This window comes from Mobula hypostoma, chromosome 18, assembly GCF_963921235.1.
Source record: "Mobula hypostoma chromosome 18, sMobHyp1.1, whole genome shotgun sequence".
Classification (NCBI taxonomy): Eukaryota; Metazoa; Chordata; class Chondrichthyes; order Myliobatiformes; family Myliobatidae; genus Mobula; species Mobula hypostoma.
The window spans coordinates 1,608,719-1,752,897 of record NC_086114.1 but is presented as its reverse complement, the minus strand read 5'-3'; the positions used below and the strand labels follow the sequence as shown (position 1 = coordinate 1,752,897).

The 144,179-nt window shown below is 45.1% G+C and overlaps 2 protein-coding genes across 4 annotated transcripts in view; both read left to right on the top strand.

Moving 5' to 3' along the window:
• The window catches only part of adam8a (ADAM metallopeptidase domain 8a), a 69,402-nt gene extending 11,248 nt beyond the window's left edge, over window positions 1-58,154 (top strand). The window contains exons 6-25 of one of the 2 annotated variants that reach the window (XM_063070302.1): window positions 7,605-7,785; window positions 8,398-8,463; window positions 11,036-11,107; window positions 12,149-12,318; window positions 16,198-16,279; window positions 20,150-20,298; window positions 23,400-23,577; window positions 25,695-25,784; window positions 28,996-29,191; window positions 31,088-31,190; window positions 36,130-36,310; window positions 41,435-41,512; window positions 41,995-42,076; window positions 44,200-44,323; window positions 45,325-45,508; window positions 48,643-48,702; window positions 49,471-49,542; window positions 51,535-51,588; window positions 52,411-52,488; window positions 56,396-58,154. In XM_063070302.1, coding sequence (XP_062926372.1) covers window positions 7,605-7,785; window positions 8,398-8,463; window positions 11,036-11,107; window positions 12,149-12,318; window positions 16,198-16,279; window positions 20,150-20,298; window positions 23,400-23,577; window positions 25,695-25,784; window positions 28,996-29,191; window positions 31,088-31,190; window positions 36,130-36,310; window positions 41,435-41,512; window positions 41,995-42,076; window positions 44,200-44,323; window positions 45,325-45,508; window positions 48,643-48,702; window positions 49,471-49,542; window positions 51,535-51,588; window positions 52,411-52,488; window positions 56,396-56,446 — 2,251 coding nt within the window. In that variant the 3' untranslated portion in view covers window positions 56,447-58,154. The remainder of the gene's footprint in view (window positions 1-7,604; window positions 7,786-8,397; window positions 8,464-11,035; window positions 11,108-12,148; window positions 12,319-16,197; window positions 16,280-20,149; window positions 20,299-23,399; window positions 23,578-25,694; window positions 25,785-28,995; window positions 29,192-31,087; window positions 31,191-36,129; window positions 36,311-41,434; window positions 41,513-41,994; window positions 42,077-44,199; window positions 44,324-45,324; window positions 45,509-48,642; window positions 48,703-49,470; window positions 49,543-51,534; window positions 51,589-52,410; window positions 52,489-56,395) is intronic. The other variant, XM_063070303.1, reaches the window with a different exon arrangement.
• Window positions 58,155-68,509: 10,355 nt separating this feature from the next.
• spef1 (sperm flagellar 1) lies at window positions 68,510-122,029 on the top strand. Of its 2 annotated transcripts, XM_063070126.1 has the most exons (8): window positions 68,510-68,679; window positions 81,186-81,297; window positions 88,239-88,374; window positions 91,682-91,727; window positions 93,081-93,156; window positions 100,331-100,427; window positions 116,712-116,768; window positions 121,414-122,029. In XM_063070126.1, the coding sequence occupies exons 1-8, from the start codon at window positions 68,577-68,579 to the stop codon at window positions 121,525-121,527; spliced, it is 741 nt and encodes a 246-aa protein (XP_062926196.1). In that variant the 5' UTR covers window positions 68,510-68,576; the 3' UTR covers window positions 121,528-122,029. The 2 variants fall into 2 exon arrangements, with proteins under 2 accessions (XP_062926196.1, XP_062926197.1); XM_063070127.1 differs by lacking the exon at window positions 116,712-116,768 and having other exon boundaries at window positions 121,414-122,026.
• Window positions 122,030-144,179: the final 22,150 nt, after the last annotated feature.

Sequence of the window (144,179 nt, the reverse complement as noted above, 5' to 3'; positions counted from 1 at the left end):
TGTATTCTGTCAAGGTGGTTTCCAACCTGAAGGCATGGATATTAATTTCTCTTTCCAGTGGACAAGTTTCAACCCACCCCTCCCCGTGCCCTTTTCAATTCCCCACTCTGATCCTTCACTTCTCCTCACCTCCCCCTGGCTCCCCTCCTCCTTCTCTTTCTCCTATGGCCCACTCCCCGCTCCCATCAGATTCCTTCCTCTCCAGCCCTTGACCTTTCCCTCCCAATTGGCTTCACCAATCACCTTCCAGCTAGCCTCCTTTCACTCCGCACTACCTTTTTTGTTCTGGCATTTTCCTCCTTCCTTCACAGTCCTGAAGAAGGCTCTCTGCCCAAAATACCAACTGTTTATTTCCCTAGATGCTGCCTGACCTGCTGAGGTCCTCCAGCATTTCGTGGGGTTGCTCTGGATTTCCAGCATCTGCAGTATCTCTCGTGTTTTTGTTTTATTATAAATGGCCCCAAATCACATCGTCAGTCACCACCGATAAAGCAAATCCAGATCCTGCTTCCAGCATGAAATGAGAAGTAAAGTCTTTCAGGAGAGAGTTTCCTCAAAATATTCAGTTGAACAGCAATGGTAAATTTGGGGAAAGGTGCAGGACCAAAGTCCACTCGACCTGGTGTGAAAATCATATCCCATTAACCTCATTCCCAGTTGTCCCACAGGTCTTCTCTTTTACCAGTCCTTTTCGTGGAAGTCTCTGGAACTATGACCTGTTCGACATTCTGATCCCAATCAGGAGCATCCTATCCTCACCACCCCTTAAGGTGTTTTACAATTATTTTGATTCGAAAAAGCTGTAGATAGTTGTAAGCTCAGGCCGTCCCATCGCGGACACCAGTCAACCCAGTATCGATCAGTGAACTCAACCAGTCCCATCACAGACGGTAGTCTCCCCAGTATCAATCGGTGAACTCAATCAGTCCCATCACGGACACCAGTCAACCCAGTATCGATCAGTGAACTCAACCAGTCCCATCACAGATGGTAGTGTCCCCAGTATCAATCAGTGAACTCAATCAGTCCCATCACGGACACCAGTCACCCCAGTATCAATCACTGAACTCAACCAGTCACCCTAGTATCGATCAGTGAACTCAACCAGTCACCCCAGTATCGATCAGTGAACTCAACCAGTCCCATCACGGACGCCAGTCACCCCAGTATCGATCAGTGAACTCAACCAGTCCCATCACGGACGCCAGTCACCCCAGTATCGATCAGTGAACTCAACCAGTCCCATCACAGACACCAGTCACCCCAGTATCGATCAGTGAACTCAACCAGTCACCCCAGTATCAATCAGTGAACTCAACCAGTCCCATCACGGGCACCAGTCAACCCAGTATCGATCAGTGAACTCAACCAGTCCCATCACAGATGGTAGTCTCCCCAGTATCAATCAGTGAACTCAATCAGTTCCATCACGGACACCAGTCACCCCAGTATCAATCAGTGAACTCAACCAGTCCCATCACGGACACCAGTCACCCCAGTATCAATCAGTGAACTCAACCAGTCCCATCATGGACACCAGTCACCCCAGTATCAATCAGTGAACTCAATCAGTCCCATCACGGACACCAGTCACCCCAGTATCAATCAGTGAACTCAACCAGTCACCCTAGTATCGATCAGTGAACTCAACCAGTCACCCCAGTATCGATCAGTGAACTCAACCAGTCACCCCAGTATCAATCAGTGAACTCAACCAGTCCCATCACGGACACCGGTCACCCCAGTATTGATCAGAGAACTCAACCAGTCCCATCACGGACACCAGTCACCCCAGTATCGATCAGTGAACTCAAACAGTCCCACCACAGACACCAGTCACCCCAGTATCAATCAGTGAACTCAACCAGTCCCATCACGGACACCAGTCACCCCAGTATCGATCAGTGAACTCAACCAGTCCCATCACGGACACCAGTCACCCCAGTATCGATCAGTGAACTCAACCAGTCCCACCACAGACACCAGTCACCCCAGTATCAATCAGCGAACTCAACCAGTCCCATCACAGACAGTAGTCTCCCCAGTATCAATCGGTGAACTCAATCAGTCCCATCACGGACACCAGTCACCCCAGTATCGATCAGTGAACTCAACCAGTCCCATCACGGACACCAGTCACCCCAGTATCGATCAGTGATCTCAATCAGTCCCATCACGGACACCAGTCACCCCAGTATCGATCAGTGAGCTCAACCAGTCCCATCATGGACACCAGTCACCCCAGTATCGATCAGTGAACTCAACCAGTCCCATCACGGACACCGGTCACCCCAGTATCGATGAGTGAACTCAACCAGTCCCATCACGGACACCAGTCACCCCAGTATCGATCAGTGAACTCAACCAGTCCCATCACAGACACCAGTCACCCCAGTATCGATCAGTGAACTCAACCAGTCACCCCAGTATCAATCAGTGAACTCAACCAGTCCCATCATGGACACCGGTCACCCCAGTATTGATCAGAGAACTCAACCAGTCCCATCACGGACACCAGTCACCCCAGTATCAATCAGTGAACTCAACCAGTCCCATCACAGACACCAGTCACCCCAGTATCGATCAGTGAACTCAACCAGTCCCATCACGGACACCAGTCACCCCAGTATCGATCAGTGAACTCAACCAGTCCCATCACGGACACCAGTCACCCCAGTATCGATCAGTGAACTCAACCAGTCCCATCACGGACACCAGTCACCCCAGTATCGATCAGTGAACTCAACCAGTCCCATCACGGACACCAGTCACCCCAATATCAATCAGTGAACTCAACCAGTCCCATCACAGACAGTCGTCTCCCCAGTATCAATCAGTGATCTCAATCAGTCCCATCACGGACACCAGTCACCCCAGTATCAATCAGTGAACTCAACCAGTCCCATCACAGACACCAGTCACCCCAGTATCGATCAGTGAACTCAACCAGTCCCATCGCGGACACCAGTCACCCCAGTATCGATCAGTGAACTCAACCAGTCCCATCACGGACACCAGTCACCCCAATATCAATCAGTGAACTCAACCAGTCCCATCACAGACAGTCGTCTCCCCAGTATCAATCAGTGATCTCAATCAGTCCCATCACGGACACCAGTCACCCCAGTATCAATCAGTGAACTCAACCAGTCCCATCATGGACACCAGTCACCCCAGTATCGATCAGTGAACTCAACCAGTCCCATCCAACAAAAGGCAACTAAAAAGGCTATAAGAAGGGAAAAGATTAAATATGAGGGCAAACTTGCGAATAATATAAATCAGGATTCTCTAAGTTTTTTCAGTTATATAAAAAGGGAGCTGAGAGTTGATATTGGACTACTGGAAAATGTAGCCTGTGAGGTGGTAATGTAGGACAAAAACAAAATGGCAGATGGACTGAATGGGTACTTTGCATCAGTCTTCACCGTGGAAGACACTAGCAATGTGCCAAAGGTCCATGAGTGTCAGGGAGCAGGAGTGAGCCCCATTACTATTACAAGATAAAAAGTGCAAGGCAAACTCAAAGGTCTAAATGTGAATAAGTCAGCTGGACAAGACTGACTACATCCCAGAGTCCAGAGAGAGGCTGCTACAGATATAATGGATGCATTGGTCATGATCTTTCAAGAATCTCTTGAATATGGCATGGTCCCAAAGTACTGGAAGATTGGAAATGTCACACCACTATTTAAGAAAGGAGGAAGGCAAAAGAAAGGAGATTATAGGCCAGTTAGTCTAACTTCAGTGGTTGGGAAAGTGTTGGAGACTATTATTAAGGATGAAGTTTTGAGGTACTTGGAGACTAATGATAAAATAAACCAAAGTCAGCATGGTTTTCGCAAAGGGAAATCTTGCCTGACAAATCTGTTAGAGTTCTTCAAGGAAGTAACAAACAGGGTGATCAAAGGAGAGGCAGTGGACGTCATTAACTTGGATTTTCAGAAGGCATTTGACAAGGTGCCACACATGAGGCTGCTTAACAAGATAAAATCCTGTGGCATTACAGGAGAGATACTGGCATGGATAGAGGAATGGCTGACAGGCAGGAGGCAGCCAGTGGAAACACAAGGGGCCTTTTCTGGTTGGCTGCCTGTGACTAGTGGTGTTCCTCAGGGGTCAGTATTGGGACCGCTACTCTTTGAACGGAGGTAAGGAGGAATATTTGTAGCCAGAGATGAGTGAATCTGTGGAGAAGTCTGCCATAGGCTGCGATGGAGGCCAAGTCCATGGGTGTATTTGAGGCAGGGTGTGGGGGGTTGAGCGGGATCCGGGATCAGCCGTGATGGAATGTTGGAAAAGACTCGATGGGCTGAATGGCCTGATTCTGCTCCTATGTCCTATGTATCACGGGCTCTAGCCTCCCCAGCATCAAGGACATCTTCAAACGGCAATGCCTCAGAAGTTGGCATCCATCATTAACGATGCCCATCACCCAGGACGTTCCCCCTTCTCATTGCTATCATCAGTGAGGAGGTATAGGAGCCTGAAGGCACACACCCAACAGTTTAGGAACAGCTTGTTCCCCTCCACCATCAGATTTCTGAATGGTCCATGAACACTCCCTCACTCTTTCCTTTCTTTTCACCCTGCTTATTTAACTTTTTTCTATACATTCCTTATTTTATTTTATCGTATATTTCATGTATTACACTGTACTGCTGTTGGAAAAGAACAGTTGTCGTGACATACTGTAGTCAGTGACCGTGAACTTGATTCTGGTTCTATTATGTGCCAGATGGAATGATGTGACTTCCTCCCGACCCTAAACACACTCACGTCCCCTTTCCCACGTGAGAGTTCAGAAGCACAGCCGAGGTTGTAAAGTGCGTTGACAAATGCTGTGATCTCCAAGCTTGAACAGCCCTATGATGCAGCAGTGCAACCACTGCCCCAGCACCAGTGACCCGAATTTAATGCTGTCCACGTAGCGTTTACTCCTTCTCTGTTTCCCCCAGCTGTTCCAGTTCCCTCCCAATGCCATGTGAATCAGCGTGTTAAAGGGCCACTGTAAGTTGTTCTTGGGGTGTACATGAGGGGTAGAATCCTTGGGGAGGTGATGGAAATGCAGGAGGAATAAAGTGGGATTAGTAAGGAACTGGTTGGAATGGGTACTAGCTGTCAGTATTGTCCCATTGGGCCGAAGGGTCTGTTTGCTTACTGTATGACTCTGTTCCTTTATAAGAGTGAGCTCCTGCCTCTTTTACCCTTCCTCAATTTGCTGGACAGCCCACCTCCTTTGGTCTCCCGATTGCCCCTCACCCGGCAATGTTCACATGTTCACTGGATGTGTTCAGAAAACCGGTTTTATTGTTGGTGTAGTGTGCCGACTTGGTTCAGAAAATGATCCTCAGGAACCCTGGAGCAATCGCAGCCAGTGACTCTTCCTGGTCATGAGCAGGACCCCAGCCAGACACATGCAATGGGATGGCCTGAGATCCCCAAGGTTGTACTTTCACCCTCATCTGCAGCCTTCTCCTTGTGGAACTCCCTTTGTCAGAGATCCAGCAGTCAGGGCCATTACATTAAACGCTATTAAGTGGCTTTGTTTTATAAACATGGCAGAACTTCAGCTTCCTGAAATCACCCCTCCCTGTTGAACGCTGAAACTGGCCCCCATTGAACCCCAAAACTAGCCCTTCTTGTTGAGCCCTGAAACCAGCGATTGTACAGACTGACCCTCCCCGTCGACGCCTGTACAGACTGACCCTCCCCGTCGACGACTGTACAGACTGACCCTTCCCGTCGATGCCTGTACAGACTGACCCTCCCCGTCGACAATTGTACAGACTGACCCTCCCCGTCGACACCTGTACAGACTGACCCTCCCCGTCGACGCCTGTACAGACTGACCCTCCCCGTCGACGATTGTACAGACTGACCCTCCCCGTCGACGACTGTACAGACTGACCCTCCCCGTCGACGATTGTACAGACTGACCCTCCCCGTCGACGCCTGTACAGACTGACCCTCCCCGTCGACGACTGTACAGACTGACCCTCCCCATCGACGCCTGTACAGACTGACCCTCCCCGTCGACGCCTGTACAGACTGACCCTTCCCGTTGACGATTGTACAGACTGACCCTCCCCATCGATGACTGTACAGACTGACCCTCCCCGTCAACGCCTGTACAGACTGACCCTCCCCATCGATGCCTGTACAGACTGACCCTCCCTGTTGCCGATTGTACAGACTCACCCTCCCTGTCAACGCCTGTACAGACTGACCCTCCCCATTGACGATTGTACAGACTGGCTCTACCCGTCAACGACTGTACAGACTGACCCTTCCCGTCGATGCCTGTACAGACTGACCCTCCCCGTCGACAATTGTACAGACTGACCCTCCCCATTGATGACTGTACAGACTGACCCTCCCCATCGACGCGTGTACAGACTGACCCCCCCCGTTGCCGATTGTACAGACTGACCCTCCCCGTCAACGCCTGTACAGACTGACCCTCCCCGTCGACAATTGTACAGACTGACCCTCCCCATCGATGACTGTACAGACTGACCCTCCCCGTCGACGACTGTACAGACTGACCCGCCCCATCGATGATTGTACAAACTGACCCTCCCCGTCGACGATTGTACAGACTGACCCTCCCGTCGACGCCTGTACAGACTGACCCTCCCCTCGATGATTGTACAGACTGACCCTCCCGTCGACGCCTGTACAGACTGACCCTCCCCTCGACGATTGTACAGACTGACCCTCCCCATCGACTGTACAGACTGACCCTCCCCGTCGACGCCTGTACAGACTGACCCTCCCCGTCGACGACTGTACAGACTGACCCTTCCCGTCGATGCCTGTACAGACTGACCCTCCCCGTCGACAATTGTACAGACTGACCCTCCCCGTCGACACCTGTACAGACTGACCCTCCCCGTCGACGCCTGTACAGACTGACCCTCCCCGTCGACGATTGTACAGACTGACCCTCCCCGTCGACACCTGTACAGACTGACCCTCCCCGTCGACGCCTGTACAGACTGACCCTCCCCGTCGACGATTGTACAGACTGACCCTCCCCGTCGACGACTGTACAGACTGACCCTCCCCGTCGACGATTGTACAGACTGACCCTCCCCGTCGACGCCTGTACAGACTGACCCTCCCCGTCGACGACTGTACAGACTGACCCTCCCCATCGACGCCTGTACAGACTGACCCTCCCCTCGACGATTGTACAGACTGACCCTCCCCATCGACTGTACAGACTGACCCTCCCCGTCGACGATTGTACAGACTGACCCTCCCCGTTGCCGATTGTACAGACTGACCCTCCCCGTCGACGATTGTACAGACTGGCCCTCTCTGTCAACGCCTGTACAGACTGACCCTCCCCGTCGACGATTGTACAGACTGACCCTCCCGTCGACGCCTGTACAGACTGACCCTCCCGTCGACGATTGTACAGACTGACCCTCCCCGTCGACGCCTGTGCAGACTGACCCTCCCCTCGACGATTGTACAGACTGACCCTCCCCGTCGACGCCTGTACAGACTGGTCCTCCCTGTCAGTGGCTGTGGAAGTTCAGGTTTAGATAACCACTGCAGATGGATTGTTGACGCTGCTTTCTGTTGATCTGTAGGGGGATTCTCACAATCGGGACCACGGTCTACCTGATCGAGCCACTGGACGAATCTGGGACTGAGGAGCACGCGGTTTACCGGCAGGAGCACTTGAGGGTAAAGCGTGGCTCCTGCTCACAGAACTTCACGCTGTACGACGATGGACCCAAAGTGGCAGCTCTTTACCAGCCGCCCAGCAGGGTACTTCCCAGCTTTGAATTTACACAATCTCTTCATTATTCATTCATTCAACCCTTCAGTTCCAGTCGCCTCATTACAGGGAGGATGTGGACGCTTTAGAGAGGGTGCAGAGGAGATTCACCCAAATTAGACAGCGTTTCTAATGAGGAGAGGTTGAGCGAGCTGGGACGTTTCTCTTTGGAGTGAAGGAGGATGGGAGGCAGAGACAGTGAATAGCTCACATCTTTGACCCCAGGTGGAAATGACTCATACAAGGGGGCAGAATTTAAGATAATTGAATGAAAGTATGGGGCAGGGGTGGGAGAATGTCAAAGAAAGTTTTTTTTACAGAGAGTGGTAGATGCATGCAACACCCTGCTATGGGTGGTGATAGAGGCAGATACGTTAGCGGCATTTAAAGACTCTTAGAAAGCCAGATGGATGATAGAGAAATGGAGGAGTGTGTGGGAGGGACACTAAAGGTTGATCTTAGAACAGGTTAAAAGGTTGACACACTGTAGGCCGAAGGATCTGTACTGTGCTGTACTTTTGCATATTCTGTGATATTTTTACAGCCACTATAAATACTAAAGTTATTTTTACTTTTAAAATGTCTATTCCTCTCATTTTCAGAGATCAATGCATCTTTCACACAACACCAGATATGTGGAACTCTTCCTGGTAGTGGACAATACTGAGGTAAACGACTGCACAATTTCCACGTGGTCTTGAACTTTGCAAGATCTATAGTACCTGATCTCAAATTTATGGATGTCCAAAGGCCAGAGGAAAAACCTGGCAAATGATGAAAGCCCAAGTGAAAATTCCAGAGAAACTTGTCAGGTCGGGCAGCCTCCTTGGGGAGAGAGAAGTGTTGGTAGTTCAGGTCTGGCATCTCATCAGAACCTTTAAAAACTTTTTAAAAAAGCATCCAACATTTTCTGAATTTCAGCAGAAATGGTAACACGTCTCTCAGGCGTTCCCAGAACTGCTGAGTATTTTGAGCATTTAGAACATGGACCAGAATAGTGCAGGAACAGGCCCTTTGACCCATAATGTTGTGCAGAACTAATTAAACTAGTAACTAAATGTGTATCTAAATGAATCCCTTCTGCTTACACGATTTCCACATCCCTCATTCTCTGCGCAGTTATGTGCCTAAGAAGCTCTTGAACATCTCTATCACACCACCCCTGGCAGTACATTCCAGGCACCCAGCACTATCTGTGCAGGAAACTTTCCTCAACATCGCCTTTGAAATGACAGAAATCCTTCCCCTCTCAACTTAAATGTATACCCTCCAGCGCTGGAAGAAGAAATGGCTGGCTACACCATCTCATAATCTTATAAACTTCCAATCTGATCCATTTCTGTCTTCTTTTCAATCACTGTCCTGCCTGATCCTGAGTGGCTTCTCATGGTGAATTTCTACAGATCTCACCTGGCAGCAGTGCATTGAGTTGCTAAATCTGTTTATAATCTCAGGCAGGAGTTACAAATTTAACAAATTTCACAAATTTCACCACAAAATTAAATCTGATTCTGACTCTGACTTCCAGGCATCTGAGGCACATGTAATCACTTTCTGTCCAAGCTTCCCCGTTGTCCCGCATTGTGTAAAAGGTTTTGTCACGGCATGGTTGATATTATATAAAGTCATAGAGCATTACAGCACAGAAACAGGCCCTTCAGCCCATCGAGTCCATGCTGAACTGTTATTTTGACTCTGTGGTAATAAATGAAGTTATTAGCGATCTGGGTAGCAGGGTGGAGATGTGTCTTTGCTAAAGGAGGTGTAAACTCCTTCCCTCTGCTAGCCTACAGGTCACCCTTGGGGGAAGTGTAGCACCTGCTTAGCCCCCCACCACCGATCAGGGTCACGTGAAGCCGTGGAGCAGGTGGTGGATGGTCAGATGAACAGCTGCTGCATATCACAAGTCCTGGTTATACTACCACAACGCCAGGCAGACAATCTCTGAAGAGTATTGATAATGGCTGGGGTCACCCATTTTGTTAAGACACTGCCCAGAAGAAGGCAATGGGAAACCACTTCTGTAGAAACATTTGCCAAGAACGATCACGGCCAAAGACCATGATCACCCATGGCACATGACACAGCACATAATGATGACGATTGGCTGTTTATAGTCTCGTGTACTGAGATATTCACATGTCATTCTATACATAAGTATATTAGTGTATGGTAGTGAGCCTTTCCATCCATTTCCCTCCTCGTGGAGAGAATCTGCCAGATTTCCCCTCTCTAGCCTATATGTAAATCCAGACCAGCCAATAAAGGATTCAAAGTACAACATTCTTATTCCTTCTGTGAGCTCCCACAAACTCAAAGGATTCCATTCAACATCAGCAGGTGCTGTGGTCTATTAAACACTGCCCATTTCACAGAAGGGAGGTTATTGAATTCATTGTGAGTGCTTCTCTGGTCATCCCACTCCTGGAGGAATGTGATTCCACTGCACAGCGCGGAGGAGATTACCGGGAAGTTGTTGGATTTATTTATGGGGAGCGATCGGGAGGAAGTTGAGGAGGGCCTGATAGGGGTATTTAAAATTGTTAGATGCATAGATAGTACACATGGAATCGAAAACAAGAGGGCAGGCACTTAAGGTGAGAGGAAGGATATTGAAAAGGGATGTGAGGAGACAGTTTTTTTTACACAGAGAGTGGTCGATATCAAAACTCACTGCCAGAGAACATTCAAAGTAAATTTACTTTGTATTATCTAAGTACATATATGTTGCCATATGCTGCCTTGAGATTCATTTCCTGTGGGCATTTACAAGAAAATAAAGAAGTAAAATAGAATTTATGAAAAAATTATAAATAAACAAAGACTGACAAACACCAATAGGCAAACGGAAACAAGTTGCAAATAAAAATAATCCTGAGAACACGAGCTGTGGAGAGTCCTCGAAATTGAATCTATAGGTCATAGCATCAGTCCGGAGTTGTGGTGAGTGAAGTTGTCCACGTTGGTTCAGGAGCTTAATGGTTGTAGGACACAAACCATTCCAGAACGGACACTTAAATGGCAAGGCATCGGAGGATATGGTCCTAATACAGGATTAGTGTAAATGGGCTGAAGGTCAACATGGATATGTTGGGCTGAAGGGACTGTTTCTGTGACTGTTCATGAAGGTACAGGCACTGGGACATGAGCATCAAGGTGAACATTACTGTTCACTGCCTTCCTGCTTGGCTTGGATTTGGTCCATGGTGTTAATAGTCAGTGTGACCTTTTCCATTTCAGTATCGAAAATTCAACCGAGACATTCTAACCATACGGCACCGAATGATGGAAATAGTGAATCACGTGGACAAGGTAATGGTTATTTTATCTTACAGCTAAATGATAAAATTGCACATTGTGAATGTCTGAAATATAACCGGAAACCCTTGGAAATGTGCAGATGCAGTGGGGAGGGATACCCTACGACACAGTCCTCGGTGGTGTACAGCAGGGCTCACCACCTGGGAAGGCTACCTCCACCCAACACATTTCCACAGCTGGTAAGAGTTTCCTCTGGCCACGTGGTCATCTGGTTCGTCCACCTCGAGCACTTGATGACTATCCCATTGTGCACCAGGCTGAAATCATCCGATTGAACTTCACAAAAGATCCCCAATCCCAAATATTCCTTTCCTTCTCACAGATATATTTGTTACAGCTTTACTTTCAATAAAGTATCCATTTAAAATTGAAATTTAAATCTGCAAAAGCACACGGTTGTCCATGGCACATTGTAAACACAGGAGATTCTGCAGATGTTGGAAATCTTGAGCAACACACACTAAACACTGGAAGAACAGGAAGTATCTATGGAGGGAGATAAATAGTTAACATATTGGGCTGAGACCCTTCATTATCGACTCCTTATTCCCCTCCATAGATGCTTCCTGACCTACTGAGCTCCTCCAGTGTCTTGTGTGTGTTTCTCAGTTATCCATGGTCAGGTTTTGCTTTCTGTTGAGACAATGTCCAGACTCCTGTTCTCTCTGTATTGAGAACCTGATGGTGAATCTTCCCCTGAATGTTCCTTTAGTTGGAAGAGTTTGATGGTTCACGCTGGGGCATTTTCCATTGATTCAGCTCTAGTCTAACGTGGCCAGCCTCTCTCAGGAGCTGATGATGGCTGGTCCAGGAAAAGGCTTCACTCCTCCAGACAAAGATCGACTGTTGGAGAGGGAACATGCAATGGAGCATTAGTGACTTTTTGCCCCTGTTTTAGCTTTTCAAATTTTAACAGAAGTCTAACAGAAGGGCAAATTTTATTTTTTAACATTTTTCATGCTTATGTCAGTAAATTGTGTGGCTCTCGTAATCCCTCCATTGTCAGTTTGTTCACTTTTTTCTTTATCTTAGTTGTACAGGTCTCTCAATATCCGCGTGGCTTTGGTAGGTTTGGAAGTGTGGACCCATTCGGACAAAATCGTGGTCAGTCCCAATCCTGACACCACGCTAGATAACTTCTTGATATGGCGGGGGAAGGAGCTGATACCAAAAAAGAGACACGATAATGCACAGTTGGTCACGTACGTACTCGCACGAGGCAGCAGAACTTGGAAAGCTGCTGTTGTTAATTTGAAATCAAAGTCTCTATGTTTGTGGACCTCTGCCCCGGGGAATGTCCATGTTTCTCTGATATAAAAGTTGTTCATTTTTATTTAATTTACATAAAGATGGCATTCCAGGGATTCATCAAACAATTGGTTGTGCTAATCATTGTGATTTAGATGAATCAAAGTTCTAACTATTCAGGCAAAAAGTTGTAGTTCATATCTTGTGTGGGTGCTGTTTGGTGTCTTCTAGGGAAGATAACATACTCATTAGCTATTTCAACAATGAACCTGCACCATTATTATGTCAGATTCCCCACCCCTCCTGACATCAAGAGGGTGTTGGCCTCTAGGTCCATTTCCACAGTGAGTGTGGGAACGAGATCTGGATTACAGCCACAGGGGGAAGACAGTTTGGCTTCCCACTAGCTTTGGCTTCCTTGTATGCCCTCTCTTCTGCTTTTACTTTGGGTCTGACTTCATTTGTCAGCCACGGTAGTGTCCTTCCAATCGAAAATTTCTTCTTATTTGGAATATATCTGTCTTGCTTTTCCCTCATTTTTCACAGAAACTCCAGCCATTGCTGTTCTGCTGTCCTTCCTACTAGTGTCTCTTTCCAGTCAACCTTGGCCAGTTCCCCTCTCATGCCAATGTAATTTCCTTTATTCCACTGAAATGCTGACACATTGGAATTTAGTTTCTCCTTCTCAAATTTCAAAGTGAACTCGATCATATTGTGATCACTGTTCCCCAAGGGTTCTTTAACCTGAAGCTCTCTTATCACCTTCGGATCATTGCACAACACCCAATCCAGCACAGCTGATCCCCAAGTGGGCTCAACAACAAGCTGTTCTAAAAACCAATCCCCTAGACATTCTACAAATTCTCTCTCTTGAGGTCCAGTACTGGCCTGGTTTTCCCAATCCACTTTCATGTTAAAATTCCCAATGATTATCATGACATTGCCTTTCTGACACGCCTTTTCTATCTCCTGTTGTAATTTGTAATCCACATCCCGGCTGCTGTTTGGAGGCCTGTATACAACTGCCATTAGGGTCCTTTTACCCTTGCCATTTCTTAACTCAACCCATAGAGACTCTACACCTTCCGGTCTTATGTTATCCCTTTCTAATGATTTAATATTATTTCTTATACACAGGGTCACACCATCCCCTCTGCCTACCAACCTATCTTTCCAATACACCGTATATCCTTGGACATTCAGCTCCCAATGGCAGCCATCAGGCAATTATAGACCAGTTAGTCTGACATCAGTGGTGGGGAAGATGCTGGAATCAATTATAAAAGATGTAATAGCGGCATATTTGGATAGCAGTAACAGGATCGGTCCGAGTCAGCATGGATTTATGAAGGGGAAATCATGCTTGACTAATCTTCTGGAATTTTTTGAGGATGTAACTATGAAAATGGACAAGGGAGATCCAGTGGATGGAGTGTACCTGGACTTTCAGAAAGCCTTTGATAAGGTCCCACATAGGAGGTTAGCGTGCAAAATTAGAGCATATGGTATTGGGGGTAGGGTACTGACATGGACAGAAAATTGGTTGGCAGACAGGAAACAAAGAGTAGGGATTAACGGGTCCCTTTCAGAATGGCAGGCGGTGACCAGTGGGGTACCGCAAGGCTCGGTGCTGGGACTGCAGCTATTTACAATATACATTAATGATTTAGATGAAGAGATTAAAAATAACATTAGCATATTTTCAGATGACACAAAGCTGGGTGGCAGTGTGAAATGTGAGGAGGATGTTATGAGAATGCAGGGTGACTTGGACAGGTTGGGTGAGTGGGCAGATGCATGGCAGATGCAGTTTAATGTGGATAAATGTGAGGTTATCCACTTTGTTGGCAAGAGCAGGAAGGCAGATTACTATCTGAATGGTGTCAAGTTAGGAAAAGGGGAAGTACAACGAGATCTAGGTGTCCTTGTTCATCAGTCACTGAAAGTAAGCATGCAGGTACAGCAGGCAGTGAAGAAAGCTAATGGCATGCTGGCCTTCATAACAAGGGGAGTTGAGTATGGGAGCAAAGAGGTCCTTCTGCAGTTGTACAGGGCCCTGGTGAGACCACACCTGGAATATTGTGTACAGTTGTGGTCTCCAAATTTGAGGAAGGACGTTCTAGCTATTAAGGGAGTGCAGCGTAGGTTCACGAGGTTAATTCCCGGGATGGCAGGACTGTCATATGTTGAAAGATTGGAGCGACTGGGCTTGTATACTCTGGAATTTAGAAGGATGAGAGGGGATCTGATTGAAACATAAAAGATTATTAAGGGATTGGACACACTAGAGGCAGGAAACATGTTCCCGATGTTGGGGGAGTCAAGAAGCAAAGGCCACAGTTTAAGAATAAGGGATAGACAATTTAGAACGGAGTTGAGGAAAAAATTTTTCACACAGAGGGTTGTGGTTCTGTGGAATGCTCTGCCTCAGAAGGCAGTGGAGGCCAATTCTGTGGATTCTTTCAAAAAAGAGTTAGATAGAGCTCTTAAAGATAGCGGAGTGAAAGGATATGGGGAGAAGGCAGGAAAAGGGTACTGATTGTGGATGATCAGCCATGATTGCAGTGAATGGTGGTGCTGGCTCGAAGGGCTGAATGGCCTGCTGCTGCACCTATTGTCTATTGTCCATCCTTTAGCCAAGTTTCAGAGATGGCCACAACGTCATATTTGCCAACCTGTAGCTGAATTTCTAGATTGTCTATTTTATTTATGCTGCATGCATTCAAATCCAACACTTTCAGTCCAGTATTCGTTGCTTTCTGTTTTAACTGCACCATGCCTCTATTGCTCTGTTATTCATGCCACTGGCTGTGATTAAGCCTCATCTCCTGCCTGTCCTTTCTATCATCTCTGTTGCACAACATCTTTGATTTATTTCCGTTTTCCCCTTCTTCAGCTCTATCACTCCGGTTCCCATCCCCCTGCCAAATTAGTTTAAACCCTCCCTAATAGCTCTATTAAACCTGCCTGCTAATATATTGAACCCCCTTGGGTTCAGGTGTAACCCATCCTTTTTGTACAAGTCATACCTCCCCCAGAAGAGGCCCCAATGATCCAGAAACCCGAAGCCCTGCTCCCTACACCAGTCTCTCAGCCACATATTAATATGACTGATCATGCTATTCTTGTGCTCGTTAGCACGTGCCACAGGCAGCAATTCTGTGATTACTACCCTGAAGGTCCTGCTTTTCAGCTTCCTACCCAACTCCCTGATTTCTCTCTTCAGGACCTCCTCCCTTTTTCTACCTATGTCACTGGTACCAACGTGTATCAAGACTTCTGGCTATTCTCCCTCTCCCTTCAGAAAACTCTGCACCTGATCCGAGACATCCCATACCCTGGCATCCGGGAGGGAACACACCATGCGGGTATCTCTGTCAGGCTAACAGAACCTCCTGTCTGTTCCTCTCACTATGGAATGCCCTATGACTACCGGAATCCTCATCTTCTTCTCTCCCTTCTGCACCACAGAACCAGGTTCAGTGTCAGAGACCTGATCACTATGGCCGTCCTCTGTCAGGTCACCCCCCTCAACAGCATCCAAAGCGAGATAACGATTACTGAGGGAGATGGCCACAGGGGTGCTCTGTACTGTCTGAGCTCTTCCCTTCCCTTCCCTGACAGTCACCCACTTATCTAACTCCTGCAGCCTCCCGGTGACTAACACAGGATTCTGCTCTGGACCGCTAAATAACTAGACTGCCAGTGGGCTTGGTGAGATATGATTGTGGTTTTGGTTAGTGAATTACTCAACACAAAACAACCTTCAATGTCTGTATCTCTATATTTGCAAATACCGTTCTGTATCTAAAATGAACCACTTATCTTTCCAGCGGCCGAAGCTTCGATGGAACAACGGTTGGATTGGCGACGAAATCTGCCATGTGTTCCTATCAATCCGGTGGAGTGAACGAGGTATGTTATCCTTGCTGGAATGTCCAGTGTCCCATTGCACGTCCAGCTCCTTTGCCCAGACTCTGAATTGGGTTTAATATCACTGGCATATGTCGTGAAATTTGTTGTTTTGCAGCAGCAGTACACCGCAATACATATAATAAAAACCTACAAATTACAATATGTAAATATCTGAATATATAATTAAATTAAATGGTGCAAGAACAGAGCAAAAAAAAACTAGTGAGGTAGTGTACTTGGGGTTCATTGTCCATTCAGAAATCTGATGGTGGGGAGGAAGCTGTTCCGAAAACATTGAGTGTGTGTCTTCAGACTCCTGTACCTCCTCCTTGATGGTAACTATGAGGAGGGGGCATGTCCTGGGTGATGGGGGTCCTCAATGATGGATGTTGCCTTCTTGAAACATCGCCTTTTGAAGCTGGCCTCGATACTGGGGTGACTGGTGTCCGTGATGGGACTGGTTGAGTTCACTGATCGATACTGGGGTGACTGGTGTCCGTGATGGGACTGGTTGAGTTCACTGATCGATACTGGGGTGACTGGTGTCCGCGATGGGACTGGTTGAGTTCACTGATCGATACTGGGGTGACTGGTGTCTGTGATGGGACTGGTTGAGTTCACTGATCGATACTGGGGTGACTGGTGTCCGTGATGGGACTGGTTGAGTTCACTGATCGATACTGGGGTGACTGGTGTCCGTGATGGGACTGGTTGAGTTCACTGATCGATACTGGGGTGACTGGTGTCCGTGATGGGACTGGTTGAGTTCACTGATCGATACTGGGGTGACCCGTGTCCGTGATGGGACTGGTTGAGTTCACTGATCGATACTGGGGTGACCGGTGTCCGTGATGGGACTGGTTGAGTTCACTGATCGATACTGGGGTGACCCGTGTCCGTGATGGGACTGGTTGAGTTCACTGATCGATACTGGGGTGACCGGTGTCCGTGATGGGACTGGTTGAGTTCACTGATCGATACTGGGGTGACCCGTGTCCGTGATGGGACTGGTTGAGTTCACTGATCGATACTGGGGTGACCGGTGTCCGTGATGGGACTGGTTGAGTTCACTGATCGATACTGGGGTGACCCGTGTCCGTGATGGGACTGGCTGAGTTCACCGATCGATACTGGGGTGACCGGTGTCCGTGATGGGACTGGTTGAGTTCACTGATCGATACTGGGGTGACCCGTGTCCGTGATGGGACTGGTTGAGTTCACTGATCGATACTGGGGTGACCCGTGTCCGTGATGGGACTGGTTGAGTTCACTGATCGATACTGGGGTGACCGGTGTCCGTGATGGGACTGGTTGAGTTCACTGATCGATACTGGGGTGACTGGTGTCTGTGATGGGACTGGTTGAGTTCACTGATCGATACTGGGGTGACTGGTGTCCGTGATGGGACTGGTTGAGTTCTCTGATCAATACTGGGGTGACCGGTGTCCGTGATGGGACTGGTTGAGTTCACTGATCGATACTGGGGTGACCGGTGTCCGTGATGGGACTGGTTGAGTTCACTGATCGATACTGGTTGAATTGCTTACTGTGTGATCAGTGATTTGGGGCTGGATGTGGAGTGGGGGTCACTGGACTCATCAGGGTGTGAATGGTGATTTGTGCATGGTCAGCAGAAGCAGAGATAATGTTTGACAGGCCACTTCCCCCCGCCCCACATGCACATGTTAAGCTGTTTTGATGCCCCATTCGCATTATCTAGCATATTTTCCCGTCATTTCATTCTGGGCTCCAATTCAATTACGTATAAGTAACAAAGAAATGGAGGAGGAGGAGAAGATGGAGGCGCGACAGCAGTACGCGCAGCCTCTCCGGTGAATGATATCTGTAATCTGTCAAGTTGGAGACCGTGCACAATCCTGATTTGATGGAGACAGACGTGAGAATACAGAGGAACATCTGGAGAAACTTCTGAAATGCCCACTTCGCTGCCACTGCTACTGTGTGGTAACCGGAATCTCCAGAGCAGAAGGCCCCGAATCCTTGGTTTTGTGTGTTTCAGTGGCCGGGGCGAGCTCGAAGGCGCTCGGGAAGCTGTATCAGAGGGGCTGGTCGGAAGCTCGAAGTTTTCGGACGGACGGACTCAGTGTCGGCTGTGGTCGGCTGCTCCCAAGGCATCGGCAGTCGTCAGTGCCTTGGAGGTCTATGGCAGGGAGTTTCTCCTTTTTGCTGCCTACTATCAGGGACTTGGGAGTCGATCGACTCGGGACTTGAGACTTTTTTTTTACCGTGCCCATGGTCTGTTCTTTATCAAATTATGGTATTGTTTTGCACTGCTGTAACTATATGTTATAATTATGTGGTTCTGTCAGTGTTAGTCTTTGGTTTGTCCTGTTTTCCGCGATATCACTCTGGAGAAACATTGTGTCATTTCTTAATGCATGTATGCATTTCTAAATGACAATAAAAGAGGACTGAGTGTTCTCATAATCTAAAATATATATTTTACTAACATTTCATTAAAACAGCGGACTTATCTCGGTCCATTCAGAAAATCCTGTGGCCCCCAGTTCTGTGTTTTTTATTTATGGCCCCTACCAAATCCAGTGGGGGTCTCCTGGGGGTGGGGTGATAAGGCCCACGGTGAGAACTAGTGGTCTAAGTGACAGAGTGAACCTTTCATGTAAATGAGAACATGTGGAGGTAATACTGTCAGACTCAGGTGGGGGCCTGTTATTCCCCCATCTTTTGTTACAACCCAGGAACAACAGCCGGTTATCACAGAGTCATGATTGGGAATGAGCAGGTCACAATCATTGATCATGTTCATGAATAAATAGAGTTTAACTTGTGAGGAATAAGTCCATTAATGGATCATGGTGAAATGCCTTAGGCTAGAGAGAACTTATGCACTTGGGTAGAAGAATAAAGATCTAGATTATTTTTTAAATGATTGAAAATTCAATATTCAAAGGCGTAAAGGGATTTGGGAATCCTCCTGCAGGATTCCTTAAAAGTTAATTTGCATGTAGAGTCGGTGGTGAGGAAGGCAAATGCAATGATAGCATTCACTTTGAGAGGGCTAGAGTACAAGGGCAAGGAGGTAACGCTGAGGCTTTATAAGGCCTCATTATATCCATGCCTTTGTAAGATCAGATCACATTTAAAGTATTGTGAGCAGTTTTGGGCCTCACATCTAAGAAAAGATGTGCTGGCATTGGAGAGGATCCAGAGGAAATTTTTATACAAGTTATTCCAGGAATGAAAAGATTAATGAATGAGGAGCATTTGATGGCTCTGGGCCTGTATTCACTGGAGTTTAGAAGAATGGCAGCGGGGGGGGGGGGATCTCATTGAATCCTATTGAATATTGAAAGGCCTAGACAGAGTAGGCGTGGAAAGGGTGTTTCCTATAATGGGGGAGTCTAGGACCAGAGGGCACAGCCTCAGAATAGAAGGACATCTCTTTAGAACAGAGGTGAGGAGGAATTTCTTTAGCCAAAGTGTGGTGATTCTGTGGAATTAGGTATATTTAAAGCTGAGATTGACAGCTTTATGATTAGACCGGGCACCAAGTGCTACAGGAGAAAGGAAGGGAATTGTATTGAGGGGGTATCAGCCTTGATGGAATGGTGGAGCAGAGTCAATACGTTGAATGGCTGCATTCTGCTCCTATGCCTTATGGAGGCTGGGGCTTGGAAGCTGCTGCCCCAGGACTGATTGAAGTAATTTGAGTAACTGGTTGGGTTTGTGAGGGAGAGAAGAGTGAAGTCCCAACCTGGCTGGGCTGCAGGAGATTGGCTGGAGAGGTGAAATAGCAGGGGCTATTTGGGACAGGACTGTGACCTCCCTACAGTTCCTCATTACATTGTATAATACTGGCAGTGCTGATCATTTATAAATTGCCCTCAGGACCACAACAGGAACCCGATTGGGCTGGCTTCAACGATTGCCCACGAGATGGGTCACAACCTCGGCATGTCTCACGATGAAGATTACAATACGGAATGTAGCTGTGTTACGAAGAATGATGGTGGCTGCATTATGGCAAAGAAGACAGGGTGAGAGAGAGGTGGTGGTGGGCAGTGGAATAATCCATCTTTTAATTCTGTGTGGCGAGACGGTGAAATGTTTGATTGCCTTTGTGTTGTTAAGTAACAGGGCCCTCGGATGGTTCTGCTGGTTAAATGCAGAGAAACCCCAGAATGACTTCAAAGCCTGGTGTTCTGTGTAAACACTCTGGACTACCCAGGCATAGGGTCACAATCCAGTGTTCTGGGGAAACATCCATGGATACTGGGAGAGTAAGAGTTTGGCACGGACTAGAAGGGACGAGATGGCCTGTTTCCATGCTGTAATTGTTATATGGTTATACTGGGAGCGTGCTGCTGGACCTGGTGTTGTTGGGTCCTTGGAGGTCGAGAACGAGGCATAAAACTTTGTCGTACAGCCGTCTGATTAAGTCTTACAAAAACAAAAAAAGAGAGAACAGTCGTGGTCGTCTCATATTCACACCAGAATATGAGAGAGAACAACATTCCAGCAATAACAATTAACCTATAAAATAACCAGATTCAAGTGGCGTGACCCCTGCCGTAGAAAACCTGAGAAGGTTCTAGCAAGTATAGAGTCAGCTATACTACAATTACTAGAAAATGTACTGATACATATACAGGTGATTATATAAAAATATTATAAGCAAGCATAGGGAAGTTAAACTACAAGGCAATAGAAGCAAAATAACAATTCCACACCATTATCCAACGACAGGTTCACAGGCCAGAGCTTAGCTGATTTTTGAATTGCAGCATATTGAAGATTACTGTCATAGTGAAATTATTTTTGTTTACTGGGAGAAAGACATTGAGGAGAGACCTCAAATACGACACTGTGATGTAATACAGAACTCAATGCCAAGTCAGACACAGCAGCACCGTCAGCCCCTGCTTCCCTCATTGTTCAATTAGTAAAGGCATCCGTTAGTCTTGCCAGACCATGGATCTGCGCCTGGAAAGTCTTCACTCTCCAGGGTGCTGACTTGGGCAAGGTTGTATGGAAGACCAGCGGTTGCCCATGCTGCAAGTCTCCCCTCTCCACGACACCAATGTTGTCCAAGGGAAGGGCATTAGGACCCATACAGCTTGGCACCGGCGTCTTCGCAGAGCAATGTGTGATTAAATGCCTTGCTCAAGGACACAACATGCTGCCTCGGCTGGGGCTCGAACTCACGACTTTCAGGTCGCTAGTCCAGTGCCTTAACCACTTGGCCACGTGAATTACACTTTGGATATTTCAGTGGTTGTTTTCATCATAAAGCTTCAATGCACCATTGGGAACGTCCCAAAACTGATAGCAACCCACACAAAGTTCTGGAGGAGCTCAGCAAGTCAGGCAGCATCTATGGAGGGCAGGGGAGAGAAGAAAAGCAGAGGGCAATAATACTCTTGACCAAAAGGTTGACTCTTTGTTTCAATCGACAGTCTGAGTGATTGTTGATTCCCCTCCGTAGATGCTGCCTGACTTACTGGGTTCCTCCAGCATTTTACACCATAAGACCATAAGATACACAGGATGAGCCATTTGGTCCATTTCATCATGGCTGATTACAACAAATGCCCTCTCAAACCCCATTCTCCTGCTTTCTCCCTGTAACATTTGACACCCTCACTGATCAAGAACCTATCAATCTCTGCTTTAAATATGCACAATGACCTGGCCTCCACAGCCATCTGTAGCTGTGAATTCCACAGATTCACCATCATCTGGCTAAATCAATCTCTCCTCAACTCTGTTCCAAAGGGACAGCCCTCCATTCTGAGGCTGTGCTCTTTGGTCCTAGATTCCCCCATTATAGGAAACATCCTCTCCATGTCCACTCTATCTAGGCCATTCAATATTCAATAGGTTTGAATGAGATCCCCCTCCTCATTCTTCTAAATTCCAGTGAGTACAGGCCCTGAGCACAGCCTCCTCACACGTTAATCACGTCATTCAAGGGATCATTCCGTGAACCACTTTCTGTGTGCGTTGCAGCTTCTGCAGAACGTCTCGTGTTTGCAATCCACAGAACGCCTTTGAGGTGCAGTCACCGCTGTAGTGTAGGAAATGTGCACAGCAAGATCTCACAAGCATCAGTGGTATACCAACCATGTAACTTGGTATTGATAATAGAATTCCTATTGGCCACAACACCGTGGATCAATCACCTCCTCTCAGTAATTCAACTTTCCATCTGTTTGGGGTATACAATGAGCTTAGACTGTATTTGTACCTCTTCTTTCATAGCAACATAGAAAACCTACAGCACAATACAGGCCCTTCAGCCCACAAAGTTGTGCTGAACATGTCCCTACTTTAGAAATTACTAGGCTTACCCATAGCCCTCTATTTTTCTAAGCTCCATGTACCTATCCAAAAGTCTCTTAAAAGACCCTATCATATCCGCCTCTATCACCGTTGCTGGCACCCCATTCCACGCACTCACCATTCTCTGTGTAAAAAAACTTACCCCTGACATCTCCTCTGTACCTACTCCCCAGCACCTTAAACCTGTGTCCTCTTGTGGCAACCATTTCAGCCCTGGGAAAAAGCCTCTGACTATCCACATGATCAATTCCTCTCATCATCTTATACACCTCTATCAGGTCACCTCTCATCCTCGGTCACTCCAAGGAGAAAAGGCTGAGTTTACTCAACCTGTTTTCATAAGGCATGCTCCCCAATCCAGGCAACATCCTTGTAAATCTCCTCTGCACCCTTTCTATGGTTTCCACATCCTTCCTGTAGTGAGGCAACCAGAACTGAGCACAGATCTCCAAGTGGGGTCTGACCAGGGTCTTATATAGCTGCAACATTATCTCTCGGCTCCTAAATTCAACTCCATAATTGATGAAGGCCAATACACCGTATGTCTTCTTAACCACAGGGTCAACCTGCACACCTGCTATGGACCCGGGCCCCAAGATCCCTCTGATCCTCCACACTGCCAAGAGTCTCACCACTAATACTATATTCTGCCATCATATTTGACCTACCTTGTGTGTTCTGGTTTTACAACTGTCAGTTTTGTTTTTACTAATGTAAAATGGTTGATTTTGGATTTGATCAAAGCTAGTTACAATACAGTATCTCACATACTGTTCCTGTCTGTAACGGATTGCAGGATTGTCTTTCCCAAAAGCTTCAGCAGCTGCAGCTACCGGGAGTTACAGATGTTCCTGGCCACAGAGAGAACCGACTGCCTGTTGAACAGTCCCACCGCGGACGAACTGTATGGAAGCCCAAAGTGTGGCAACCAGTTCCTGGAGCGTGGGGAGGAATGTGATTGTGGTACCATCCAGGTAAATGGGATTTGTTCAACATCCAATTCTTTTGTAAAAAGTAAACTGTAGATTTTCCACAAAATACTCTCAAAATCTAAGAAGTTTCAACCTTTCACTAGTGCAATAAGTTACCAGACTCAAACCATATACAAGACCAGAGGTATGGATTAATACACTCAGCCATCTTGAGTGAGCTTCAGAATCAGGTCATCACTGATATACCATGTGAAATTTGTTGTTTTGTGGCAACAGTACAGTGTAAAGAAGTAAAAATCTATAAATTATAGAAATAGTGTTCATGAACTGTTCAGAAATCTGATGGCAGAGGGGAAGGAGCTGTTCTGAAAACACTGAGTGTGTGTCTACAGGCTTGTGTGTCCACGGGCTTGTGTGTCCACGGGCTTGTGTGTCCACGGGCTTGTGTGTCTACAGGCTTGTGTGTCCACAGGCTTGTGTGTCCACGGGCTTGTGTGTCCACGGGCTTGTGTGTCCACGGGCTTGTGTTTCCACGGGCTTGTGTGTCCACGGGCTTGTGTGTCCACGGGCTTGTGTTTCTACAGGCTTGTGTGTCCACAGGCTTGTGTGTCCACGGGCTTGTGTTTTTACAGGCTTGTGTACCTGCTTCCCAGAAGTGTAATGAGAAGAGGGCATGGCCCAGAAGGTGAGGGTCCTTATCAATAGATGCCACCACTCTGAGGTGCTGCTGCTGGTAGATGTCCCTGACGGTGGGATTGTGTCGGTGCGATGTCTCTGACGGTGGGATTATCTCCTTGTTGATGTCTCTGACGGTGGGATTGTGTCGGTACGATGTCTCTGACGGTGGGATTGTGTCCTTGATGACGTCCCTGACGGTGGGATTGTGTCGGTGAGATGTCTCCGACGGTGGGATTGTGTCCTTGATGACGTCCCTGACGGTGGGATTGTGTTGGTGAGATGTCCCTGGCGGTGGGATTGTGTCCTTGATGACGTCCCTGACGGTGGGATTGTGTCCTTGATGATGTCCCTGATGGTACCCTGAACCAGCTGAGTCTATGCCCCCCTGCAGCTTCTTGCAATCTTCTGCATTGGCGCCTCCTCACCAGACGGTCAGAATACTCTCCACACTACATCTGTAGAAATTTGCAAAAGTCGTATCAAATCTCTTGAAGCTCCTAGCAAAGTAGAGTCACAGGTGTGCTTTTTTTGTGATTCCATCAATGTGTTGGGCCCTCTGAGGCCTGGGAACTCGAAGCTGCTCCCCCTCTTCACTGCTGACCCCTCGATGAGGGCTGGTTTGTGCTCTCCTGAGTTCCCTTTCCTGAATCCACAAAGACTCATGAATCAAAGTCCATAATCAATTCCTCGTCACTTTGATATTGAGTGCAAGGCTGTTGTGACACCACTTAACCGGCGGATCTATCTCACTGCCTTATGCCTCTTTGTCACCAGATGAGATTTTGCCAACAATTGTGTTATTAGCAAGTTTAGAGATGTTGTTTGAACTACGCTTAGCCACACAGTCATGGATGTAGAGAGAGTACAGCAGCGATCTCACCTCAGCAGCATACATTGTTGAGGTGTGCCAGTGTTGATTGTCAGCGAGGAGGAGTTGTTATTTCTGATCTGTCCGTACTGTGGCCTCCTGATGAGGAAGTCAAGAATCCAGTTGCAGAGGGAAGTACAAAGGCCCAGGTTTAGAAACCTGTTGATGAGTACTGAGGGGATGATGGTATGAACACTGAGCTGTAATCCAACAGTATGTTATGTAGTTTTCCTGTGTACACTTGCTCACAGAAATGAAACTGTTGAAGCTTTGTCTGGGAGCCTGTCAGGTGGAGAACAGGAAGCAAAGACCCTCAGAAAGGTCTCTGCCAAGTGAGAAATAAGCCGAAAGGTTTCACATTTACTGTGGCACTGAAACACTCAACCAGAAGTGCAGAAATCTCATCTTAATATGTACATCAAGAATTTATACACCAGCTCCAACACTGATGACCTGAGGCTACATCCCTTACTGGTTGCTGTTTTCATAACCTGAATCCACATTCTTTACTCTTTCACCCCTACATCCCCAACTAGAAGTAGAAATTACATTGATTTGGGTTTGTAAGCCCTTCATTGCTGTGTGTAAGACTGTCTCGGTGTTGCTCTTACAGGAATGCACCAACCCTTGTTGCAATGCCACAACCTGCAAACTGAAGGATGGGGTGGAATGTTCCGATGGAGGCTGCTGTCAGAACTGCAAGGTATCGATGCGAGGGATCTGCCATCATCACTGTTTACAGGAAGGATGTGGGCACAGAGATCTGGGGCAGGATATGGTCCACCATTTGTGTGTGGCTCTGAGGTACCTTGCCAAAGGGCTGTAACCAGAAGCTCTGCTTTGGTGAATATTAAACTCTTCGGTGTAATTAGAGGAAGAGAAGGAGTTTCATTCTGTGCTTGTTCAACTGATTTCAAAGTATGTATGCAATATGCAACCCTGAGATTTGACTTCCCACAGACAGCCACAAAACAAAAAAACACCATGGAACCTGTTCAAAAAAAAAACCATCAAACACACAACAACCTAAAAAAAAGAACAAATCGCACAAACAGCAAAAAAAAACAAGCAAATAACACACAGAATATTAAACATCAAACTTTAGAGTCTTTGAAACAGTCTAGGAATATTCAAGTTGAGTTCAGTTTAGCACTCTGTCATTTGTTGGCTGCAGAGCTAGTCCAGCCCGATCAAAATCACGCAAGCAAGCTATTAAAAAATGAGTAATCAGAAACACATCATAACAAAAACTGCAGAGAGCTCTACAAATGACTTGAACTCATACTCGGACTTGGAGTAACCATAGCAAGAGAGTTTTCTTTTGTCCTTGAGTTCAGTATTTCTTCTGCAAATGAATATAAACTCTTCCAGAAACAAGAAGAATCCAAGACCATTTTAGGAAGGTTTTTCCCAAAAAATACCTTACATTAAAAATGTATCTTTTTTTAAATTGAGAAACCTCAATTTTTAAATTGAGGATTGTGCCTCTCTTACTGAGGCAAGATATGAGATTAACCCTCAAAATCAGTATTGTAATTTTCACACAAACAGAAACAGACCCTTTGGCCCATCTTATCCATGTCAACCAAGATGCCAACTAGTCCCACCAGTCATGATGAAGGGTCTCTGCCCGAAATGTTGGCTTTTCCATAGAAGCTGCCTGGTCTGCTGAGTTCCTCCAGTGTTTCCGATTTCCAGCATCTGCAGATTTTCTTTTGTTGGCCCACTAAGCTAGTCCCATTTGCCCCTCAGCATCACACACACACACAATGCAGGAGGAACTCATCGAGTCAGGCAGCATCGATGGAGGGAAATGAACAGGCGACATTTTGGGCCACGTCCTTTCATCAGGACTCACTGACCTGCTGAATTCCTTCAGTATGTTATGTGTGTTGCTCAGGGTTTCCAGCATCTGCAGAACCTCTTGTGTCTGCTACTTGCCTCTGTTTGGCCCACAAAATCTAAACCTTTCCTATTCATATACCTGTCAAAATGCCTTTAAATGTTGAGTATCTGCCTCGGCAGCTCATTCTCACCGCCTGCGTGTGTGTGTGTGTGTATGGGGGGGGGAGGGGGAGATTAGTTGCTCTTTGGGTTCCTATTAATCTTCCACCTCTCACCCTGAACCTAAGCCCTCCAGTTTTGATTTCATTTCCCTGGGAAAAGTCTATGTTCGTTCACCCTACCTGTACCCCTCATGATTTTATACACCAATGGTGGATCACTCCTCAGCCCCCTATGCTTTGGTTCACCATCTCTGGGTAACCAAATTCATCCAGGAAATGGAGAATAGTCTTTGATTAACAATGCAGAAGTCTTTGTGGTTGTTGATTTAGTCAATTCCCCAAATGTGTTGTAACTTTCAGAATATTTTATAATGTCCTTGCTCCTGAAATATAAACATCAACAATGTGCAGATGTTGTAATTAGCAATTTCTCCATGTTTCATTTGATTAGGGTTCTGATCGGTTATGGGCAAGTCTCCAGTACCCGCCCCATGCACAGTATTTTTAAAACCATCCTTAAACATTGCAGAAATTAAATGTGCTTGAAACTGCACAGGTTTGAATCTGTCTTTAGTTCTTTCCACAACCCTGGGGAGAAAAGTGTATGGGTTTAGGGGGAAGAAGGGAAAGATTTAACAGGAACCCAAGAGGCCACTTTTCTTTTACACGAAGGGTGTTATCTATGTGGAAATGAGCTGCTAGAGGAAGTGGTTGAGGCAGGTACAATAACAGCTTCTAAAAGACAGTTGGACATGTACGTTAATCAGAAATATTTAGAGCAGGGATTCCCAGCCTGGGGTCTTACCTAATGGTATTGGTCCATGGCGTAAAAAGATGTCGGGAACCCCTAATTTAGAGGGTTATGAGCCAAACTCTGACAAATGGACTAGTTTGGGTGGAGCATCTTGGTCAGTATTGACCAGTTAGGCTGAAGGGCCTGTTTCTGTGTTGTATAACTCAGTGTCTATGGTTTTAGTAAAATAGTGGAGCAGAATTTTCTCTCTGCTCAGCTTCTCTCTATCTCACTCTTGTTTGAGTTTAATCGTGCTGAAGAACAACTTCCTGGTTTATTCCACAACTCTGGAATCATGTTTCCCACCAGGATCTTGTATCGTTGAGCAACACCAAGGTTCCTGGTCCGTTGGTGTTATAGATAAAGTAAGGTGATAGAATGGAGTCAATTCTTCAGTCAGATTGCAGATGATCCAACAGCTGGATCCAACCAGGTCCCAGTCTAGGTCTACAGTATAACTAGGAAATCTCAATTCATCAATCAGATTGCAGGTGATCTAACCAGATCCCAGTCCACGTGTGCAGTTGGATCCAACCGGGTCCCAGTCTAGGTCTACAGTATAACTAGCAAATCTCAATTCATCAGTCAGATTGTAGATGCTCCAATAGTTGGGGAAGGGATGCATTGTTTAACTGTCTCCTTCTCCCACAGCCCACAGGAGCCCTGAACTCCTGCACATCCTCCTTCCACTGTTGCCCAGCTTCTATACAGTCAACACAAAATGTTGGAGGAACTCAGCAGGTCAGGCAGCATCTATGGAAGGGAATTAACAGTCAGCATTTTGGGCCGAGACCTTTCATCAAGACTGTAAAGGAATGGGGCAGAACTGGCCATCTGATCAGTTGGTTCCCCAAGTCCTAAGACCCAGCACAAACCCAGTACTGGTTTGGACGGACCAGCATTGAGAAGCATTGTATTTCAGGAGAGGAGACTCTCCTGGAGCTGAGAAAGAAGTGGAGAAGACCCCTGTTAGTTTTTGTCTGTGTCCCTAGGGCCGTGTTCCAGAGTGAATTTTTTGTTGATCGATATTTCCACTGATCTTGAAACTTGAAATGTCTATGGTCTGCAATGTCTGCACCTCAACATGGCCTCTTTTTGCTTTTGTTTAAATTCAGATCCAGCCAGCAGGACAAACGTGTCGGACTGCACAACACGACTGTGATCTGACAGACTACTGTGATGGGCTGAGCAGTCAGTGCCCAGAAGATGCCTTCAAGATGAATGGCTCTCCCTGTGGGAATGGGGAAGGCTACTGTTACAACGGGCAGTGCCCCACCCCTCGAAAGCAGTGCATTGTTCTGTGGGGACCAGGTAACTCATCAAAAGATCACCTGCACAGCCCTGCCTGGGACCCCAGCTCAGGCTCCAGGCTGAACAACTACTGGCATGAGGGGCTTGGGTAGGATGAGTGCACCAGTCATTTCCCCAGTGTTGGGGAAGCAAGAACCTTAAGGTGGGAGGGAAAGCATTAATAGGAACTTTAGAAGCAACTTTTCCATTCAGAAGGTGGGGCGTATGTGGACTGAGCTGAAAAGGCATCAGAAGTAATATTGAGATTATGTTTATCTGGATAAGTAGAATGATCGGAAAAGTTTGGGAGATTTAGGCCAAGCACAGACTAGTTTAAATGGCACCTTGGTTGGCATGGGCCAGTTGGACTGAGTCTGTATCAATGCTGTATGACTCTGCGTTAATAGTTGGTTAAAGATCAGAATAGTTGTCATGTTTTAAGTGTCCATTCTGATGGCCTGGAGACAGAGTTGAAAGGTCACAGAAGCACGAGGCATACATTGACTGTAGTGCTGTGTATCTGTCTATAACTTCATGGTCGACCAGACGATACAACCTGGATTCCCTCCATTGAAGGGAGGTGAAAGAATCTGGTCCTGTGATCTCCTTTAGAAACATGAGAAGTGAGTGATCTTATTAAAATTTACCAAGTTCTCAGGGTGACAGGGTGGGTGCTGAACTGATGTTTCTGCCAGATGAGGTGTGTAGAAAACTAGGAGTTGCAGCCTCCATTAATGATCAGTGAGCACAAATTATCAAATTATTATAATAATTGGTTGACCTTTTACAGAAATTGGATAATTTCTGATGGTCATAACTGGACTAGATTCTTATTCCAGATTGACGTATTTACTTGAATTTCAGTTCCCAAGTTCCTGGGGTGGGATTTGTACTTTCATCACTGTTATCAATAGTCCCAACCATGGCTGCTGACACAGTCTCTTAACGTCAGCACTGTTGTACCTAGTTGTGCTGATCACGTATCTCGGCCACTGCGCTGCACTGAGTATATGAATTCACAGTTTAATGTAGCACGCCAATCCCCCTCTTTTACACAGATTAAGAACATGGAACAGTACAGCACATTACAGGCCCTTTGGCCCGTGATGTGTGTCAAAGATTTAACCTACACCACGATCAATCTCTATACTTACCCTCCCACATAGCCTCCATTCTTCTTTCATCCATGTGCCTATTTAAGAATTTCTTAAATGACCCTAATGTATCTGCCTCTAACACCAACCCTGGTAGGGCGTTCCTTACACCCACCTCCCTCTGTGAAAAACACTTAACTCTGATATTCTCCCTATACTTTCCTTCAATAATTGTAAAGCTATTTCCTGCTCTATCTACAGGGGCACTGAAGGCAGCGGAGAGATAGTTGACAGGTTTGACTGCTGGAATGAAGGGGTTGATGTGTGAAGAGAGGTTGAGCAGGTTGGGTCTTTAATCCAATGAATCTCTGTAAGACTCGTCTGAGAGAGATGCAAACCTCAGGAGTTTTGACAGAGCACATCCAGTGCTGCAGCTGCAAAGTAACTTTGCCCTTTTCAGATGGATGAGGAGGAATTTCTTCACTCCTGGTCTTTTGGAATTGTCTTCGTAGGTGACCTGTGGAGGACAAGTCGCTGTGATGAAGATAGAGACTGTCAGATGTTTATGGAGTTGTGGGCTGTGGGGAAAGAATGGGATGTGATGTTGGGATGAGATTGGATCAGCTGCGACCTTCCAAGCAGCAGAGGAGATTTGAGGGACTGTTGACTACCTCGTGCCCCCAGTCCTTGTGCTTCTGGAATGTTGACTTCATCTGCTGCCAGTGCTCAGCATTCATCTATGGTGAAATCTCCAGTGTACTTGCTCTGTGATTCTTTCTGCTGGCCTGCATAGTTCAACAGGCTGCTTTTCTGATGTTCACAGATGCAACAGTGGCCTCGGATCAGTGCTTCAGGCAGAATATGAGAGGAAACATGTATCTTCACTGCAGAGCAACGGAATATGGTCATGAAGCCTGCCAGGCAAAGTAAGTATCAACCAACCGTGATATAACACACCCACTTGCATTCAGCTGCTGAGAATTTATTTATTTACTTATTTATATAGAGATACAGAACAGATTAGACTCTTCCGGCCCTTTGAGCTGAATCACCCAGAAAACTCCAATTTAACTCTAACCTAATCACAGGACAATTATCCCACCCAGTACACTTCTGGATTGTGGGAGAAAATGAGATGAGCTGGGGAAAACCCATACATTCCCCGGGGGGAGCGTATGGTGGACGCAGGGATTGAATTCCGAATTCCATGCCCTGAGCTGTAACAATGTCATGCTAACCAACACACCCTGTCCCAGAGGATTACCATCTGGAAGCTCAAGTTCCTACAAACCAGCCTCATTAACCAAGTGTCAGGCATCCTGAATCCCCCCCAATGCTCAGCGCCTCATTTTCTCTGCTTGCTGTTGAGGGCGTTACAGGAATTAAGGGTCCCAAACTGAACTGATTATTAACAAGAAGTTGTCTCTGCTGCTTACTAATGCTTGCCTGTGTGTTGTGAGGACTCTGACACCTGGCTGGTACCTGGTATATTCGGGTGCTGTGGTTCTGTGCAAATGTAGAGCTGCTGACTCCATTGTGTAGGTGTCCTGTGTGCAGACGGGATAACATTAGCATCTCCCTTCATTGTAATGTCCGATGCAGCCATTTGCACTACCGAACCATGCCCTAGGCAATATGTTTTAGCATTTGACAGAGCCATCTTCCTGTAGGCTGTTCTGTAAACTCCTTCAGGCCTTGGCTTTACCACATCATGTCCAATTCGCTCACTTGCCAGCCCAGCCTAAAAATCTGTAAATTGAACTATTCAGCCATTGTCTTTGGTTGGTCTGGACAGCTGTCACTGTTTGTTGAAGTTATGTAAGCCAGACTCAAACCTCCACAGGCACTGGGCATAACGTCCCTTCCAGGTTTATGTGAAAACCTTGTAAGTCCCCTGTCCATGGTGTGTGGAGCTAGCAGACTTAACAATATCCCAGCCCAGTCACCAGCGCTTGGAGATACTCTTGCTTAGGGCTATGGTCTCTGATCTGTGCCTACCCCATGCTCCAGAGACATAGGGCATGGCCCCACCAGCATCTTACACAACTTCAAGACATCCCACCTGCTGTGCTTAGTATTCTGATTTATGAAGGCCAACGTTCCAAAAGCTCTTTTTATGACCCTTTCTATCTGTGATGCCACTTTTGAAGAATTATGTAACTGTATTCGCAGATTCTTTTGTTCTACACATTTCACAATGCTCTACCATTCACTGTGTAACTCTTACCTGTCTGGTTATGTGTGCCAAACTTCATTCTCTACTCTGTCCATGTGCAGGACAACTGGCTGAGGTCTTGTAACTCCCCATGTCCACCTGCACCAGTGTTTACCCAGAGGCCCTGCTCCCCGCACCAGTGTTTACCCAGAGGCCCCACTACATCAGTGTTTATCCAGAGGTCCCGGACCCTGCACCAGTGTTTACCCAGAGGCCACGCTCCCCGCACCAGTGTTTACCCAGAGGCCCCGCTCTCCGCACCAGTGTTTACCCAGAGGTCCCGCTCCCCGCACCAGTGTTTACCCAGAGGTCCCGCTACATCAGTGTTTATCCAGAGGTCCCGGACCCTGCACCAGTGTTTACCCAGAGGCCCTGCTCCCCGCACCAGTGTTTACCCAGAGGCCCCGCTCCCCGCACCAGTGTTTACCCAGAGGTCCCGCTCCCCGCACCAGTGTTTACCCAGAGGTCCCGCTACATCAGTGTTTACCCAGAGGACCTGCTCCCCACACCAGTGTTTAAACAGAGGCCCTGCTCCCCGCACCAGTATTTACCCAGAGGTCCCGCTCCCCGCACCAGTGTTTACCCACAGGTCCCGCTCACCGCACCAGTGTTTACCCAGAGGCCCCGCTCACCGCACCAGTGTTTACCCAGAGGCCCTGCTCCCCGCACCAGTGTTTACCCAGAGGCCCTGCTCCCCGCACCAGTGTTTACCCAGAGGCCCTGCTCCACGCACCAGTATTTACCTAGAGATCCCACTCCCCATACGAGTGTTTACCCTGAGGCCCCACTCACCGCACCAGGGTTTACCCAGAGGTCCTGCTACATCAGTGTTTACCCAGAGGTCCCGCTCCCCGCACCAGTGTTTACCCAGAGGTCCCGCTCCCCGCACCAGTGTTTACCCAGAGGCCCTGCTCCCCGCACCAGTGTTTACCCAGAGGTCCCGCTCCCCGCACCAGTGTTTACCCAGAGTCCCTGCTCCCCGCACCAGTGTTTACCCAGAGTCCCTGCTCCCTGCACCAGTGTTTACCCAGAGGCCCTGCTCCCCGCACCAGTGTTTACCCGGAGGTCCCGCTCCCCGCACCAGTGTTTACCCAGAGGCCCCGCTCACCGCACCAGGGTTTACCCAGAGGTCCTGCTACATCAGTGTTTACCCAGAGGTCCCGCTCCCCGCACCAGTGTTTACCCAGAGGCCCTGCTCCCCGCACCAGTGTTTACCCAGAGGTCCCGCTCCCCGCACCAGTGTTTACCCAGAGTCCCTGCTCCCCGCACCAGTGTTTACCCAGAGTCCCTGCTCCCCGCACCAGTGTTTACCCAGAGTCCCTGCTCCCCGCACCAGTGTTTACCCAGAGTCCCTGCTCCCCGCACCAGTGTTTACCCAGAGTCCCTGCTCCCCGCACCAGTGTTTACCCAGAGGTCCCGCTCGCAGCACCAGTGTTTACCCAGAGGCCCTGCTCCCTGCACCAGTGTTTACCCAGAGGCCCTGCTCCCCGCACCAGTGTTTACCCAGAGGTCCCACTCCCCGTACCAGTGTTTACCCAGAGGCCCTGCTCCCCGCACCAGTATTTACCTAGAGATCCCACTCCCCGTACCAGTGTTTACCCTGAGGCCCCACTCATCGCACCAGTGTTTACCCAGAGGTCCCACTCACTGCACCAGTGTTTACCCAGAGGCCCTGCTCCCCGCACCAGTGTTTACCCAGAGGCCCTGCTCCCCGCACCAGTGTTTACCCAGAGGACCTGCTACACCAGTGTTGACCTAGAGATCCCGCTCCCTGCACCAGTGTTTACCCAGAGGCACCACTCACCGCACCAGTGTTTACCCAGAGGTCCTGCTACACCAGTGTTGACCCAGAGATCCCGCTCCCTGCACCAGTGTTTACCCAGAGGCACCACTCACCGCACCAGTGTTTACCCGGAGGTCCAGGACCTTGCACCAGTGTTTACCCAGAGGCCCCGCTCCCCGCACCAGTGTTTACCCAGAGGTCCCGGACCCTGCATCAGTGTTACCCAGAGGTCCCGCTCCCCGCACCAGTGTTTACCCAGAGGCCCTGCTCCCCGCACCAGTGTTTACCCAGAGGTCCCGCTCCCCGCACCAGTGTTTACCCAGAGGCCCTGCTCCCCACACCAGTGTTTACCCAGAGGTCCTGCTACATCAGTGTTTACCCAGAGGTCCCGCTCCCCGCACCAGTGTTTACCCAGAGGCCCTGCTCCCCGCACCAGTGTTTACCCAGAGGCCCTGCTCCCCGCACCAGTATTTACCTAGAGGCCCCACTTCCCGCACCAGTGTTTACCCAGAGGCCCCACTCACCGCACCAGTGTTTACCCAGAGGCCCCACTCACCGCACCAGTGTTTACCCAGAGGCACCACTCACCGCACCAGTGTTTACCCAGAGGCCCCACTCACCGCACCAGTGTTTACCCAGAGGCACCACTCACCGCACCAGTGTTTACCCAGAGGTCCTGCTACACCAGTGTTGACCCAGAGATCCCGCTCCCTGCACCAGTGTTTACCCAGAGGCACCACTCACCGCACCAGTGTTTACCCGGAGGTCCCGGACCTTGCACCAGTGTTTACCCAGAGGTCCAGGACCTTGCACCAGTGTTTACCCAGAGGTCCCGGACCCTGCATCAGTGTTTACCCAGAGGCCCCGCTCCCCGCACCAGTGTTTACCCAGAGGTCCCGCTACATCAGTGTTTACCCAGAGGTCCTGCTCCCTGCACCAGTGTTTATCCAGCGGTCCCGCTCCCCGCACCAGTGTTTACCCAGAGATCCCGGTCCCCGTACCAGTGTTACCCAGAGATCCCAGTCCCCGCACCAGTGTTACCCAGAGGTCCCGCTCCCCGCGCCAGTGTTTACCCAGAGGTCCTGCTACACCAGTGTTGACCTAGAGATCCCGCTCCCTGCACCAGTGTTTACCTAGAGGCACCACTCACCGCACCAGTGTTTACCCAGAGGTCCCGCTACACCAGTGTTGACCCAGAGATCCCGCTCCCTGCACCAGTGTTTACCCAGAGGCACCACTCACCGCACCAGTGTTTACCCGGAGGTCCAGGACCTTGCACCAGTGTTTACCCAGAGGCCCCGCTCCCCGCACCAGTGTTTACCCAGAGGTCCCGGACCCTGCATCAGTGTAACCCAGAGGTCCCGCTCCCCGCACCAGTGTTACCCAGATGTCCCGCTCCCCGCACCAGTGTTTACCCAGAGGCCCTGCTCCCCGCACCAGTGTTTACCCAGAGGCCCCGCTCCCCGCACCAGTGTTTACACAGAGGTCCTGCTCCCCGCGGCACCGTTTACCCAGAGGTCCCGCTCCCTGTCACTTTGCACTAACTATCCTCCTGCTCCCTCAAGCAGTGACATAAACCCATCACTCGTCAACCCCAGCCCCTTGTGCTGTAGTTCATAGACAACTAACCAAGATATATAACCTTTATCCAACAGTAACCTGGCAACAGTGGCAGCTCTAAGACCATATCAGTGACACCATATAGTGTACATAGTCTTTAAGGATGTGCCCACTCTTGTACATGCAAAATTACTTTAAACTGCTGACAAGAAACAGCCAGAGATTCCAGGCTTCATCACATGGAGGTTGGGAAGAACTACTCTAAATTACCATCTGGTTCAGAGTAGATTTCTGTTTTTTTTTGCAGAGATATCAAATGTGGTAAGATGCATTGTGTTGGAGGCAACAAGTTTCCAGTCACACAAGCAAAGTACGAAGTGAAATTGTCGCACAACATACTGTGTAAAATTGCAATGCTGAACAAAGTGAGTGCAAAGGAGTCTGACCCAGGGCTGGTCCCCACAGGATCAAAATGTGGAAACGAAATGGTAAGAAACTGGAATGAATCCTGAGCAACATCCCTCAGAGAACTTCTGTGTAGGCCAGCAGAGACGCATAACGTTTTATAGTGGCAGCAGATGGATTCAATCCCACTCATCCCTTAGTACGTCCTTCCCTATGACCGCGTGCTCCAGTTTCCTCCCACCTTCCAAACGGTTAGGGTTAGTGAGTTGTGGGAACGGTTAGGGTTAGTGAGTTGTGGGCACGGTTAGGGTTAGTGAGTTGTGGGAACGGTTAGGGTTAGTGAGTTCTGGGCACGGTTAGGGTTAGTGAGTTGTGGGAACGGTTAGGGTTAGTGAGTTCTGGGCACGGTTAGGGTTAGTGAGTTGTGGGAACAGTTAGGGTTAGTGAGTTGTGGGAACGGTTAGGGTTAGTGAGATGTGGAAACGGTTAGGGTTAGTGAGATGTGGGCACGGTTAGGGTTAGTGAGATGTGGGGAACGGTTAGGGTTAGTGAGTTGTGGGCATGGTTAGGGTTAGTGAGTTGCGGGAATGGTTAGGATTAGTGAGTTGTGGGCACGGTTAGGATTAGTGAGATGTGGGCACGGTTAGGGTTAGTGAGTTGTGGGCACGGTTAGGGTTAGTGAGTTGTGGGCACGGTTAGGATTAGTGAATTGTGGGCACGGTTAGGGTTAGTGAGATGTGGGGAACGGTTAGGGTTAGTGAGTTGTGGGGAACGGTTAGGGTTAGTGAGTTGTGGGCACGGTTAGGGTTAGTGAGTTGTGGGCACGGTTAGGGTTAGTGAATTGTGGGAACGGTTAGGGTTAGTGAGTTGCGGGGAACGGTTAGGGTTAGTGAGTCGTGGGCATGGTTAGAGTTAGTGAGTTGTGGGCACGGTTAGGGTTAGTGAGTTGTGGGAACGGTTAGGGTTAGTGAGTTCTGGGCACGGTTAGGGTTAGTGAGTTGTGGGAACGGTTAGGGTTAGTGAGTTCTGGGCACGGTTAGGGTTAGTGAGTTGTGGGAACAGTTAGGGTTAGTGAGTTGTGGGCATGGTTAGGGTTAGTGAGTTGTGGGAACGGTTAGGGTTAGTGAGATGTGGAAACGGTTAGGGTTAGTGAGATGTGGGCACGGTTAGGGTTAGTGAGATGTGGGGAACGGTTAGGGTTAGTGAGTTGTGGGCACGGTTAGGGTTAGTGAGTTGTGGGCATGGTTAGGGTTAGTGAGTTGCGGGAATGGTTAGGATTAGTGAGTTGTGGGCACGGTTAGGATTAGTGAGATGTGGGCACGGTTAGGGTTAGTGAGTTGTGGGCACGGTTAGGGTTAGTGAGTTGTGGGCACGGTTAGGATTAGTGAATTGTGGGCACGGTTAGGGTTAGTGAGATGTGGGGAACGGTTAGGGTTAGTGAGTTGTGGGGAACGGTTAGGGTTAGTGAGTTGTGGGCACGGTTAGGGTTAGTGAGTTGTGGGCACGGTTAGGGTTAGTGAATTGTGGGAACGGTTAGGGTTAGTGAGTTGCGGGGAACGGTTAGGGTTAGTGAGTCGTGGGCATGGTTAGAGTTAGTGAGTTGTGGGCACGGTTAGGGTTAGTGAGTTGTGGGCACGGTTAGGGTTGGCGAGTTGTGGAAACGGTTAGGGTTAGTGAGTTATGGGGAACGGTTAGGGTTAGTGAGGGTGAGGGTCAGTGTTAGTGAGGTTTAGGGTTAGGGTTAGGGTTAGGGTTGGTGCCAGAACCATGGTGACACTTGCAGACTGTCCCCAGCACATCCTTGGAGTGTGTTGGTTGTTGACAAAGACAACACATTTCACTGTATCTTTCAGGCCAGGCAGCATCTGTAGGAAGAGGTGCAGTCGACGTTTCAGGCCGAGACCCTTTGTCAGGACTAACTGAAGGAAGAGTGAGTAAGGGATTTGAGAGGGGGAGGGGGAGATCCAAAATGATAGGAGAAGACAGGAGGGGGAGGGATGGAGCCAAGAGCTGGACAGGTGATAGGCAAAAGGGATACGAGAGGATCATGGGACAGGAGGTCCGGGAAGAAAGAAAAGTGGCGGGGGACCCAGAGGATGGGCAAGAGGTATATTCAGAGGGACAGACGGAGAACAAGGAGAGTGAGAGAAAGAATGTGTGCATAAAAATAAGTAACAGATGGGGTACGAGGGGGAGGTGGGGCCTTAGCGGAAGTTAGAGAAGTCGATGTTCATGCCATCAGGTTGGAGGCTACCCAGACGGAATATAAGGTGTTGTTCCTCCAACCTGAGTGTGGCTTCATCTTTACAGTAGAGGAGGCCGTGGATAGATATGTCAGAATGGGAATGGGATGTGGAATTAAAATGTGTGGCCACTGGGAGACCCTGTTTTCTCTGGCAGACAGAGTGTAGATGTTCAGCAAAGCGGTCTCCCAGTCTGTGTCGGGTCTCGCCAATATATAAAAGGCCACATTGGGAGCACCGGACGCAGTATATCACCCCAGTCGACTCACAGGTGAAGTGTTGCCTCACCTGGAAGGACTGTTTGGGGCCCTGAATGGTGGTAAGGGAGGAAGTGTAAGGGCATGTGTAGCACTTGTTTCGCTTACATGGATAAGTGCCAGGAGGGAGATCAGTGGGGAGGGATGGGGGGGACGAATGGACAAGGGAGTTGCGTAGGGAGCGATCCCTGCGGAATGCAGAGAGAGGCGGGGAGGGAAAGATGTGCTTAGTGGTGGGATCCCGTTGGAAGTGGCGAAAGTTATGGAGAATAATATGTTGGACCCGGAGGCTGGTGGGGTGGTAGGTGAGGACCAGGGGAACCTTATTCCTAGTGGGGTGGCGGGAGGATGGAGTGAGAGCAGATGTACGTGAAATGGGGGAGATGCGTTTAAGAGCAGACTTGATAGTGGAGGAAGGGAAGCCCCTTTCTTTAAAAAAGGAAGACATCTCCCTCGTCCTAGAATGAAAAGCCTCATCCTGAGAAACCTTCCCCTGGTCCTCACCTACCACCCCACCAGCCTCCGGGTCCAACATATTATTCTCCGTAACTTCCGCCACCTCCAATGGGATCCCACCACAAAGCACATCTTTCCCTCAACCCCTCTCTCTGCATTCTGCAAGGATCGCTCCCTACACAACTCCCTTGTCCATTCGTCCCCCCCATCCCTCCCCACTGATCTCCCTCCTGGCACTTATCTGTGTAAGCGGAACAAGTGCTACACATGCCCTTCACTTCCTCCCTCACCACCATTCAGGGCCCCAGACAGTCCTTCCAGGTGAGGCAACACTTCACCTGTGAGTCGACTGGGGTGATATACTGCGTCCGGTGCTCCCGATGTGGCCTTTTATATATTGGCGAGACCCGACGCAGACTGGGAGACCGCTTTGCTGAACATCTATGCTCTGTCCGCCAGAGAAAGCAGGATCTCCCAGTGGCCACACATTTTAATTCCACATCCCATTCCCATTCTGACATGTCTATCCACAGCCTCCTCTACTGTAAAGATGAAGCCACACTCAGGTTGGAGGAACAACACCTTATATTCCGTCTGGGTAGCCTCCAACCTGATGGCATGAACATCGACTTCTTTAACTTCCGCTAAGGCCCCACCTCCCCCTTGTACCCCATCTGTTACTTATTTTTATGCACACATTCTTTCTCTCACTCTCCTTTTTCTCCCTCTGTCCCTCTGAATATACCCCTTGGCCATCCTCTGGTTCCCCCCACCCCCCCCCCCGGCCTTGTCTTTCTTCCCGGACCTCCTGTCCCATGATCCTCTCATATCCCTTTTGCCTATCACCTGTTCAGCTCTTGGCTCTATCCCTCCCCCTCCTATCTTCTATCATTTTGGATCTCCCCCTCCCCCTCCCACTTTCAAATCCCTTACTCACTCTTCCTTCAGTTAGTCCTGACGAAGGGTCTCGGCCTGAAACGTCGACTGTACCTCTTCCTATAGATGCTGCCTGGCCTGCTGCGTTCACCAGCAACTTTGATGTGTGTTGCTTGAATTTCCAGCATCTGCAGAATTCCTGTTGTTCACTGTATCTTTCAATGTTTCGATGTACGTGTGACAAACAGAGCTAATCTTTGATCTCTTTAACCTTTGAAGTAGAGCTGGGCCATCTGGACACAGTGAGTTCCCCTGCATTGTAACCGCCGGCTCCGATCAACACTGGAGCCTGAGCCTTCCTCCTGACATTGTGCATTATGATGTCGAGGGCAGGGACAGGCTGGGGGTTGTAGGTCAGACCTGGCTCCAGAGCTGGACAGAGCTCGGGGCTGAGGGGCCTAACCAGTCCCTCATCTGTTCCCCTGGCCTACCCCAACGTGGACCGTGGAGTGTTTTGTTTTTAATGTTTCTGGTTAATTTCTAGAATTATTAAGGGGATGGCGGGGTAGCGTAAAGCTATTACAGCGCCGGTGACCCCAGGTCAATTCCGCCACTGTTTATGAGGAGCTCGTCTGTTCCCCCTCCCCACGTTACCGTGGTCCTGGTTTCCCCCCCACTATCCGAAGGCTTACCGCTCAGTAGGATAACTGGTCACATGGGCGTAAACAGGCTCATCGGGTGGGAAGGATCTGTTACTGTGCTGTATCTCTAAATAAAATCAGATTATTAAATAAATTAAGTTTTTAACTTTGAAATTGTTTACTCCCATCTGAATTGGTTTGAGGGATCTGGTTATGACAAAAGGCCTTTGCCAAGGGCAGGTGGTCGAAAGGCATTGAGGTGGTGTGCTTTGTCAGCCAGGTGTAGTCTTAGTTCACAGGGTGAAGACAGCCAGCACTCCGGTGCAGGAATAGTGGGCAGCCAAAGGTCCAGAGGGGTGGCGAGGTCAGTGGGCCAGATCCAGCAGGCCCCAGCCTACAGTGAACACTGCATTGTGCCATCTCTGGACTATGCAGGCTGGCCCAGGCTAGGCCAGACTGCCTTAGTTTTGCTGTTGGTTTATTATTGTCACCTATACCAAGAAAAGAGTGAAAGCTGGGCAGATCATGCCAGACACAATTATACTGAGACAGTAGACTGAGAAAGGCACTGTCTTAGACATGAGGAGGGCTGTGATTTTTATTTTGCTCGTTCAGCCAATACCAGCACAAATAAATTGATAAGTGATGTTCTGTCCAGGTTGGCTGCACACTTGGTTTAAGGGTGTTGGACTCGGGTCAGATCTTACATTCAGTGCAAATTATTTCTTCAACAGGTCTGCTACGATGGTCGATGCCAGAGTCTCCTCCTTTATGGAGCCAGGAACTGTTCCAGCAAATGTAACAACCATGGGGTATGGATCATCTTCTGCCTTCAGTGAGAGCTGCTTATTACAGTTCACTCCAGCATGGACGGGTTTGGGTAGGAATTGTTCCCACTGGCTGGAGCATCAGTGAGAAATAGCTGTAGAACTGAGGAGAGATTTTCATACCGTGTTTTGAGATCTATGATATTTGAAAGTTTTACACAATCTACTTCATCAAACATTTGGATAATTCTCCATCTGGAACACATTGAGAGAGTGTGGGGAAGTGGGAATAATTGTACAGGTCCAGCGTGTGTAGAATAGTGTATATGACTGTGCGTGGAAAGTTGATATTTGTTCTATCGCGCAGTGTGCTTTGACTGGGTAAGACAACATTACTGAGAGTGACATTTGTATTGTGATGGCTGCATACCTGTGTTGTGCATTAGTGTGTCATGTAGCTGATTATTTTTATGCATTTATTCCATGTTGGATTGATCTCAGATTTGCCGATCTGAATTACTTTTAAGGTTTGCAATCACAAGGGAGAGTGTCACTGTGACCCTGGCTGGGCAAAGCCATACTGTGCCACACAGACAGATAGTTCAGCAGGTAAGAATCCAAATCTTCGCACAGCCGTGCGGTGACTTTCCCATCAATGAGCCCTTCATACACACCTCCGACAGGTAACAACCTCCCGCACTCACAACTGCATTAAGCAGTCACAGAGTCATTGAGCATGGAAGTGGTCGACTACGAACAACTGTACTAATCTGTATTAATCCCATCTTCCAACATTGGACCATACTCTGCGATGTCTTAAAGATGCCCTTTGTTTGTCACTGAACATAGAAACCTCACAACATACAGTGAAAGCAACACACACAAAATGCTGGTGAACGCAGCAGGCCAGACAGCATCCATACGAAGATGCACAGTCAACGTTTCAGGCTGAGACCCTTCATCAGGACACGGTCTCGGCCCGAAACGTCGACTGTGCTTCTTCCTATGGATGCTGCCTGGCCTGCTGCGTTCCACCAGCATTTTGTGTGTGTTGTTTGAATTTCCAGCATCTGCAGATTTCCTTGTGTTTGCGAACATACAGTGAAATGTGCCCCTTGCTTTGGGGATGGGGAGGGCAGCCTTTTGCAGTCACATGTTTGCCTAAGACACATCCTAACTGCTGCTGGGGACCCCTGTCTCTACCAGTCTCTGCAGCTGTGTCCTAGTCATTCTGGCTGAATAATGTCCCAGGGCCCCTCTCACTATCTCACCCCTTACTTTAAACCTATGTCTTCTGGTTTATTGATATGAGGAAAGGAAGCCTCGTAATATCATATACCATAGTCATGTCTCCCCTGCAGGGGAAACAGACCCGGCTCAGAACAGAAACGTCAGTTGCCTTTAATTTAATGAGGCGTTACTGTTACTTCCACTGCAAGGTGCGGCCTGTCATTATCAAAATATCTGCACAAGCCAGGAGCGTGTTGGACTTATTTTCTCTGCTTAGCTAACTGGTTGTTTGTTTTTGAATAACAGCCATCTGGTAATGCAGACTTGGATTTTGGGGGAAAGCGTGATTTGTGAGTGGCCTTCAAGCCCAGTGGCTGTAATTGGCACGGTGACAGCATTTCTTAATGCCCACTGCTCTTACCTCAATGATTAATTCAGGTTCATTCCAGCACACATTCACCCATGTCCAGTAGCATCAAAGAGAAGGAATAAAGAGCCAACATTTCAGGGCAAGACCCTCAACTCTGCCCAAAATGTTGGCTCTTTATTCCTCTACATAGGCACTGCTTGACCTGTTGAGTTCCTCCAGCATTTGGTGTATGTTTGAAGAGCTGGTATATTTCGCAAAATGTTAAATTGTTGAGAGTTAATTAAATTTAGTTTGAATTGTTTCTGTTGGACTTGATATGAAAATTATCCTGTAAGATGGATTTCTGAGCTCAGTGCAGTCTGTGTCCTACCTAATGGAGATTCTGCACCTGGTGATGGTTTAAACTCTTGAATGCGACTTGGGGACTGGAAGGGACGGGGACGGGGATGGGGATAGGGATGGGACTGGAGGAGATGGGGATGGGGACGGGGATGGGGTTGGGGACAGGGATGGGGACGGGGATGGGGTTGGGGACAGGGATGGGGACGGGGATGGGACTGAAAGGGATAGGGATGGGGATGGGGACAGGGACGGGAATGGAACTGGAAGGGATGGGGCAGAACCAGCTGGCAGGTGACCAAGGACAAACCGAACACTACAGCACAGGAACAGGCCGATCAGCCCACAGTGTCTGTGCCGGATATGATGCCTATATACACCATCCACGTCCCTGCACTCCTGGCATTTTCACATGCCTGTCTAAACCACTCCTTGTCCAGCCAATTTAGTTCACGTTGTCCCTTCCCAACCTGTTCAGTTTCTGTTTGGGTGTTTTCACCTCTCCCCTCACATTCATACTGATTACAAATGCATTCCATGAGAAACTACAGTCGTGGAGAGAACGTACAAACTCCTTATGGGCAGCAGCAGGAATGGAATCCCAGGCTCACTGCTGTAAAGCCCTGTGCTAACCACAGACACGCTGTGCCATCCCCTACAGTATGTTTATCATTATTGGGAGCTTTGAAGAAATTGTGTTAAAGCTCTTGCCATGCCTTGTGTGTGTGTGTGTATCTAAGTAGCAGAGAGTCTGATGTTGAAAAGTTGAACTAATTTCAAATTCCCCTTTCAGCGAGAGGTAATGCCATAATCATCACCCTCTCAGTGCTCCTGCCTTTCATCATTTTACTCATCATAATAAGTGGGGGACTTCTCTATTATAAAGGATGCTTAATAAAGAAATATACAAAAAAATTGTGAGTACTGGTTTATTTTCTTATCATAATTATTGAGCACTTTTATTCGACGCAATTTATAATTTAAACATACTGCTGATGTGAAATGTATTTTATTGTTGTTGTGTGTGAATCTCTGTATGTAAGAATAAGCTGAATGTGATTAAGTTGATGAAGCAGACAATTTGAGGAAATGTAGCCAGCAGCGTTGTTCTGGGTTTATGAGTACTTTATCCAAGGCAGCCAAATCTGACTGATGAACCTTAACGGAAGGACAGGAGGTCGTGTGTCCTTTGGACAACTCTAACGTTCAACCAACAGATCTTCTACCTCCAGCATTGTCCAGCACTTTCCCCACATCCTCAAATCTATCATTCGTAGATTTGAATGGACTCAGTAACTGTGGATCCATAGTCCTGATGGTTGGAAAATCCCAAGTTTTCTTCTGGAACAAATGTAATGATTCAGGAGTTATGTTTAAAATGAATGTGATATTTAAAATTTGATCTATAAAATTTATTTGAGTCCAGTGGTAATCCTGATGAATTGAAGCAAACAAGTTCATCTTTGCTTTTCCATTTTGCCAGGCAAATCAAAGCCACTTTATTTACTTTTGGGTTTCAAATTGTTTGATTTTTAAAAAAAGTTTAATATAGCCTCCTAAACCAATTCTTTAAAATGCCTGAGAACTTGATGCTTAATAATGAACAAACTGAGAAGGGTTTGGGAGATCTGTGCCCCTGGCGTGATTGCCAGTGTTGGATCATCATCAAATGATGGTCATGATGGTGAGGTTTAGACAACATCTAGACCCAGACGTGTAGAAACTGCAGCCACAGAAACAGATCTGTCAATGTGTACAAGTGAACTCCAGTGCAGTCTGACAAGAAGAATAGTAATTTGACAAAAAGAGGCAGAGTTCTGGAACTGCCTCAAAACACAGTAGCAGGAGTCCAAATTAAAACTGGTCATTGACTTAACTTTAAACATGAGCGATAATTTTCTTTTCCATGTCATTGCAGGCCAATAAAATCTACTTCGTGTGGTTTGTCAAATCCAACGTTTGTTGATGGAAAGGACAGAAGCAACTGGAAAGCCATGCACCCCCGCAGCAGGAGTTCACATCTGAAACACTCACTACTCGATGCCTCGAAGGAGGATCGGCGATTACAGATCACAGTAATACCCAGCCGCCCAGCGCCTCTGGTAAATCCACCACTGTATACAGAATTCTTGCTCTAGTCTTCCATTACTTTTCTATCACATTACAATGGTTTCAAACAATACCTGTTCATATTGTGTCTTTCCATAATGGAACGTGTGCATTGCTGATAAGGTCAGAGTCTTTACCCTTGAGCAGAGGTGGATTGTGAACACAAAATACTCTGCAGATGCTGGGGTCAAAGCAACACTCACAACACGCTGGAGGAACTCAGCAGGTCGGGCAGCATCCGTGGAAACGATGAGTCGACGTTTCGGGCCGGAACCCTTCGTCAGGACTGTAGGGGGAAGGGGCAGAGGCCCTATAAAGAAGGTAGGGGGAGGGTGGGAAGGAGAAGGCTGGTAGGTTCCAGGTGAAAAACCAGTAAGGGGAAAGATAAAGGGGTGGGGGAGGGGAGGGGAGGCAGGGAGGTGATAGGCAGGAAAGGTGAAGAAGGAATAGGGGAAAACACAATGGGTAGTAGAAGGAGGCGGGACCATGAGGGAGGTGATAGGCAGCTGGGGGAGGGGCAGAGTGAAATAGGGATAGAGGAAGGGAGGGGGAGGGAATTACCAGAAGTTGGAGAATTCTATGTTCATACCAAGATGCTGGAGACTACCTAGACGGTATATGAGGTGTTGCTCCTCCAACCTGAGTTTAGCCTCATCATGGCAGTAGGGGAGGCCATGGATGGACATATCTGAATGGGAATGGGAAGCAGAGTTGAAGTGGGTGGCTACCGGGAGATCCTGTCTGTTGTGGCGGATGGAGCGGAGGTGCTTGACGAAGCAGTCCCCCAATCTGCGTCAGGTTTCACCGATGTAGAGGAGGCCGCACCGGGAGCACCGGATGCAATAGACGACCCCGACAGACTCACAAGTGAAGTGTTGCCTCACCTGGAAGGACTGTTTGGGGCCCTGAATGGTGGCAAGAGAGGAGGTGTAGGGACAGGTGTAGCACTTACACTTACAGGGATAAGTGCCGGGTGGGAGATCAGTGGGGAGGGACATGTGGACCAGGGAGTCGCGGAGGGACCAATCCCTGCGGAAAGCAGAGAGGGGCGGAGAGGGAAAGATGTGCTTAGTGGTGGGGTCCTGTTGAAGGTGGCGGAAGCTGCGGAGGGTAACGTGCTGGATTGTGGATTGTGAACATCTTGGATCACTGCATCTGATCCTGAAGGTACATCCATTTATCATTGGCAAGGGTTTCAAAGTCAGTTCGAGATACGGAGAGAAGAGCAGGAAGATGGCTGTGGAGCCTTCCCCAGTGTAGGAGAATGAGGGGAGGTTTCATAGCGGTATATATAATTATGAGGGGTATAGACAAGTTAAAGGTAAGCAGACTTTTCCACTGAGGTCGGGTTAGACGAGAACTAAAGATCGTGGGTTATGGGTAAAAGTGGAAATGCATAAGGGGACATGAGAGGAAACTAATTCCCTCAGAGGATGGCGAGAGTGTGACATGAGCAGTCAGCAGAAGTGGTGGATGTGGGTTTGATTCTAACAGTCACGGAGGCCATGATGCACATCAACGGGAGTAGGCAGATTAATGATTTGGCATGGACTAGATGGGCCAAAGGGCCCGTTTCTATGCTGTAGTGTTCCTTGACTCAAATTGACTCTCAGAATAAGTTCATGCTTTGGCAGGAGAGCTAGACAATGCCATATGGATTGAGGTGTTCCTGCCGGAGATGCTGTAGATTCATTCATCAAAATTGCACACAGTAATGAGAGAGCATGGGATTAGTGGCCAATGAATTCACTCTTCCCTGAGTTTTTCCATAACTTTTAGTGTTCAAGCCAGTCAAATCCAGACCACTCTCCTTGTTGGAATCCTTAGCGAGTCCCTCAGAGAATGGGTATGACGTGGCAGATGACTCATTCTCATTAACATGTCCCTCAGAGACATTGATGTGTCAGAGGGGTCCATTCTTATAACATGTCCCTCGGAGACATGGTGAAGTGTCAGAGGGACCCATTCTCACTGTTATGTCCCTCAGAGATATGGTGTGACGTGTCAGACATGGTGTGACATGCCAGAGGGCCCATTTTCATTAGCATGATCCCTCAGAAACATGGTGTGATGTGCCAGAGGGCCCTGCTTTATTATTCCCTTAAAATTCAAGGAATTGCTGTGTTCTAATCTTTTTTTCAAAAAAAGAGAGTAGTCAACATCAATTTCTGTTACTTACCATGTATATTTTGATGTTACAACATTATCCCATATAATAAACTATATAAGACATAGATGCAGAATTAGGCCATTTGGCTCATCAATTCTGCTCTGACATTCCTGCATAGCTGATTTATTTTCCCTCTCAACCGCATTCTGCTGCCTTCTCCCCATCACGTTTTATGCCCTGACTGCACAAGAACCTATCGACTTCCGCTTTAAAAATTCTCAATGACTTTTCCTCCACAGCCACCTGGCAAAATAGCCTGTAGTTTTAGGTTGGCAAGTTCTATATGTACAATAAATCCACTCACTAAAGTTCCTATTCATTTGATTTTATCATAAATGCATAAAATAGTATGCTTAAGGAACAAAAATAATTGATTTAGTACTCCTGTCTGAACATCGTAGCAGAAGAGTTAGTGATTTGAGATGTACCGTGATTGTAAAATAACCAATTTTTATAAACAGTTTGCATCCATTTGGATGGCTGGTATATGAAAAACTGTATGTGAGAAGCTTTGTTACACTGTATTGCACAACCCTCGGAAAAATTGGCGTGGAAAAGCTTCATGACATGACTTCAGGGTTGCTTGGGTATCTAAAGTTAGAAACATTAAGGACCTTTAAGAGACACTTAGATAAGCACATGACTGACTGTGAGTTAAATGGAAGAATATGTACATTGTGTAGGCAGAAGATATTAGTTGAGTTGTCCATTTCATTATTAATTTAATGGGTCAGCACAACTTTGTGGGCTGAAGGGCCTGTTTCTGTGCTGTACTGTTCTATGTTCTTTGTCCTAAAATCTTTAGAAGAAGGTTTACAGTTGGTACAAGATTTGTAAACATCCTAAATATCTAAAGTTATTAATCTACATTAAAATTTTTGAGTAAAGCTTGGTGGCAGGAATTTTATATTAAAAATTCAACCAAATTGTTTTATTTTTGTTTTAATTGTATTGTAGCCTCCAAAACCAGATCCGATCAAGACACTATCTGCAAACACAACAGCTAAGTCATCACAGGTAAAATGATGCCATGCTTGTAAATTTATTACAAATACATATTAGCTTTTCCTTTTGGTTAATGCAATAATTACAGCTTGTCAAATAATTTTAACAGAACAAAAATAAAACTGCTGCAAAAATTCAGATCAGGCAGTATCTTTGAAGAGGCAGTGACTTTTCATCGTAACTTCAGATTTCAATCACCCTGCAGTATCTTACCAAACCTACACTGGCAGCCACTTGAGAAAAGATAAACCACTTCTGAGAAATTTCACAGAAATTACTTTTGAATTTCAGAACTGCAATGTAATATCCTGGGTTACAGTTGTAAAGTAGTTGTTTTCATGCTGACAATCGTGTTGCATCTTCATTGTGATGACTGGATTGTTTCCTATTCTTAATTCATTAACATTTAGATTTCTATAGTTCTAGTTGTATAAATGGATCCTACATACAGTTCAATGCAGATGGCTCAGGTAGTTATGAGAGCAGAAATCATAGAGATTCTCCAGCTCAGAGCTGGGCCCCACAGTGTCCATGGATGAGCTGGCCTGAAGGACCTGCTTCTGTGCTGTTTGACTCTAAAACCAGGACTGAATCTACTAGTCATGCTCTAAGGTTCGACTGAGATCATTGAAACCACCCGCGATGCTTCACAAGACTGACTAAAATGCCTAGTATTGTTCACTATAATTGTTGTGCAGGTTTGGCAGGCTTTTATGTGATCAATTGTATTAAAACCTTGGACAAATCTGAGAGGAATTTAAATGATTTTTCTGACCCTAGCACCGAATGGTGAAACCAAGTGCACCTCCTCCTGTCCCGCCTTCCAAACCAGTTCCAACTGAACGTGTAGCGGTGAGTGTTTGTTTGTGTAATCGTGCCCGTCGTTAGCTTGTTAACGTTTGATGTGGCAGGAAGGTGACAATCAGACTCATTTGGGACATAAAGAATGTAATTTATACAGTATAGATCTTGTGGTTATGGCAGGGGAAAGGAAAATTTAAATGCTAAAGTGGTATAAAGAATTTCCAGTATCTGCTAATTGCATTTGCCAATGCTTTGTACAAATGCCACAGCAACTTCAGACAAAAGCAGGTGTGAGGTAAACAAGAAATCCAAAAGTGAGTTAATTTCTAGCATTTAAATTGTACAAATTAATCCAAATGAGTTTGTGGTTTTAATTTAGAAACACAGACTCTTTTCACTTTAGCTTTTCTCAATCTAATCAATTAGTATAGAGTTTTTCACACTGACTCACCAATTCCACTGCACATTTCATTCTCAATACAAGAAGTTGTAAAGTTGCCACGCGGATTCCTTTGTTGTGGCATCTCTGCAGCAGGGGTTCCCAATCGTCTTGATGCTATGGGCTCCTACCATTAAGTGAGGGGTTCTGGAACCCCAGACTGGGGATCCTGCTCTAAAACTTCCACCAAGTTCTCATGCAAGAAAATGGTTAAACATTCAAGGGTAAGTTTATGTCAACATTAACATTATCCAGTTTCTTGCTACTTAACTCTGGGCTTCAGTTATGTTGATTGAAATGCATGGACTGGTGTCTTCCTACCTAATTTTCCACCTGCCATGTTCTTCAAGTTCAAGTTTAATTGTCATTCAACCTTACACAACCATCCAGACATGGTGAGAAGACAGGTGTATGGGGTTGAGTGGGATCTGGGATCAGCCACAATGGAATGGTGGAACTAACTAGATGGCCTGAACGGCCTAATTCTGCTCCTAGGTTTTATGATCTTATGAATAGAGCCAAACAAAAACATCACTCCTGCAGGGCTGAGGTACAAAGCACAGTAGTCACACACAACACATATAGTTACGATAGTAGAAAAACAAGCTGTCACTAAAAACAATATATAGCCCAAGTCCTGATTGTTAAGGCCTGTAGATTAATGGCATATGATTGCCCACTCAGTCAGCTTGTTGATGTCCCTGAAACATACTCACACCTCGCTTACATCTCACCTGCATTGGTAACATTCATAGACTGGAGAATGTGACAGATCTTCCTGTCGGCTGAGGTCGATTATAAGTAGCTGGAGGGGGGAGTGCCTGCAGTAGACACTACCTCTTCTCTCAGCTCTCCATTCAATAATCTTTCACCTCCGTCTGTCACTATCCTGCCTTCAACTACTGTACACGTGCTCCAACTTTAGCCAATCTTCTGTTCAGGACTTTGATCATGAGCAAAGTGAAACTAAGTGAAAGTTATTTAAGATAGCCAATAGAACGTCACAGTTCTATCCAGGTGCTATTGTGAATCTACTCCTAATACTGTGAAGGCTTTGTACACTTGCATTTCTGGGCCTGTCACTCCAAGCAAATAAGTGGAACGTCAATCAGGTGTTGAACAGAGATACCCCTTTTGCTTTGATGCACAATTCTCATCATAATGTTCAGCGTAAACACTACGTTTATGGTACCATGGTAGCTTAGCATTTAGCGTGACGCTATAACAGCTCAGGGCTCCAGAGTTCAGAGTTCAATTTCAGCATCCTCTGCAAAGAGTCTGTATGTCCACCCTGTGGAACGTGTGCATTTCCTCCGGGTGCTCTGGTTTCCTCCCACAGTCTAGAGACGTACCAGTTAGCAGGTTAGTTGGTCATTGTAAATCGTCCTGTGGTTAGGCTAGAGTTAAACTGGGGGTTGCTGAACGGTGAGGCTCACTGAGCCAGAAGGGCCTGATCCATACTGTATCTCTAAAGAAAATAAAAGTTGGGGTGTAACCACTTTATTGGATCTACAAGATAATCCATGAGTGCAAATTGATAGAAAATTTAATGCAGTTATGGCCAAATCAATTTTGCAACCTAACATTTTCTTCTCCAACAGGTTCGACCACCTCCTCCCCCATGTAAACCACTGCCAGAACTGAAGGCCAAACCGGTAAGATTTCTTCATCCATTTACTCCATTTCTCCACCACCATTAATTCATTCACAGTGCAGTAATGTGACCTGTAGACAGAAACCGATGAACATAGAAACACAGAAAACCTACAGCACAATCCAGGCCTTTCGACCCACAATGTTGTGCCAAACATGTACTTACCTTAGAAATTACCTAGGGTTACCCATAGCCCTCTACTTTGCTGAGATCCATGTACCTGTCCAGGAGTCTCTTAAAAGACCCTATTGTATCCACCTTCACCACTGCCGCCGGCAGCTCATTCTACACACTCACCACTCTCTGCGCAAAAAACTTACTCCTGACATCTCCTCTGAACCTACTTCCAAGCACCTTAAAACTGTGCCCTCTCATGCTAGCCATTTCAGCCCTGGGGAAAAGCCTCTGACTATCCACATGACCAATGCCTCTCATCATCTTATACACCTCTATCAGGTCACCTCTCATCCTACAAGGAAAAAGGCCAAGTTCACTCAACCAGAAAAGGCCAAGTTCACTCAACCAAAGCAAAACATGTTGGCATGTATGTGATGAGCCAAAAGGCCAACTTCTGTTCTTCTTAAACAATGAGTCGCACTAAAACTCACCAAGTGATTTTCATTTTTTGGTGACAACATTTAGTTGCTTAAATTGGTTATTATGCAGAAGTTAGTTTTCATTTCTGCCCTTTTCCCTCAGCTGATCCCGGATGTCATGAAATATAACATGATCTATTAAAATCAGAACTGATCTATTAAGCAGAAAGCAGAAGGAAGTGATTATAGCTTCTAGAGCATGCTAACAAAATAACCTTGTTTTACAGCTGCTAAAGCCTATGAGTCAGCCTCCAGTACCTCCTGTCAAACCAGGCGTTCCAATTGCAACGTCCAAACCTCTACCGGTAAGCTTCTAAGTAAAACCACTAATACCACCACTAACTATCTCCAAGCTCAGTCCACAGCCCTTCTCCCAGGTTGTCCCAACTAAGAAACTTATCCAAATTCTGGCCTGGTCTCTCCATCCAGGTTATCCCAACTAAGAAACCCAAAGCATTCACACCTTAGATCATATGTTTAAGGCAGATTCTAAAAATTGATTGTTACAAGGTAGAAAAATTCATTTTAGATAATTCAGTGTTCTGTCTGCAATAATTGTGTAAGTAATTTTGAGATGAAGATTACTATTCAAAACAATCACAACACCGGCAATTAGATTCCTTACTCCAAATTTAAAATTTGACCATTTTGTCACTTGTCTCCAAAGTATCATGACAGTGAGAAGGAACAGACCAGAAATGAAAATGACACAGAAAACACTGAAGGAACTCAGCAAGTCAAGCAGCATCTATGGAGGGGAATGAATCATTGATGTTAAGATTTGAGACCCATCATCAGGAGTAGAAAGGGGGCAGTAGCCATTATAAAAGGGCGGTGTAGGGGAGGAGCACGAGCTGACGAGTGATAGGAAGGAGTAAAGAGGTCAGAGGAATAAGGGAAAACAAAGGGGGTTATTGGGAACAAAGGAGTGCTTACTGGAAGTTAGGGAAATTGATGTTGATGCTATCAGGTTGGAGAGGCTCAAAACAATATGAAGTATTCCTCCGCAAATTTGTGTCCGGCCTTAAAGTGACAGTAGAGTTTGCTGTGTCAGTGCAGGAATGGGAAGTGGAATGAAAATGGTGACCACAGGGAGATCCTGGCTGTTACGGCAGATGGAGTGAAGGTGCTTGATGAAGCAATCCCTTCTCACCCCTCCACCTCGATCTTCGTTGAGTCTCACCACTGTAGGGGAGACTACACAGAGAGGATCAAATTGCACCAATGGATTCATATGTGAGGTGTTGCCTTCCCTTGAAGGACTATTTAGGACAATAAATTGTGATGAGGGAGGTGGTGTAGGGGCAAGAATAACAATTATCATGGTTATAGGCTGGAAGGGGATTGGCAGAGGTGGACAAGAGAAAGTGATACCTGTGGAGGGGGAGAAGATGTTCCTAGTGGAGATGGCAGAAGTTCCAGAGAACATGTTGGATGTGAAGGTTCGTGGGAGGTAGGTGAGGACAAGGGAATTCTATCTCTGTTATATAAGTGGGTATGGAAGGAGTGAGGACAGAAGTGTGAGGAACGAGGGAGATGCATGTGAGGGCTGCATCGATAGCAGTGGAGGGGAAGAGCCTTTTTTCTGCAAAAATAGGGCATGTTGGATATCCTGCAACAGAAAGTCTCATCATGAGAACAGATGTGGCAGAGATGGGGGAACAGAGAAAAGGGAATAGCATCCTTTCAACTGACAGGATGGGACAGCTGAGGATGTAAGTAAGGTGCTGCCTAAATCCCTTCATCTGAAGGAATGGATCAGGACGGCGCTGTACGAGGAGCACAACGTGATGGTGGAAAAAGCCAGCACCCTTAGGAGGCTGTTCCAGGGGATGCGGAAGGGCAAGGGGGGGCAAAAAGAAAAGACCAGTGACCCCTTCCATCCTCTCCGAGACCCAGAAGCCTCAACGTAGCAAGTTGGACTTCAGGTACCAGGACAGGTCTGCGGTGGAGGTGACGAGCTCAGACGAGCCCTACGACCCCAATGAGTTTATTGAAAGGCAGAAGGGCAGGGACCTGGTCATGATTTAGATGAAGGGATTAAAAGTAACATTAGCAAATTTGCAGACGACACGAAGTTGGGTGGCAGTGTGAAATGTGAGGAGGATGTTATGAGAATGCAGGGTGACTTGGACAGGTTGGGTGAGTGGGCAGATGCAGTTTAATGTGGATAAATGTGAGGTTATCCACTTTGGTGGCAAGAACAGGAAGGCAGATTACTATCTGAATGGTGTCAAGTTAGGAAAAGGGGAAGTACAACGAGATCTAGGTGTCCTTGTTCATCAGTCACTGAAAGTAAGCATGCAGGTACAGCAGGCAGTGAAGAAAGCTAATGGCATGCTGGCCTTCATAACAAGGGGAATTAAGTATAGGAGCAAAGAGGTCCTTCTGCAGTTGTACAGGGCCCTGGTGAGACCACATCTGGAATATTGTGTACCGTTTTGGTCTCCAGATTTGAGGAAGGACACTCTAGCTATTGAGGGAGTGCAGTGTAGGTTCACGAGGTTAATTCCCGGGATGGCGGGACTGCCATATGTTGAAAGATTGGAGCGACTGGGCTTGTATACACTGGAATTTAGAAGGATGAGAGGGGATCTGATTGAAACATATAAGATTATTAAGGGATTGGACAGGCTAGAGGCAGGAAACATGTTCCCGATGTTGGGGGAACCAGAGGCCACAGTTTAAGAATAAGGGGTAGACAATTTAGAAAGGAATTGAGGAAAAACTTTTTCACACAGAGGGTTGTGGTTCTGTGGAATGCTCTGCCTCAGAAGGCAGTGGAGGCCAATTCTCTGGATTCTTTCAAGAAAGAGTTAGATAGAGCTCTTAAAGATAGCGGAGTGAAGGGATATGGGGAGAAGGCAGGAACGGGGTACTGATTGTGGATGATCAGCCATGATCACAGTGAATGGTGGTGCTGGCTCGAAGGGCTGAATGGCCTACTCCTGCACTTATTGTCTATTGTCTATTGTCTATTGTCTAAATGGTCATAAATCTGGGAGGTAGTGGGTTTGTGAAAAATGTCAGTGGATAATCTGCCTCTGGAGAATGAGACAGATCAATAAAGGAGAGAGACGTTTCAGAGATGTACTGAGCAAATTTAAGAGTGGGGTGGAAGTTAGTGGGCAGGTTGATAAAGTTGACAAGCTACACATTGGTGCAGGAAGCAACATCCATGAATTCAGCAATGTAACTGATGAAGAATTGGGGAATGCTACTGAAACCGGGATTGTTTCATGAAGCCAACAAACAGTCAGGTATAGCCGGTACTTATGTGAGCATCGATGGCAGAAGTAGGATGAGCTGAAAGTGAGTACCATTTCTGCCAGGCAGGTAAAGGTGGTGATAGAGGGGAAATGTTTGGGTCTGTCATCAAGATGTAGAGAGTCTTGAGAATTCCTGATGAGGGGTCTCTGCCCACAACATCAGCTGTCCATTTGCTTCCATAGATGCTGCCTGACCTGCTGAGTACCTCCACCATTGTGTGTGTGTGTTGCTGTAGATTTCCAGCATCTACAGAATCTCTCATGTGTACAATTAAACTATAAAATGAAAAAAAAAATCAGTTTTAATTATCAATGTTTTAAAACCTAAAAAATGTTTTATGGACATTTAAGTTGATTGTGCAGTCCAAATCAGCAAGGATTGATTTTGGAATCAGTGTTGGATCACACACACTGTTGCTCCAAAATCTGTTTATGTGCAAATTCAAAGACTCTGCCACTATAGGAAACATCTTCTAGGTGTCGTATGTGATTAGAGAAATGGGAAAGGGAGAAATATGTATCATTGTTTATACTTGCACAGAGGAGAGGCCATTTGGTCCATCAAGTACACAATAGCTTCCAGCTAAATAAACCCATCCATTCTATTTCCCCTCATATTTCACCGTTGGCCTGCAACTTACTACCTCCTCACATGCTCAGCGATTGTGATGTTTATTTGTTTGCCCTTAGCTACACAGAGGTCGTCTCCATTTGCCAATTAATGTACTTGCTTGAACTCTGAGGTGTGATCACGGGTAGAACACTTTGCACCAAACTTGTGATCAAACCTTAGCACATGGAGAATAAACCACTGCATCACCATGCCACAAGCATATGATGAGGAAAGAACTGCTAACGTCAGTGTATAAACTAAAGCCTACCGCTTTGTATTACGATCTAATCTAATATGAAGAGTCATTGTAGCTACTCTTTATTTTGCTAGAATGGTTTCAAGCCAAAAGTTGCCTTAAAGCCACCAAATCAGCACAGATGAAGAGGAAGTGCGTGGCAGCATCACTGCACTACAGAGGCACAGCTGTGGAGCCATCTTCCTACTCTTCTGTCAGGAAGAAGATAAAAATATCTTTGGTTTCTTATATTAATTTATACAGTAATCAGTGGGATGACAAAAATACTTGATACAAAAATATGTTGGCTAGTTTGAAATAACATAAAAGAATTTCTCCACGATGCTGTTTTCATTGTACTGTAGCTCTGGTACTTAAAAAGGATATTTTTCTTGTTTTAAATTATATAAATTAAAGAGATTCTGCTGCAGTGATGGGATGCAGTTGTGAAGTAATCCTTCTGCTAAGACAAATTACTTGAGACAAAATGACAGAAATTGAATAAAAATATGACCTTTGTGTTTCTTGATTTAATCTTACAGAAAGTTCTAAGCTTGGGTATGAATGAGGAAGCACATTCTCCAGGTTTTTCATGAGCAATCTGCACTTAATTGCATCATTGAATTGGAATTGATCCAAGTGAGAAGAAGTCTCCAATATCCTATTATCTGAGGCTAGTTTCAGATGAGGGAACTGCGTAAGGAACAGGCTGGTTAGACTTGGTGGGTGCACAACTATTTTCCTAAACGATACCATACAATGGTTCAGTGCAACAGGCAATAACTATAGCATGTTGCTGGAGCGGTTATCAGGACTAATGAACCAAGGCATGTGTTCAAATGGAATCAAAATTTAATTAAAATTAGTATTAGGGACAGCTGGTTGGATTGCCATAAGAATAGCCTCTCTAATGTTCCTTTGTTAAAGGAAAGGTTTGAGCTAAACAAACCAAACTGATCCTAGTTACCTCTTCACTCTGAGGTGGCTTGGCAAGACTGGACAACCAGGGTTAATAAACACCTATTGTTAGCAATGCTTATGTCCTGAGGATACATACGAAAAAGAAATCAAGGCTTTGGCCCACAGTTACAAATCTGTCCGTGTCAAAATACAATCTCAGTGGAACTCATCTTAACCATGCATCAATCTGCATTGGTATAGATTTTCTTTGTCCTATACAACCTTCAGAGCCTTATCTATGTTCCATTACATTTAAATATCGAAAAACAGTGACTGGGAAATGATTACTTGGACATACATGAACTGGATTTGCATTAAAATCCAAGTTAACAAGTGAAGTATAAAAACAATCCTGATTAAATAAACATAGGAATTGGCCAGAGTTTTTCATCAGTCAAGACAACTACTTCAAATATAAAACTTATTTTGTGATTTAACTCATGTGAGCTATCATTTCCTCTGTAAGTGACAAATGCTATACCTATTCCTGTTGCCCACAATTATTTATGCAAGATGAATATTGAAAATCAAAAATGCTGTCTGCTATGCTTCTGACTTCTAGGTTGAAATTCACAATTTAGCACAAGCATTAAAAAAAAAGTGACATTCCATTCAACAAAATTCTAGCGTGTGAATAACTCGGTACAAAACCATTAACTGAAGTTACACTTGAATTTGATTATTTTTTAAATGTGGTTTACAGGAAAAAATTATGCTATTTCCCAATTGAACTAGTGTTTTTTTTAGGTACTCCATGGAAATCTGATGTTTCTCAAATCTTATTTCTTTTGAAAGCTGATAGAGGGCATGAAGAGCCTCATAAAAATAAACACTTTTTAATTTGAATTTCTTCAGCTACAAGTTAGATATTCACTTAAAAATAGGACAATGCTATCTTGGGGGGGGTGGGAGAAGGGAGGGGGTGGAGGTGACACTGGGAGACGGGTGTGGAAGGGTTGCACAATTTTATTTGTGTATGTCTGGAAAATTACTGTTACATAAAAATCACTTTAAACTCTGCTACTATTTTAATATCAAGCTCTTGCACCTGACTTTGTGCTGTACAAGATTAATCGGACTCTATCAACATTTAGGAAATTGCAACATGTTGATCCTGTGTTTGGTATCTGAATTGAAATCCACTGTGCCTAATTCTATGGATATGTCCATAAATTGTATGCACTTTTTCAGCTGGCCTGAACTATTATTTGTGAGGGTAAAATGGGTTATTTATTTTCCTTTCATCAAATAAATCTGTATTTTATTGCAATAAGGTATTGTTGTTTGTGTGAGGGAGTCTTTTGTTGTTCTATATCCCTATGCCACAAGTACAGAAAGGTAGAAATGGAGCCACGTTACTGAGTATAGAGACAAGAGATTCTGCAGATGATTCTTCAGCACACACGCACAAAATACAAAATGAACTTAGCAAGTCAAATTTAAAGTAAATTTATTATCGAAGTCCATATATACTGTATCACCATATACAAGCTTGAGATTGGTTTTCTTGCAGGCATTTACAGTAAATTCAAGAACCAAACTAGAATCAAAGACTGCACTCAGTAGGACAGACAACCAATGTGCAAAAGACTGATACAAAAGAAGAAGAAAAAATAAAGAAAAAAATCAAGAATATGAGATGCAGAGTCCTTGAAGGTGAGTTCACAAGTTGTGGAAACAGTTGAGTGACTTTATTCCCACTGGTTCAAAAGCCTGGTGGTTGAGGGGTAATAACTGTCCCTAGTAGTGTGAGACATGCGGCTCCTGTACCTTTTCTCAATGGCAGTAGTGAGAAGAGAGCTTGACCTGGGTGGTGAGGGTCCTCAATGCTGAATGCTGCTTTCCTGCGACACCACTCTGTACAGATGCTCCCAATGGAGGGGAGGGCTTTTCCTGTGATGGACTAGGCCATAGTCACTACTTTTTGTACAATTTTCTGTCCAAGAACATTGGTGATTCCATACCAGCCTGTGATGAAGCTAGTAAGTATACCCTCCATTACACATCTATTGAAGTTTGTCAGTTTTAGACAAACTTCAAAGGAAGTAGAGGTGCTGCCGTGCTGTCTACGTAATTGCACTTATGTGTTGGGCCAAGGACAGGTCCTCTGCAATGGTAACACTGAGGAATTTAAAGCTGTTGATCCTCGCCACCTCTGATTCCCTGATGAGGACTGCTTCATTCACCCTTAGTTTCCTCCTCCTCAGGGCCATAATCAGTTCCTTGGTTTTGGTGACATTGAGTGAGAGGTTGTTGTGATACCACTTACCCAGATTTTCAGTCTCCCTCCTATATGCTGATTCATCACCAACTTTGATTCAGCCCACAACAATGATGTCATCAGCAAACTTAAATGTGGCATTGGAGCTGTGCTTAGCCTCACCATAAGCGTAAAGCGAGTAGAGCAGGGAGCTAAGCACACAGCCTGGTGGAGCACCTGTGCTGATAGAGATAGTGGAAAAGTTGTTGTTGCCAATCTGAACTGAATGGTGTCTTCAACCGACGAAATTAGGATCCAATTGCACTAAGAGGTATTGAGGCCAAAGTCTTGAAGCTTCTTGATTAGTTTTAAGGGGATGATAGTATTGAATGCTGAGCTGTATTTGATAAAGAACATTCTGATAAATGCATCTTTGCTGTCCAGATGTTCCAGGGTTCAGTGAAGAGCCAATGAGATGGCACCTGCTGTGTACTTGTGCTGGTAGGCAAATTAGAGCAGATCCAAGTTACTTATGAGCAGGAGTTGATGTGTTTCATCATCAACCGCTCAACACATTTCATCACAATGCATGTAAGAGCCACTGAATGATAGTCACTGAGGCAGGTTACCACGTCCTGCTAGGCCCTGGTATAATACAAGCCTGCGTGAAGCGGGTGTACATCTTAGACTGTCAAAACGAGAGGTTAAAGATATTGGTGAGTAGTTCAGCCACTTGATCAGCACAGGTGTTTAATGTCAGTCTGGAGCCCCGTCTGGGCTGGATGCTTCCCGTGTGTTCACCCTCCTAAACGATGCTCTCATGTTGGCCGCAGGGATTGAAATCACAGGGATATTGGGGGCCTGTGGGAGTTTGTGAAGGGTCCTACGTATTTTGACAGTTAAAGTGAGCACAGAAGGCAGCAACTATAGAGGGGAATAAATACTTCATTTTTTTATTTAGAGATACGGGGCAGAACAGGCCCTTCCGGCCCACGTCCCCACCTATTTAACACGGGCATAACCACAAGACAATTTACAATGACCAATTAACCTCCAAACTGGTGCATCTTCGGACTGTGAGAGGAACCCGGAGCACCCGGAGGGGCCCCATGCAGTCGTGGGGACAAAGTACACACTCCTGACACAGGATGCCAGGATAGGAGTCCGAATTCTGATGCCCCGAGTTGTAACAGTGACGCACTAACGGCTATGCTACTGTGGCAGTATGAAGGCTCTGAATGGTTCCTTTTCAGCTATTCTTCAAAGAAATCGAAGTGCAGAATTTCACAGTCTGGAAGTTGTACATGCCTTTAGATTTAAAATGAAAATGCTCAACTAATTTTCCATTTCCGATATTACATCCTCTTTGTACTGAGTTTGAAAAGCTGGTATATTGGACAGTTTCTACCAGTGGCTAAAGCAAAGGTTTTGGCCAATATACCGAATTACTACCGTCCTGCCTATATGATACAACTCGCATTACGGCGTTGATGCAAAATCATAAGTGACACTTTGGAACTTCAGACACTTGGGCAAACAGTGTATGAGGCCAAAATATCCTAGAACCATATTTTTTCAAAGTTCAAAGTGAATTTCTTATCAGAGTATGTATATTATATACAACCTTGAGTTTTGTCTCCTTACAGACAGCCACAAAACAAAGAAACCCAATAGAACCCATAAAAAAAAGACAGTTAACCATGTGCAGACAGACTTCATTCAACAATGAAATAGCCCGGGCAATTTTCTTCATTGAACCCAGCTTAATGAATTGCTCAGCCCCACAGTTCATTCTTTGGACTATCCACCCTTGCTGCGTTGGGTTGTACATGAGCAGCAAATGCAACAACACTTTGGTTTTGATCCATCCACAGGTTTCTACCCACCTCACGCAAGGAGAGCTGCAAGTGTGCTAGTGCAAGAGTTCACTGCTGTTCCTAGTTTTAGAACCATAGAACACTACAGCACAGAAACAGGCCTTTTGGCCCTTCTTGGCTGTGCCAAACCATTTTTCTGCCTAGTCCCCCTGACCTGCACCTGGACGATATCCCTCCATACACCTCTCATCCATGTGCCTGTCCAAGTTTTTCTTAAATGTTAAAAGTGAGCCCAAATTTACCACTTCATCTGGCAGCTCATTCCATACTCCCACCACTCTCTGTGTGAAGAAGCCCCCCCTTAATGTTCCCTTTAAATTTTTTCCCCTTCGCCCTTAACCCATGTCCTCTGGTTCTTTTCTCCCCTAGCCTCAGTGGAAAAAGCCTGCTTGCATTCACTCTATCTATACCCATCATAATTTTATATACCTCTATCAAGTCTCCCCTCATTCTTCTACGCTCCAGGGAATAAAGTCCTAACCTATTCAACCTTTCTCTGTAACTGAGTTTCTCAAGTCCTGGCAACATCCTTGTAAACCTTCTCTGCACTCTTTCAACCTTATTTATATCCTTCCTGTAATTTGGTGACCAAAACTGAACACAATACTCCAAATTCGGCCTCACCAATGCCTTATACAACCTCATCATAACATTCCAACTCTTATACTCAATACTTTGATTAATAAAGGCCAATGTACCAAAAGCTCTCTTTACGACCCTATCTACCTGTGACGCCACTTTTAGGGAATTTTGTATCAGTATTCCCAGATTCCCTCTGTCCTACTGCACTCCTCAGTGCCCTACCATTTACCTTGTATGTTCTACCTTGGTTTGTCTTTTCAAAGTGCAATACCTCACACTTGTCTGTATTAAACTCCATCTGCCATTTTTTAGCCCATTTTTCCAGCTGGTCCAAATCCCTCTGCAAGCTTTGAAAACCTTCCTCACTGTCCACTACACCTCCAATCTTTGAATCATCTGCAAATTTGCTGATCCAATTTACCACATTATCAGCCAGAATATTGATATAGATGACAAATAACAATGGACCCAGCACTGATCCCTGTGGCACACCACTAGTCACAGGCCTCCACTCAGAGAAGCAATCCTCCACTACCACTCTATGGCTTTTTCCATTTAGCCAATGTCTAATCCAATTTACTACCTCTCCATGTATACCTAGCGACTGAATCTTCCTAACTGACCTCCCATGCGGGACCTTGTCAAAGGCCTTACTGAAGTCCATGTAGACAACATCCACTGCCTTCCCTTCATCCACTTTCCTGGTAACCTCCTCGAAAAACTCCAACAGATTGGTCAAACATGACCTACCATGCACAAAGCCATGTTGACTCTCCTTAATAAGTCCCACTCCATCCAAATACTTGTAGATCCTATCTCTCAGTACCGCTTCCAATAATTTACCTACTACTGACGTCAAATTTACCGGCCTATAATTTCCCAGATTACTTTTAGAGCCTTTTTTTTAAACAACGGAACAACATGAGCTATCCTCCAATCCTCTGGCACCTCACCCATAGACACCGACATTTTAAATATATCTGCCAGGGCCCCTGCAATTTCAACACTAGTCTCCTTCAAGGTCCGAGGGAATACCCTGTCAGGTCCTGGGGATTTATCTACTCTGATTTACCGCAAGACAGCAAGCACCTCCTCCTCTTCAATCTGTATAAATTCCATGACCTTACTACTTGTTTACCTTATTTCCATTGACTCCATGCCATCCTTAGTAAATACAGATGCAAAAAACCCATTTAAGATCTCCCCTGACGAAGGGTCTCGGCCTGAAACGTCGACTGCGCCTCTTCCTATAGATGCTGCTTGGGCTGCTGCGTTCACCAGCAACTTTGATGTATGTTGCTAAGATCTCCCCCATTGCTTTTCCATACATAGCCGACCACTCTGATCTTCAAAAGGACCAATTTTATCCCTTACAATCCTTTTGCTCTTAATATACCTGTAGAAGCTCTTTGGATTATCCTTCACCTTGACTGCCAATGCAACCTCATGTCTTCTTTTATGTCTTGTCATGTCTTCTTCTGATTTCTTTCTTAAGTATTTTTTGCACTTTTCATGCTCCTCAAGCACCTTATTTGCTCCCTGTTTCCTATACATGTCATACATCTCTCTCTTCATCTTTATCAGAGTTCCAATATCCCTTGAGAACCAAGGTTCCTTATTCTTATTCACTTTGCCTTTAATCCTGACAAGATCATACAAACTCTGCACTCCCAAAATTCCTCCTTTGAAGGCTTCCCACCTACCAATCACACCCTTGCCAGAGAACAACCTGTCCCAATCCACGCTTTTTAGATCCTTTCTCATTTCTTCAAATTCGGCCTTTTTCCAGTTTAGAACCTCAACCCTAGGACCAGATCTATCCTTGTCCATGATCAAGTTGAAACTAATGGTGTTATGATCACTGGAACCAAAGTGCTCCCCTACACAGACTTCCGTCACTTGTCCCAACTCGTTTCCTAATAGGAGATCCAATATTGCATCCCCTCTAGTTGGTACCTCTATATATTGATTTAGAAAACTTTCCTGAACACATTTTACAAACTCTAAACCATCTAGACCCCTAACAGTATGGGAGTCCCAATCAATATGTGGAAAATTAAAATCCCCTACTACCACAACTTTATGTTTCCTGCAGTTGTCTGCTATCTCTCTGCAGATTTGCTCCTCCAATTCTTGCTGACTATTGGGTGGTCTGTAATACAATCCCACTAATGTGGCCATACCTTTCCTGTTTCTCAGCTCCACCCATATGGCCTCGGTAGACAAGCCCTCTAATCTGTCCTGCCTGAGCACTGCTGTAACACTTTCCCTGACTAGTAATGCCACCCCCCCCCTTCATTCCTCTGCCTCTATCACGTCTGAAACATCAGAACCCTGGAACATTAAGTTGCTAGTCCTGCCCCTCCTGTAGCCAAGTTTCACGAATGGCTATAATGTCATAATTCCATGTGTCAATCCATGCCCTCAGCTCGTCAGCCTTCCCCACAATACTCCTTGCATTGAAATAGACAAATCTCAGAAGATTATTACCACCACACACAACCCTTCTATTTGTGACTTTGCATGAACTTTTAACATCATTTATTTTCACCCCCGCTCCACTATCTGCTCTGGCACTCTGGTTTTAGGTGGGAGCAGAGTTTGTTTCTTCCTTCTGGGAGATGGTCATACAGTCATACAGTCTTTCAGCCCATCTATTCCATGCCAATCAAGATGCCCATTCTGTCTTTGACCCACATCCTTCTACACTTTTTCAATCCATTGTACCAGCTCAACAGTCTTTTAAAAGGTGTTATATTTCTGCCTTAGCTCCATCCTCAGGCAACTTGTTCCACACACACACCACTGTGTGGGTGAGAAAATTACTCCTCAGCTTCCTATTAAATCTCTCCTTTCTTGTCATTTTGATTCCCAACCCTGTGAAAACAACTGAGTCCATTCACCCCACCTATACCCTTCATGATTTATACACCTCTATAAGATTGCCTCTTAATCACTGAAATTCCGAGGAATAAAGTCCCAGTCTGCCATCCTCTCCCTATAACTCAGTCTCTCCAGTTCGGCAACAACCTTGTTACTCTTTTCTGCACTCTTTCCAGTTTAAAAACATCATTCACATAGCACCGTGAAGAAAGCCCAAACATAACACTCCAAGTGTGGCCTCACCAGCATCTTGTACAAATACAACACAAATCCACTTGGAAATTGACCACCAAGCCACACACCATCTTAATTTGGAAATATATCGTCTTTCCTTCACCTTCACTGGGTGAAAATCATGAAACTCTCTGCCTAACAGCACTGTGGATATACCCACACCTCGAGGATGTCCACGGGGCAGTTCACTGCCACTTTCTCAAGGGCACCTTAACCTCTGGCTCAGCCTGAGAAGCCAACATTCCTTGAATGATAAAAAAAATCCTCAAAGCCCCTTCACATGCTCCTTGCTGCACACAATACCATGGCTGCAAAATCAGAAAATATTACATTTCGTCCTTGTAGGCAAATTGTTTATGTTGATTGCGACAGGTTAACCCCAATAACCGATTCCTGCTGTATCACATCAGTCACAGGCTGCCAGCCAGAGAGAGACTTGCCTATATTAGTTTTGTTTTTAAACCAAGACTCCAACGAAAGAAAGATTTATTGCTTTAACTATGTTCAGCAATCTCCTATGTGAGATCTTATCAAAACAAAAAACACAGCACAGGAACAGGCCTTTGGCCCACAATAGAACACAGAACAGAATATCACAGGAACAGGCCTTCGGCCCACAATAGAACACAGAACAGTATATCACAGGAACAGGCCTTCGGCCCACGATAGAACACAGAACAGTATATCACAGGAACAGGCCTTCGGCCCACAATAGAACACAGAACAGTATATCACAGGAACAGGCCTTTAGCCCACAATAGAACACAGAACAGTATATCACAGGAACAGTACAGGCCCTTCGGCCCACAATAGAACACAGAACAGTATATCACAGGAACAGGCCTTCAGCCCACGATAGAACACAGAACAGTATATCACAGGAATAGCCTTCAGCCCACAATAAAACACAGAACAGTATATCACAGGAACAGACTCTTCAGCCCACAATAGAACACAGAACAGTATATCACAGGAACAGGCCCTTCGGCCACAATAGAACACAGAACAGTATATCACAGGAGCAGGCCCTTCAGTCCACAATAGAACACAGAACAGTATATCACAGGAACAGGCCCTTCGGCCCACAATAGAACACAGAACAGTATATCACAGGAACAGGCCCTTCGGCCACAATAGAACACAGAACAGTATATCACAGGAACAGGCCTTCGGCCCACAATAGAACACAGAACAGTATATCACAGGAATAGCCTTCAGCCCACAATAAAATACAGAACAGTATATCACAGGAACAGACTCTTCGGCCCACAATAGAACACAGAACAGTATATCACAGGAACAGGCCCTTCAGCCACAATAGAACACAGAACAGTATATCACAGGAGCAGGCCCTTCAGTCCACAATAGAACACAGAACAGTATATCACAGGAACAGGCCCTTCGGCCACAATAGAACACAGAACAGTATATCACAGGAGCAGGCCTTCAGCCCACAATAAAACACAGAACAGTATATCACAGGAGCAGGCCCTTCGGCCCACAATAGAACACAGAACAGTATATCACAGGAACAGGCCTTCGGCCCACAATAGAACACAGAACATTATATCACAGGAATAGGCCCTTCAGCCCACAATAGAACATAGAACCCTTTCATTCCCAGGATCATTCTCATGAACCTCCTCTCGAGCCACGAATCTGATACATTTTAATCTTCTGGATGAGTCTCCCCTGAAGGATCCTGTCCTAGGAGGAACTTAAATCCATGTAGACAATGTCCACAGCTCTATCTTCGTCAATTACCCTTGTCACAAATCACAATCAAGTTAGTAAGACATGACTTGCTCTGCACTAGGCTGTGCTGACCATCTGCAATCAAGCCAAATGCTCATAAATTTTATCTCGAAGAGGTTAGCACAACCTCTTTCAGTGCCAGTGACCCAGATTCAATTCTTACTGCTGTCGTTAAGGAGCTTGTACGTTCCTTCCATGACTGCTGGGTTTCTTCCAGGTGCTCTGGTTTCCTCCCACACTCCAAAGACATACAAGTTAGTAGGTTAATTGGTCACATGGGTGTAATAAGGCGTCGTGAACTCATTGAGTGAAATAAATGAGAATCCTCTCCAGTAACTTCCCTACCACGAACGCGGCACTCACCGGTCTATAGTTCCCAACATTATACCTGATTAAAGGAACAACATTTGCCTGTGCTCCGGGACCTCTGCTATGGTTAGCAAGGGCACAAACACCATAGGACCATAAGACATAGGAGCAGAATTACACCATTCAGCCCATTGAGTCTGCTCCGCCATTCCATCATGGCTGATCCCACTCAACCCCATACACCTGCCTTCTTGCCATATTCTTTGATGCCCTGACCGATCAGGTAACGATCAACTTCCGCCTTAATATACCCACGGACTTGGCCTCCACCACAGTCTGTGGCAGAGCATTCCACAGATTCACTACTCGCTGGCTAAAAAAATAATCCTCCTTACCTCTGTTCTAAAAGGGCACACCTCAATTTTGAGGTTGTGCCTTTTATTTCTGGATACTCCCACCACAGGAAACGTCCTCTCCACATCCACCCTATCTGGTCCTCTCAACATTTGGTAGGTCATTGGTCACATTGGTCAAGGCTCCCAAAATCTCATCTCTTGTCTCTCTCAGTAACCTGAGATATATCAGGCCCACAGGTCACCATTACTTGTTTTCTTTTCCCCCTCATACCCTGTCTTCCAATCTAAAGGAACTATATCAGAATCCACAAAATATTGCAAGATAGTAACAAGAACACTCACTATCTCTGAGACCACCTCTGGGCAGCAGGTAATTACATTTTTATCACTTCCTTATCTTTTATTACACTCCCATTATCTAGTTCTAAGCTTCACTTTCCTCTTCTCTCAGGTTCTATCATCTGTAGATCTTTGCTCCCTCTACCTTTCTCCTCCCAGCCTCTGTCTCTATTCTAACCCTCTCTCTTCTATCTACCTATCATCCTCAACCTCTTCTCACCACTATCCCTCTACCACTTGCCTTTTACCCTCCACACTTGGATCCACCTCTCACCTGCCAGCTCTTGTCCCACTCATTCACTATTTCCCCTCAGTCCAGCTGAAGGGTCTTGATTCTTGTCCCTCCACAGATACTGCCTGACCTGTTGAGTTCTTCCTGCAGTTCATTAATAAATACGACAATATAATTTGCAATCATGTTCTACAGTTCTACATATATATATATATGCAAGTTGTGCAACTCTCAGATTTTAACATGATATTTATAAAAGAAAATATTAAAAATAAACTGCATCTTGTTGAAAATCTAAATTAAAAACCGAACACTCGGGCCACGCTTGAATAGTTCCAGCATTGTCTGATTAAATTCCAATTGATAAACTCCATGAAACCTGATTAAAATGTGGCAGAAGGTAGGTTTTGAAGTGAGTTGACCAAAGCGCTTTCTGATCCTACCCCCACACCGTACACAGCGGTAACTAGGCAACAAACAAACACTCAGGGTAGTCTGGCGCCAGACTGCACGGTTGAAGCGGGGGGTTTCCGTTCCGCCTCACCCACCATGAAGCTGAGCGAGGATGCACAGCAGGAACTCTACGCCTGGATCGACCGGGTGCCGCTGTCACGACCCAAGCGGAACATCGCCCGCGACTTCAGCGACGGAGGTGCATCGCGCAGGCGCGGGTCTCATGTCTCCAGCTGGTCTGTGAAGGACGGCCGGGCGGCGGCGGCGGTGGGATAGCGTCCCCTTCGATACCCTGTTTTTGTCCTGGAGGAGGGAGGGCCCCTTACTCCATCGGGTGGGCTTCCTTCCACTCACTCACGCCCATTCGGGGGCCCCCTCTCCCTCGCCACCCACCCCGCCCTTTGAGTGGCCTCTGTCCCCATCTCTCATCTACCCCCCCGTCCCCATCTCTCATCTATCCCCCGTCCCCGTCTCTCATCTATCCCCCGTCTCCATCTCTCATCCACCCCCCGTCTCCATCTCTCATCTATCCCCCGTCCCCGTCTCTCATCTATCCCCCGTCCTCGTCTCTCATCCATCCCCCGTCTCCATCTCTCATCCACCCCCCGTCTCCATCTCTCATCTATCCCCCGTCCCCGTCTCTCATCTATCCCCCGTCCTCGTCTCTCATCTATCCCCCGTCTCCATCTCTCATCCACCCCCCGTCTCCATCTCTCATCCACCCCCCGTCCCCGTCTCTCATCTATCCCCCGTCCCCGTCTCTCATCTATCCCCCGTCTCCATCTCTCATCTATCCCCCGTCCCCATCTCTCATCTACCCCCCGTCCCCATCTCTCATCTACCCCCCGTCCCCATCTCTCATCTATCCCCTGTACTCTTATGGAAGCGTTAGGTTCTTTGGTGATATTCCTTAGGAGAGTTATTCCTAGAGTTGGGGGCAATAATTGTTTAATAAGCAACAACAAACACACTTTACGATATGCTGGAGGTGCTCAAAGTCGAGTGTATTGTGGTGTACTGTAACATACAGGCGTAGTGAAAACCCTGTAGCAGCATCACAGCTTATCTGCAGCTTTCACAAATAGTATCAATTAAACTTAAATTACGCACAACTTTTCCCAGCAAAAACACAATTAGAACTATTAAAAAGTTTATTTTAGTGCAAAACTGCAGGGGTTTGAGAGATTTGAATCCGAGGGGGGAACAAATATCCTGATGGGAAGGTTTGCTAGTCCTATTGGTGAGGGTTTAAACTAGATTTGCAGGTGGGTGGGAACTGAAGTGGCAGAGGACGGGGAGGTTGGAGAATAAGTAGAGACAGTTTGTAAGGAGTTTGTGAGGAAGTATAGGCAGATGTGAAGGGGATGTTCCCTATGGTGGGATGTCCAGAACTTGAAGGCACAGCCTCAAAATTGACGGGTGACCCTTTAGAATAGAGCTAAGGAGGATTTTTTTTTAGCCAGAGGGTGGTGAATCTGTGGAATGCTCTGCCACAGACTGCGGTGGAGGGCAAGTCCATGGGTATATTTAAAGCGGAAGTTGATAGTTTCCTGATTGGTCAGGGCAGAGGATATGGTAAGAAGGTAGGTGTATGGGGATAAGTGGGATCTGGATATGACCTTTTCCAAACTTATTCTATTTCTTTGTAATATTTGTTGAGAGGAATGGAGTCGTTGTCACTAATGGTTCCTTTTTTTATGATGTTACATAACAGCCCATATCTTTTTTTTAGTTTAGTTGATTAACACTGTTTAGGTTAGTTTTTTTGGGGGGGGGTTATACTTTTATTTTTTTTTCCTTTTTCATGATTTTTTAAAGATATTTTTCTTTGTTTTATATTGTTCATCTGTATCCTGTATGATTGGGAGATTTAACAAATAAGTGTCAACTGGGCTTGTATTTAACTATGTCAATTACAACAATGTATTCCCAATAACTTTGTATCAATATTATGCTATGTTTATTATTATGAAACTAATAAACAGATTGAGAAAGAAAGAAAAGAAAGGATCTGGGATCAGCCATGATGGAATGGTAGAAAAGACTCGATGGGCTGAGTGGCCTAATTATGCTCCTAAGTCTTATGGTCTTATGTTAGAGCAAAGATGCACTCAGCCTGATGGTTTGAGATGTGTCTATTTTAATGCAAGGAGTACCATAAACAAGGATGGTGAACGTAGAACGTGGATCAATACATGGATCTGTGACGTTGTGGCCATTAGAGACTTAGATGTCTCAGGGGCAGGAATGGCTGCTGAGTGTGCCGGGCTTTAGATGTTTCATAAAAAACAGAGAGGGAGGCAAAAGAGATGGGAGTGTGGCATTGCTAATTAGGGATAGTGTCTCAGCTGCAGAAAAGAAGGAAGTCATCGCTGTATGGTCTACTTGAGTCAGTGTGGATGGAAGTCAGAAACAGGAAGGGAGCAATAACTCTACCGGGTGTTTTTTATAGACCCCCTCCCAATAATAACAAGGATATCGAGGAGCAGATGGGGAGGCAGGTTCTGGAATGGTTCAATAATAATAAGGTTGTTGTGATGGGAGATTGTGACTTTCCTAATATTGATTGGCATGTCCCTAGAGTGAGGGGTTTAGATGGGGTGGAGTTTGTTAGGTGTGTTCAGGAAGGTTTCCTGATGCAATATGTAGATAAGCTAACTAGAGGAGAGGCTGTACTTGATCTGGTATTGGGAAATGAACCTGGTCAGGTGTCAGATCTCTTGGTGGGAGAGCATTTTGGAGTTAGTGATCGCAACTCCACCTCCTTCACCATAGTGCTGGAGAGGGATAGGAGCAGACAATTTGGGAAAACATTTAATTGAGGTAGGGGGAAATATGATGCTATTAGGCAGGAACTTGGGAGCATAAATTGGGAGCAGATGTTCTCGGAAATGCATGGCAGAAATGTGGCAAATGTTCAGGGAACATTTGCATGGGATTCTGCATAGGTATGTTCCATTGAGGCAGGGAAAGGATGACAGAGTTAAAGATGGTGTACAAAAGATGTAGAAAATCTAGTTAAGAAGAAAAGAAATGCTTATGAAAGGTTCAAGAAACTAGATACTGTTAGGGCTCTAGAAAATTACAAGATTGTTAGGAAGGAGCTTAAGAATGGAATTTGGAGAGCCAGAAGGGGCCATGGGAAGGCCTTGTGAGCAGGATTAAGGAAAACCCCAAAGTATTCTACAAATATGTGAAGAGCAAGAGGATGAGCCATGTGAAAATAAGACCAATCAGGTGCGATAGTGGAAACGTGCATGGAGTCAGAGGAGGTAGCAGAGGTACTTAATGAATACTTTGCTTCAGTATTCACCAGGGAAAAAGACTTTGGCAATTGTGGGGGTGACTTACGGCGGACTGAAACACTTGAGTGTATAGACATTAAGAAAGAGGATGTGCTGGAGCATTTGAAAAGCATTAAGTTAGATAGGTCACCGGGACTGGATGAGATGTACCCCAGGCTACTGTGGGAAGCAAAGGAGGAGATTGCTGAGCCTCATGTGATGATCTTTGCATCATCAATGGGGCTGGGAGTGGTACTGGAGGATTGGAGGGTTGCAAATGTTGTTCTCTTGTTCAAGAAAGGGAGTAGAGACAACCCTGGAAATTATAGACCAGTGAGTCTGACTTCAGTGGTGGGCAAGTTGTTGGAGAAGTTCCTGAGAGGCAGGATTTATGAGCATTTGGAGAGACATAATCTGATTAGGGATAGTCAGAATGGCTTTGTCAAGGGCAGGTTGTGCCTTACGAGCCTGATTGAATTCTTTGAGGATCTAACAAAACACATTGATGAATGTAGAGCAGTGAATGTAGTGTATATGGATTTCAGTAAGGCATTTGATAAGGTTTCCCATGCAAGGCTCCTTCAGAAAATAAGGAGGCATGGAATCCAAGGAGACCTACCTTCGTGGATCCAGAATTGGCTTGCCCACAGAAGACAAAGGTTGGTTGTAGATAGTTTGTATTCTGCATGGAGGCCAGTGACCAGCGGTGTTCTGCAGGGATCTGTTTTGGGACCCCTCCTCTTTGTGATTTTTTTAATAAATGACCTGGATGAAGAAGTAGAAGGGTGGGTGAGTAAGTTTGCTATTGACACAAAGGCTGGGGGTGTTGTGGATAGTGTGGAGGGCTGTCAGCAGGACATTGACAGGATGCAGAACTGGGCTGAGAAGTGGCAGATGGACTTCAACCCAGATCAGTGTGATGTGGTTCATTTTGGTAGGTCCAATTTGGAGACAGACTATAATATTAATGGTAAGACTCTTGGCAGTGTGGAGGATCTGAGAGATCTTGGGGGCTGTGTCGATAGGACACTCAAAGCTGCTTCGCAGATTGACAGTGTTGTTAAGAAGATGTATGGTGTGTTGGCATTCATCAACTGGGAGATTGAGTTCAAGACCATGAGGTAATGTTTCAGCCGTACAAGACCTTGGTCAGACCCCACTTGGAGTACTGTGTTCAGTTCTGGTCACCTCACTACAGGAAGGATGTGGATACTATAGAGAGAGTGCAGAGGATATTTACAAGGATGTTATCTGGATTGGAGGGTGTACCTTATGAGAATAGGTTGAGTGAACTTGGCCTTTTCTCCTTGGAGCAACGGAGGATGAGAGGGGACCTGATAGAGGTGTATAAGATGATGAGAGGCACTGATCTTGTAGATAGCCAGAGGCTTTTTCCAGGGCTGAAATGGCTAACACGAGGGGGCATAGTTTTAAGGTGTTTGGAAATAAGCACCGAGGGGATGTCAGGGGTAAGTTTTTTACACAGGGAGTGGTGGGTGCGTGGAATCCACTGCCAGTGATGGTGGTGCAAGCAGATACAATAGGGTCTTTTAGGAGCCTCTTAGATAGGTACACGGAGCTATGCACTAGGGAAATTCTAGGCCGGGGGTCGGCAACCTTTTTGCCTCCGGGGGCCGGATCGCGTATTAATGAGTGGATGGTGGGCCAGATAAATTCCATAAAAAACTTGGAATATGGAAATTATCCATTTAAATACATCTAGTTATGTTTTGCCTCAAATTAATGAATACCTCATACTAGAAAATCATTTGTGCTTAAGGTTGCCTACCCCTGTTCTAGGCAGTCTCTAGAGTAGGTTACATGGTTGGCACAACATTGTGGGTTGAAGAGCCTGTAGCGTATTGTAGATTTCTATGTTCTACGTTCTAAAATGTCGAGAATTGCTTTTCTCCCACAGATGCTGCTCGACCCATTGAGATACCCCAGCAGATTGTGGCTTTGGATTCAGCATGTCTGAAAACATTTTTTTAATTGAGGGGAGGACTAGAGGTCATAGGTATAACATAAAGGAGAAAAGAATTAGCAGCATCATGAGTACAATGTTTTACCGCTCTGTTGGTAAAAGATGGTGTGAGGATGGCGGCGTGACACAGCTTGCAGCAGCCACTCCGGTGTTGATGTCTATTATTTGTCAAGTAGAGTGCCGTGCACAATCCTGATTTGTTGGAGATGGGCGTGAGAGTATGGAGGAACATCTGGTGAAACTTCTGAAATGCCTGCTTCACTGCTGCTGCTACTGTGTGGTCTAGAATCTCCGGAGGAGAAGGCCCCAGGTCCTCGGCTTTGCCTGTTGCTTGGCGGCCGGGGCAGGGTCGAAGTGCTCGGCAGAGGATGGTGCTTGGAGAGGCTGTGTCGGAGGGGCTGGTCGGAGGCTCAAAGTTTTCGGACGGACTCAGAGTCCGCTGCGGTTGGGTGCTTCCAATGGTGCTGCATCGGCGAGTTTGCGGCGTTTGGAGGTTCATGACGGGGAGATTTCCTCCCTTCTGCCGCCTGCGTGAGATGATGAGTCTATTGGGACTTTGAGACCTTTTTTTACCATGCCCATGGTCTGCTCCTTATCAAATTATGGTATTGCTTTGCACTGTTATATGTTATAATTATGTGGTTTTGTCAGTTTTAGTCTTGATTTGTCCTGTATTTTCTTGTGATATTATTCTGGAGGAATGTTGTGTCATTTTTTTAATGCATGCATTTCTAAATGACTGTAAATGGAAACTGAACTGAACTGGAACTCCAAGCGCGTTGCCTGCAGATGTGTGGAGATGCAGTTCACTGTGGCCTACCAGAGGCAACTGCAGAAATGTCCAGGGGTGGAACTTGTGTTCTGGTAACTCTGCCTCATGGGAATCTTCAGTCATTTTGTCTTAAACATTGATCTTTTTTATTAAAACCATTAGTTCAAATATTTAGCAAAACAAAGAAAAAACACATTATGGCAGAGACCATGGTCCCACAGTAACCTTTCTTTCACATACATGTCACCTAAATTCATATATCACCTGCCAGCTTTTGCTCCCCTTCCTCCCATCTTTTTATACTGGCTATCATCCTTCTTTCTTTTCAGTGCAGATGAAGAGTCTCAACCCGAAACATTGACTGTCCACTTTCCAACGTAGATGTTGCCCAACCTGCTGAGTTCCTCCAGCATGTTGTTTGTTGCTCCAGATTTCCATTATCTGTAGTCGCTTGTTTTTGCTTGGTAGAGATGTTTCCTGGACCTGAGGGCTCGATTGTCACTGTTAATGACGCAATCAGGGTGTGAATCTGTAACGGTCATGGCCATACTGATGTTTCTCATACCCTGCTATGAGGAAATGAACTCCTTTACACAATCACAAAAGCATTTGGACTGTAAAATGTTTTGTGGAGTCCAAAAATTGTGAAAGATTTCCTAGAAATTGAAACCTTTCATTTTTAGTTGTTCTTGTGGAAGAGGACTAGACAAAAAAAATCAAATTTGGTGTTAGAGGTTCTGGTTCAATCACAAACAAGAAAATCTGCAGATGCTGGAAATCCAAGCAACACACACAAAGTGCTAGAGGAACTCAGAAGGCCAGGCAGCATCTGGTTCATATACCTGTCTATAAAAAGTATTCAAACCCCCCCCCCCTTAGAAGTTTTCATATTTTAATTGTTTTACAACATTGAATCACACTGATTTTAATTTGGCTTTAATTTGACACTGATCGACAGAAAAAGACACTTTCTTGTCTAAGTGAAAACCGATCTCTACAAAATGATCTAAATTAATTACAAATATAAAACACAAAATCATTGTAGCATGTATTCACCTGCTTTAATATGATACACGAAATCATCTCTGTTGCAGCCAATTGGTTTTAGAAGTCAGATAATTAGTTAAATAGGGATCGCCATGTGCAGTCAAGGTTTCTCAATTGATTGTAGTAAAAATACACTGGTAACTGGAAGATCCAACTATTGTTGAGTCAGTATTCTGGCAAAAACTACACCATGAAGGCAAAGAACACTGCAAGCAACTCTGTAAAATGATTGTTGAAAAGCACAAGTCAAGAGATGGATACAAGAAAATTTCCAAGTCACTGAATATTTCTCGGAATACAATTAAGTCAATCATCAAGGAATGGAAAGAATATGGCACAACTATAAATCTGCCTAGAGCAGACCGTCCTCAAAGACTGAGTGACGGTGCAAGAAAGGGACTAGAGAGGGAGGCCACCAAGAGACCAGTGACAACTCTGGAGGAGCTACAAGCTTCTGAGGCTGAGATGGAGAGACTGTCCACACAACAGCTGTTGCCTGGGTGCTTCACCAGTCACAGCTTTATAGGAGAATGGCAAAGAGAAAGCCACTGTTGAAAAAAACTCACATGCAATCTCAGCTAAAATTTGCCAGAAGGCATATAGGAGACTGAAATCAGCTGGAAGAAGGTCCTATGATCTGACGAAACCAAAATTGAGCTGTTTGGCTGTTAGACTAAACACTCTGGCATAAGCCAAACTCTGTACATCATCAAAAACACACCATCTCTACCATGAAGCACGGTGGTGGCTGCATTGTGCTGTGGGGATGCTTCACTGCAGCAGGCCCTGGAAGGCTTGTGAAAATAGAGGGTCAAATGAATGCAGAAAAATACAAGGAAATTCTGGAGGAAAAAACTTGATACAGTCCGCAAGAAAACTGTGACTTGGGAGAAGATTTGTTTGCCAGCAAGACAATAACCTCAAGCATAAAGCCAAAGTTACACAGGAATGGCTTAAAAACAAAGTTAATGTCCTGGAGTAGCCAAGTCAGCATCCAGATCTCAATCCAACTGAGAGTTTGTGGCTGGACTTGAAATGGTCTGTTCACTCACAATCACCGTGTAATCTAAGCAGTATTGTAAAGAAGAATGGGGAAAATTTGGTGTCCAGATAAGCAAAGCTGATAGGGACCTATCCACACAGACTGTATTTGCTGCCAAGAGTGCATCTACTTCTACTAAATACTGTCTTGAAGCCAGTGCATCTACTAAATACTGTTTTGAAGGGGGTGAATAATTACGCAATCAATTATTTTGTGTTTAATAATTCTAATAAATTTAGAGGAATTTGTAGACATTTGTTTTCACTTTGACATAAAAGAGTCTTTTCTGTTGATCAGTGTCAAAAAAAAAGCCAAACTAAATCCATTGTGATTCAACGTTGTAAAACAATAAAACATGAAAACTTACGGGGGTGGGGTGAATACTTTTTATAGGCACTGTAGATAATAGATAATAGACAATAGAGAATAGGTGCAGGAGTAGGCCATTCAGCCCTTCGAGCCAGCACCGCCATTCACTGTGATCATGGCTGATCATCCACAATCAGTATCCAGTTCCTGCCTTATCCCCATAGCCTTTGATTCCACTATCTTTAAGAGCTCTATCCATCTCTTTTTTGAAAGCATCCAGAGATTTGGCCTCCTCTGCCTTCTGGGGCAGAGCATTCCATATATCCACCACTCTCTGGCGTTCTAAATATAGGTGGAAGGAAATCTGCAACTCTCTGTCTCCAAGAGTCTGTTGAGGCTGGTATACTCAGCAGGACTGAATGGTTCTGCTGGAAGGGCTAGGCCCAAAATGTCGATTGTACTCTTTTCCATAGGTGTTGCCTGGCCTGCCGAGTTCCTCCAGCATTTTGTGTGTGTTGCTTCCGCCAACAGAAGACAGCTGAAACGTCTCAACCCAAGCAAGGCTGCAGGACTGGATGGTGTCAGTACCAGGGTGCTCAAAGCCTGTGCCCCTCAGCCATGTGGAGTACTTCGCCATGTATTCAACATGAGCCTGAGGCTCCGGAGAGTTCCTGTACTGTGGAAGACATTCTGCCTTGTCCCTGTGCCGAAGACGCTGCACCCCAGCGGCCTCAATGACTACAGACCGGTGGCATTGACCTCCCACATCATGAAGACCCTGGAGAGACTTGTTCTGGAGCTGCTCCGGCCTATGGTCAGGCCACACTTAGATCCCCTCCAGTTCGCCTACCAGCCCCGACTAGGAGTTGAGGATGCAATCGTCTACCTGCTGAACCGTGTCTACGCCCACCTGGACAAGCCAGCGAGCACTGTGAGGGGCATGTTTTTTGACTTCTCCAGTGCATTCAACACCATCTGCCCTGCTCTGCTGGGGGAGAAGCTGACAGCGATGCAGGTGGATGCTTTCCTGGTGTCATGGATTCTTGATTACCTGACTGGCAGACCACAGTACATGTGCTTGCAACACTGTGTGTCCGACAGAGTGATCAGCAGCACTGGGGCTCCACAGGGGACTGTCTTGTCTCCCTTTCTCTTCACCATTTACACCTCGGACTTCAACGACTGCACAGAGTCTTGTCATCTTCAGAAGTTTTCGGATGACTCTGCCATAGTTGGATGCATCAGCAAGGGAGATGAGGCTGAGTACAGGGCTACGGTAGGAAACTTTGTCACATAGTGTGAGCAGAATTATCTGCAGCTTAATGTGAAAAAGGCTAAGGAGTTGGTGGTAGACCTGAGGAGAGCTAAGGTACCGGTGACCCCTGTTTCCATCCAGGGGGTCAGTGTGGACATGGTGGAGGATTACAAATACCTGGGGATACAAATTGACAATAAACTGGACTGGTCTAAGAACACTGAGGCTGTCTACAAGAAGGGTCAGAGCCGTCTTTATTTCCTGAGGAGACTGAGGTCCTTTAACATCTGCCGGACGATGCTGAGGATGTTCTACAAGTCTGTGGTGACCGGTGCTATCATGTTTGCTGTTGTGTGCTGGGACAGCAGGCTGAGGGTAGCAGACACCAACAGAATCAACAAACTCATTCGTAAGGCCTGTGATGTTGTAGGGATGGAACTGGACTCTCTCACGGTGGTGTCTGAAAAGAGGATGCTGTCTAAGTTGCATGCCATCTTGGACAATGTCTCCCATCCACTACATAATGTACTGGGTGAGCACAGGAGTACATTCAGCCAGAGACTCATTCCTCCAAGATGCAGCACAGAGCGTCATAGGAAGTCATTCCTGCCTGTGGCCATCAAACTTTACAACTCCTCCCTTGGAGGGTCAGACACCCTGAGCCGATAGGCTGGTCCTGAACTTATTTCATAATTTACTGGCATAATTTACATATTACTATTTAACTATTTGTGGTTCTATTACTATTTATTATTTATGGTGCAACTGTAACGAAAACCAATTTCCCCCGGGATCAATAAAGTATGACTATGACTATGACTAGCCCATTCCAGTCACTCACCAATGTATAAAGAAACTTGTCCTGCACATCCCCTTTAAACTTTCCATCTCTTACCTTAAAGTTACATCCTCCAGTATTCAGCATTCCTATCCTGGGGATAGATTCTGGCTCTCTACCCCATCTATGCCTTTCATAAACTTAAGGGATTCTTGTGATGTTTCTTCTGGTTGGTTTGCACTAGTGATCAGAAGATCCATTCTTTGTGACTGTCATGGTTGTCAGCCTAGCCTGTGCAGGAAATAATAAAATTACTCCCCAGTCTAATCCTGGCCCTACACACAGGCACATGATGTCAAGGTTAGGAAATGTTTGCCTGCAAACCAAAGCATCTGAGCCCAATTGCTACTGCCTCCCTGACTGAAGCAAGCTGGGGGAGGGGGAACAGGATGGGATGCGGTGAGATTGGTGGAAAAATTGTTGAGGTTTTGGGTTGAAACCCCACATTTCTTTCCCCCCACAGATGCTGCTCGACCTGCAGAGTTCCTCCTGCAGATTGTTTGTTGCTCCAGATTCCAGTACCTGCAGTCTCGTGTCTCCTGTTAACAGAATAATCCTTGGTGTTTTAAATGTTATAGCTAGTCTTTTAAACTTGGGGAATTTTAGGAAAAAATAGATAATTGTTTCAGACAAATGACTATTATCTAATACAAAACAAACTGTTGTGCAAATGTTTGCATGTATCTATTGTTTATTTTAAAATACACTTGAGCTCTATCCAGTATCTTCTATCTGTCTTTCCCAGCTCCATTTCTTCATTGAAGCTGTAACTCTGTTAACCATATGAAAGTTCCTGAATGTCTGTCTCTCCTGATAACGGGAGCAGGAATGGGGCTGGGAAATTGCAATGTGTAGCTGTCTACACTCAAAGTGTAGCGTTATTATCGATGCTTACATGGGAATGGTTACTGATCTTAATGAGCACCATGGTGGCATAGCGGTTAGTGCGACGCTCTTACAGCTCAGCACGTCAGAGTTCCGTGTTCAATCGCGACATCATCTGTAAGGAATTTGTTTGTTCTCCCTGTCACCCCGTGGGTTTCCTTCGGGTGCTCCAGTTTCCTCCCATAATCCAAAGACATATCAGTTAGTAGGTTAATTGGTCGTTGTTAATTGTCCTGGGACTAGGCTAGAGTTAAATCAGCGGTTGCTGGCGGCATGGCTCCAAGGGTCGGTAGCAAGTGTCATGCTATGTCTCTAAATAAAATAAATAACAGCTACCTAATGTTCAAGAGAGCCTAGTAGTGTGTGAAAATAAAGTCTCCCCAGCTTTCAATTCTCAAAATTTATAAAATGCCAGTGAATGTCCCAGCAGTGCAAAGGTGAGTTGAAGTTTGTCCTGTTTTGTAAAGCCTGCAGTGTTATTCTGTGTAAAGCTGAGTGATATTGTAGTAGCTCAGAAATCATATTTAAATCCAATTAATAATATGCTAGTTATTTGTGGTGATGACCACAGAAAGTACTAACGGATTGTCCCAAAATGTACCCAGTTCACTGATGTTCTTCAGGGAGGACATCTGCTATCATTATTCTGTCCGGTCTGTTTGTGACTCCAGATCTCTTAAACGCCTCCTGAAATGGCTTATCAATCACTCAGTTCAAAGACAATTAGTGATAGGCAGTGAGTAAATAACTGGTAACTGCCTTAGTCAGCCACAGGGAGATGCACGGCTTGCTTCTGCAGGCCATCTAATTGAATTAACTTTTACCGATTTGCTTATGAAAACACAGGATAAGTTGGGAGATAATTTTATAACTGCACTGATAACGTGGAATCTTATCCAGTGACATCACCATTTGGAAAATTGTAGGCATAGTACCGGTGACTTTACCAGTGCAAGTAGGTAAATCAGCCCTAGTATCCATCTGCAGTCAGTGCAAAGAAAAGGCTTTATATTAGACCGTAAGACACAGGAGCAGAATTAGGCTATTTGGCCCATTCTTCTCCTCCATTTATTATCATGGCTGATTTATTATCTCTCTCAACCCTATGTTGCTGCCTTCTTCCTGAAACCTTTGATACCCTGACTAATCAAGAACTAGTATTGTTATGAATGTGATAACTCTACAGAACAGAAGTGTTGATAAGTTAAATTTATAATCTGTCTGATAATGGGCTATATGATGGTTTTCAATCAACAAATCTCAACTGGTTTTCATTTCTTTGCCTTCAGTTATGGTTGCTGAAGTGGTGAAGCACTTTTTGCCCCGATTGGTAGAAATGCACAACTATATTCCAGCAAACTCCACCCAACAGAAGCTGAGTAACTGGCAGCTGCTAAACAGGCAAGTGCATCAATGTTTAACACTTTCCTGCCTGGGACAGCAGGCTCTACTTTCCAGCACCCAGATCCCATTTGGGTCCTTCTAAGTCAACATACGGAACAGTAAAGGAGAATTCAGTTGGAATTAGCAGTGGCAAAACTTCCCTCCCACTGTAAAATATTTGTTTTAATAAATCATTGAGAAAAATGGTTTAGTGATAAAATCAGCATTATATTCCCCCTCTAGCCTGATGGCATGAACATGATTTCTCCAACTTGCGGTAATTTTTCACCCTCCCCCCTCCTCTCTCTTCTTCATTTCTCCACTCTGGCACCCCTTCTTACTGCTTATCCTCCTCACCTGCCTATCACGACCCCCCCCCCCAGTGATCCTTCTCCTTCCCTTTTTCCCATAATCCACTCTACTCTCTTCTTTTCTAGCCCTTTACGTTAAGCACCTATACCTCCCAACTTCTTACTTCTCACCCTCCCCCCCCCACACACACACCTGGCTTCACCTGTCACCTTCTGACTTGTCCTCACCCTCCTCCACCTTCCTCCTTCCTTTCCAACCCTGATGAAGGGTCTCAGCCCAAAACGTCGACTGTTTAATTTCCATAGATGCTGCCTGACCTGCTGAGTTCCTCACCATCTTACTTGTGTTGCTCTGGATTTCCAGAGCAGAAATCTACAGAATCTTTTGAGTTCAACATTATATGTGCTTCTCTTTGCCTTGCCCGCAGGAGTAAGATGATTGATTAGTGCTTACATCGCCTCTACGGGAAACTGACCTAAAGTGATCTTGAGAGCTTTTGGGGGGTTTATAACTTTTTCTGTACTGCAGCTTCTCAGTTTAGCTTCTTCTGCATCAGGTACATTATCACTAACTTATTTTGTGAAATTGGTTGTTTTGTGGTAGCAGTACAGCACAATAGATAAAAATACTGTAGGTGGCTGAAGGATTGGAGCAGGGGGCAGGGATTCAAGTTTTTGGATCATTGGGACCTCTTTTGGCGCAGGCGTGACCTGTACAAAAAGGACGGGTTACACTTGAATCCTAGGGGGACCAATATTCTGGCAGGGAGATTAGCGAGGGCTACTGAGGTTACTTTAAACTAGAATGGTTGGGGGGTGGGAATCAAATTAAAGAGGCTAGGTGAGAGGAGGTTAGTTCATAACAGGGGGATGGGAACCAGTGCAGAGAAACAGAGGGGTGTAAAATGAGGGTAGAAGCAAAAAGTAGTAAGGTGAAAAGTAAAAGTGGCAGGCAGACAAATCCAGGGCAAGCATCAAAAAGGGCCACTTTTCAACATAATTGTATAAGGGCTAAGAGAGTTGTAAAAGCGTGCCTGAAGGCTTTGTGTGTCAATGCAAGAAGCATTCGTAACTGGGTGGATGAATTAAAAGTGCAGATTGTTATTAATGAATATGATATAGTTGGGATCACAGAGACATGGCTCCAGGGTGACCAAGGATGAGAGCTCAACATTCAGGGATATTCAATATTCAGGAGGGATAGACATGAAAGAAAAGGAGGTGGGGTGGCGTTGCTGGTTAGAGAGGAGATTAACGCAATAGAAAGGAAGGACATAAGCCGGGAAGATGTGGAATCGATATGGGTAGAGCTGCATAACACTAAGGGGCAGAAAACTCTGGTGGGAGTTGTGTACAGGCCACCTAACAGTAGTAGTGAGGTTGGGGATGGTATTAAACAGGAAATTAGAAATGTGTGCAATAAAGGAACAGCAGTTATATTGGGTGACTTCAATCTACATGTAGATTGGGTGAACCAAATTGGTAAGGGTGCTGAGGAAGAGGATTTCTTGGAATGTATGCGGGATGGTTTTTTGAACCAACATGTCGAGGAACCAACTAGAGAGCAGGCTATTCTAGACTGGGTATTGAGCAATGAGGAAGGGTTAATTAGCAATCTTGTCGTGAGAGGCCCCTTGGGTAAGAGTGACCATAATATGGTGGAATTCTTCATTAAGATGGAGAGTGACATAGTTAATTCAGAAACAAAGGTTCTGAACTTAAAGAAGGGTAACTTTGAAGATATGAGACATGAATTAGCTAAGATAGACTGGCAAATGACACTTAAAGGGTTGACGGTGGATATGCAATGGCAAGCATTTAAAGATCGCATGGATGAACTACAACAATTGTTCATCCCAGTTTGGCAAAAGAATAAATCAAGGAAGGTAGTGCACCCGTGACTGACAAGGGAAGTTAAGGATAGTATCAATTCCAAAGAAGAAGCATACAAATTAGCCAGAAAAAGTGGCTCACCTGAGGACTGGGAGAAATTCAGAGTTCAGCAGAGGAGGACAAAGGGCTTAATCAGGAAGGGGAAAAAAGATTATGAGAGAAAACTGGCAGGGAACATAAAAACTGACTGTAAAACAATTGAATAATTACTTTGGTTCTGTCTTCACTAAGGAGGACATAAATAATCTTCCAGAAATAGTAGGGGACAGAGGGTCCAGTGAGATGGAGGAACTGAGGGAAATACATGTTAGTAGGGAAGTGGTGTTAGGTAAATTGAAGGGATTAAAGGCAGTTAAATCCCCAGGGCCGGATGGTCTGCATCCCAGAGTGCTTAAGGAAGTACCCAAGAAATAGTGGATGCATTAGTGATAATTTTTCAAAACTCTTTGGATTCTGGACTAGTTCCTGAGGATTGGAGGGTGGCTAATGTAACCCCACTTTTTAAAAAAGGAGGGAGAGAGAAACCAGGGAATTATAGACCGGTTAGCCTAACATTGGTGGTGGGGAAACTGCTAGAGTCAGTTATCAAAGATGTGATAACAGCACATTTGGAAAGCAGTGAAATCATCGGACAAAGTCAGCATGGATTTGTGAAAGGAAAATCATGTCTGACGAATCTCATAGAATTTTTTGAGGATGTAACTAGTAGAGTGGATAGGGGAGAACCAGTGGATGTGGTATATTTGTATTTTCAAAAGGCTTTTGACAAGGTCCCACACAGGAAATTAGTGTGCAAACTTAAAGCACACGGTATTGGGGGTGAGGTATTGATGTGGATAGAGAATTGGTTGGCAGACAGGAAGCAAAGAGTGGGAATAAACGGGACCTTTTCAGAATGGCAGGCAGTGACTAGTGGGGTACCGCAAGGCTCAGTGCTGGGACCCCAGTTGTTTACAATATATATTAATGACTTGGATGAGGGAATTAAATGCAGCATCTCCAAGTTTGTGGATGACACGAAGCTGGGCGGCAGTGTTAGCTGTGAGGAGGATGCTAAGAGGATGCAGGGTGACTTGGATAGGTTAGGTGAGTGGGCAAATTCATGGCAGATGCAATTTAATGTGGATAAATGTGAAGTTATCCACTTTGGTGGCAAAAACAGAAAAACAGATTATTATCTGAATGGTGGCCGATTAGGAAAAGGGGAGGTGCAACGAGACCTGGGTGTCATTATACACCAGTCATTGAAAGTGGGCATGCAGGTACAGCAGGCGGTGAAAAAGGCGAATGGTATGCTGGCATTTATAGCAAGAGGATTTGAGTACAGGAGCAGGGAGGTACTACTGCAGTTGTACAAGGCCTTGGTGAGACCACACCTGGAGTACTGTGTGCAGTTTTGGTCCCCTAATCTGAGGAAAGACATCCTTGCCACAGAGGGAGTACAAAGAAGGTTCACCAGATTGATTCCTGGGATGGCAGGGCTTTCATATAATGAAAGACTGGTTGAACTAGGCTTATACTCGTTGGAATTTAGAAGATTGAGGGAGGATCTGATTGAAACGTATAAAATCCTAAAGGGATTGGATAGGCTAGATGCAGGAAGATTGTTCCCGCTGTTGGGGAACTCCAGAACGAGGGGTTACAGTTTGAGGATAAAGGGGAAGCCTTTTAGGACCGAGATTAGGAAAAACTTCTTCACACAGAGAGTGGTGAATCTGTGGAATTCTCTGCCACAGGAAACAGTTGAGGCCAGTTCATTGGCTATATTTAAGAGGGAGTTGGATATGGCCCTTGTGGCTACGGGGATCAGAGGGTATGGAGGGAAGGCTGGTGCAGGGTTCTGAGTTGGATGATCAGCCATGATCCTACTGAATTGCGGTGCAGGCTCGAAGGGCCAAATGGCCTACTCCTGCACCTATTTTCTATGTTTCTATGTAATAATAAAAAATAAAACAATGCAAAAGAGGGTTAGCAAAGTAATGTTCATGAGTTCATGGACCATTCATAAATCTGGTGGCAGAGGGGAAGAAGCTGTCCCTAAAACTTTGAGTTTCAGTCTTTAGGCTCTTATATTTCCTCCTCAATGTGAAGAGGGGCTTGTGTAAAGTTTCTGACAGAGTCTGGGGTTTGTTTTATCAAGGGTGGTGTGTATATGCCTGTGGGTAGTTGGGCTGGTGCACAAGATGGACTGTAATGAATTTAGCACTCTGCAGGGCGACATTGAATGGTGTACCGGTAATGTCATTGACTTTAAAGTGATTTGAGATGCCTTCAATATGTTAAAAGGCACTATATAAAAGTATTCTGTTCTTTTCACACTCTGATACATATAACAGTGTGCTTCTACGGGAAGAGACGACAGCTGCAGAGTCAGTACAACAGCAGTGAGCAGAAGCCCTGTGTGGTCCTGCCATGACCAGACCACTCCCTGTTACTGCTGACCCCTGGAAAAATACTCACTGTGAAGCAAATGTTTGCCACTGTTTTTTCAAAAACTTTGTTGGCATGAAATGTGTTTTCAAGATAATAGGTCTAAAACGTTGATTAGCACTGATGTTGTTCATATGGCCTGCACCACTCGTACCCACCCATTACTCTCCAGAAGGCAGGTTACTCAGTCCTAACCTCTGCTATCAATAGTGGAATGAATCAAAGCAGACTACGTGTATGGTGGTCTGTGTTTATCCAGAATTATGTTTAATATTCACTTACGACCTTTGGCATCGAAACATACATCATGGCTTCACAGTAAGATGATGGTTTGCTGAGCTGGCCTTCCATACAGCGGAGGCAAGTCCTCATGCTGTCCACAGTGCGTCACAGATTATCACAGTTAAATCTATATTCACAGCTTCTGCATTTCCCAGTACTGTACTTTGCACTGGAGCTTTTGGTCACAATGAGTGTTCAGCTAGATAAAGTGCTGGCTTTATGCATTATCCCAAAGTACCCAGAATAAAAACGTATCTTCCTAATGGTGCAGTATAAAGGACAAGCTGGTGCCAGCAACCACTCGTGACTTCTTGCACTCTGCTCACAAAACTACTAGATACTTTACTTTCTCTAGGTACGGTATACTTCTTCTGAACTGTGATCAATTGCAGCTAATCCAAGACTGTATTTTTGAGTCCACTAAACAATTTGGCACTTTTGCAATCTCTTAGGGGATACGCAAGAATGAGAGAGAGTGAGCAGAGTCGGTCGTTTGCTGGGGTGGCTGCTTCAATTCCTAATGGTGGAACAAGAATTCGATGTTGGCTCTATTTCTCAGTGCCAATTAAAATGTTGAGCAAGATTAAAATTGTCGAGGATGTGAACAGAAAATGAACAGGTGTTCAGAGCCATCTGCCCGCATTTGACTGGTCTCCCTGTCTTCTCGCTGCTGCTGGTAGAAGGTGCGGGAGTCTTGGGTCCCATGCCATCAGGCTTCACTCACCTCATTGCTGAACATGTTCCTCAGCTGTAGACTCACTTTTGGGGTCTTCACAGTTCATTTTCCAAGTGTTTTAACTTTTTATTTTACTATTTGTGTGATTTGATCAAGGTGCTTAGTGCTGAGCTGATTCTGAGCTGTGGCCTGCAACCATCAGCCATCAGCACAGCACTGAACTGAACTAACTGAGTAGCTGTGGGCTTCAGCTATCGGGCTCCTGGACAGGCTTCACTCACCACGGCAGCTCTGAGGCTATGCACTCACTTTTGGGCACTTTGCGGTTCGATGCTTAATGTTCTCCATTTGATTTCCACTACCAATTCACAATGTTTTGTAGGATTTTCCGTTCAAAGGCATCAGTGTTACCACGCCAGGTGGTGGTGCAGCGAGTCAATGCACTGTCCACAACACATCTATAGAAATTTGTCAAAGTTTTAGATGTCATGCCAAATCTCCTAAGCAAGTAGAGGTGATGCCATCCTTTCTTTGCAATTGCATTTGTGTGCTGGGTCCAGGGCAGGGTTTTTGAAATAGTAACACCCAGGACTGTAAAGTTGGTAACCCTCTCAACCCCTGATCATCCAATGAAGACTGGTTCAAGGACCCCTGGTTTCCCTCTCCTGAAGTTTCTACAATCAGTTCCTCGGTCTGGCTGAGACTGAGTGTGAGTCAGAGAGTCATAGAAAAGTACAATACAGAAACAGGCCATCTGGCCCATCTAGTCCATGCTGAAACGCTTTAAACTGTCTACTCCCAAAGATCTGCATTTTTGAGATACTCAGACCGCCCCATCTGGCAACAACAATTATTCCATGGTCAAAGTCACTTAGATCACATTTCTTCCCCATTCTGATCTTTGGTCTGAAGAACAACTGAACCTCTTGAGCATGTCCGCATGCTTTTATGCATTGAGTTGCTGCCACGTGATTGGCGAATTAGATACTTGCATCAACGAGCAGATGTACAGGTTTCCCTAATCAAGTGGCCACTGAGTGTAAAGCGTAGTACAATAATGACTTACAAACACTGCTAAATTAGATTTCTTGCATCTCGAATGCCAGAAGAGATGGTGGGATCAAATACAATCATTACAAACACTTAGACAGGCACTTGAATAGAGAAAGCATGTTATCAACCTAATACTGGCAAATGAAATTACTGCAGATGGACAAAAGGCTAGCATGAATGTGATGGGCTGAAGGGCCTGTCTCTGTGCTCTGAGGCTCTATTACTCTTATATTTTTTTGACTAAATCTAAGTAGTCATCAGGTCTTGTATTTTAAAACCTGTTTATTAATATATTTCATAATTTATTTACACAGGAAGGTGTTTTCCAAATTGCATTTTCGTATTTCTGAAGATATGCTGAAAAAGTTGGTTAAGAGTTGCCCTGGAGTTATTGAACTGGTTTTGCATACGCTGAGACAGAAGATTGGGGAAGAACTCACTGTGATACAAGTAAGAAATAGACATCTTGTCCATAAGCAGATACAGGTACTAAAATAGGATGTTCAAATACTTTTCCTTGAGGTCAAATTCTGTAAGTAACTGTAACAACTCATAGAAACTCAGTCAGAATTTTATACTGTAAGCCCCTTCGCAGTGCTGTCATTAAATATGCAAACCATGCATTGTTCTCAGCTTAGACACTGCTTTGGAATATCAGAGAGTGTAGCACAAAAATCAGATCCAAGGCAGAAGCAGTCATTTAAAGAAAGTCGGTCCTTTCACATAGAGGCAAGATGAAATACTTTGTTCATTTAGCAGCATGCTGGTATCTTTCATTCTTACAATACAGATACTGTGATCTCAGCTGCACTGTCAGGGAGACACTGAGCATGAACTATTGTCCGTTTCTCTGAGAAAGACTGGTGAAGCTACTCAAACATCGTCGGACTCTACAGATTAATGGTGCACCTCTTCATTGTTGGTCGATAGAGACATTACACACAGAGTTAAAATGTCTGCAGCCAGCAGAGTGCTCATATACTAGAACTTTAAGCATTGGAGCATGCACTGAAGTTATGTCCCAATAAAATTAACAAGTAGTATTGTAATTTTTCTTCAATGTGGTGACACATATGAACTCACTTTCAAGGACTCTTCATCTAACTTTCTCGATATTTATTACTTATTATTATTATTATTATTATTATCCCTTTCTTTTTGTATTTGCACAGTTTTTTGTCTTTTGCACACTAGTTGTTTGTCTGTCCTTTTGGCTTTGGTCTTTCATTGTTTCTATTGTATTTTCTGTGAATGCATGCAAGAAAATTAATCTCAGGGTTGTATATGGTGAAATATATGTACTTTGGGAATAAATTTACTTTGAATATTGAGCTTAGTTAGAAGTATTGAACATTTTCAGAAGGGATGGTTTGCACCTGAACTGGAAGAAGACTAATACCCGAGTGGAAGGTTTGCTAGTGCTGCACAGTGGGGTTTCAACTAGGGGATGGAACCAGAATACCAGAACAATTAGTGGAGAGGTTGTGGATACAGATGTTGGTAAGCCCTCAGGCAAAGTCATGAATCAAAAGGTTGAGCATGGTGCAATGAGTGTCATGAGATGTGTATATTTCAATGTAAGAAGTATCATAGGAGCGGCGGATGAGCTCAGGGTATGGATCAATGCCTGGAATTATGATATTGTAGCCATTAGTGAGACTTGGTTGCAGAAGGGATGGGTCTGGTAGCTCAATATTCCTGTGCTCTGTTGTTTTAGACGTGACAGAGTGGGAGGGATGAAAGGAGGAGGGGTGGTGTTACTAGTCAGGGGAAATGTCACGGCAGTGCTCCATCAGGATAGACTGGAGAACTCGACTAGTGAGGTGTTATGGGTGGAACTGAGAAATAAGAAAGGTATGACCACATTAATAGGGCTATATTACAGACCACCCAACAGTCTGAAAGATTTAGAGGAACAAATTTGTAGGGAGATCACAGACTGTTGTAAGAAACATAGGGTTGTTAATAGCAGGTGATTTTAACTTTCCACATATTGACTGGAACTCCCATATTATAAAAGGACTAGATGAGATAGAGTTTGTCAGATGTGTTCTGGAAAGTTTCCTTAATCAGAGAGTGTGTGATACTTGATCTGTATCAGGGAATGGGACAGGGCAGGTGACAGAAGTTTGTGTAGGGGAACACTTTGCATCTAGTGATCACAATGCATTAGTTTCAAAGTAAGTATGCAAAAATATAGTTCTGGTTTTCGAGAGATATTGAGGTTTTAGTTAAGAAAAAACTGGAGGCGCATAACAGGTATAGGCAGGTAGGAGCAAATGGTGTGCTTATGGAGTATAAGAAATCCAAGAGAACACAAGAAAGAAATCAGTAAGGCTAAAAGAAGGCATGAAGTTGCCCTAGCAGACAAGCTGAAGGAGAATCCCAAGGGATTCTACAGATATGTTGAGAGCAAAAGGATTGCAAGGGATGAAATTGATCCTCTGGAAGATGAGAATGATAATCCATGTGTGGAGCCAGAAGAGATGGGGAGATTTTAAATAATGTTTTTGCATTTGCATTTACTCAGGTAACGTACACAGTGTCTATAGAGTGAGGCAAGGTGGCATCAATTTCATGGAACCTGTGTAGATTACAAAGGAGAAGGTGTTTGCTGTCCTGAGACAAATCAGGGTGGATAAATCACCAGGGCCTGACAAGGTGTTCCCTCGAACCCTGCAGGAAGTAAGTGCAAAAATTGCCAGGACCAAAGCAGAGATATTTAAATTATCTTTGCGACAGGAAAGGTACCAGAGACTGGAGGACAGCCAATGCTATTCCACTGTTTAAGAAAGGCTCTAAACATAAACCAGGAAATTATAAACCAGTGTGTCTGCCAATGGTTGTGGGAAAGTTATTGGAAGGCTTTCTAAGGGACTAGATATATAAGTATTTGGATAGTCATGGACTGATTGAGGATAGTCAGTATGGCTTTGTGTGTAGTAGGTCATATCTGACCAATCTTAAAGAGCTTTTCGAGGAAGTTACCAGGGAAAGTGGATGTTGTCTATGTGGACTTTACGTAGGCATTTGATAACGTCCTACATGGGAGATTGGTCAAGAAGTTCAGTCGCTTGGAATTCAAGATGAGGTATTAAATTGGATTAGGCATCGGCTTTGTGGGAGAAGCCAGAAGGGTAGTAGATGGTTCCCTCTCTGTCCGGAGGCCTGTGTCTAGTAGAGTGCTGCTGAGTCTGTTGTTTGTCATCCGTATCAATGACCTGGATGGTAATGTAGTTAACTCAATCAGCAGATTTGCAGACAGCAAGATTGTGGGTGCAATGGACACCGAGGAAGATTATCATAGCTTGCAGAGGGAAGTTTGGATAGATACTTGGATGGTAGAGGTATGGAGGACTATAGTCCTATTGCAGGGTCGATAGGACTAGGCAGTTTGAATAGATTCAGATGGACTACATGAGCCAAAAGGCGTGTTTCTGTGCTGTCCTTTTCTATGACTCTATGACTCAATTAGATATCTGAGAAATGGAGATAATGACTGGAGGTAAAGAGCAGGTTGATGGAAAAGACAAGTTGGTTGTTGGGATGTAAATTCCATTAGCTTGCAGTTGAAGTCTGAGCTTGTCTTTTCCTTTGGCACCACTAAATGACCTGCTCTAGGCGAAACCATGAGACAGTGTTGGAACACTGGGGGGCTAAAGGAAAGCACTGACGAAACTTCCTGTAGTACACACATTGTGAAGTTACAAAATAGATGAGCATATATTGTATTTATTCTGTGTTTCCTTTATGTTAGCAGGATGTGGAAGATTACAGTGATAGAACTGATAAGAGTTTTCCAAGTGAGTGATTTTCTTAGTTTTATTACCTGTCCTCATGCTTGCCTATCTACTATTGTGTCAGTTAAAGACAATTACAAAGCTACTGTTTGCTGAAGGGCCTGTACTGTATTGTATTTTGCTCTTTTATGTTCTATGTTATGACATTGTAGCATTTGGAATAATGAATATTTCAGTTAGAAAACCAAATCTTAAGCCATCAATGTCATGTTGAAGGGGCAGTTCTCAACTCTGGTCCAGTTGGATGTTTTGTTTTTTTTTGGAACGTGAGGCTCCAATTAACATGCTCAGTAGTTATCCTACAATTAGGAACGTCTACTCTCCTTCAACAGCTGGGGTACTTGACACAGTCAGTGAAGGAGCTGTGAGGTGTGTATTGTTATTCTCCTTGGTGGATTCAATATCAATGCTGAAGGTGGGGAAAACTTCTGGTTTAAGATGGTGCTACTGAAGTCTGGCGGCAGATTACTGGTGGTTCATAAAGCAAGAAATACAACTCAAGGCTGTATTAATAAAACATTTTCCATGGTAGGTTGTGGTAAGCTATCTCCGCAAACAATGAAGAGATGAGCCAAGGTGAAGCTGAGTTGAGGGTTGAGCCGTGCGGGTGCAACACAAAGTCGGAGCACGGCATGTTCAAGGAGGAGTGGTTGGAGTGAGGTCAAGGCCTGTTTGAGATGAAGATGGAGTTGGTGGGAGTGAATTTGAGAGGAGTCAGTGGGGAGGAGGTTTCAGAGCCCATCCACCTAAACTGGGAGTGAGGTGGGATTGATCTAAGTGCCAAGCTGATTTGGGAAGATTGACTACGGCCATGGGTTGAGTGGCTGGGTACAGGTCTAGAGCATATCACTGTGGCGGGGCCCAGGTCCTAGTGTGGGGGATGACCAGTGTTTGAACAATTTAAACACCAACCCAGTTAGACTGAAAAGGCAGGGTGTTTAATCTCTACTTTGTTATATATACAGTATTTTTTATTTTTATATAATACTTATTCTTTATAATTGTTGAATGTTGTTTTCATTGCATGTCACTCTCTGACCATCACACCACAGTAAATTCCTAATATATGTAAATGTATCTGGCGAATAAAGTTAATCATAGATCTTTGCCCTGCAAATGATCTCATAATGATGTGACTGGATCTGACATGAGGAAGATGTTGCAGTTCCATCAGCTGTTACAGTTGCAAAATATCATACTTTCTGCTCATAAGTTTACATTCTGCTGCACAAGTCCATCATATAAATACAGCTACATTGTGAAAGAAGCAACAGTATGTGGGAAATGGGTGGCGTTTCATCTCTTGGATTGCTGCAGTGACTAATACACCCTCTGACGTTTTGTTTTATTTTGCAGATTACATTCCTGTCAGCATGCATCCATTTGCAAAGGAGTGCCAACTCAAACCAGAAATGTGCAACAATAATCCCAGGTATTTGTTGCTGTTCATTTTGGCAGCTGTTACCTGTCACCTTTCCAAGTAGATTAGGTAGCTGTGTGCATCCTCTCAGATGTACCAAGAATATGCTGTGATTCAGCTTTGTGAGTTTCTCAATAAATGTATGTAATCTCAAAATTATTCTGCAGATTGCTTTTCATTATATAATTTTTATTTATTTATTTTTTACTTAGAGATATATCAAGGAATTGGCCCTTCCGGCCCTTCAAACCGCACCTTCTAGCAACCCTGACAAACACGATTTAACCCTAATGTAATCACAGGACAATTTACAATAATCAGTTAACCTGTCTGGTATGTCTTTGGACTGTGGGGGGAAACTGGAGCCCCTAGAGAGGACTGTCTGTGTAGAGTCAGCATGTTCTCCACGTGACTCTGTGAGTCACCTCCGGGTGCTCTGCTTTCCTCCGATAGATGTGCTGGTTGACAGGTTGCTATAAGTCACCTGAGCAGTTGGGGAGGTTGATGAGTAGCAGAGGGTGCAGTTTACTGGGAAATAAGTGGAGCAAAGGGTTGACAGGATTTCACTGAGAGACAGCAGTGACTCAGTGGCTAATTGGCCTCCTTCTAAGTCTAATGTAAATAATAGGCCAAGCAGCAATCACTGAGTTCTATTTCTGATACCCCCATTAAACTATTGTAATGTGTACTCTAGTATGAATTGGCAACCATTGACAAACAACAGAAAATCTGCAGATGCTGGAAATCCAAGCAACACACACAAAATGCTGGAGGAACTCAACAGGCCAGGCAGCATCTACAGAAAACAGTACAGTCAGTGTTTCGAGCTGAAACCCTTCAGTAACCATTGAGTTCCATTTCTGATTCTCCCATTAAACCAATGTCACGTACACGTGAGGAAGAACGGCTCTGGTCAGTTTCTCATTATTTTGGAGTTTGATCTGTGCTTATAACCTTCTGCATTTTCAACATCAGAACAGTCAACACACTTCAAAATACCATAGTCCGTTAAGAACTTTTGAGATGTGCTATAAAAGGCAATGATCTTTTTCTATTTTTGTTTGAATTTAACTCAAGTAATTTTTTGAAGCAGTCTTCTTCAGTTAACAATTACGTTTTATGCTTTAGACCCTACAAGTTATTAATTCTTAATGAGTGTCTATGAGGAAGGAAATGGCCAGCTGGTTCCTGTTCTTCTGTTACCACTTAACTCCACTCCACTTCCTCTTTTCACTCTTCAACTCACTGAACTCTGGTTTGGGAACTTAAATGATGCTGCACCTAACTGACGGCAGCCCTGCATAGTGTGCTGTTTATGAGAACCAGGAGCAAGGATGGATCATTCCCCACTCTCCGACTCTTCTCCACCATTCCACAAGATTATAGCTGATGTCCAACCTCTGAACCATTTCCCTACACTACACTACTCTTGATCAATCAGTGATCCAACAGAATTAGTTCTCAATGATCAATGACTGAGCTCCACAGCCGAACACAGATTCATCACCCAGAGACTGGAGAAATTTGTCCATGTTTCAACTCTGTGTGGCCTTGCCTTAACTTTGGTTTTCATGGTAATGAATCGGTCTATAAATCCATTTATTTATTTATTTAAAGATGCTGTATGGAACAGACCCTTCCAGCTCAATGAGCCACACCATCCAGCAATCCACCGATTTAACCCTACCCTGATCACAGGGCAACTTAGAATGGCTAATTAACCTACAAACAGGTACATCTTTGGAACATGGGAGAACACCAGAACACCCAGAGGATACTCATGCACTCATGGCGAGGACATAGAAACTTCTGCAGATAGTGTTGGAATTGAACTCTGAACTCCAACGCTCCAACCTGTAATAGTATGGTGCTAGTCATTACCTTACCATGGGTATGTGCACCTTTGACAAGAAACATGAACTTATCATTGATATATGGTGAAAGGGTGTTGCTTATGTACTGATCCCCAGAATGCTAATTTGAGATGGACCCATTTATTCTTATTCACTGTTTTCTATCTGCCTACTCTAAATGCACAGTAATATATTAAACCCAGATGCATCTGCTCTAACTCTGTGCAGCAGTTCCCTCTGTGGGACTGAGTTGAAATTCTGTAAATACTAATTTCCATTCACCAATCCCATGTGCTATATCCTCAAAGACTTAGAATAGATTAGTCAAAGGTGACTTTCCCGTTATAAATCCATCTTATCTCATGTTGACTCAGTCACTGCGTTTCATCTTGACATCATGCCCTTCGTTATACTTTCCAGCAACCATGGTGGGCTGCAGGGCCTATTCCTGTGCTGTACCATTTTATGTTCTACCTACTCCAGAAATCTACAGACCATCTTTCCAACCATCTATTGTTTTGTCCTATCCCATTTCTAGCCTTATTGGTACACGGCTTGGGAAAATCCTGAAGTCACCACTTGTTGGGTCCTGCATTTTAAGCTCCCTCAAATCTGATCCTCCTACCAATGTTCTTCGGACCACATTTCCTATTATTCCCCCTTGTCCCTTTAGGGTGCTCTGTGGCTAATCAGTGAAATAAAATTTGCTATTCTGAGATCATAAAATAGGCTTAAGGAGGTATCTTTGAGGCTTGACTGTGTTGTAGGTGATGGATCTATAACTCCACATGCTTAACTGTGAATTACTGATTGGCAGAGCAAACACAATCAGTGGCTCCTGATCACAGTTCTAAATTCTGAGATATGACCACTCATTCTGGACTTCTCAGTTTCAGTAATGTTCTCCCTGCATTTAGACTGCCCGCATTTATGTCAAGTCAGAGTTAGACAGCATGGAAAGAGAACACCTTGGAAATAATCAACAGGATTGAACAGACTCAGTGAGTGGGATTTATGAAAGGAAGACCATGTCTGACTGCTCTGCTGAGACCTTTAGGCCAATGCTGCATCACTGTGTATCAAACCTGCTGTCTCTGAACAGCAGAGACCAGAGTTCAGTCCCAATCTCAGATGCCCATTGGGTTGACTTTGCATTTCCCCCCAACCATGTGAGTTTCCACAATGTGCTTCGGTTTTTTTCCCCACTGCCCAAATTCGTTGACCGTTGGAATCTGAGAACAGCTGATGAGAATGTTGAGAGAATTTTAAAACATTTCAAATATTGACATATAGATGTCCCTTTAGAACAAAGATGAGGAGGAATTTCTTTAGCCAGAGGTGGTGTGCCTATAGAATTCATTTTCACAGATGGCTATGAAGGCATTTCTACACTGGGGAAAGGATTCTGACTGTCTACCCTATCTACGCCCCTCATAGTTTTAATGTCTCTTATCAGGTCTCTGCTCAGACTCCAATGCTCCAGAAAAAAAACAACACAAGGATCTTGACGCTTGTAGGGATGACTTACAGTGGACTGAAAAGCTTGAGCATATAGATATTAAGTGGAGGGATGGGTTAGTAAATTTGCTGATGACACTAAGGTTGGGGGTATTGTGGATAAGTGTGGAGGGCTGTCAGAGGTTACAGCGGGACATTGGTCGGATGCAAAACTGGGCTGAGAAGTGGCAGATGGAGTTCAACCCAGATCAGTGTGAAGTGGTTCATTTTGGTAGGTCAAATATGATGGCAGAATATAGTATTAATGGTAAGATTGTTGGCAGTGTGGAGGATCAGAGGGATCTTGGGGTCCGAGTTCATAGGACACTCAAAGCTGCTGTGCAGGTTGACTCTGTGGTTAAGAAGGCATACAGTGCATTGGCCTTCATCAATCCTTGGATGGAGTTTAGGAGCTGAGAGGTAATGTTGCAGCTATATAGGACCCTGGTCAGACCCCACTTGGAGTACTGTGCACAGTTCTGGTCGCCTCACTATAGGAAGGACGTGGAAACCATAGGAAGAGTGCAGAGGAGATTTACAAGGATGTTGCCTGGATTGGGGAGCATGCCTTATGAGAATAGGCAGAGTGAACTTGGCCTTTACTCCTTGAAGCGACGGAGGATGAGAGGTGACCTGATAGAGGTGTGTAAGATGATGAGGGGCATTGATCGTGTGGATAGTCAGAGGCTTTTTCCCAGGGCTGTAATGGCTAGCACAAGAGGGCACAGTTTTAAGGTGCTTGGCAGTAGGTACAGAGGAGATGTCAGGGGTAAGTTTTTTACACAGAGTGGTGAGTGTGTGGAATGGGCTGCCGGTGACAGTGGTGGAGGCAAATACGTTAGGGTCTTTTAAGAGATTCCTGAAGCTTAGAAAAATAGAGCGCTACGGGTAACCCTAGGTAATTTGTAAGGTAAGGACATGTTCAGCACTGCTTTGTGGGCTGAAGGGCCTGTATTGTGCTGTAGGTTTTCTATATTTCTAATTGTCCAACCTCTCCTCATAATACTTGCCCTCTATTCCAGGCAGCATCCTTGTAAATCTCTTCTGTACCTATTTCAGAGCCTCCAAAAAGTTCAAAGTTCAAAGTAAATTTATTATCAAACTACATATATGTCACATATACTACCTTAGATTTATTTTCTTGTTGTCATTCACAGTAAATACAACGAAGTACAATATAATCAATGAAAAACTGCATATAACAAAGACCGACAACCAACCAATGTGAAAAAGACAACAAATTGTGCAAGTACAAAAAGAAAACAATAATAATAACTAACTAAATAAATATTAAATATTGAGAACATGAGTTACAGAGTCCTTGAAAGTGAGTCCATAGGTTGTGGAATCAGTTCAGTGTTGTGGTGAATGACGTTATCCACACAGGTTCAGGAGCCTGATGGTTGAAGGGTAATAATTGTTCCTGAACATGATGGGGTGGGATCTGAGGCTCTTGTATCTCCTTCCTGATGGCAGCAGCGAGAAGAAGCATAGCCTGGATGGTGGGGTCCTTGATGATGGATGTTGCCTTTCCTGCGACAGCGCTGCATGTAGATGTTTTGAATGCTGGGGAGGGCCTTACTGTGATGGACTGGACTGTGTTCACTTCTTTTTGTAGGCTTTTCTGTTCAAGGACATTGGTATTTCCATACCAGGCTGTGCTGCAACCAGTCAGTATACTTCCCACCGTGCATCTGTAGAAGTTTGTCAAAGGTCCATCATCTACCCAGCCTCCACAACATTGAGGACATCTTCAAGAGGCGATACCTCAAAAAGGCGGATCTATCATTAAAGATCACCATCTCCCAGGACATGCCTTCTTCTCATTGCAACCCTTGAGGAGGAAGTAGAGGAGCCTGAAGACACACACTCAATGCTTTAGGAACAGCTTCTTCCTCTCCACCATCAGATTTCTGAATGGACAATGAACCCATGAACACCAATACTTGTTCTCTCTTTTTGCACCACTTATTTAATTATTTTTTAAAATATATTTCTTATTGTAATTTATAGATTTCTATTATTGTATATTGCACAATACTGCTGCCGCAAATTAGCACATTTCACGAAATATACCAGTGATATTAAGTGTGTTTCTGATTCTGAAGTTTTAGGTTTCATGCAAAATCTTCACCAACTTCTAAGGAAGTTGAGGCACTGCTGTGCCTTCTTTGTAATAGCACTTAGGTAGGTGCCAGTCCCAGACAGATCCTCTGATATGATAATGCCGTGAAATGACACCCTTCTTGTGCTAGGACAACCCCAATTCCACACAGCACTGCAAGTATAACCTATATAGGATAGGAAAGCAATGGAGAGGTAACAGGATACCACATGGGAATGGCACTGAGTAGAACATCAGCCAAGATTTGTGTGAGTAGTTGGTTAGAAGGCTAGGGCAGCCCTTCTGTTTCATGCATTGTAAGTGCCAGAACAGTTAGTGGAGAGGTTGTGGTGGCAATTGTTGGTAAGACCTCAGACAAAGTGAGGAATCAAAAGGTTGAGCATGGTGTGATAAAATCGAAAAGGGTGAATATAGGAGTGAAGGTGTTGTATCTGAATGTGTGCAGTACACGCAATAAGGTAGATAAACTAGCAGCACAGCTGCAAATTGGCAGGTATGATGTTGTAGACATCGCTGAAGCATGGCTGAAAGATCATAGCTGGGAGATTAATGTCCAATGATATGCATTGCATCGAAAGGACAGGCAGGAAGGCAGAGGAGGCAGTGCTGCTCTGTAGGCAAAAAATGAAATCAAATCATTAGAACGGGGTGATATAGGGTCGGAAGGTGTTGAATCATTGTGGAAATGCAAGGCTAAAAAAACACTGATGGGAGTTCTAACAGCTGTAAGGATGTGGTCTACAAATTACAACAAGAGATAGAAAATGTATGCCAAAAGGACAATATTACAATAGTCATGGGGGACTTCAATATGCTGATAGATTTGGAAAATCAGGCTGGTGATAGATTATAGGAGGGGCAATCTTTAGTGCCTATGAAAAGGCTTTTTAGAGCAGCTCGTGGTTGAGCCCACTAGAGGGTCAACTATTCTGGATTGGATTTGCAGGTTGAGTCTGATGAGGAAGGCAAATGCAATATTTACATTAATTTCAAGAGGACTAGAATATAAAAGCAAAGATATAATGTTGAAACTTTATAAAGCACTGGTGAGGCCTCACTTGGAGTATTGTGAGCAGTTTTAGGTCCCTTATCTTAGAAAGAATCTGCTGAAACTGGAGAGGGTTCAAAGGAGTTTCACAAAAATGATTCCAGGATTGAATGGCTTGCCAAATGAAGAGCGTCTGATGGCTCAGGGCCTGTATTCAGTACAATTTAGAAGAATGAGGATTGATCTCATTGAAACCTATTGAATAGTGACAGGCTTTGATAGTGTGGATGTGGAGAGGATGTTTCCTATGGTGGGAGAGTCAAAGACCAGAGGACACAGCCTCAGAATAGAGAGGTATCCATTTATAACGGAGATAAGGAATTCCTATAGCCAGAGGATGGTGAATCTGCGAAATTCTTTGCCACAGTCAGCTGTGGAAGCCGAGTCTTTATGTATATTTAAGGCAGGAGTTGATAGATTCTTGATTGGTCACTGCATGAAGGGATACAGGGAGAAGGCAGGAGAATGGGGCTGAGAGGAAAATTTGTTCAGACCCCTTTTGTTCCCCGCTGGAAGTTGACTGAACTGTGCACCAAACTCCAGCATGCCCCTGCTGAGCATTCTTCACATTGAAATTTTTATTCAGAGTTCAGTGTTAATATTACTGAATGGCAGTGATCAATGTTCCTTCTGAATTACTTTTCCCTGCTTTGTTTGTCTCAGATCATTTTGTAAGCAGTATTCCCACTTGGATCCTGCAATCCGTTTCCTGTTGGAAGAGAAAGAACAAGCTTTGTTGGCTCTTCACGAAACCGTGGAGGTGAGCAGTCAGGGCAATTTTATCACTTGCAATGTACCATCTTCAGATGGTCTCGTTGGTAATGGTTGCCACGGATTCTTCCTCCAGACTGTGCAGCAAACAGCATGGTCAAGGAAAGTCCTGTGCAGATGCCTGTGTTTGGTCAAGCCACTGTTGCAATTGTCCTGCAGACCGGGCCAGAACCAAAACACTGACTATGTGTCCTGCCACACAAATGTAATTTGGGATCCACACACAGGGCAGGACAGTTGAGAACCTGAGGGCACGGGTTTAAGGTGAGGAGCGAGAATTGTAAAGGAAATTTGAGGGGTAAGAGGGTAGTCACTCTCTGGAGGTGGTGGAGGAAGGTGCAATAGTAATGTTTAGAAGGCTTTTGGACAGCTCCATGGATAGGAGAAGAGTAGAGGGTACAGGCCTAATGCAGGCAATGCAGTAGAGTAGATAACAATCATGATGGACACGGGCAAGTTGGGCTAAAAGGGGGTCTTGACTCAAAATAGTTGGCTGTCCATTTCCCCTGCAGGTGCGTCTTGACCCACTGAGCTCCTCCAGTGTCCCGTGTGTTCCTCCTGATTCCAGCATCTCCAGTGTCCCGTGTGTTCCTCCTGATCCCAGCATCTCCAGTGTCCCATGTGTTCCTCCCGATTCTAGCATCTCCAGTGTCCTGTGTGTTCCTCCCAATTCCAGCACCACCAGTGTCCCGTGTGTTCCTCCTGATTCCAACATCTCCAGTGTCCTCTGTGTTCCTCCTGATTCCAACATCTCCAATGTCCTGTGTGTTCCTCCCGATTCCAGCATCTCCAGTGTCCTCTGTGTTCCTCTCGATTCCAACATCTCCACTGTCCCGTGTATTCCTCCTGATTCCAACATCTCCAGTGTCCCGTGTGTTCCTCTCGATTCAAACATCTCCAGTGTCCCGTGTGTTCCTCCTGATTCCAACATCTCCAGTGTCCCGTGTGTTCCTCCTGATTCCAACGTCTCCAGTGTCCTGTGTGTTCCTCCTGATTCCAGCATCTCCAATGTCCTGTGTGTTCCTCCCGATTCTAGCGTCTCCAGTGTCCCGTGTGTTCCTTCCGATTCCAGCATCTCCAGTGTCCCGTGTGTCCCTCCTGATTCCAACGTCTCCAGTGTCCCGTGTGTCCCTCCCGATTCCAGCATCTCCAGTGTCCCGTGTGTCCCTCCCGATTCCAACATCTCCAGTGTCCCGTGTGTTCCTCCCAATTCCAGCGTCTCCAGTGTCCCGTGTGTTCCTTCCAATTCCAATGTCTCCAGTGTCCCGTGTGTTCCTCCCGATTCCAGCGTCTCCAGTGTCCCGTGTGTTCCTCCCGATTCCAACATCTCCAGTGTCCCGTGTGTTCCTCCCGATTCCAGCATCACCACTGTCCCATGTGTTCCTCCCGATTCCAACATCTCCAGTGTCCCGTGTGTTCCTCCTGATTCCAACATCTCCAGTGTCCCGTGTGTTCCTCCCGATTCCAACATCTCCAGTGTCCTGTGTATTCCTCCCGATTCCAGCATCTGCAGTGTCTTGTGTTCTCGCCTCTGTGCTGTGTAACTCTCTGATTCTGGGAGACAGCTGTAGACGGCGAGAAGGATGAAAGCAGTAAATAAGCATGGGAAGATGCTGGATGAAGGGAAGGAATATTACTGGAGGTGGGTAAGTGAAGCAAGGTGTCAGGGAGGACCATATCCCTGAAGAATGCTGAGGGAAAAGGGCAAGGTGTGTCTGCTGGTGACGTCATGTTACAGGGGACAGAAAGTACAAATCCATTGAACAAGAAGCCTGCTGGGGTCGAAAATGAGGCTCAGGACAGCTGTATCCTTGCTCTGTGTGGGAGGAGAAGGAAGGGGTGAGAGCAGAAATGCAGGAAATGCAGTAGACACATTTGAGAGCTGTGTTCGGTGGAGAGGAGGCCATGGTAAAGGACAGGAAGACGAGTCAGGGGCACGAGTGTGAGACCATTGTCAGATTGGGCACAGTACTGATATTTCCTGATAACAATAATTACCTTTAAACCACTTCCCTCGTTAAACATTGCAGAGGAAGGGCTGTTATGTAATTGATTAAGTTGGTTGTAAAGCCTGGTGTGGTGCTGGCAAGGCAAGTGTGGGGCAGGAGAACCTGTCCTGGTCAGAGAATGAGTCACATCCTTCCTACCCAATGTGACTTCTGTCCCTGCCAAACAATGCAGTGAGAGTGAGTCAGGAGTATAAATTATAAATGTGATAATAATGAAGAAAGAGGGCATTTCTTCCCATGTGAGTGAGACACAATGTCCCCATTGTGCACAGCTGCTTCTTGGCAAAACTCCAGACATATCCAAACCGTAGAGTGATTCACGTCAATCTGAATCACCATATCACCTGCATATTACATATCTCGGCAACTCAATATTCCTGCATACCAAAAGCTTTGCTAAACACTTCCTTATCTCTTAAGAGACTGCTGTAAGAAGACCTAAATTTAAACAATCTCCCTGGTCAACTTTTAGTAAACAATGCTCATGAACTGTGGAATTCAACACCTGAAACTATAAAGTGGTAGTTGATAGTTTGACTGATCAGGGCATCAACGGATATGATGAGAAGGCAGGTGTATGGAGTTGAGTGAGTTCCGGGAGAAGCCATGATGGAATGGTGGAGTAGACTCGATGGGCTGAATGGCCTAATTCTACTCCTATGTCTTATGGTCTTATGAGGAGCATTTGATGGGTCTAGGCCTGTACTCACTGGAATTCAGAAGCAAGCAGTCAGAAATCTCAGTGAAACCTATCAACTGTCGAAACGCCTTGCTAGAGTGGGTGTGAAGAGGATGTTTCCTATGGTGGGGGAGTCGAAAACCAGAGGACACAGCCTCAGACTAGAGGGACATCCACTTAGAAATGAGGAGGAATTTCTTCAGCCAGAGTGAGTTGTGAATCTGTGGAATTCATTGCCACTGGCAGCTGTGGAGGCCAGGACATTGGGTATATTTAAGGCAGAGGTTGATAGGTTATTGATTATTGAAAGGTAATTCAGGATATGAAGGGATACAGGGACAAGGCTGGACACTGGGGCTAAGAGGACAAGTGGATCAGTCATGATAAAATGCTGGAGGAGAGTCGATGGAGCAAATGCCCTAATTCTGCTCCAATACCATATGACCTTATAAGAGATGCAGACTCAGTTGACACTCTTAGATGCCAGCCTTCTGCTCCCTGGATCAGGAGTACTTTATGCTGCTATGTCGACCTTTCTGGCTGCCTAGAGGATTCACGTCTGTTATTATTACAGCTGTTTACACCCACCACAGGCTGATACCAACCTGACTCTCAATGTAATATGCAAAACCATCAATGTCCATGAAACCACACACCCAGAAGCTGAGACTTTAACCAAGTGTTGCCGACCAGAGCTTACCCGAAGTTCTGCCAGCACAACGAGGTGAGCACATAGGGAGGAAGCATACTCGACCACTGCTACTCTCTCTTCCACAACGCCTACAAAAAACTTCTCCCCCTCTGTTTGGAAACTCTGACCATTCCTCCATATTGCTCCTACCGATCTACAAGTAGAAATTGAAGCAGGAAGCGGCCGCAGTGAAAACTATTCACTGCTGGTCTAACCAATCAGACTCAATGTTACAAGACTGCTTTGATAGCGTCACCTGTGAGATATTTCGAGCTGAAAACATCTCCGAATACCTGGAGGTAGTCACAAGCTTCATTCGGAAGTGTATTGAAGACATTGTTCCTCAAAAATCAGTCTAGGTCAACCCAAACCAAAAACTTGGATAAATAGTTCAGTGTGTGTTGCTCTCAGTGCAAAGGATAAAGCCTTCGCCTCCGGAGACCAACAGGAACTCAAGTGATGCCACTATGATTTACGTAGAGCCATCAAGGTGGCAAAACGGCAACGCAGGGACAAAATCCAGTCACAACTCTGCGACAGTGACACATGCAGCATATGGCAAGGTCTGCACACCATTGCGGACTACAAGAAGAAACAAGGCAATAAACCAGCATTGCCGCCTCGCTCCCGGATGAGCTAAATGCTTTTTATACTTGATCCGAGGTTGATAGGTCTGAACCTCCAAAGGGAGCTGCCCGCGAGACCTGCACCTTGGTCATTTCTGAGGCTGAGGTACGTAGAACATTCCAACGTGTCAACAGCTTCAAGGACGGCATCCCAGGGCACGTCCTTAAAGTGTGTGCTGAACAGCTGGCTCATGTGTTATGGACATTTTGTATCTCTCCCTCTCCCAGTGTGTAGTGCCCTCCTGTTTCAAATCTTCCGTCATAGTCCCTGTACCTAAGAAAACCACGGTAGCATGCCTGAACGACTGGTGCCCTGTCGCACTCACCTCAATTATAAGCAAATGCTTTGAGAGGCTGGTTAAAGACTATACCTGCAGCATGCTACCACCCGCAGTGGACCCCCTACAATTTGCCTACCGATGGAACCAGTCTATTGATGACTCCATAGCCACAGCACTACACACTGTCCTCACTCACCTGGAGAGGAGGGATGCATATGTTAGAATGCTGTTCCTGGACTACAGTTCAGCATTCAACACCATAATTCCCTCCAGACTAGACAAGAAGCTCAGAGACCTTGGTATGCGCCCCACCTTGTGCAGCTGGATCCTAGACTTCCTATCAGATCACCGAGAGGTAGTAAGGATGGACTCCCTCACCTCTGCCCCAACCCTCAACACAGGTGACCCCAGGGTTGTGTTCCTGAATCCCCTTCTCTACTCCCTTTACACCCACGACTGTGCTGCCACACACAATTCCAATCTGCTGATCAAATTCGCAGATGATATGACTTTGATCGGCCTTATTTCTAGCAGTAATGAGACAGCTTACAGAAGAGAAGTTATAAGTGGTGCCAGGATAACAACCTCTCCCTCAGTGATCAAAAAACAAAAGAGCTGATTGTGGATTACAGGAGGAATAGAGACAGACTCAGCCTGATCAACATCAATGGGTCTGCAACTGAGAGGGTGAGTAGTTTCAGCTCGGTATACACATCACCAATGATCTCACCTGGACTGTACACACCAGCTTTGTGGCAAAAAAAAAAGCACAACAGTGTCTCTTCCACCTCAGGCGACTGAAAAAGTTCACCATGGGTCCCCAAGCCCTCCAGACCTTCTACAGGGGCATCATTGAGAGCATACTGACTGGCTGTATCACCGCCTGGTATGGGAACTGCACCAACCTTGATCGCTGGGCACTGCAGAGAGTGGTATGGACAGCCCAGTGCATCTGTGGTGTGAACTTCCTTCCATTGAGGACATTTATAGTAGCAGGTGCAGAAAGAAGACCTAGAAGATCATCAGGGACACCAGTCACCCCAACCATCAGTTTATGCTTCTGTTTCTGCTTCCGTCTGGCAAATGCTACCACAGCATTAAAGCCAGGACCACCAGGCTGTGTGACAGCTTCTTTCTACAAGCCATTAGACTTATAAATTCACATGTCTGTACGTTGCAACAGAGTCATAATGCAAAGATTTTTACTCCCTCAAGTTGTGGGATAGATGTAAGATTTAAATAAATTCTGAATCCTGAATTCAAAATCTATTTATTTAACCTTGATTTTAACTAACATCTTTTTGTCTTTAATTTTCATGTTTATTTTTTATTTTATGTTCATGTTTACACTTTATCCCTTTGTAAAGCACATTAAACTACATTGTCTGTATGAAAGGTGCTCTGTAAATAAGTTATTATTATTATTATGGATTCTGGTCTTTTCCAAAATCAAAATGCTGCAGAAGCTCAAAATAATGGATTCTGATGAAAAGCCCTTTCACTTTTCTGTGGAATGCAGTGGGATTTCTTGATCCAAGCAGAGAATGTGAGTCTGAAGACATGCAACAGGATATCGGTGCACACTCTCCTAACACTGTGTTTAGAATATTCCCTTTGTACAGGTTGACCTTCACTAATCCAGCACCATTGGGACCTGAGGAGTGCCGGATTAGTGAAAATGCCGAATTACAGAAGGATCACATTAAGCATAATCAGTGCCGGATTATCGAAGGAACCGGATTACAGGTAGTCGGATTAGTGAAGGTCACCTGTGTATGTTCACGAGCTAAAGTAGAAGATCACTCTGCTGCCAAAGTTGCAGGTTCAACCTGTGTACATTAATATTTTGTACTTTATTTTCAATCTTATAATATTTTAATGCAGTTTGGTTTGATTATCAAGTTTATTTGCATTCTCCATAATATTAGAACATGGAACAATACAGCCCTTTGACCTACAATGTTGTGCTGAACCAATTAAATTAGTAATCAAATGTCTAACTAAACTAATCTCTTCTACCTACACAAAGTCCATATCCCTCCATTTTTCTCACATTCATGTGCCGAAACATCTCTTAAAGGTCCTTAGTGTTCCTGCCCTATCACCCCTGCAGGCATTCTTTCCAGGTCTCCACCATTCTCTGTGTAAGAAAATACACTAGTACCTCACCTTAAATGCATGTCCTGTGGTATTAGACAATTTCCTAACCCTTTTCTACACCTTCCCCAAAGCCTCAAAATCCTTCTTTTAATGGGGTGACGAGAACTGTATGCAATACTCCAGATACAGCCGAACTAGATTTTTATAAAGCTGCAATATAACTTCCTGACATTTGAACTCAGTGCTTCAACTAATAAACGCAAACATGCTATTTGCCTCCTTAACCACCCTATCCACCTGTGTAGCCACTCACAGGAAACTATGAACTTGGACCCCAAGATCCCTCTGTTCATCAACACTGTTCAGGATCTTGCCCTTAACAGAGCACAGTTACTTTGCATTTGCCCTACCAAAATGTAACACCTCACATTTATCTGGGTTAAACTCCATCTGCCATTTCTCAGCCCATATCTGCAAATAATCTATATTGTGCTGTATTCTTTGACAGTCATCTGCAATAGTCACAGCACCATCAATCTTCATATCATCTGCAAATATACTAAACCGCCCATCCAAATTTTCATTTAGAACACTTATATACATCACAAACATCAGCAATCGTAGCACAGATCCCTGCAGAACGCCACTAATTACAGTCCTCCAGCTCAAATAAGTCATTTTGACTACTACCCTCTGTCTTCCATGGGCAAGCCATTTCTGAATTCAAACTGCCAGTTTACCATGGATCCCATGCATCTTAATCTTCTGGATGAATTTCCCAAATCGCCTTACTAAAATCCATATAGACAACATCCACAGCTCTAGCTTCATCAATCACCTTCATTTCCTTGTCAAAAAACTCCATCAAGTTAGTAAGACACAGCTTGCCCCGCAGAAAGCCATATTGGTTCTCCCTAAATAGACCATCATTTTCCAAATGCTTGTAAATCCTATCCCTAAGAATTCTTTCCATTAACTTCCGTACTACTGACATGAGATTCACGGGTCTGTGGTTTCCGAGATAATATCTGGTTCCCTTCCTGGTTTAGAGAGCATGCATTATGATCAGAGATTAAGGGAGCTAGGACTTTACTCTTTGGAGAGAAGGAGGATGAGAGGAGACTTGATAGAGGTGTACAAGATAATAAGAGGAATAGATAGAGTGGATAGCCAGTGCCTCTTCCCCAGGGCACAACTGCTCAATACAAGAGGACATGGCTTTAAGGTAAGGGGTGGGAAGTTCAAGAGGGATATTAGAGGAAGGTTTTTCCACTCAGAGAGTGGTTGGTGCATGGAATGCACTGCCTGAGTCAGTGGTGGAGGCAGATACACTAGTGAAGTTTAAGAGACTGCTAGACAGTTATATGGAGGAATTTAAGGTGGGGGCTTATATGGGAGACAGGGTTTGAGGATCGGCACAACATTGTGGGCCGAAGGGCCTGTGCTGTGCTGTACTATTCTATGTTCTATGTTGAATGATGCAACAACATTGGCAACTCGCCAGTCCTGCAGGACCTTGCCTATGGCTAAGGAGAACATGAAGATATTGGTCAAAGCCCCAATAACTTGAGATCTTGTCTACCTTAATACTCTTTAGAGGACTCTTTACTACTTCCTCCTTTACCTCAAAATATCTTAGCATTTCAATACACTCAGCACTGAACTCCCTATCCTGTACATCCTTCTCCTTGGGAAATACTGATGTAAAGTACTCGTTAAGGACCTCACACACATCCTCCGCATCCAAGCAAATGTTCCCCCGACTTTATCCTTCAGGGATTCTCCCTCTCCCTAGTTACCCACTTACTCTTGTATGTATGTATGTATAGAATGCCTTGGAATTCCATAAAACTATAAGACTTAGGAACAAGAAGTAGGCCATTTGGCCCATCGAGTCTGCTCTGCCATTCAATCATGGCTGATCCTTTTATTCCCTCCTCAACCCCATTTCCCAGCCTCTCCCCGTAACCTTTGAGGCTGCATCCAATCAAGAACCTATCAACCTCTGCCTTAAATACACCCAATGACTTGACCTCCACAGCTGCATGTGGTAACAAATTCCACAAATTCTCCACCCTTTGGCTAAAGAAATTTCTTCAGATCTCTGTTTTAAATGGATGCCACTCTATCCTGAGGCTGTGCCCTCTTGTCCTCGACTCCCCCACCATGGGAAACGTCCTTTCTACATCTACTTTGTCTAGGCCTTTCAACATTCGATATGTTTCAATGAGATCCCCCCCCCATCCCTCTAAATTCCAATGAGCTAGACTAAGAGCCATAAAACGTTCCTCGTAGGATAACCCTTACATTCCCAGAATCATCCTTGTGAACCTTCTCTCGACCCTCTCCAATGTCAACACATTTTTTCTTAACTTAGGAGCCCAAAACTGTTCCCAATACTCAAGGTGATTTATAAAGCCTCAGCATCACATCCCTGTTCTTGTATTCTAGACCTCCTGAAATGAATGCTAACATTGCGCTTGCCTTTTTCACCACTAACTCAACCTGCAAGTTAACCTTGAGGGTGTTCTGCCCAAGGGCTCCCAAGTGCCTTTGCATCTCAGATTTTTGGATTTTCTTCCCGTTTAGAAGATAGTCTGCACATGTATTTCTACTATCCAAGAGCATGACCGTGCATTTTCCAACATTATATTTCATTTGCCGCTTTCTTGCCCATTCTCTTAATTTGTCTAAGTCCTTCTGCAGCCTGCCTGTTTCATCAACACTACCTGCCCTTCCACCAATCTTTGTATCATCTGCAAACTTGGCAACAAAGCCATCTGTTCCATCATCTAAATCATTTATATACAACATAAAAAGAAGTGGTCCTAACACTGGCCCCTGTGGAATACCACTAGTCACTGGTCGTCATCCTTTTATTCCCACTGCCTCCTACCAATCATCCACTGCTCTAACCATGCCAGTAACTTTCCTGTAATACATTGGACCTTGGTAACTTGGTAAGCAGCCTCATGTGTGGCACCTTGTCAAAGGCCTTCTGAAAGTCCAAATATACAACATCCACTGCATCCCCTTTATCTGTCCTACTTGTAATCTGCTCAAAGAATTCCAACAGGTTCGTCAGGCAAGATTTTCCCTTAAGAAAACCATGCTGATGTTGTCTTATCATGTGTCACAAAGTACTCCATTACCTTATCCCTAACAATTGACTCCAACATCTTCACAACCACTGAGGTCAGGCTAATGGGTCTATAGTTTCCTTTCTGCTGCCTTCCTCTTTTCTTAAAGAGTGGACTGACATTTGCAATTTTCCAGTCCTCTGGCACTATGCCAGAGTCCAATGATTTTTGAAAAATCATTACTAATGCCTCCACAATTTCTACCGCTACCTCTTTCAGAACTGTAGGGTGCAGGTGCAGTACATCTGGTCCGGGTGCTTTAAGTACCGTTTAGGTCTTTCAACTTTTTGGGCACCTTTTCTCTGTGATAGTAACTGCACCCATCTCTCTTCCCTCACACCTTTCAACACCTGGCACACTGCTAGTGTCTTTCACAGTGAAGACTGATGCAAAATACTCATTTAGTTTATCTGCTATCTCCTTGTCCCTTGTTATTATTTTTCTAGTCTCATTTTCTAGCAGTCCTATATCCACTCTTATCTTTTTTTTACATACTTGAAAAAGCTTTTACTGTACTATCCACCTTGATATCGTTTGTTAGCTTGTTTTCATATTTCATCTTTTCCCTTCTAATGATTATTTTAGTTGTTCTCTGCAGGTTTTTAAAAGCTTCCCAATCCTCTATCTTCCTGCTAATTTTTGTTTTGTTGTATGCTCTCTCTTTTGTTCTTACATTAGCTTTGACTTCCCTTGTCAGCCACTATTTTGTACTATTTTGCCACTTGAGTATTTCTTCGTTTTTGGAATACATCTGTCCTGTACCTTCCTCATTTTCCCCAGAAACTCACACCATTGCTGCTCTGCGGCCATCCTTGCCAGCACCTCCTTCCAATTTACTTTGGCCAACTCCTCTCTCGTACCACTGTAATTTCCTTTGCTCCACTGAAATACTGCTATGTCAGACTTTACTTTCTTCCTGTCAAATTTCAAGTTGAACTCAAACATATTGTGATCACTGGCTCCTTAGGGTTCTTTTCCTTAAACTCCCTACTCATCTCCAGTTCATTACATAACGTCCGATCCAGTATAGCGGATCCCCTAGTAGGCTCAACGACAAACTACTCTAAAAAGCCATCTCGTAGGAATTCAACAAACTCACTCTCTTGAGATCCATTTCCAACCTGATTTTCCCAATCAACCTGCGTGTTAAAATCTCCCATGACTATCATACCATAGCCCTTTTGACATGCCTTTTCTATTTCCTGTTGTAATCTGTGGTCCACGTCCCAGCTATTTTTGAGAGGCCTGTATATAACTGCCATTAGGGTTCTTTTACCCTTACAGTTTTTTAAATCGACCCACAAGGATTCAACATCTTCCAATCCTATGTGACATCCTTCTACTGATTTGATGCCATTCTTTACCAGCAGAGCTATGCTACCCTCTCTGCCGACCTTCCTATCCCTCCGATACAACATGTAACCTTGGACATTCAGCTCCCAACTACAACCATCCTTCATCTGTGATTCACTGATGGCCACAACATCATACCTGACAATCTGTAATAGTGCAACAAATAGTCATAGTCATAGTCATAGTCATACTTTATTGATCCCTGGGGAAATTGGTTTTCATTACAGTTGCACCATAAATAATAAATAGTAATAGAATCATAAATAGTTTGCTGCCCCAGCACACAACAGCAAACATGATAGCACTGCCCACCACAGACTCAAGACCTTATTTCTTATATTCCGTGCACTGAGATATAACACTTTGAGTACTGTACTTGTTACCCTTTTTGATTTTGCATCCCGAATGCACTGATACTCACCCTGCTGACTGCAATTTTGTCCTATCATTTGCTTGCTCTTCCTGACAGTCTGATTGCATACTGTCTTTGCTTTTTCACTGTCCGTCCTGTCCTGAGTTCCTTCATTCTGGTTTCCACCCACCACCAAATTAGTTTAAACCCTTCCCGACAACTCTAGCAAACCTGTCCACGAGGATATTCTCCCCCTCGAGTTCAGATGCAACCCGTCCCTTTTGTGCAGGTCATACATCCCAATGATCCAAGAACCTGAAGCCCTGCTCCCTGCACCAATAGGATTCACTTTAATCCTACTTGCCAAGGACTTTTCATGGCCCCTCCTGGCTTTCCTAATTCCCTTATTCAGTTCTTCTCTGGCTTCTTTATAATCTTCAAGGGCTCTGTTTGATTCTAGTTTCCTAAGCTTAGCATCCAGTACTTCTTTTTCTTCTTAACTAAATTCATCACCTCTCTCAACCTCAAGGTTCTCTTACCCTGACATCCTTGTCCTTCCTTTTGATTGGAACATATTGTCCTGCATTATGTTCAGTTGGTCTTTGAACACCCTCCAAAGGTCAGATGTGCACTTGACAAAAAAAAACAGCTGTTGCCAATTAACTCTCCCTAGTTTCTGCCTAATACTCTTGTAATTTGCCCTGCTCTAATTTAATTATCTCGTGCAAGGTTTGTACCTATCCTATCTTAAAACTTAAGGAGGAGTAGTCACTGTTTCCTAACTTTTCACCCACTGAAAATTCAGTCACCTGGCCAAACTCATTACCCAATACCGGGTCTGGTACAGCCCCTCCTCTTCAACAGTACTGATTGTTGAAATTGTGGAATATCTACAAACTCCATCAACTATGTTGCTACTAATAGCTAATAATCTCATCTTGAGATTCACACTTAAAGCCATGTGCTGACTCATGTATGTACTTGACCTCTTTCTACAAATGCATCAACTCACTCTCACTCAAATGTACCCTGGTCCACAGTTCCACTTTGCCCTTTGCTGCATTTAGAGTTTCATCAAACATAATGTTCCTTATGTTCCAGCACCCAAAACTGCAAATTCAACAGCTCTTATGTTCTAATTCAGTTCTAACACTCCTCCTCATCTTTTCCACCCTTCATTTTCCTCTGATTCTAACTCTCCTCTCAATGCACCCCTTGATGAGCTTTTACTGCCCGTATTGGTCTTTCCCATTCTGATATGACAATTAGATCTCAACCCCATCCTGATGAATCTAGAGCTTTCCATCTGCTGCCCTCCTTTCCATCCCCATTTCACTGGCGGCTGTCTTTGCTGTCCTTTTCATCCTACCCCCAGCAGACAGACACACACACGGTGTGTGCGCCCTTTCTCTTTCTTGCAGAATTCCTTATCCAAGGATTCTTCCTTTCAGCCTCTTTCCTTCTTGAGATCCATCATCACTAACTCCCACTGCAACATTAACAGTTTCAGTGTTTCGCTCCCCTCAGTCACTCTACCTAAGCCCATTCAGACCTCGCAGCACGAGCTCCAGCATGACCATCAAACCTGTGGGTCCAGGCTGTGTCACTGTGTTTCGAGGAACTGACCTCTGCCTCCCAAACACTGAACACCAGGTTTCCAGACCCTCATAATAACTTTCACCGGACAATGACCCCATCAGTTAACATCAGAACTCTCGACAGACACTGACCAGATCTTCCCTCTGGAGCCTCTATTTTGATAGCTCCTGAACTTGATATGATATGCTTCTACCTCCCAATATAGGTAAACCCATGGTTTCTCCTCACTCCTGCTCCACTAGACTTACTACAAACTGAAAATAAAATACTGCAGGTGATGGAAATCTGAAATAAAATCTAACAATGCTGCCAGGAACCTTTCTACAGATGCTACCTGACCTGATAAATATTTCTCACATATAGAAACATAGAAAACCCACATCACAATACAGGCCCTTGGGCCCATAAAATTATGCTGAACATGTTCTTACCTTAGAAATCATCTAGGGTTACCCATAGCCCTCTATTTTTCTAAGCTCCATGTACCTATCCAGGAGTCTCTTAAAAGACCCTATCGTATCCGTCTCCACCACCGTCGCTGGCAGCCCATTCCATGCATTCACCACTCTCTGCAGAAAAAAACTTACCCCTGATATCTCCTCTGTATCTACTTGCAAGTACCTTAAAACTGTGCCCTCTCGTGCTAGCTATTTCAGCCATGGGAAAAAGCCTCTGACTGCCCACACGATCAATGCCTCTCATCATCTTGTACACCTCTATCAGGTCACCTCTCATCCTCCGTTGCGCCAAGGAGAAAAGGCTGAGTTCACTCAACCTATTCTCATAAGACATGCTCCCCAATCCAGGCAACATCCTTGTAAATCTCCTCTGCACCCTTTCTATGGTTTCCACATCCTTCCTGTAGTGAGGCAACCAGAACTGAGCACAGTACTCCAAGTGGGGTCTGACCAGGGACCTATATAGCTGCAACATTACCTCTCGGCTCCTAAACTCAATCCCACGATTGATGAAGGCCAATGCACCATATGCTTCTTAACCACATAGTCAACCTGCGCAGCAGCTTTGAGTGTCATAGAAACATAGAAACATAGAAAATAGGTGCAGGAGTAGGCCATTCAGCCCTTCGAGCCTGCACCGCCATTCAGTATGATCATGGCTGATCATCTAACTCAGAACCCTGGACCTGCCTTCTCTCCATACCCCCGATCCCTTTAGCCACAAGGACCATATCTAACTCCCTCTTAAATATAGCCAATGAACTGGCCTCAACTGTTTCCTGTGCAGAGAATTCCACAGATTCATCACTCTCTGTGTGAAGAAGTTTTTCCTCATCTCGGTCCTAAAAGGCTTCCCCTTTATCCTTAAAACTGTGACCCCTCATTCTGGACTTCCCCAACATCGGGAACAATGTCCTATGGACTCGGACCCCAAGATCCCTCTGATCCTCCACACTGCCAAGAGTCTTACCATTAATACTATATTCTGCCATCATATTTGACCTACCAAAATGAACCACCTCACACTTATCTAGGTTGAACTCCATTTGCCATTTCTCAGCCCAGTTTTGCATCCTGTTGATGTCCTGCTGTAACCTCTGACAGCCATCCACACTATCCACAACACCCCCAACCTTTATGTCATCAGCAAATTTATTAACCCATCCCTCCACTTCCTCACCCAGGTCATTTATAACAATCATGAAGAATAGGCGTCCCAGAACAGATCCCTGAGGCACACCACTGGTCACCGACCTCCATGCAGAATATGACCCGTCTACAACCACTTTTTGCCTTCTGTGGGCAAGCCAGTTCTGGATCCACAAAGCAATGTTCCCTGGGATCCCATGCTTCCTTACTTTCCCAATAAGCTTTGCATGAGGTACCTTATCAAATGCCCTGCTGAAATCCATATACACTACATCTACTGCTCTACCTTCATCAATGTGCTTAGTAACATCCTCAGAAAATTCAATCAGGCTCGTAAGACACGACCTGCCTTTCACAAAGCCATGCTGACTATTCCTAATCATATTATGCCTCTCCAAATGTTCATAAATCCTGCCTCTCAGGATCTTCTCCATCAGTTTACCAACCACTGGAGTAAAACTCACTGATCTATAATTTCCTGGGCTATCTCTACTCCCTTTCTTGAATAAGAGAACAGCATCCACAACCCTCCAATCCTCTGGAACCTCTCCCATCTCCATTGATGATGCAAAGATCATTGCCGGAGGATCAGCAATCTCCTCCCTCACCTCCCACAGTAGCCTGGGGTACCTCTGGTCTGGTCCCGGTGACTTATCCAACTCGATGTTTTCCAAAAGCTCCAGCATATCCTCTTCCTTAATATATACATGCTCAAGCTTTTCAGTTCACTGTAAGTCATCCCCACAATCACCAAGATCTGAGATCTCTGTCATTACCTAGCCTTTTGAACCTTTCGTAAGCTCTTTTCTTTTTGACTAGATTTACAACGGCCTTTGTACACCACAGTTCCTGTACCCTACTATCCTTTCCCTACCTCATTGGAATGTTCCTATGCAGAACTCCACACAAATATCCCTTGAATATTTGCCACGTTTCTTCCGTACGTTCCCTGAGAAACATTGACCATTCCTCTGACCTGTGCCTTCCCCCTTACATCCACAACACCCTGAGTGCTATTTTCACAGCTTCCTGTTTCCTGGTCCCACTCACTCACCTGTACCTTGGTGCTCCAGCAGATCTGTATATCAGCTAGGATGGTCTGAGAGCCCTTCACTGTTTTTTTTCAGCAGAGATTTGAGGCACCCCTTACCTCCACCACACATTGAACTGGCTGAATGCATTCCCCCTTGAGCATCTTCACAAACTGCTCTAGGTGATTCATTCCTTCTCCTTCCAGCATTTAAAAGGACACTTTCCCACCATGACTCCTGCTCAGTCTTTCATCAGCACTATCCACTCTCATTTACAATACTTCCCCGTCAACTACAGGCAGCATAACCCCACTTCAACACTATCCAGGGATCCTAACTGTACTTCCAGGGAAAGAAGCAACTCACCTGCACTTTTCCCTATGAAGTCAACTGTATCCTGTGCCAACCAGGTGGACTCCCCTATCCAGGAGAATTGTGGATTGTGTCACTGCATCTGTGAGGGTGATCCTGAGCTTCTAGTCAACTCGCCCCACTATTGTTCTGACCTCTGTCTTTGGCCTCATGCACTATTCCATCAATGCCCAAGGTGAATTGGTGCAATGAGAACCACAGGCCGAGCCATTCTCGTGCCCAGTGTCCAGTTATAAGGAGCAGGAGAAGGGAAACACACAGGGTCTGTGACAGGCTTGTCCAACCCTGCATTTCAATTGAAGGTCCCTCAGTAACACAAGTGTGTCAAGTTCTATCTGTTTCCTTAGAGGAGCTAATGTTAAAACTGTCTTTAGTTACATAGCCTCTGTTTCTCAGCCAAGAATAATTATTTATTTAAACTCTTTTTCATAAGCCAAAGCACTTAATGAAAATGATGGCTGCATTTCAAGAACAATCATCATGCTATGGGGTAAGATTAACTCAGAGCACATGTGTAATAGACTCAATGTTTGCATTAGAGCCACATTGAACACTGTGACACAGTTGGCCATAGCTGATAAATGGGGAAGAAACACCAATTTATTAGTCTTTGTATATTTATAATGGTACCTTTAAACAGAAATGAGAAGGAGTTTCTTTAACCAGAGTTGGTGAATCTGTGGAATTCATTCCCACAGATTGCTGTGGAGGCCAAGTCATTGGGTATATTTAAAGCAGGTATTGATAGGTTCTTGATTAATCATGGCATCACAGGGTTAGGAGGAGGAGGCAGGAGAATAGGTTTGGAGGGAAAATAAATCAGCCATGAGGGATTGGCCTAATTCTGTTCCTGTGTGTTATGGTCTTGTGCTACAAGTTGCAATGTAAAGTTTGAGAGTTCGCAAAATTAACATTTGTTTTAATGCTAAGTTTCTATACCAATTTCTCACAAAAGAAACCATTTTAATACCTTCTTTCTATTGTCTGTGTTTTCATTGGCTGAAGGGGATGCAGATTTTGCTGGTGCTGATGTTTGAGAATATCCAGGGCTGGCTGACCTGTGGTCCCCTCTCATTACACTAATCTCTTCCCTCTTTCACAACTTCAGTGAGCTGCTTCACACAGGCAACTTAACTTCTTTTTAATTCCATATCACGCCATGATGTAAAATATGTATGTGCTCTGAATTCTCCATATTTTATCCTAAAGTACCAAGATTTTTTACCAAATTGTTCTTTTTGCATATTTAATGGCATCTTATTTGTCACTTGAACTCTTCTCCGAGTGGACCTCCAGCGTTTGTCAGCACACAACATATAGAAGGGAGATTGGAAATCTGGCTGAGTGGTGCCACAACAACAACCTCACAGTCAATGTCAGCAAGACCAAGGAGCTGATTATTGACTTCAGGAGGAGGAAACCAGAAGTCCATGAGCCAGTCTTCATCAGAGCGTCAGAGATAGAGAGGGTCAAAAGCTTTAATTTCCTCAGTGTTAACATTTCAAAGGATCTGTTCTAGGTCCAGCACATAGAGAAAGCATGACAGTGCTTCTACTTTCTTCGAAGTTTGTAAGGAATCAGCATGACATCTAAACCTTTGACAAAGTTCTATAGATGTGCAGTGGAGAGGGTATTAGCTGGTTGCATCAGTCTGGTATGGAAATACCCTTGACTACCCGTCTCTATTTCCTGAGGAGACTGAGGTCCTTTAACATCTGCCGGACGATGCTGAGGATGTTCTACGAGTCTGTGGTGGCCAGTGCTATCATGTTTGCTGTTGTGTGCTGGGGCAGCAGGCTGAGGGTAGCAGACACCAACAGAATCAACAAACTCATTCGTAAGGCCAGTGATGTTGTGGGGATGGAACTGGACTCTCTCATGGTGGTGTCTGAAAAGAGGATGCTGTCCAAGTTGCATGCCATCTTGGACAATGTCTCCCATCCACTACATAATGTACTGGGTGGGTACAGGAGTACATTCAGCCAGAGACTCATTCCACCGAGGTGCAGCACAGAGCGTCATAGGAAGTCATTCCTGCCTGTGACCATCAAACTTTACAACTCCTCCCTTGGAGGGTCAGACACCCTGAGCCGATAGGCTGGTCCTGGACTTATTTCATAATTTACTGGCATAATTTACATATTACTATTTAACTATTTATGGTTCCATTACTATTTATTATTTATGGTGCAACTGTAATGAAAACCAATTTCCCCCGGGATCAATAAAGTATGACTACAACTATGAAAAGCTTACAAAAAGTGTCTACATGGACTTTAGCAAGGCATTTGACACCGTCCTGCATGGAGGCTGGTCAAGAAGGTTCAGTCGTTCAGCATTGAAGATAAGGTAGTAAATTGGATTAGACACCGGCTTTGTGGAAGCAGCTAGAGAGTGGAAGCGGATGGTTGCCTCTGTGACTGGAGGCCTGCGCTAGTGGAATGCCGCAGGGGTCAGTGATGATTGTCATCTATAACCATAAGACATAGGAGCAGAATTAGCCCATTGAGTCTGCTCCACCATTTCATCATGGATGCTCCCAGATCCTTTCAACCCCATGCACCTGCCCTCTCACCATATCCCCTGATGCTCCGACCAATCAGGAATCTATCATCTTCCGCATTGAATATAACCACAGACTTGGCCTCCACTGCAGCCTGTGGCAGAGCATTCCACAGATTAACCACTCCTTGGCTAAAATAATTCCTCCTTACTTCTGTTCTAAAAGGTTGCCCCTCAATTTTGAGGCTGTGCCCTCTAGTTCTGGGTACCCCCACCAGAGGAAACATCCTCTCTACATCCACCTTATCTCGTCCTTTCAACTTTCGGTAGGTTTCAATGAGATCCCCATGCATTCTTTTAAATTTCAGTGAGAAGAGGCCCAAAGCTGCCCAACACTCCCCATATGTTAACCCTTTCATTCCGGGAATAATACTCGTGAACCTCCTCCGATTCTCTCCAACGACAATCCATCCTTTCTGCGATGAGGGGCCCAAAACCATTGACAATACTCCAAATGCAGCCTGACTAGTGTCTTATAAAGGCTCAGCATTATCTCCTTGTTTTTATATTCTATTCCCTTTGAAATAAATGTCAACATTAAATCTGCTTTCTTTACCACAGGCTCAATCTGTAAATTAACCTTCTGGGAGTCTTGCACGAGGACTCCTAAGTTCCTTTGCACCTCTGATGATTGAATTTTCTCCCTATTTAAATAATAGTCTGCACTATTGTTCCTTTTACCAAAATGCATTATCATAAATTTCCCAGCACTATATTCCATCTGCCACTTTTTTACCCATTCTAACAATTTGTCTAAGTCTTTCTGTTATCATGCTGCTTCCTCAGCACTACCTACCCCTCGCCTTATCTTTGTATCATCCACAAACTTTGCCACAAAGCCATCAATTCCTCTATCTATATCAAGAATCTGATAATGTGGTTAACTGGGTCAGACTATTTGCGGATGACACCAATATTAGACAGCGAGGAAGACTATCATGGCTTGCAGTGGAATCTGGACCAGCTGGAAAAATGGTAGATGGAATTTAATACAGACAAGTGCGAGGTGTTGCACTTAGGACAAACCAGAGTAGGTCTTACACGGTGAATAGTAGGCTATGTTCTCTTCTTGCTGCTGATATCAGGAAGGAGCCTTAGGACTCACACCACCAGGTTCAGGAGCGGTTAAACATCAGGCCATCAGTGATAGCTTCACTCACCCCAACACTGAACTGTTCCCACAACCTGTGGAGTACTTTCAAGCACCCTTCATCTCAAGTTCTCAATATTTATTTATTTGTTTATTTATTTATTCTTTCTTCATTTTGTATTTGCACAGTTTGTTGTATTTTGCACATTGGTTGTTTGTCCAGTTGTGTGTGGTCTTTCATTGATTCTATTGTATTTCTTATATTTACTGTGAATAGCCACAAGAAAGTGAATCTCAGGGTTTATATTGACATATATGTACTTTGATAATAAATTTACGCTGAACTCTGCATTGACAATCCTTCAGTGTGACTATCACTGACACTCCCAGCTCTTGAAGGATCAAATGGTGGCAGCCTTTTCTCTTATTCTTTTAGTAAAGACAACCGCCCACATTGTCAACTCCACCCGTGGTCATGTCCTTAGCAAGGTCAGTGAGTCCTCCCATCCATCCAACAATCTCTTTGACCCCATCAGGCACGAGGTGCCGTAACATTAGGACAAAAACTGTTAGGATGAGAAATAGCTTCTTCTCCCCAGGCCATAAAAGTACTGAATTCACTGCCACCACACAGGTCTCATCTCGTATGAAGTGCCAGTAGCATTATACTGTTTATTTTTTAACCTGTGTCATAAATGCATCTTGTTATTTGTGAATTTATTTGTGGTAATACTACTTTATGTGTTGTGTGTGTAAGTTATATTTACTGTGTTATGCACCTAGGTCCGAGGAATGTTTTGTTTAGCTGTATACATGTGTACAGTTGAATGACAATAAACTGAACATGATCTTACTGATGTTGCCTCCTACGTCCACGTGCAATCCTTCACACGTATTACAAGTTGTTCACGTTGTTAGTTTTGCAAAGGAAACACAACAAGGCAACACAGTAGTGTACCAATTAGTTTAACACTTCACGGTGCCAGCAAGTAGGGTTCTGAATCTTGCCACTGTCTGAAGAAGTTTATACGTTCTTCCCGTGAACACATGCGTTTCCTCTGGGTGCTATGGTTTCATCCCACTTTCCAAAAGATGTACGGGTTAGGGTTAGTGAGTTGTGGGTATACTATGTTGGTGCTGGAAGCGTGGCAACACTTGCAGACTGCCCCCAGCATATCATCGGACTGTGGTCATTAATGCAAGTGACATTTTATTATATGTTTCCATGTACATGTGACAAATAAAGCTAATCTTTCATCTTTACTAAAAACGTATATAGTCTGAAAGCATTTTCTAATCATTGTGCCCAAAAGGTACAGAGCAGGAAGCAGTGATTGTGAATGGGCACTGCTTAATATTCTGGAGCTGGCCATTAGTTACTTAATTGTTAAAGGGTCTGCATTTCATTGCAAGAGCTCAGGTTGCTGTGTGGTGCTGCTGAAATGCTGTAATTCTGCTGAAAGTTTAATCTTTGCTTTGTTAGATTCTGCAGTTGAAAGTACAGAGACTTGAGCATCTGGTTCAGCTGAAGGACCTGCGAATTGACGACCTGACAAGGCATTTGAAGAAACAGAAAGCAAAGGAGATAGCAAACTGACAATAACTAAACCAAAAAAATCTTCTCCATCTTTGTAGGGGAGAAATATGTGGTGGATGTGTTCTTTGTGGATATGTGTGTGTGCGCTTTAGGATCTGGGATTACAGGGACTCTGAGCCATCTCCTAGAGTCAAACTTGCCAGTACCTGTCACAACCAAATCCAACTGTGTCCCAGTCTCAGTACAATCTTCTACTTCAGTAACCAGGAAAGCTCCGAGATGTCATTAGTTCTTACCTAAATACCCTAAAAAATTAATAGTTTTTTAAGTGGTGAAAGTAGTTGCCACAGACATAGATTCTACTCTTTGTACAATGTTTTGCTGCTGGTCGAGATGTGTAATTTCTACAATAAAACATGGAACATGAATAAGCCATGTTCTGTCTGGTTATACTGAGCAGTGGAGTCCAGACTAACTCGAGAGAGTGGCTGCCTTTCACAGTAAGTGATGTTAAACACATTGAATCTATTGCAGAGTTGGAAATAGAACTGGATTTAACCCATGCTCATCAGACAGTGATTGCATGCAACATTAACAGTGAGCCTGACTGCAGGTAGGGGATGCAACTCAGAGCATCCACGTGAAACCATGGTGCTGTGGAGCAGATATGGTGAGTTGTCTGTGATCCTGTGGTACACACCTTTCTTAAAGCTCAGCACAGGAACAGACCCTTCGGCTCACAATGTTGTGCCGATCCAGTTAAGTAAGTAATCAAATCGGCAGCCTAACTAATACCCTCTGCCTACACAATGTCCATAGCCTTCCATTTTCCACACATTCATGTGCCTATCTAAACATCTCTTCAAAGTCCTAATGTACCTGTCTCTACCAAGGCAGCACATACCAGGCACCCATCACTCTCTCTGTTAAAAACTTGCCCCTGATATCTCCTTTGAAATTGCCTCCTCTCACCTTAAATGCATGTCCTCTGATATTAGGCACTTCTTGTAGGGAGGGCTACACCTACAGTAACATCAACTTCCAAGGGCCTACAGGAGATACATGATTAGGAATCTCTAAATCCAAAATGCTGTGGTCTTGTAGCTCTCCATCCCCACCCCTTAATAACGCTACTGCTTTCTTTCTCCTCCTGTGATGCCCCTTAGAACCGACACCAAATGCATGCTCCACTGGTACTCCCCGACCTGCTAATTTTTCCCAGAATTTTCCTCTTTATTCCAGATTCCCATCTCCTCACGTGTTCTCCCCAAATGTAGAAGTCCCCACGAGGAGAAGCGGATTTTATTTGATTGATTCAATCAACAAGAACAGTTAAATGGACCCTCAGAGTCCTCGACCTGCAGCAGCATGTTCAGAGGTAAGCTCTGAAAGCAGGTTACAAACCATTGAGAGAAACATTTAAAACAGAAATCCCATTCCCATTTCCATTCTGACATGCCTGTTCATGGCCTCCTCTACTGCCATGAGCCCACACTCAGACTGGAGGAGTAAGACCTCATATTCCAGCTGGGTAGCCTCCAACCTGATGGCATGAACATAGATTTCTCTAACTTCTGATCATTTCTCCCCCTCCCACGTTTCTCTTTTTCCACTCCCCATCCTGGTTTCCCTCTCACCCCATTTCTTCTCCACACTTGCCCATCACCTTTCTCTGTTGCCTCTCTGCACCACCAGGTTCAGGAACAGATCCTATCCCTCAGTCATCAGACTCTTGAATAAAAGGGGATAATTGCACTCACTTGCCCTTCCTTGTAATGTTCCGACAACCAATGATCTCACTTTATGGATTCTATCTCTTTATCTCATGTTCTCAATATTAGAACATAGAACATGGAAATTTACAGCACGTTACAGGCCATTCGGCCCACAATGTTGTGCCGACCATGTAACCTACTCTAGAAACTGCCTAGAATTAGCCTACTGCATAGCCCTCTATTTTTCTAGGCTCCATGTACCTATCTAAGAGGCTCTTAAAAGACCCTATTGTATCCACTTCTACCACCGTCGCTGGCAGTGCATTCTGTGTATCCACCACTCTCTGTGTAAAAAACTTACCCCTGACATCCCCTCTGTACCTACTTCCAAGCACCTTGAAACTATGCTGCCTTTTTATTTATATTTGCATTTGCACAGTTAGTTGTCTTCTGCACTGATCCTGTTATAGTTACTGTTCTATAGATTGCCGAGAATGCCTGCAGGAAAATGAATCTTAGTGTTGTATATGATACTTTGATAATAAATTTACTTTGAATTTTGAACTTTGGCCTGACCCTTGCTAAGAATCCCAGGCAGACCTCACCCGAAGCCCGACTGCCTCATCCTTGTTTCTTCAACTACACCATTAACCAGGGCGACTGCAGCCCCTCCTGACCTCTGTACCACCAGATAGAGCCCCCACACAGCAGATATGGCCAGTGGTCTCTGACACATGTGACATAATGCTCAGTTCAGATTGCATGTCTCAGGCACGAGTGGGATTAAATCCACCATACAGTATGAAGTTCCATCAGAAAGGACAAGATAGGAACTGCTGAATGTTCGCTGCTGCCTTTGTTGCTGCACACCCTCTCCCTCCACTATTACCCCATGAGAATGTTCTGTCTGACAACAGTACCTCCAGCTGCCAGGAGGAATGTGGGAACTCAGAGGTTCAAAACTTCCCCTGTCTCCTGGAAAACCAAAGCTGCAGCAGTCTGGTGGAAGACAAATTCTTTACATGATTGTTCTGACCACATTAGCCGCTAATGCTGGAAAGATGATGATGCAATTAAATTTCTCCGTGGGAGAAGCATTGCTGAGACCCTCACAATTGTCTCCATGCATCGGATATTTGAAAAGACAGGCACAAAATCCCCCAATAACTATCCCATTGTTAGACTCTTATGTGAACTTTTTATTTACATTTTAAAGCTAGCAGCTTATAAATTCCACATGGCTTACATATGGATTAGACTTCTAAAATAACATTTTTTAGAGAAATTTCTTCTGCAAATAATCAAGTTTTATTATTAATAATTGTCTGGGCATTCCTTTGTGTGGATTTGGTGTAATCTATCCGTGTTTGATGGCAAACTTCAGTGTTATACAAATCAAATGGGATTTTGAGGTTTAGGTCAATGACATTGGCTAATGTTGGTTGCATTGTTAAAGATAAGAGAGACAACTTTGACTGTAGCTTTAATAATTGTACAAATATTTTCTAGCAGACAAACAATTCATTGCAGCGTAATTCCCTGGGCCCTGCAAGTGGAAAGCTGCTTCTCGGAGGAAGCAAATGTTGACACAAAGACTCTGATCTGCAGCGGAGACCAGCAGAAATCTCAGTGATGTAAGCAATTGTTTGGAAAAAGTGGCCAGAGATGAGCTTAGTCTTGTGGAGTGATACAGTTTGTTTGAGGTTAACTCGTTGGTACAAGGATGATACCAAAAAGAGCTAAATTAAAGCAGTCTGGTGTTTAATCACACTGACTGTTCAAGCCATGAAATTTGTAAGATCCTGGATGATTCAGGTCAGTGTAAATACTGTCCTTTATAACTCAAAGCCATCCATTTCAATTTGACCTTTTCAAGCAGAATCCAGAGAACACTTTAAAAGAAATAAGGAGAGAAAGTACTGGAAGTGCCAGTAGCTTAGGCAGCATCTGTGCAGACAGAAACAGCAGGGGAGATGAGACCTGGAGCTGGTCAGCCATTATCTTACAAAATGTTGGGAAAGCTTGAGGGGCCAGTTGGTCTCCTCTTGCTTCTTTTAACTTTGTTTCTGTACACTGAAAGAGTTAATGTTTCAAGTTAGTAACAGTCAGAATGAACGGAAAGTGATGGACCTGAACCTGAGTGGTTTCTGTCCCACGGAGGCTGCTGAGCTTTCAGACTTCGGCGCCCGCACTCTCTGGTTCTACCTCCTATTCTTACCCTATTACCTCATTACTGGGCCAAGCAGTTTCCATTCTCTCATTCCCCCTCCATGTTTCTACTCTACCTACCCCCTCCATGTTCCTGCCCCTTCTACGTCACCCCCTCCGTTCCTGCCCCTCCATGTTCTTGCCTCTCCTACCTCACTCATTCCTTTCCTGCTCCCCCTATCCCACCCCATTCGTTCCTGCCCCTCCTACCTCACTCATTTCATGTTCCTGCCCCTCCTAACATATCTCCTTTCCTGCCCCTCCTACCTCACCCCTTTCATGTTCCTGCTCCACCTATCCCAACCCATTCATTCCTGTTCCTCCTACCTCACTCACTTCATGTTCCTGCCCCTTCTAACTTACCTCTCCTTTCCTGCCCCTCCTACCTTATCCCTCCATGTTCTTGCTTCTCCTACCTCACTCATTCCTTTCCTGCTCCTCCTACCTCACCCCTTTCATGTTCCTGCTCCACCTATCCCAACCCATTCATTCCTGTTCCTCCTACCTCACTCACTTCATGTTCCTGCCCCTTCTAACTTACCTCTCCTTTCCTGCCCCTCCTACCTTATCCCTCCATGTTCTTGCCTCTCCTACCTCACTCATTCCTTTCCTGCTCCTCCTACCTCACCCCTTTCATGTTCCTGCCCCTCCTACCTCATCCACTCCACATTCCTGTCAGACCTACCCCATCCCCTCTTTTCCCTCCCCTCACCCCTCTATGTTCCTGCCCTTTCTACCTCACCCTCTTCCATGATCCTGCCCCTCCTACCCCACCCTCCTCCGTTCCTGCCCCTCTTTCAAACCCAATATTCCAAATGTCCTAAACAAGATTGATACAATTGCCACCTGACTTGCCATCTTTGTGCTGAATACCATGACCAATGAGGGCAAGCATGCCAAATGCCTTCTTTTCGACCCTATCTGCTTGTCTTGCCGCTTTCAGGGAGCTGTGGACTTGCACCCAGAAGGATCTTGCTATTTAATGCCCCTTTACGTTTGACCTGCCAAACTGCAGCTCCTTCACACCACCTCCCTCCCACCCCGCCCCCAATCCCCATTGAACTCCATCTGCCAGTCTTTCAGAGATGAATATCTCATGATTCTTATCTGCTGTCCATAGAAACCCTACATTAACCTTGATCATGATCTGCCATGTATCCACACAGTGAACTTCACTGGTGAAAACACGTTCGGTGTAAAGGAATCGCAGATTCACCCAGACACACTGTGATTCCACGTAGACCCAATGGGCAGAATTAAGTTTGTGGTTAGAGTGAGTCAAGATGAGCTCAGGTCTGGCTCAGGTCCAGCAAGGATGGTATCCATTACTTTAAGGATAGTCAGCGAACACTGTTCAAAGGCACTGAGGAAGAGCTGATGATGGAACATGATCTGGACAAGTTGCCATAGGAAGGAGTGTGGCTGAATAATGACTGGTTATTTTAGTTATAGCATGTTTGACATTGGAGACAGAGATCAAAAGTTTGGAGATTTTGTGAACTAAAGATCTGTCTAATCCCCATGACTGAGAGTGTTACTCACATCTCTGTGTCCTGACAAGATCTGACTGCCCCCACCAAGCTGCAAGGGCTCAGCATTTTGGTCCCAACATAGAAACGACACTTTCTGCAGATGTGGTCTAGAAAATATCCTGACTGGCTACATCACAGCCTGGGATGGCATCTGCTCTGCTGTGGAGCAATGCAACTTGCAGAGAGTAGCGAAGGGTCATCACACTCTTCTATCCTCTCCATCTTCATGGTGCATTGCTGCAGAAAGGCTGACAATATCGACAGGGACACCTGCCACCCTGGCCATTCCCTTTTTTGTCTTCTACCTTCTGGGAGAAAATGCAGGAGCACAATCCAGATGCAGGAACAGCTTCTTCTCCACCACTGGCAGACTGCTGAAACCATGCCCTCACTCACATCCCTCTGCCACGTTCTCCGACCCTTAACTCTCCCTCTGTCAGTTATTTGAAGACAGGCAGAGGGACATGTAATATTGAAGAAGTAAGGAGTCTGCAGAAGGATAGACAGATTGGGAGAATGGGAAAAGAAGGTGCACATAGGACATAGTGTGGGGAAGTGTATGGTCATGAACTATGGTAAAAGGAATAAAGGGATAGACTATTTTCTAAACAGGGAGACAATTCAGAAATTAGAGATGCAAAGGGACTTGGGAGTCCTCATGGGGGATTTCCTGAAGGACCTGCAGGTTCATTCAGTGGAAAGGAAGGCAAATCCAATGTTAGCATTCGTTTCCAGAGGACTAGAATATAAAAGCAAGGATGCAATGCTAAGACCTTATAAGGTATTGACCAGCCCACCTTTGGAATATTGTGAGCAGCTTTGGGCCCCTTATCTAAGAAAAGAAGTGCTGGCATTAGAGAGGGTTTAGAGGAGGTTCACAAGAATTATTCCTGAAATGAAAGAGTTAATATACGAGAAATATTTGATGACTCTGGGCTTGTACTCACTGGAGTTTAGAAGAATGAGGGGGAATCTCATCGGGACCTGGACAGAGTGAACATGGAGAGGATGTTTCCTATAATGGGGGAGTCTAGGACCAGAGGGCACAGCCTTATAATAGAGGGTCTTTCCTTTAGAACAGAGATGAGAAGGAACTTCTTTAGCCAGAGAGTGGTGAATCTATTGCCACAGATGGCTGTGGAGGCCAAGCAACCGAGTATATTAAAACCGGAAGATGATAAGTTCTTGTTTAGTGAGGATGTCAAAGGTTACAGGGAGAAGGGGCTGATAGAGACAATTAATCAGCTATGTTGGAATGGCGGAGCAGACACAATCCCATGCAATCTCGTGGTCCTATGGTCTATTTGGTTCTATTTGCTTGGCTTCAGACTGCACAACAATCCCTACACTGTTCGGCTGTTGTGTGCACAACAGTCTCTGCACTGTTCTAGTGTTGTATACACAGAGCCGAAATCTGATTGGCTGGGGACTAACCAATCAGGAAGGATGGACTACAAGGGTATAAATACCATCGGAGTAGACATGCCCAGGCATTATCCCTGATGAAAATAGAGTTTGTCATGGAAACACTGGTTATAATCGATACCTGTACCTGGCTGGAAGCCCAAGCTGAGGGAATAACTTCACTCACCTCAACAATGAAATGGTTCCACAACCTATGGACTCACTTTCAAGGACCCTATAACTCATGTTCTCAATATTTATTGCTCATTTATTATTATTATTATTTTGTTTTTTTTTCCTCTTGCATAGTTTATCTTTTGCACATTGGTTGTATGCCATCTTTAGTCTGCAGTTTTTCATTGAATCTTTTGTGTTTCTTTGTAGCTACTGTGTATGCCTTAAGTACATGAATCACAGGGTAGTATATGGTGACACATATGTACTTTGATAATGGACGGCCAGGTAGCATAGCAGTTGGCATGATGTTATTTCAGCTCAGTGCATCAGAGCTCGGAATTCAATTCCGACATCATCTGTACATCCACCCCATGGAATGCAAGGGTTTTTTTGGGTGCTCCGGTTAATAGGTTAATTGGTCATTGTAAATTGTTCTGTGATTAGGCTAGGGTTAAATCATGGTTTGTTGGTCGGCGCAGCTTGAATGCTGGAAGGGCCTGTTTTGCGCTGTATATCAACATATAATATATATAAATAATACACAACAGTCTACGCACTGTTCTGCTGTCGTGTGCATGACAGTCTGCACTGCTCTACCATTGTATACATGACAGTCTCAGTACAGTTCTGCTGTTGTGTGCACAACAGTCTCCGCACCGTCTACTGTTATGTGCATGAGTCTTCGCACTGTTCTACTGTTCTGTGCACGACAGTCCCCGCGCTGTTCTGCTGTTGTGTGCACGACAGTCTCTGCACTGTTCTAGTGTTCTGTGCACGACAGTCTCTGCACTGTTCTAGTGTTCTGTGCACGACAGTCCCACACTGTTCTACTTTTCTGTGCACGACAGTCTCTGCCTTGTTCTGTTGTGTGCACAACAGTCTCTGCACTGCTCTGCATCTATGGTAAGATGCTTCTTACTCTGGCTTCGTCTCCCTTCCTTTCTTGTCCTGATGGAGGGTTTCAGCCCAAAACATCGTCTGTTTATTCCTCTCCATAGGCGCTGCTTGACCTGCTGAGTTGCTCCAGCATCTTGTGTGTGTTTCTATATTGTGTTACTGTTGGCACTGATTGGAGATGCCTGTTTGGTGCAATAGTCTGCGTCACCCTGTCCTGAGCTGAGTTCCTCACCCATGTTAGACTGGGACACAACAAGAACAGACAGTGCAGAGCTGGTTTATTGATATTGTGAGCCATTTCTGGATTATAGTCGTCTAAACGTAGAGCCTCTTTAGGCAGTAACTGGAGGTATTAAGTGACTGCTAAGATTGATGTGTTAGGGAATTTCTACAAAATTAAGAGGCAGTTTTTCCTGAAGGTTGTGATTTACACCACTTGGTATGTAATGTTATAACCTGAGGTTTAATCAGCAGTTATAAATACACAGGCTGTGCAATCACAGGCTCTTTATTGTGCATTGTAACACCGATAATTGGGGGGAAAACTGTTCCTCAAATCAATGGAAAAAATAAGTTGTAGCAGATGAGTCTCATTGACCTTCACAGAGCTCACTGAAAGGATCCCAGTCTTGCTCACAGGAGTAATCAACTGTTTATGTGATGTGCAAGTGTTTTTCAGAGAATTTCAAAAGCCCTTTCTCCATACTCGGCTCCGACACCAGCACATTCTGGTTGTGGTTAATGAGTTTAATTTGGTTCCGCGGGTTTAGGACAGACTAGCATTGATACCATAGCCTTCATAATCTCAGCAAAGGTCAAAATGCTTTATGACCAATCGACAAAAGTGTTCATTATACAGGGAGGAATTGTTCAATTTTATTTTTTTACCTCTGTGCTGTCAGTTTTGTTCCATTGCTGGAAAACAATCTCATGACAGTGAGGAACCTGGTGTTGAACCTGCAGAAGACAGAATTTTGAGCACAGAGGGGTTGTGGACTTGAGGATGGCGAGGATGCAGAAAGATGCACTGGGCCGCAAAGGCGTTGTGCAGCAGCCACCGACTGTAACTTTCACAGAGTAATTGGTAAAATTCCCGTGTCTTTGCTCTCAGCTTCCCTGAAGTGAACTGAACCAGAATTCATAGGTGGAGTGTAATGCGCTGCTGCCACTGTGTCTGATTATTCGGTGTCAGTGACAGGCGGACTCCCAGCCGCAGTGGAGTGGAAAGGCCAGGGGCAAGCAGGAGGCACGAGAAGATGACTGAGGCAGGAAGGAAGACATTATAAACAGTGACGGGAAAGTTGGAGGCCAATTCCTGGGTGAGAGTGGAGGGCTTTGCTAACTGTTCTCCAAATGCTTTCAGAAAGGGAGAAGAGATCACTGGAAGAACTTGGTGGGTGAAGCAGCAACACAGTGATGTTGATGTTTTGTGTGGAGACCCTGCATCACTCCCAAAATGTCACCTCTTTCTTCACAGATGTGTTTGACGCAGACTTCTTCCAGCATCTGCAGTCTCTTCTTTTTTCAAAAGGAATCAGGTAATCAATTTACAAGTGGAACAACCAATGGGAACACATCCCATTCCCATTCTGATATGTCTATCCACAGCCTCCCCTACTGTAAAGATGAAACCACACTCACCTTATATTCCATCTGGGTAGCCTCCAACCTGATGGCATGAACATTGACTTCTCTGACTTCCACTAATGCCCCACCTCCCCCTCGTACCCCATCCGTTATTTATTTTTATACACACATTCTTTCTCTCTCTCTCCTTTTTCTTCCTCTGCCCCTCTCACTATACCCCTTGCCCATCCTCTGGGTTTTCCCCCCTCCCCCTTTTCCTTCTCCCTGGGCCTCCTGTCCCATGATCCTCTCATATCCCTTTTGCCAATCACCTGTCCAGCTCTTGGCTCCATCCCTCCCCCTCCTGTCTTCTCCGATCATTTTGGATCTCCCCCTCCCCCTCCCACTTTCAAGTCTCTGACTAGCTCTTCCTTCAGTTGGTCCTGAGGAAAGGTCTCGGCCCGAAACATCGTCTGTACCTCTTCCTAGAGATGCTGCCTGGCCTGCTGCGTTCACCAGCAACTTTGATGTGTGTTGCAATGGGAACATGGAGTGGGTTCCAGCTTTCACTGACATCCACACAGCCATGTCCATGAGGTACAACAGACCACCAGGCCCCAGATGTCCAGAACACCAAGGCAGCAACCCATGGCCACACACACAGAAACGAGGGCCCACCCATCCTGGGAAAATAAAGCCCACTCACCCTGAAAAGAGGGTCCCATCCATCCCGGGAATGACAGTTCCATCCACCTTGAGAACTATTGCACCCCAGTGAGGCAGGGATGGAAGATGGGCTCCCTGGAACTGGCATGGACATCCCACTGTGAGTAATGTGAAGCTGTACCCAGGCATGTATCCCTGAGATTTGGTCTGGGGGTCCTGAACAGGCTGGTGCACCTGCTTGCTCAAGCCACTTCATCATCCAGCTAACCCGGTGTCAGATTTTCGTGGTTTACATTGGGTAATGCACATCCTGGCATCAGTGTGTAGATGACCCACTTACTGTGACACATACCCCCTCCCCCCCATTAAGCATCACGTCAGTGGCCCGTTCTGCTGTGAACTGTCTTCTCAGGATCTTGAGGCAATGGTACAGGTGAAAGGTGCTAAACCTGGCCAGAGGTGTGAGGCAGATACTCAGCAACTTCAGCGACTTTGTAGAAGCAAGATCTGTGCTCTGAGGGGACATTTGATTGTTCAGCCCAGGCAGAGGGCAGCTGCAAAGCTGGAGACTCAGTCCCACGGATCATGGATGGTGTGTTGTCGATAGAGGCAAAGTCAGACAAACCTCAGAGAAACAACCAGGGACTTCTGGTTCAAGAAACCAGAGTCAGATTTATTTATTATATGTACAGTATACGGAAACATACAGTAATATGTGTTGTTTGCATTAACAACCAACACTACCTGGAGATGAGCTCGGGCAGCCAGCTAGTAGCGCCAACCATTCTAGTGACAATTTAGCGTGCCCGCAATGTTCAGCAGAACAACAGCAAAACAATCCCCTTTCCCAGCTTCCCATCCACAAACCAAACATGTCAATCCTCGCAGACACAGCCAGGGAATACTGGTCAGAGTAATACCGTATTGAAAGAGGCTGCACTGACCACCAAACAACCACTCACACTCAACCCAGGGGTCCAGTCACTCACCAACACACAGGGCTTTGGGATATGGGAACTCACAGTGGCCCATCAGCCACCAACACGCAGGGCTTTGGGGTGTGGCAGGAAGCAGAGCAAAAATGCACCTGGATTGTAGGAACAGGGAGACAGCAGCTGTACAGCTTCACTTGTTCACCAGTACATTTACAATAAAATGTTTTCACAAATATGTATAAATCTCTCTCTCTCTCTGTCATTCTCTCATCCTCTCTAATTCTCTCTCTCTGCTTCTCTTTCTGTTTCTGTCTGTCTCCCTTTCTCTCTCCCACACTCTCTCTCTCGCTCTCTCATCCTCTTGTCCTCTCCAATTCCCTTTCCCATTCTCTCTCTGCTTCTCTTTGTTTCTCTCTCTCTTTCTCTATCTCTCTCTCCCTCTCTCTCATCCTCTTATCCTCTAATTCTCTTTCTCATTCTCTCTGCTTATCTTTCTGTCTCTGTCTCTCCCTGTCTCTCTCTGTCTCTCGCTCTCTCCTCCCATTCCTCTTTCGATCACTGATTTGTCTTTAACCATTCCGAAATATCTTCTCTCGGAGGTTGGATCTCGGATTTCTCAGGCCCGAGGGCAGTGGGGGATGGGCCAGTGGATAAATTGAAGATGGAGACAGGTAAGAATTTGAAAGTTCAAGGAATGGCTGGAATGGCTGATAAGAGGAGTTGAGGCTGGACAGATCAGCCATGATCAGATTAAATGGTGGGCCAGTCTGATGTGTGTGATCACCCTCTGACAGGTCAACTCCTTCCACTCCCCTCCTACAGTACTGTGTAATAGTCTTAGGAATATATGGAGCAAAGGAAGCTGAGAATGGGGAGGTTGGAGTGTTGTGGGAGGGAGTGGGACAGGTGGCAGAGCAGAGTGCCGGGGTGGGAGGTGGTGTGGGTGCAGACACACCCAGCCCTGAGACACCAGGCAAGGTTATTTGATTCCAAACAATTGGTTTATTGATCATTACAGAATGTCTCTCTGGTGCTTCCTGCTCCCTCCCCTCTCCCTTCCCCTTTTCCCAACCATGACCCCTTCCCACTATCAATCCACAATAGAGACCCATATCAGAATCAGGTTGATAATCACTCACATTTATCATGAAATTAGTTTTCTCTTTTTGCAGTGGCAGTATGGTGCAAAAGTCTTAGGCACCCTAGCTAAGGTTTTTGCACAGTACTGTATGGTATAAGGAAACATAGAAACATAGAAAACCTACAGCACAATACAGGCCCTTCGGCCCACAAGGTTGTGCCAAACGTGTCCCTACCTTAGAAATTACTAGGCTTACCTATAGCCCGCTATCTTACTAAGAACCATGTACCTATCCAAAAGTCTCTTAAAAGACCCTATCGTATCCGCCTCCACCACTGTTGCCGGCAGCCCATTCCACACACTCACCACTTTCTGCATAAAAAACTTGCTCCTGACATCTCCTCTGTACCTACTCCCCAGCACCCTAAACCTGTGTCCTCTTGTGGCAATCATTTCAGCCCTGGGGAAAAAGCCTCAGACTATCCACACAATCAATGCCTCTCATGATCTTGTACACCTCTATCAGGTCACTTCTCATCCTCCGTCACTCCAAGGAGAAAAGGCCGTGTTCATTCAACCTATTTTCATAAGGCATGCTCCCCAATCCAGGCAACATCCTTGTAAATCTCCTCTGCACCTTTTCTATTGCTTCCACATCCTTCCTGTAGTGAGGCGACCAGAAATGAGCACAGTACTCCAGGTGGGGTCTGACCAGGATCCTATATAGCTGCAACATTACCTCTCAGCTCCTAAGTTCAATTCCACGATTAATGAAGGCCAATAGACCATATGCCTTCTTAACCACAGAGTCAACCTGCGCAGCTGCTTTGAGTGTCCTATGGTCTCAGACCCCAAGATCCCTGTGATCCTCCACACTGCCAAGAGTCTTACCATTACGTAATACCATATTCTGCCATCATATTTGACCTACCAAAATGAACCACTTCACACTTATCTGGGTTGAACTCCATCTGCCACTTCCCAGCCCAGTTTTGCATCCTATCAATATCCCGCTGTAACCTCTGACAGCACTCCACAATATCCACAACACCTCCAACCTTTGTGTCATCAGCAAACTTACTAACCCATCCCTCCGCTTCCTCATCCATGTCATTTATAAAAATCACAAAGAGTAAGGGTCCCAGAACAGATCCCTGAGGCACACCACTGGTCACCGACCTCCATGCAGAATATGATCCATCTACAACCACACTTTGCCTTATGTGGGCAAGCCAGTTCTGAATCCACAAAGCAATGTCCCCTTGGATCCCATACCTCCTTACTTTCTCAATAAGCCTTGCATGGGCTACCTTATCAAATGCCTTGCTGAAATCCATATACACTACATCTACTGCTCTTCCTTCATCAATGTGTTTAGTCACATCCTCAAAAAATTCAATCAGGCTCGTAAGGCACGACCTGCCCTTGACAAAGCCATGCTGACTATTCCTAATGATATTATATCTCTCCAAATGTTCATAAATCTGCCTGTCGGGATCTTCTCCACCAACTTACCAACCACTGAGGTAAGACTCACTGGTCTATAATTTCCTGGGCTATCTTTACTCCCTTTCTTGAATAAAGGAACAACATTCGCAACCCTCCAATCCTCCGGATCCTCTCCCATCCCCATTGATGATGCAAAGATCATTACCAGAGGCTCAGCAATCTCCTCCCTCACCTTCCACAGTAGCCTGGGGTATATCTCATTCAGTCCCGGCGACTTATCCAACTTGATGCTTTCCAAAAGCTCCAGCACATCTTCTTTCTTAGTATCTACATGCTCAAGCTTTTCAGTCTGCTGCAAGTCATCACTACAATCACCAAGATCTTTTTCCATAGTAAATACTGAAGTAAAGTATTCATAAAGTACCTCTGCTATTTCCTCCGGTTCCATACACACTTTCCCACTGTCACACTTGATAGGTCCTATTCTTTCACATCTTATCCTCTTGCTCTTCACATACTTGTAGAATGCCTTGGGATTTTCCTTAATCCTGCCCGCCAAGGCCTTCTCATGGCCCCTTCTGGCTCTCCTAATTTCATTCTTAAACTCCTTCCTCTTAGCTTTATAATCTTCTAGATCTCTAACATTACCTAGCTCTCTGAATTTTTTTGTAAGCTTTTCTTTTCTTGGCTAGATTTATTACAGCCTTTGTACACCACGGTTCCTGTACCCTACCATAACTTCCCTGTCGCATTGGAGCGTACCTATGCAGAACACCACACAAATATCCCCTGAACCTTTGCCACATTTCTTCCATACTTTTCCCTGAGAACATCTGTTCCCAATTTAAGCTTCCAATTTCCTGCCTGATAGCCTCATAATTCCCCTTACTCTAATTCAACGCTTTTCTAACTTGTCTGTTCCTATCTCTCTCCAATGCTATTGTAAAGGAGATAGAATTATGATCACTATCTCCAAAATGCTCTCCCACTGAGAGATCTGACCCCTGACTAGGTTCATTTCCCAATACTAAATCAAGTATAGTCTCTCCTCTTGTAGGCTTATCTACATATTGTGTCAAGAAACCTTCCTGAACACACCTAACAAATTCCACCCCGTCTAAACCCCTTGCTCTGTCAATATTTGGGAAATTAAAATCTCCCATCATGACAACTCTTATTATTACACCTTTCCAGGATCTGTTTCCCTACCTGCTCCTCAACATCCCTGTTACTATTGGGCGGCCTATAAAAAACACCCAGTAAAGTTATTGACCCCTTCCTGTTCCTAACCTCCACCCGCAGAGAGTCCGTAGACAATCCCTCCATGGCAACCACCTTTTCTGCAGCCGTGACACTATCTCTGATCAGCAGTCATAGACAGGCACCGAAGGATGGAAGACCATCACCGGCTGATGTGTAATGATCCGCTCAGTCAATTGAAGGAAAACTGCAATAGTGTTACTGTGAAATCTTCCCTGCCAGTGGGAGCTTGTCCACATGGAGAGGCAGTGACTCCCTCTCCTGCAGCTGTGGTTCAGTGCTGATGACAAATTCCCCTGGATTGCAGTTTCTTTCTTGGTTACAGTGCAGTGATTAACCACTAATTCTTTCTCTCTGATTTATACAATGTGCTCAGAGATAATTGTGTTGTAAAAACAGCCTTACCAATCAGAATGTGAAGTTGGGAGATGATCGAGCAGTTGGGGATGAGATCACTTTCAACAGGAATGCCCGACTAACCACCACATACTTCAGTTTCTTTTTTCGGGGTGGATAAAAACTGAGATAAAACAGGAACGGTCCAAGTGTACAGCCAGTCAAACAGGAGAGATGGATTCAAGCATCAGAGACAGCCATTCATCAAAAGCTTGTACAAACGCAGAGAAAGATCACAGGCAGTGTATTGACCTTTGTCACTAAGATGCTGCACTTGAGACCCAATAATGGGTAGGGAAGATTTAAAAAGACTTAATTAACCTAGCCTGTGCCTCGAGAGCAGTTGACTTCAGCTGTGTCACTTGTTTTATAGAACACAGAACAGTACAACACAATACAGGCCCCTTGGCCCACAACGTGGTGCCTGCCATTTAATTTACTCCAGGATCAACCTAATCCTTCCCTTCTACATAGCCCTCCACTTTCTATCATCCATGTGCCTGTCTAGGAGCCTCTAATGCCACCAATGCATTTGCCTCTACCACCACCCTTGGCAGCACTCACCACTTCCTGCGTTAAAAACTTACCTCTAACATCCCCCCTATACTTTCCCCCAAACATCCTAGAATTATGCTCCTTGTATTAGGCATTGCTATCCTGAGAAAAAGTCTCTGGCTGTCTACTCAATCTTTGCCTCTTACCATCTTGCACACTTCTGTCAAGTGACTTCTCATCCTCCCAATTTCCTGATGAAAGAAATGGAGCTTGATATTGCAAAGGGTGTTTGACACGTTCCCTACCATCCTGTGAGTTTCCTCTGCCAAAACATGTAATATTACCGCTTCCTGAGTTTTCTGAAAATGCCTTGGCTGGTGAAGCTGGAATGTTTAACCTCACACGGTGTAGAAAAGGGGTTCTGACAGGTGTGAATCATCTCATACCTCCTCCCCTGAACCATTCACCCTCCCCATCCACTGTTGCTGCTATCATCAGCTCCACAAATCACCCTCGCTGTCCCTGCAACCTGATCCAGCCACCCACTCCTCCCAGATCCCTACTTTTCACTTATTTGGGCCCCCTGTAAGCTCCCCATCATTGAGTTCTGTGGCTCTGAAATCTGTTCACCCACATTATCTGTCTCTGTTCCTCCAAACTTCCTCCCTCAGAGTGAACCTCCCTCTTCTGCTGTCTAATTCCGCCCTTTCCAATATTTTACACATTAACATTTCCCCATCAATACAACCCTTGTTATTTTATTGGGTAAATTGTGATTTTGAATTACAGTTTGTCCACACAGTAAAATCAGGTCAGAGACAATTGTGGAACAGATCAGCAATTACCCTGAAGGAAGACAGAGAGCTGACACAGTCTCCCTAAATCCATGGACAGACCGCACTAGGAGTCTTGTGTTCAGTCTGGTTACCTCATTACGGAAAGGCTATCATGTGTGTGGAAAGGCTGTGTGAAGAGGCTGTCACTGCTGCTTTCTTATGGGGCAGACCGTGTCAGGGAAAGTTACCAGGAGCCAGGACAGTAGGATTGATGGGTTGAATGAACCAGGTTTGGTGATGAAATGTTTTCATGGGTGGTTCAGCTGTGGATGTGATACACCAATACAAGGAGGGCACATCATCAAAGAGGATTTAGGACGGAGATGAGGAGAAACTGTTTTTCCCAGAGAGTGGTGAATCTGTGGAATTCTCTGCCCAGGGAAGCAGTTGAGGCTTCCTCACTAAATATATTTAAGAAACAGTTGGATAGGTTTTTACATAGTAAGGGAATTAAGGGTTATGGGGAAAAGGCAGGTAAATGGAGCTGAGTTTACGGACAGATCAGCCATGATCTTATTGAATGGTGGGGCAGGCTCGATGGGCCGGATGGCCTATTCCTGCTCCTATATCTTATGTTCTTACCCCTTCAGGAGTAGTGAGGATAGGCATTCTCTTTGATCTTTGCTTCAATGAGTTCAAATTAAAAACCCAAAAGCTACACTGATGAAGATTCCCAGTGGGACAGGCAGGTTCACTGATGAGTATGTAGAAACATCTTTCTAAATGGGAGAAGAATCAGTTTTACTGAGAATATTTGACAGTCTTTGTCAAAACTAGACAAAGATTAGGATCTTGGCGGTTAAGTTATTTTAGCCTCATATTTCCTAATGTGATGACTTTGCACCTAATTTTTTAAGTGAAGCTTGTTTCGCTTGTTCCAGGAACTAACATTGCATAATAAATTAAACTAGGTCACAGCTTGTTGGAGCCAGCAAGGTATCAAAGATGGTCTCAAAATTAGAGCTTTCAAACTCCTGACACCTTCAGAGAAACAGACAAAGAATAAAGATGTCCTGTTTGTCTGCATTGCAATGAGATCTGCAGCCAAGCAGCCTGGTGTTAATTGCAATAGATGATCCCCCACTATTCAAGAACCCCACTCACTGAACCTATCACTGAGATAAATTCCACAATTTAAAACTGCTGCTGTGAGTTTAATCTCCAAGATGATTTTAAGAGGGTCTCAAACCAAATCATCAGCTGTCCATTTCCCCCTACAGCCTGTCCCATTGAGTTTCTCTAGCGGTCTGATTTCTGATGGTCAAGTGTGTTCTTTGTCAACTAACAAATGCTATCTCACAAAGTGACTCCATGCTCTTGTACAACAGAGTTCAGTTCTGGTATAAACTGTAAACCTGGCCAAATCTGAGGCCACACACCCATCATGATCCAATGGAATCTGACCTATGTGGTCAAGTGAGAATATCTCTGGGGTCAGTTCACAGGGGTTTGTTCCACCTCACTGGGACTCCCACCCACAGAAAATGTCCTCGATTTCCATGGCTTCTTGTGTGAAGTCCTCCAATGTGCTTAGTCCCATCACAAAGTGCAACCCTTTCTCCTGACTAAGCCACCAGCTGCAAAGGTACAAATTCAAAAATGTGTTTCTAGTCAGTACGACAGTGACATTCCTTTGTAAGATTTCATTGATGTCCTGAGTTGGTGAAAGATACTTTCAAACTGTGAGACTTCCTGTTAGACGTTTTACAGATTCAGTTAGATCTGAGAACTGTCAATCTGTATCTATTTGATATACTGCCTTTATCTACTTCAACCTTTATCAACAGCAGAGGCTGTAAAGGAGAATCTTGCATGTTGAGCAACTTTACAAGTTGTGATAAATCATCAGGAAAAAGGTGGAAGTATTTGACAAGAGGCATCTTCAGTGAGTCAGAGAGAGAGCTAAAAACACAGGAGAGCAAAAGGGGTAATGGAGTTCAAAGTTCAAAATAAATTGATTATCAAGGTATATGAGGAGGGATTGATAAGTTTGTGGCCTATGGTAGAAGGAGTCAATTTTAGAAAACCTAGTACGTTACATGTACACACTTCGTCCAGTGGCCGTGGAGTATTGATAAGTTCATGGACTAAGGTAGAAGGAGATGAGTTATTAACTTCAAATCAAAGAGTTGAACTGCACGTGCATGTAACGAGAGCATCTTGGACCTCCAGGTGGCCCACTGCGGGGGTGATTTATAAGTTTGTGGCCTAAGGTAGAAGGAGATGAGTTATACAGCTCTCGTTACATGCACGTGCAGTTCAACTCTTTGAGTGAAAATGCAGAAAGTTTGATGTTAATAACTCATCTCCTTCTACCTTAGGCCACAAACTTAGCAATTACCCCTGCTGTGGACCACTCCTGGAGGTCCAAGACACCAACCCCTACAAAGAAGGGATCCGTATGCTCCACGACCGCTGGACTAAGTGTGTAAATGTAGGAAAAATAAAGGTGCTAGGTTTTCTAAAATTGACTTCTTCTACCTTAGGCCACGAACTTATCAATCACCCCTCATATATGTGTCACCATATACAACCTGGGATTCATTTTCTTGTGGGCATACTCAATAAATCCATAATAGAATATTAACCATAATAGAATTAATGAAAGACCACACTATTTATGATTAATAATAGATAAATAAGCAATAAATATTGAGAACATGAAATGAAGGGTCGTTGAAAGTGAGTCCATAGGTTGTGGGAATATTTCAATGATGGGGCAAGTGAAGTTGAATGTGTCTGGTTCAAGAGCCTGATGGTTGAGGGTTAAGAACTGTTCTTGAACCTGGTGGTGTGGGTCCTGAAGCTCTTGTACCTTCTTCCTGATGGCAGCAGCAAGAAGAGAGCTGGGTGGTGGGGGTCTTTGATGATGGATGCTGGTTAGAAATTCCCAAAGGAAGTTGGATTGAAAAGAATTCCAGGACGTTCTAAAAGCTTATCAGGAGCAAGATCATAGCTATGGAAAGAGTGGGTTCCCTCAGGAACACTGTAGACTAGTCGAGAAGGTTAAAACACATAGGGGTCAAAGCAGGCCAGTGATATGGATCCAGAATTAGTTTGGTAACAGAGGGTAGTGGAAGTCTGTGACCAGTGGTGTACCACAGGGATCAGTGCTGGGACCCTCACTGTTTGTGACATATGTCAATGGGGGGGAGGTGGATTTCATTGAATGTTGAAAGGACTAGACAGAGTAGATATGGAGAGGAGTGGGGGAGTCTAGGACAGTCTAGAACAGCCTCAAAAGAGAGGATGCCCATCTAGAACGGAGAAGGGGGGAATTTCTTTAGCCAGACGGTGGTGAATGTGTAGCATTTGTTGCTACAGGTGACTGTAGAGACCAAGTCAATGGGTAAATTTAAGGCAGAGGGTGATAGGTTTTTGATTGGCCAGGGAGAAGTTACAGGGTGAAGCCAGGAGAATGGAGTTGAGAGGGAAAATGGATTGGCTGTAATGAAATGGCAAAGCAGACCTGTTGAGCCGAATGGCCTAATTCTGCTCCAACTCTGTGGTCTGATGGGGGTGAGTGTAGGAGATACATCCAGTATGCTTATAGATACACGAGAGTTGCAGTGTTGTGGTTGGTGAAAAGGGTTGTCAAAGTCTAGAGCAGGATGTGGTTCAGATGGAAAGTTGGGTGGAGAGTTGGCAGAGGGAATGTAATCCTGACAAGTATGAGGAGATGCATCTTCAGCAGTCAAATAGGGTTAGGACGTATACAGTAAATGACCAGGCACTAAGAAATGTTCAGGACACAAAGGTTTTGGGGGTTCGCATCTTTAGTTCCCTAAAAGTAGTAACACAGGTAGATAGAGTGGACATAGAATGTTTCCTAGAATAGTGGAGTTGAGAACCAGTGGGCACAGCCTCAGAACAGAAGGAGCTTCGCCATTATTTGACTGCACTGGGGAGGGTGAAGATGAGATTCACCAGATGTGACTGGAATAGAGAGAGTGCAGAGGGGATTCACCGGGATGTGACTGGAATAGAGAGCGTGCAGAGGGGATTCACCGGGATGTGACTGGTTTAGAGAGAGTGCAGAGGGGATTCACCGGGATGCTGCCCCGGACTGGAAGATTTTAATTATGGGGAGAGATTGGTGAAGGTGGGCTTGTTTATTCTGTGGTGAAGGAGGCTAGGGGGGATGAGATAGAGATGTACGAGGTGTAGGTTGGGTACATAGAATCTTTTTCCCATTGTAGGGGTATCAAAACAATAGGGAAGGAGTTGAAGGTGAGAGGACGGAGTTTTAAAGGGAACCTGAGGGATGGGATTTTTTAGAGAGTGGGTGATCTCTGGAACTCACTGACAGAGTAGTGGGTGGAATTTCCCTGGTTAGAAACAGAAACAAAACCAGGCAAGGATTAAAAGGATGCAATTGTAATGAGGTCAAATGGAATTAGGGTAGGTGACCAAAAAGGTCGACATGGTGAATGTGAGTGGAAGGGCCTATTCCCTGTGACGAGGACTCTGGCATTTTTATGGTTTAAAGACAGCGAGTGATTAGTCACCGCCACAGCAGCAGCTCACCAAGCTCACTGACAGCAGAGTCCATGTCTGGTGAGTGTGATCATTCAAGAATAAAAGACGAGGGCAGCCTGACACTGGGGACACTGGACTATGATGGCACCATCACGGAGGTAAACCACTGTCAACAGACTCCCTGGTTTAGATGATGACTATAAGACATAGAAACCGAATTGGGCTATTAGGCCCATCAAATTTGTTCTGCCATTCCATCATGGCTGATTTATTATCCCTCTCAAACCCATGCTCCTGCCTTCTCCAGTCAGTCTGTTTCTTTGCTGTATGACTCTGTCTCTACGAGGACAAAAAATGAATAAAATTCAGCTTCAACAGGACTCCATGAATTGATAGCAAACTGTGCCCTGATGTTCTTTTCCAATTGTACAGCGATGCGTAATTTGAAGTCCGGCAGATGTGAAGTTAGTTAAAAACGTTTGGATTGAAACAGAAAGTAGTGGTGAAAGAGGACTTTACGTAACATGGAGAGCACGGAGAGGTGGAAGGGAGAGCACACTGTTGTCACTCAGTCAGGCTACGGTGAGACCTTTCGAACGTTCCTGTGTCTGGGAATGAACTGATACCTTGCAGTGTTGATGGGTTCAAGATTGTTTCATGTCATTTGCAGTACACAAGTGTAAAGGAGAACAAAACAATTGTTACTCCGGATCTGACGCAGCACAAAAAACCACAATAAGATAAAGAACACAATAAATATAAATACATAGATTGATTGTATGTCCATAAAGTGACGCTAGGCACAGGAGCATCAGTGAATAAGGAGTGACAGGAAATGATAAAGTAGTGGTGTTGGGGATGTGAAGGGACGGGTTAGTGGGTGGAGGTGTTTATCAGCCTTACTGCTTGGGAAAAGTAACTGTTTTAGAGTTTGGTAATCCTGGCATGGATGCTACATAGCCTCCTCCCTGATGGGAGAGGGACAAACAGTCCATGAGCAGGGTGGGTTGGATCCTTCATGATATTACTGGCTCTTTTCCAGCACCCTTCTGTATGTATATCCTTGATGGAGGGTAGGTTGGTACAGGTGATGTGTTGGGCAGTTTTAACTTCCCTTGTAGATCCTTCCTGTCCACCGCAATGTAATGCATGGACTGATGCAGCTTGTTAGGATGCTCTCGACAGCACATCTGCAGAATTTGTGAGTATTGATGTGCATAGACCAACTGTCTTCAGCATCCTCAGAAAGTAGGGGAGTTATTCAGGTTTACTGATACATTAGAATGTGTTCTGGGACCATGAGAGGTTGTGTCAGATGGCTGAGATAGTGCCCATGGAGCTGAGTTTGTCCCCATGATGGAGCTGGGTTTGTCCCCATGGTGGAGCTGAGTTTGTCCCCATGATGGAGCTGGGTTTGTCCCCATGATGGAGCTGAGTTTGTCCCCACATGGAGCTGAGTTTGTCCCCAGGGTGGAGCTGAGTTTGTCCCCATGATGGAGCTGAGTTTGTGCCCACGGTGGAGTGGCTGAGTTTTTAAAAAAATATCGTGTATTGCAATGTACTGCTGCAGTAAACCAACAAATTTCATGACGTATGCCAGAGATGTTAAACCTGAT

Coding starts and splice junctions, on each gene's coding strand:
- spef1 (XM_063070126.1), top strand. CDS start 68,577: ATGAAGCTGAGCGAGGATGCACAGCAGGAACTCTACGCCTGGATCGAC. Junction 88,375..91,681: donor AAGAACTCACTGTGATACAA/GTAAGAAATAGA, acceptor CCTTTATGTTAG/CAGGATGTGGAAGATTACAG. Junction 91,728..93,080: donor AACTGATAAGAGTTTTCCAA/GTGAGTGATTTT, acceptor TTTATTTTGCAG/ATTACATTCCTGTCAGCATG.